This window comes from Neoarius graeffei, chromosome 14, assembly GCF_027579695.1.
Source record: "Neoarius graeffei isolate fNeoGra1 chromosome 14, fNeoGra1.pri, whole genome shotgun sequence".
In the NCBI taxonomy this organism is placed as follows: domain Eukaryota; kingdom Metazoa; phylum Chordata; class Actinopteri; order Siluriformes; family Ariidae; genus Neoarius; species Neoarius graeffei.
In genome coordinates, this window is record NC_083582.1 from 40,919,990 (window position 1) to 41,064,168 (window position 144,179).

Below are 144,179 nucleotides of genomic sequence, written 5' to 3' on the forward strand. Positions count from 1 at the left end.
TTGTCTGTGTCTCTGTGTCAGCCCTGTGATGACCTGGCGACTTGTCCAGGGTGTACCCCGCCTTTCGCCCGTAGTCAGCTGGGATAGGCTCCAGCTCACCTGCGACCCTGTAGAACAGGATAAAGCGGCTAGAGATAATGAGATGAGATGAGACATTTGTCTTGGGCATCTTGCAGAATAAATACAGTACCAGGCAAATGTTTGGACACACCTTCGAACTGAATGGCTGTTCTTTATTTTTATGAATTAAGACTCTTCGTGTCTTAAAGTAATGATGGATGTCGTTTCTCTTTACTTAGTTGAGCGGTTTCTTGACATAATATGGATTACTACAGTTGTTTCAATAGGGCTATTTACTGTATATTCATTATTTAGTATTTACTGTTTGATCTCAAACTCATTAAGAAGGCAAGAAATTGCACTAATTAACTTTTGACGAGGCACACCTGTTAATTGAAAACCATTCCAGGTGACGATCTCATGGAGCTGGTTAAGATAATGCCAATAGTGTGCAAAGCGTCATCAAGGTAAACACAGGCTACCAGGCTTGTAGTACTCAAGTCCAGGACTCTGATTCGAGTCCGACTTGTGACTTGACTTGGACTCAGACTCATGCATTAATTGCATTCGGACTCGTAAATTGAAGACGAGGACTCAGATTTTTTTTCTTTATGTTTTGTAACATGCCATAATAATTTGGCATAAGATATTTATAGTAGAGCAGATAAGCAGATGAATCGTGCACAAGATGATAAAAGCATGAAACTTTCAGGGTTTGTTCTTGAGGGCATAACAATTAATTTAAGATCTGGAGGCGCTCTCAGGGTCTCAGGCGCTCTCAAGGTCTAATTGACCTTGGAGGTCAATTAGAGGTCGTTGAGGTCATCAATAGGACATTTCTATGCATGAGAGCTGAAATGGGTGTGTTTGTGGGAGCAATTTTGCTAAATATGTACAGTAAGTATAAATATGCATGTATTAAGGCATAATCAAGTAAATAAACATAAATAGATATACACCCATAGAGGTAAATGAATGAAATAAACAAAAAACGTAATGATGATAACGTAAAATTGGGAAATGGCAGATGAACTGTAACTGATAGATACCCAGGTAAACTACATAAATTTAATCATTATTTTTATTATATATATATATATATATATATATATATATATATATATATATATATATATTTTTTTTTTTTTTTTCAAATCATGACTTAAACTTTTATTGCCATATCATGGCAATGCTTTATTCCCTCGAATCCTCCCACTCATATCCATGTTCCATGTGCAAGCTGTTATTTTCCCGCACTTCTGTTGGGCATAGTGAGCAAAAAGGGGTGTGGCCTGGCATGTTCCCACACTTGAGGTCCTAAAGTGTGTGTGCTTCTCTCACTCTCACATATTCTCTCTCGACTGTCTGACAACAGAGCAGGAGCAATAGAAAGCAAAGTCACGGAGGCTTTTCACGAAATGTTGCAAATGCACAAGAACTGAGTGACCTGTCTTTGTCACAGCTGGAACGCTTTGTTGTTCTCATTTATGACAGAACAAGTGCATGTGTAGGTGTCAATGAGGCACGGAAACATCTTTTCACACGAAAGTCAAGATCGTTGGAAAACATCCCCCCTACACAAGCTGCTTTGAGACAACACATCAAACGAGCCATGTATCAGGCTCATGTATGGAACCTTGCCTTGGTTATTAGGCCCCAGTTGCCAAGTCCTTCAGACTGGGGATGGGTTAACAGTGACGATGGATGGCAGCCACTTTGGACAACACTACCTGAGGCCTCACAGTCGTGCTATGAGCTTTTGCATTGTGGTTGCAAAAAGGGCTGTTGTGGTCACTGCAAATGCAAAAAGGCAGAATTGAAGTGTACTGCCCTTTGTGCATGTTCTGGAGAATGCAACGATTAGAATACTCACATTAGGCCTGTCTCACTTGTATCACTCATTTGGAAGTCATTTTACAATTACAAAGTATATACTGCTTGGCAATATGCTACAAAATCATAAAAGTTGTTGAAATTGACATCATATATTTTAGAGTGTCCTTCATCTTAACCTTGACTTCTAAGTGTAATATCACTATAAATGGACCCTCATGACCTAGAAAAATGGAAATCCACATGTAATTACAATTTTTCGTCACACTTATATGATAAAATGCCCCAATTTTTAATCCTGTCCATTGAAATTGCACATAACAAGGGTCGATGACCTCTAAATGACCTCCAAGGTCAAACTGAGAGTGCCTCCAGATCTTAAATTAATTGTTATGCCCTGGAGAACAAACCCGGAAAGTTTCATGCTTTTATCATGTTGTGCACAATTCTTATGTTTATAGGGCCTTAACAGCTCTACTATTATATCTACATTAATTTTTATTAGTGCTGTCAAGCGATTAAAATATTTAATCGCGATTAATGTCGCGACAGTCATAGTTAACTCGCGATTAATCGCAATTTAATTGCACATTTTTGTCACATAAAAAACCATTGTAATTCTCTTATCAGCATAAAAAAGTGAATGGGCTTGCTTTGTACCAATGTTTTTTTTTTTTTTTTTATTGCAAAGCATAACACGTCTTGATACAGCCACTGCAAAGTGAAACCTAAGCCGAGCACCGGCGCGGGGCTAGCAAGAGAACCATGAGTGAAGTGATCTACTGTTTGAGTTAGTCTACAACTAAAGAGAGATAGGTTACACAGTGCCGGTAGGCTTGACATGCTTGATTATAATATAAAGTACACTATTATATTAAGTTTAAGTTGTTCGTTGATAAATATTGCATTGAATCTGATCTTTACTGTTTCAGCTCACTTAACACATTTTGTACTTTTACACTTTCTGCCTGTTGATGCGTCGCGCTGTCCAATCAGAGGCGGCCAAATTTGCATATTACAGGAAGGATTTCTGGGATAGCATTGAGTTTACAGTTCAGAGGGATCTGGCTTCTTTAGACGCTGTCTTCTTAAAACTGAATAAATATTTAAAAAGAGCCAAATTAGCCAGTCTTTTGAACGGCTCTTTTCAAAGAACGGATCACAAAGATGCGGATCCCATCAAAGAGCCATAAATCCCATCTCTACTAGCGCGCCCTGCCCGCGCTGGTTCTTGGGGGGGCGCAGAGGACTCTGGTTGTGCGGGGCATGGCATTATAGTCTAGCTGCTATCGGTTTTCTAACCAAAGTCTCTGTTCCAAGTTCCTGGAAGTTTCAAAAGCTTATGAAAAACCTACATCATGCCACAGAGCGTTAATCTCGCGATAAAAAAATTATCGCCGTTAAAATTGAGTCAAGTTAACGCGTTAATAACGCGACATTTTTGACAGCACTAATTTTTATACTAATTTTGTGCAAGAGAACACACATTCACCTGTTCATACATCATGTTCAGGAACAAACTAATGTTAATGGCACTAAAATGCCTGGAAAGAAGCTCCTAGGATTGTCCTCTTTGCTTATACAGACTTCTCATGCAGTGGAAAAAATGCACTGCTACAGTATGTGTTTTCATATGTAGAAGAACTACTGAGGAGACGACGGGGACGACCTTGAACTTCAATCGTCATTTGGTAAGACTCCACCCAGAGAAGGAAGTGACACGCTATGTTCATTGCTCTGTTGATAGCGGGGCTTGCTGACTGATGAACTAGCTAGTGTTAACCCTCTCTCATGTTAGTTGCCCTGTTGATAGTGGGCGGGGCTTGCTGAGCGATGAACAAGCTTTTTATCTGTAGCCTATTAACTAAAATGGGGCAGTTGAGCAGCGACGTCAGTCCAACACAGCAGCAGAGACGGTTTCATATAAAGGCAGCAACAGCCACCGTCGAATGGTGTGGGTGGAGTCTTGTTCACGGACTCGACTTGAAATTTTCTTTAATGACTTGACTTGGAGACTGGACTCAGGCTCGAGGTTTAGTGACTCGACTACAACACTGGTGGCTGTTTTGAAGAATCCATATGCTCCATGGTATTTCATAGTTTTGATGCGTTCAGTATTGTTCTGCAACAGGCCATATACAGAAAATCCTATGAATGACTAGGAGATTACAAACTTTTGACAGGTACTCATCTCATCTCATCTCATTATCTCTAGCCGCTTTATCCTTCTACAGGGTCGCAGGCAAGCTGGAGCCTATCCCAGCTGACTACGGGCGAAAGGCGGGGTACACCCTGGACAAGTCGCCAGGTCATCACAGGGCTGACACATAGACACAGACAACCATTCACATTCACATTCACACCTACGGTCAATTTAGAGTCACCAGTTAACCTAACCTGCATGTCTTTGGACTGTGGGGGAAACCGGAGCACCCGGAGGAAACCCACGGGGAGAACATGCAAACTCCACACAGAAAGGCCCTCGCCGGCCACGGGGCTTGAACCCGGACCTTCTTGCTGTGAGGTGACAGCGCTAACCACTACACCACCATGCCACCCTTGACAGGTACTGTGTACAGTAAATTTATTTTAACCAACTTTCCATCCACACCATTTATGTAGTAAATGAAGTGTTTGTTTCTGTCAAAATGCCACCCAATATCGTTGCCTTTTTATGCTCGTAGCTGTAGTATAAACTCACTAAAATTACTTAAAACTGCGCACACTTTTTTTTTTTTTTTTTATATGCCAAGTGTTTTTGTAAGGAAATAATACTCATGAATAAGCTGGTTTTTAAGTGTAATGTTGTAATTACAGATGGCCCAACTCTGTCCCTCACCCCACGTGTTCCACTGATGTCACTGGACATGTTTTCATCACACACTGTGCTGTTGCTCTATTCCTGCTACCGTAGTTGTATGCAAACTTACTGATGTAAAGTACGTTACTGCATCACTTCTGGGTTTTAACGTCAGAACAGTGTGAGTCAGAATAACTGTGAAGACATTCTGTGTAAAACTGAAACCGTTTTCAGGGAATTGTGTCCATAACTGAAAACAACTGACAAGAAGCCATATGACTATGCAGTAGAATAATCAAATATACCATGCAGTGAGAGGCTCTGGTTGAAATTATGGATTCTCTGAGGTGACTGAGGGGCACAGCCTCAAAGAAAATAGTACTATGCCAGTCACTGAAGAGAATCTATAATTACACCTCTCAGTGCATGGTATATTTGATTTATATCCCTCATCAAAAAATTCCAAACTAAAAGTGTTAACTACAAAAACTTAGAAATAAATGTGAAAACAATATTGGAGGGACAAATATTAGTAGGCCTAGCTTCCCACGGCTCTGGGTAGGTGTATGTGCGCACTGCTCACTTTTGTGTACATATTCAGATGGGTTAAATTAAGTGTACATGTGACAAATAAAGGTGGCACGGTGGTGTAGTGTTTAGGACTGTCGCTTCATAGCACAAAGGTTCTGGGTTCGAGCCCAGCAACTGATGGGGGCCTTTCTGTGTGGAGTTTGCATGTTCACGATTCCTCCGTGTGCTCCGGTTTCTCCCACAGTCCAAAGACATGCAGTTAGATTAACATGGGGTGGCCTTGGGCTGAAGTACCCTTGAGCAAGGCACCTAATCCCAAACTGCTCCCCTGGCGCTGTAGTATGGCTGCCCACTGCTGTGTGTGTAGGGTGGGCCTCGCTGCCCACTGCTCTGGGTAGGTGTATGTGCTCATTGCTCACTTTTGTGTACAACCCCGATTCCAAAAAAGTTGGGACAAAGTACAAATTGTAAATAAAAACGGAATGCAATGATGTGAAAGTTTCAGAATTCCATATTTTGTTCAGAATAGAACATAGATGACATCAAATGTTTAAACTGAGAAAATGTATATCATTTAAAGAGAAAAATTAGGTGATTTTAAATTTCATGACAACACATCTCAAAAAAGTTGGGACAAGGCCATGTTTCCCACTGTGAGACATCCCCTTTTCTCTTTCCAACAGTCTGTAAACATCTGGGGACTGATGAGACAAGTTGCTCAAGTTTAGGGATAGGAATGTTAACCCATTCTTGTCTAATGTAGGATTCTAGTTGCTCAACTGTCTTAGGTCTTTTTTGTCGTATCTTCCATTTTATGATGCGCCAAATGTTTTCTATGGGTGAAAGATCTGGACTGCAGGCTGGCCAGTTCAGTACCCGGACCCTTCTTCTACGCAGCCATGATGCTGTAATTGATGCAGTATGTGGTTTGGCATTGTCATGTTGGAAAACGCAAGGTCTTCCCTGAAAGAGACATCATCTGGATGGGAGCATATGCTGCTCTAGAACCTGGATATACCTTTCAGCATTGATGGTGTCTTTCCAGATGTGTAAGCTGCCCATGCCACACGCAGTAATGCAACCCCATACCATCAGAGATGCAGGCTTCTGAACTGAGTGCTGATAACAACTTGGGTCGTCCTTCTCCTCTTTAGTCCGAATGACACGGCGTCCCTGATTTCCATAAAGAACTTCAAATTTTGATTCGTCTGACCACAGAACAGTTTTCCACTTTGCCACAGTCCATTTTAAATGAGCCTTGGCCCAGAGAAGACGTCTGCGCTTCTGGATCATGTTTAGATACGGCTTCTTCTTTGAACTATAGAGTTTTAGCTGGCAACAGCGGATGGCCCGGTGAATTGTGTTCACAGATAATGTTCTCTGGAAATATTCCTGAGCCCATTTTGTGATTTCCAATACAGAAGCATGCCTGTATGTGATGCAGTGCTGTCTAAGGGCCCGAAGATCACGGGCACCCAGTATGGTTTTCCGGCCTTGACCCTTACGCACAGAGATTCTTCCAGATTCTCTGAATCTTTTGATGATATTATGCACTGTAGATGATGATATGTTCAAACTCTTTGCAATTTTACACTGTCGAACTCCTTTCTGATATTGCTCCACTATTTGTCGGCGCAGAATTAGGGGGATTGGTGATCCTCTTCCCATCTTTACTTCTGAGAGCCGCTGCCACTCCAAGATGCTCTTTTTATACCCAGTCATGTTAATGACCTATTGCCAATTGACCTACTGAGTTGCAATTTGGTCCTCCAGCTGTTCCTTTTTTGTACCTTTAACTTTTCCAGCCTCTTATTGCCCCTGTCCCAACTTTTTTGAGATGTGTTGCTGTCATGAAATTTCAAATGAGCCAATATTTGGCATGAAATTTCAAAATGTCTCACTTTCGACATTTGATATGTTGTCTATGTTCTATTGTGAATACAACATCAGTTTTTGAGATTTGTAAATTATTACATTCCGTTTTTATTTACAATTTGTACTTTGTCCCAACTTTTTTGGAATCGGGGTTGTACATACTTCAAATTAGATTAGATAGAACTTTATTGATCCCTTTGGGAGGGTTCCCTCAGGGAAATTAAGATTCCAGCAGCATCATTACAGGATAAACAGAGAATAGAAAATAGAGAAAAAACTTCTAGATAAATTAAATTAAGTATTTACATATACAACTATAAAAAGAATAAGATATGGGGAAGAGAGGAAGGGGGGAAGAAAGGGAACAAAAAAATGGGTTAAATTAAGTGTACATGTGACAAATAAAGGCGGCACGGTGGTGTAGTGGTTAGCACTGTCGCTTCACAGCACGAAGGTTCTGGGTTCAAGCCCAGTAGCTGATGGGGGGCCTTTCTGTGTGGAGTTTGCATGTTCACGATTCCTCCGTGTGCTCCGGTTTCTCCCACAGTCCAAAGACATGCAGTTAGGTTAACATGGGGTGGCCTTGGGCTGAAGTACCCTTGAGCAAGGCACCTAATCCTGAACTGCTCCCCTGGCGCTGTTGTATGGCTGCCTACCACTCTGGGTGTGTGTGTGCGCGTTCACTGCTTCAGCTGGGTTAAAGGCAGAGGATGAATCTCACTGTGCTTGTGTGCATGTGACACTCTTTCTTCTGAAAGGGGCTTAATTCTCTTGAGCAGATGAGTGACCCAGAATAGTGGAGGTTGTTATGACAGCAAATGGGGGATTAAATCTGGAAAAGGATGTTCAACAAGCACATATGAATGTGATGATCAGGTGTCTACAAATTAATTCCTGAAGTGTTCCTCACTAAATGTGAGTGAGTGAAGGTCCAAATTTGACTGAAGGGTTTTCTCAGGACAGGAGGGGCGGGACGGTGGTGTAGTGGTTAGCACCGTCGCCTCACAGCAAGAAGGTCCTGGGTTCCAGCCCAGCGGCCGACGAGGGCCTTTCTGTGCGGAGTTCGTATGGTGTCCGCGTGGGTTTCCTCAGGTTTCCCTCACAGTCCGAAGACATGCAGGTGGCTCTAAATTGACTGTAGGTGCGAATGGCCCTGTGATGACCTGTCCAGGGTGTACCCCACCTCTCACCCACAGTCAGCTGGGATTGATTGATTGATTGTTTTTTATTTGACATTCTCAGTTCTTTTATAAAAAATAAATACATGATTTAGTTTCAAATAAACCACACCACATACTTAAACTAAAAACAGAGAGTTAGGATAACACAATAAAGCTCGAAAGCTTATTTCCATTGTGGTCCTTTGATGTTGGATGGCAGCAGATGTAAAAATCACAAGAGTGGCGCTGTGACATTACTAAAATTGTAAAACAAAATTACATAGACAGTATACACATCAGATTAACATTGTATACATACTATATAAGTGCAAGCCCTACACTATCTGATCTCTAAGCTATGTTTTCACAGCATGTTTAAACCCATCCAAACTAATGATTACCTTAATATTACCTGGTAACTTATTCCACAGACTAGTTGCAACATATAAAAAGGAGTCCTTCCTTATTTTAGTTTGCACTCTTGGAGGAACAAAATCTGTGGAACACCCCCTAGTGAAGTAAATATGAATGTCCCTCACTCTACTCATCTCATCTCATCTCATCTCATCTCATCTCATCTCATCTCATCTCATCTCATCTCATCTCATCTCATCTCATCTCATCTCATCTCATCTCATCTCATCTCATCTCATCTCATCTCATCTCATCTCATCTCATTATCTGTAGCCGCTTTATCCTGTTCTACAGGGTCGCAGGCAAGCTGGAGCCTATCCCAGCTGACTACGGGCGAAAGGCGGGGTACACCCTGGACAAGTCGCCAGGTCATCACAGGGCTGACACATTCAGTGCGTTTACATGCACATAGAGAAAATCGAATTTCTGCCATAGCTCGACTGAAATCGAAGTTCTAAATGCCATGGAAACACCTTAGCTCGGCTGAAGTCGAACCGAACTGGATTTCTCTTAATCGAGCTACGCGACCTAGATTATGCGATTGTAGCCGAGCTACTTAGTGCATGTAAACCCTGTCGAGCTACTTACTTCAGCACTGCCCCTTCTGGAAGTGACGAGTGACGAGACCACAAGCGGGAAACACAACAGCCTCGGTCGGCATGACAACAGTAGTAGTAGCGAGTAGCAGAAGGGGTCAGGAGGAACAAGGAGAACGAACGTCGTCGTTCTTCTTGTGAACACGGAACTAATAACTTTGTTTATACTCTTGAATAGCTCTTCTTCATGACGACAACCAGAAGTGTACCAACACGATGGGGCGTGTAGCGCCACCTGTGGCTCGGGTGCACAATGTACCTCACACAATAGCTCGATTTCCTTATGTGCATGTAGGATTGGATTTCTCTGGCACCCCTGCTGGGACCATTAGCTCGATTACCGACAGTAGCTCGATTTGGATGTGCATGTAAACGCACTGACTGACACAGACAACCATTCACACTCACATTCACACCTACGGTCAATTTAGAGTCACCAGTTAACCTAACCTGCATGTCTTTGGACTGTGGGGGAAACCGGAGCGCCCAGTCCGGTCGCAGTTCTACTACGTCACTGCCTTGAACACGCCTTTACCCAGGGCCGTTGGAGATACTCAAAGTTGATTGGCTCCCGATTTTTCGGGAGCTTGGAAGAGCTGGAGATAGCTTGCCTTGCCAGACTAAGGGCCTCTGCATGCTCTTGCGACAAGGCTTTTGCAGATACCTTTTCGCAGACAGTTGTAATTTATCGTTGAGCGGGGAGTAATAGGCGTGTGCGATGTTATTCACCGCCACAACGCAAGGGGGCGCGAAGTCACTAGGAGTAGTTGGTGGGTGTGGTTAGTGGAGTGTTTATCCTCCGGTTACTTATAATGACTAGAACTGGAGTCATATAGATGTACGTACTTCCTCAATCAACCGCTCTTCGTGCTGCTCCATCTCCGCTCGTGTTTTTAAAAATGGCGGTCGTGAAAACAAACCAAACCGGGAAAGTAGGGAAGCGGAAGTGCGTGTACAGCGGATGTAGAGTGGACCAATCAGAGCCCTCTTGTCTGCGAGGCTTCTGCGGTGGTCACAATTTTTGGGAGGTGCGCGCAGAGTGTCTGCGAAGGTGGGGGGGCTATGCAGACTCTGTCTGCGACACCATGTGCGAGGACTGGGTTGTCAGCATAAATTGGCCTTCAGTTCGCAACAGGCCCCCGTGTTACGTCACACTTAGGATGGGCGGGCCCAGGCTACCGCGCCGCCCCCTCGCTCTACTAAAAAAATAATTTAAATATTTTGGGACATCTCCATTTACAATCTTACCGTATATACCATGCTCAATTCAATTTGAGAGACTCTATCCTCTACCCTCAACCATCCCAGCCTCTTAAAATGATGAGGATCAAGGTGAGTTCTTGGGGGCAGATCCAAAATGGTCCTTACTAATTTATTTTGTGAGGTCAAAAAAATAGGATACACTATCTCCAGCTTGCCTGCGACCCTGTAGGACAGGATAAGCGGCTACAGATCATGGATGGATGGGTTTTCTCAGGTCCCCCCCCCCCCCCACACACACACACTGCTGCAGTGTGAAACAGAAGGGCAGTTCAGACCTTTATTATGAAGTGGCATTTCTGTGTGTCGGAAATGTCGTGCTGTGTGGCTCTCTCTGCCCACTCCACTCACTCATCTGATCATTAACAACACCGAGCAGCTCAGATGGAGCTGGTTTGATCTTCTGCTCTCTTCCCTTCAGCGGCAGGATGTGCTGATTTATGCGGGATCTTGTCCCAGTACACCTGTCTGGAATATCGCTGGCGTCCACGCCTCTGTTTTTTGCGATTCTGCTGAAACACACACACGCGTACACACACACACACAGTGAGCAATGGCGACTCCCAGTCCTAGCACTAGCTCTCCAACTTCATGCACTAGCATGAGCGCGGCAGGATCCCCGCTGCAGCATCACCAAATGCAGACTCAACACCTCACCACCATGAGCAGTGTGCAGGGTAAGGAAGGACGCGGTTTGTTTGTTTGTTTAATAACCTGCCTAGCTAGCATAGTATAACACTTTGCCTATCGCTTGCATAATCACGGTTAGCTTCTTACTGTCATTGCGTCCACAGTCCAAACAGCGCTAACGTTAGCCGTTAGCTTTATCGCACCTCGGTTAGCTAGCTGGCTAATGATTAGGCCTTAGCCGTAGAGCTTTACGCTATAGCTAGCTAGCTAGCTAGTTTATTAGCTTCATAAATGTCGCCGTGGTACATGTTTGCAGAAGTGAAACACTGAAACGTTTGTCATAGTGGTTGTGAAGGGGGGAAAAAAGTCAGTAGTTTTATTTATTTTTGTTATTTTTTTTGCCTGTCGCTGAGGAAGCTAGCTGGCTAACTGCGTAAACACTGACTGACTGACTGACTGCACCGTGATCCGGTCACATTCACATCACTGTTTCTGTCAGACACGAACAATTAGCAGTGAGTGCCGTGGAAATATCCGGTGTGGTCAAACACACGGTTTATTTTTGCTTATTTATTTAGAGAAATTTCAGAAATACAGTGAGACAAGGAAGAACCCTGACTGCTTTCACATTATTGATTGATTGATTTATTATTTCTGAGGTTTGGTCGGATATTTAGGTTCTAATTTGCTTCCTGATAGAAAGCTAACAGAAATGTGTCCCACAGGTCTGTGTGGATGTTGAGGAATGTTCTAGAAAGAAAAGGGTTCTTTTGATTTTCTGTGGGTTGTTGGGTTGCATTCTCATAAAATTAAAGAAAGTGTGTGTAGGGCAATTCCATGTAAATGTCAACCTCACCATGCAAAAATAAAGCAACATGTAATACATCAAACCCACTCCCAGAGATATCACCTAGGCCTGTATTTTACAGACGTGAATAAGTTGAACCAATTTGTAACCAACCTAATATGTCACAGTCAGTCTTTCTTTCTTTTAATGTAAAACCCAAGTTAAAATCAACTTTGATCATGTACAATTCTGTATTATTGCCACAAGCCACAGAAATGTATGCTAAAATCCACAAAACAGCAAAACAATAGCCATCCTAAATATTATTTAAGAGCTTTGATAGTTTTAGCTGATATTTAGAGAGTTTTTCAAAGGGTTATGGTGGTTAAATTGCTGATTTTCTAAACATATGCCATGTCTATTTCAGACGCGTCACATCCATAACGGAATTTCGTCACATCCATAACGCTGACTTTTCCTTCCGAAACTCTGCATGAAATACAAAATATTTTAAACAAAGATTTTTTAATATTCACCTTGGACCCCTGTATCAAACGGATATCTCTATTTCGACATTAGGTTTACGATTTCAGAGTTTGATAAAAATGTACAGTCACCCAAGAAAAGTGATACTTTTTCTGTCACATCCATAACGCATCTTTTATTGGCATTTTCTGGCATGCCCTAGATGTACTATGGGAATTGTTCTTGTTCTATCACTTCTCCAGTATGGTACAGCCTTAAAATATGCAACACCTGTTTAAATACTGGGAGACAATAAAACATGCACTGGGTCATTTGTTGCCATTTTGAGTTCAAGTGTCACGTCCATAACGCTGGAATTGCTCTGTACACAATTCAGGGGCGATTTCTCAGAGACAACAAGGGAAGCCGAGCTTCCCCTAAAATTCTCTCCCCAGACTGCGGCGTCTACGACGTTGAATTCTCATTAAAACAATAACTTGCAGAACATAATATATGCCCAAGATTGTATTTATGTTCATAACTATCCTGTAACTTATTTGAGTGATGTCTGACGAACTTGCAGTTCGCTACGAGAATCACCTTTGCTGCCAGGCTGTAACCTTTCTTATTTCAATGGACTGGCAGCAGTGTTGCCAGATTGGGCGGTTTTAAGTGCATTTTGGTGGGTTTTGAATATATTTTGGGATGGAAAACGTCAGCAGTATCTGGCAACACTGACTGGCAGCCGGGTGTCCGTTGCAGTCACGGCTCTGAACAGCCAATTTCGGCTAGTTGTTATTGGTTAAAATCAACAAAATCGTCACTTCCAGGGAAGCCGGGCTTCTCTGGGACTAAACGAGACAGTGGGAGGGACAAGAAGCCGGGCTGATGAAGGATTATTGGAGGTAGTGTTTGAAAGACATGAGGAGGGCGGTACTTTGGCGAGGAACACGGAAGTATGATCAGTCAGTCCCTAGCGGATGTCGAGAAAGTGCAGTCGTGTGCCAAAGTGCTGTCCGAATTTCTTTTCATATAAACGGTTCTTCTCATTGATGTCTCTGTACATTACTGTGTAAATAAATGTAAATATTACTCGTTGTGCTCTGTTAACTTTCATCCATTCTGTCAGTTTGATCATTCGTGAATTCACTCGTTTATTTCATTTGTAGTTCAATCTGGTTGTAGGCTAGCTTGAGCCTTATTGGGATCTGCAGTGCTAGCTGCTAACAGAAATTGGTGAAGTCTCTGGAAAGCACAACCAGCTGGTATGACAGGGTCACAGACCATTTTCTGGAAAAGGAGCGGAGGGCAGAATGTGTGTATAAATAGTGTTCATGTTCATGAATCTGAAGTGTGTATATTGTTCAGTAGTGTTAAGAGAATGGTGGGCTCTGTGTTATAGGTTATACCTGGGTATAATAATCAAGGTTCTGTGTGTTGCATAGCCTACCTGGTTATGAATTTCCAGACTGTGTTGCAGAAGATGTTCAAGGATGTGTTGCACAGCTGGGTGTTGTGTTAAAGACTCTGTGTTGCATATCAGGGTATGATGTTCAAGGCTCTTCGTTGAATAGCCAGTGATTTTTGGATGTTTGATATTTTTGATTAAGGATATGAGGCACTAGCCTGGCAAGCCAGACTATAACATGAAATGTACAAGCAAAAATACTTTCTGCCACTAGGTAGGGTTGTCTAGTTCACTATGCTAATGAGGCACACTTTTCTATGCTTTGATATCCGGCCCTATAGGTTTTACGATGAATGCGTAAAATGGGCTTCCCCTGTTTTAAAAACCAGCAGCCGCCACTGGTACACACACACACACACAATACTGTGCAAAAGTCTTAGGCACATGTAAAAAAAAAAATGCTGTAGACCAAAAAATGGCTTTAAAATAATGAAATTAAACAGCAGTAAGACATAATAAATGAAACAAAATCAGTATTTGGTTAAAAAGAAAAAAGGTAGCTAGTCTCAGGTGCAGTGAGTGCAGTTTCATCGCTTCTTAAGGCCAATTTATGCTGACAACGCAGTCCTCGCAGATGGCGTCTGCGTAGCCCCCCCTTCGCAGAAGCTCTGCGTGCACCTCCCAAAAATTGTGACAACCGCAGAAGCCTCGCAGACAAGAGGGCTCTGATTGGTCCACTCTACATCCACTGTACACGCACTTCCGCTTCCCTACTTTCCCGGTTTGGTTTGTTTTCACGACCGCCATTTTTAAAAACACGAGCGAAGATGGAGCAGCACGAAGAGCGGTTGATCGAGGAAGTACGTACATCTATACGACTCCAGTTCTAGTCATTATAAGTAACCGGAGGATAAACACTCCACTAACCACACCCACCAACTACTCCTAGCGATTTCGCGACTTCGCGCCCCCTTGCGTTGTGGCGGTGAATAACATCGCGCACGCCTATTACTCCCCGCTCAACGATAAATTACAACTGTCTGCGAAAAGCTATCTGCAACAGCCTTGTCGCAAGAGCATGCAGAGGCCCTAAGTTTTACTGAGCATCTTCCAGAACCAGCCCCAGTTCTTCTGGACACTTTGACTGTCACACTCGCTTCTTCATTTTGCACCAAAACCCAGCAGCCTTCATTACGTTTTCTTTTTTAATCTGAAAACTGCTGTCTTGTGGAATATGCTGCTCAGATTCAAACATTTTTTTTCAGCATATTTAATTTTGTGCTGGAAAACGAACGTTTGGACTCTCAAATGTTTTTGTACCGACTCGATAATGTAGAAATCTATAACAATGTTTGTATGGAAAACGTAGGGGACCTAAGGATAGTATCTCACTGGGCTCGACAGCCTGCGACTAGTTGGAGACACAATTATTGCGATAAAATATGCGAAGATCAATTCAGTGTGATTCCAAGTGAAAATTGGCGCCTATTAGCATATTTTATCGCAATTGTTGTGTCTCCAACTAGTCGCAGGCTGTCGCAGCCCAGTGAGATACTACCCATACACTCGCACTTCCTGTCTCACGGAAACTGACTTGAGAAGGGTTTGTGACGGCTGTGCGACACTAGCGACGCATTTGCGACTATTTTAAGAGAAATTTTGTCGCACAAATTTTTTGGACCTGTACAAAATTTCAGCGACGAAGGAGCGACACTTTGCGACTCATGCGAAGAAATTGAGAAGCCCCGCAAATGTTTCAAGACACTTTTGAAACTCTCTCGCGAATGACGTTCGCAATTTGTCGCAGCCCAGTGAGATACTGGCTTGAGACTTTTGCACAGTACTCCGTTATATACACGCGCGCACAAGGGTAAGTCAAAAAGTTCGAAGACAAATTGAAAAAAATCTTTATTTATGAAAATAACAGCTATTTCTCTACATATCCTCCATTTAAGTCTAAACACTTCTGCAAGCGATGTTTCCATCAGACAATTCCTTCTTTGTAGAATTCTGGGGGACGTCTTTCACACCTTTTGAAATTATAGCATCTGTCTTAGAACTTTTTGACACGTGTGTGTGTGTGTGTGTGTGTGTGTGTATATATATATATATATATATATATATATATAATAAATGAATGAATGAGTGATTCCACGCTTATGGGTACTGAAATGGGGACATGAACTTATTTTTAAAAATTCACCTAAAACCATTTCTTTTTTTTTTTACCATCAGGTCACAAAACATGTAATCTTTAATGAATGATATGTTAAAAGATAACTTGAATTTTCTGAGATGTAATAAAAACATATTTATATGCCAAAGTCAGAACGTAACAGAAGTGTTGTGGACATATAGATTCTCAATTTTAACAATGTAGAATTACTTTTTGAAACATAGGAAGGTGATGTTTTAGCAAATATAATTAATAAACATGTGTAGTAGAATAAACATACACATTCTTTCAATAAGATTAACATGGTATATAGCTAGATTGTAATTAATTTGTAACAGACGCGAGATGGACAATCGTAACAGAAGTAATGTAACAGACATCATTTTGGAACTCATAGGCTTGACTTTGGCATATAAATATGTTTTTATTACATCTCAGAAAATTAAAGTCATCTTTTAACATATCATTCATTAAAGATTACATGTTTTGTGACCCGATGGTAAAAAAAAGAAATGGTTTTAGGTGAATAAGTTCATGTCCCCATTTCAGTACCCATAAGCGTGGAATCACTCATATATAATTTTTTTGACACATTATATAAAAATATATTATTGACGTATATGATGCTTAAAGCTAGACTGCCTTTCGATTTTATAAATTCGGTGAAATTTAGTTCTCTCTGAAAGTTGGTCATTGTGATATGTTTATTTCTGTAATATCTCAAAAAGGGGGAAAGAAAAAAAAACCCCAGGCCATTCTGTGGCTGGGAAGTTATTTAATTTGAGGAGATTCCCGAGCAAATAACGTGCATGAAATCACTCGCTTTGCGCAGTCAACCAGACAGAGGAAGTCCGTGTGTGCATGAGCAGGTTTACTTTCTTCTTTTGGGTTTTACAGCAGCTGGCATGCACAGTGTTGCATTACTGCCATCTACAGGTTTACCTTTGACCGTGCACTGACAGTGACATCATTCTGTCGCTAAATGAACAGCTGATCACACCGAGGTGCTCGCTGACCGCCAATATTTATTAGTTTGGTCCTGCATTTCCTTTCCATCGCAACATAACGTCGTCTTCTTGCTTTCTGTTACTGTAGTCGGTCATTCACGTTTCATTTGTGTCCTCCGTTGTTCTCTCCTGTTTCAAATTTGTATTCCACAGTGCCTTGTGCGAACAGGGAAAGCCCACCACGTCATGCATGACGACATATCTTGAATTGGGTCATGGTGAAGCAGGAAAGAATAGTGGAGAATTTAGGGCCACGTGGCCTTAAATTCATTAATTGTTCTGTTTAAAAAAAAAAAAAACTTAATAAAATGGGAAGTCTGTGGTTCAAATTCAGTAGCTTTCAGTTCACTGAACAAAAATAATTGGGTGTCAGGGAAAATTCTTTTTATGACCTACACTTGAAAAATCTGAAAGGCAGTATAGCTTTAAAAGAACTGCAAGTGTTGTATAGTTCTCAAATACTTCACAAGCTTGAGGTGTGTGTGTGTGTGTGTGTGTGTGTGTGTGTGTGTGTGTGTGTTTACACAGTAAAACTAAATTAAAACAAGTTAAAGGGTTAGTTTGACAAATTAATTGCTAAATATTTTCGCCCTCCTTGCTGAAAACTGGAGTTGGTCTAAATGACCCAGCTACCAAAACACGGGCCAAGCTGGTCAGGCTGCTGATGCATTATCGACAAGTTGCCTATTTTTCAGAAAATAATACAACAGTAGGCCCATGACAGAATCTCAAACATTTATTCGAGTAATAAAGACGCTGGAAAATATTACCAGTTGGCAAAGATGTTGCACCAGTTTGACCAGCTCAGCCTGTGTTTCAGCTGCTGGTAGAGTCAAAGTCCTTCCTGCACCATTCATGGCGCATTTGGCAACACCAATCTCCATTTCGTCGCCCTCGGCCACTTGCTATGCTGCCTTTTGGGTTTTTACCTAGCTAGGGTTACAGTGGGGGGCTAGTCCTCTGGTAACCGCAAGAGTTTGACTACCCACACTCAGGGCTCGAAATTAACTTTTTTTCTTTGTGTCCCCCAGTGGTCCCGAATTCTGTGTTGTATTGTCCCGAATGGAAGCAATAGTGTCCCCATTTTTTTCCTCTCTGAAATAACCAGTGGTTAATATTATCATATGAAGTTACTATTATATTTGTAACTATGCGATTTTGAACCCTTTATATCATTTTTACAATAAGTCACAAGACACAAGTGACACATGTCCTATACATCATCTACTTCAAAATTACAGTTATTGCATTTTCAGTTTATTAAACTTTGGCGATCTCACTGTATGAATAGATACCCGTTTATTTAAAGGGGCCAACTAGCTCATTCAGAAAATGTTTCAACTCCCTACATCTGCAGTACACTTTAGTTGAAAATAACACCCCTTTTATGTTCATTTCACCTACTTATACCTTGAATATCTGTTGGCACTTATAAGGCCAACTTATAATTTTCACCATTACCGTTATCCATAGGCCTGTGATGACCTGGCGACTTGTCCAGGGTGCAGCGCTCGAAACTAACGGTGTCCCGGGGACCATAAAAAATGTCATCGGGACACAAAATTATCATATCTGGGACAATTCCGGGACAATGGAAAAAAAATAGATCTAGAAAAAAAGTTCTACATTAAAGGTGCAGTACAAGATTTTGGAATAACGGTTCCCGCAAGCCATATTTTGAAAAGAAACACTCCCACCCCCCGCGTCTCCACCCCCCCTCCCCCTTATAAAGCCTGAGAAAATCCGGCTTTATAATGGGTGTCTTGCGTTACACACCAGTGGAGCTCGTTAAGTTAGAGTGTAGAGAGCTTGGAAAAATAGCTCAAACTTTCTCATTTAAACTGTGTTTTCAGCCCCAATTTTCACTCCACACACAAAGTTTTCTCAAAACTAGTAGCCACACTTGTCCTGATTCACACAATGTGTCTACCTGAGCGATAGGATTTACTGTTTTTGAATGAGAAGCCTTAAAGTAACGAGAGCACAGCCGCGCAGCCCCATAGACTCCCATTATAAACGTGGCAGAAAAGTCACTCGTTTTTAACTCGCTCTAGTGACCTCATTTTTTACACTACAGACAAAAAAAAATTACATCCGTGTGTTCAGGAGAGCCTTGTGGCGCTCACTGTGAAAGAATTTTGTGAATATCTCCTTCCGTTTTCGTGTAAATCCCCGTTGTTTGGAAGGAGCACACTGAGAGAATCCTGCGCTCTGTGTGACACTCTGCTCGCTCTCACACACACAGAAGGGCCGGGCTGCTCGCGGGCTTCAGTCTGATTGACGTGTCAGTATCCAATCATTTTGAGGTGGTACCTCGATATGATTGGATGGCGTTTTTCCTTTATTTTACACTGTAGACTGGATTAAAATATTTCGTTTTTTGGGTCAAACCTTCTATTGTACTGCTTGCAACATGGGTGTGCATTTCATCCATTGATGGTTATGGCTGATGGCTTTCAAAACATCTCTGAATGGGGCAACAGGTATATTACATAAAAATGGATAACGGTAATGGTGAAAATGATAAGTTGGCCTTATATATGCCAACAGGTATTCAAGGTATAAGTAGATGAAACAAACATAAAAGGGGTCTTATTTTCAGCTAAAGTGTACTGCAGATGTAGTGAGTTGAAACATTTTCTGAATGAGCTAGTTGGCCCCTTTTAAATAAACGGGTATCTATTCATACAGTGAGATCGCCAAAGTTTAATAAACTGAAAATGCAATAACTAATTTTGAAGTAGATGATGTATTGGACATGTGTCACTTGTGTTTTGTGACTTATTGTAAAAATGATATAGAGGGTTCAAAATCGTATAGTTACAAATATAATAGAAACTTCATATGATAATATTAACCACTGGTTATTTCAGAGAGGAAAAAAATGGGGACACTATTGCTTCCATTCGGGACAATACAACACAGAATTCGGGACCACTGGGGGACACAAAGAAAAAAAGTTAATTTCGAGCCCTGCCAGGGTGTACCCCGCCTTTCGCCCGTAGTCAGCTGGGATAGGCTCCAGCTTGCCCGCGACCCTGTAGAAGGATAAAGCGGCTAGAGATAATGAGATGAGACCGTTATCCATTTTTATGAACTTTCCGTTATCCATTACCGTTATCCATTTTTATTAACTTTCCATTATCCATTTTATGAACTTTCGCTGCCGAAGCGTGGGTGCAAATGTTAGCAACATCAGCATAGTGGCAGGTCCGAGCCTAGTTGTGCTGCTGACTGACTAAACTTTCTGAACTAGAAAGACACCAAGAAAACTCACTTATTCTGTTGAACAGTATCTTCTGTCAATATCATCCACATCATTCCTGTTGTATTTTATAACGTGTCTAACAGTGTTCATTAAGTTCATTCAGTTGCTAGCGTTGCCTGCAGACCAGGCGATGACACTTTGGATCCTGAAGGTCCCGGAGACGTTATGTCTGGGCTTTCAGTTTCTTCCCCGCCGTCGGTCCGCTTCAACCACTTCAGCATTTTTGTTCTGGCAAGAGTCGGCGCAGCGTGTGCGGTAGCAGTTCCATTCCAAGTCCATATAATGCGGACTCCGGCCGAAGATTCTAGAACAGAATGCGCTGCTCTGTAGCCTACGGATGCAGGTGCATCGAAAGTGTAGCTACTATGTATTTTTCGCTGTTAACGTTTTAAAATTAAAATTGACAAATTAGGTGAATGTCTACGTATGTGTTACGGCTTTGTAAATAATATTAATGTAGAACTTTTTTTCTAGATCTATTTTTTTTCCATTGTCCCGGGATTGTCCCAGATATGATAATTTTGTGTCCCGATGACATTTTTTATGGTCCCCGGGACGTCGGGACACCGTTAGTTTCGAGCGCTGCCCACACTCGCATCTGTATTGCAGCGTGCCTTGCCAGATGGCAGTAGGCACCATTTTTATGATGGTCTTTGGTATGACCTGACCGTGAGTAGAGCTCGTGATCTCCCAATCGAGAGGCGGACACGCTAACCACTAGGCCACTCGCCGGTAGAGACTCAGATTAATTAGCAGGGCTCATAATTCAACATACAGTGGTGCTTGAAAGTTTGTGAACCCTTTAGAATTTTCTATATTTCTGCATAAATATGACCTAAAACATCATCAGATTTTCACACAAGTCCTAAAAGTAGATAAAGAGAATCCAGTTAAACACATGAGACAAAAATATTAAACTCGTTCATTTATTTATTGAGGAAAATGATCCAATATTACATATCTGTGAGTGGCAAAAGTATGTGAACCTTTGCTTTCAGTATCTGGTGTGACCCCCTTGTGCAGCAGTAACTGCAACTAAACGTTTCCGGTAACTGTTGATCAGTCCTGCACACCGGCTTGGAGGAATTTTAGCCCATTCCTCCGTACAGAACAGCTTCAACTCTGGGATGTTGGTGGGCTTCCTCACATGAACTGCTCGCTTCAGGTCCTTCTACAATATTTTGATTGGATTAAGGTCAGGACTTTGACTTGGTCATTCCAAAACATTAACTTTATTCTTCTTGAACCATTCTTTGGTAGAACGACTTGTGTGCTTAGGGTCGTTGCCTTGTTGCATGACCCACCTTCTCTTGAGATTCAGTTCATGGACAGATGCCCTGACATTTTCCTTTAGAATTCGCTGGTATAATTCAGAATTCATTGTTCCATCAATGATGGCAAGCTGTCCTGGCCCAGATGCAGCAAAACAGGCCCAAACCATGATACTACCACCACCATGTTTCACAGATGGGATCAGGTTCTTATGCTGGAATGCAGTCTTTTCCTTTCTCCAAACATAACGCTTCTCATTTAAAACAAAAATTTCTATTTTGGTCTCATCTGTCCACAAAACATTTTTCCAATAGCCTTCTGGCTTGTCCACGTGATCTTTAGCAAACTGCAGATGAACAGCAATGTTCGTTTTGGAGAGCAGTGGCTTTCTCCCTGAAACCCTGTCATGCACACCATTTGTTGTTCAGTGTTCTCCTGATGGTGGACTCATGAACATTAACATTAGCCAATGTGAGAGAGGCCTTCAGTTGCTCAGAAGTTACCCTGGGGTCCTTTGTGACCTCACCAACTTTTACATGCCTTGTTCTTGGAGTGATCTTTGTTGGTCGACCACTCCTGGGGAGGGTAACAATGGTCTTGAATTTCCTCCATTTGTACACAATCTGTCTGACTGTGGATTGGTGGAGTCCAAACTCTTTAGAGATGGTTTTGTAACCTTTTCCAGCCTGATGAGCATCAACAATGCTTTTTCTGAGGTCCTCAGAAATCTCCTTTGTTCATGCCATGATACACTTCCACAAACGTGTTGTGAAGATCAGACTTTGATAGATCCCTGTTCTTAAATAAAACAGGGTGCCCACTCACACCTGATTGTCATCCCATTGATTGAAAACACCTGACTCTAATTTCACCTTCAAATTAACTGCTAATCCTAGAGGTTCACATACTTTTGCCACTGACAGCTATGTAATATTGGATCATTTTCCTCAATAAATAAATGAGCAAGTATAATATTTTTGTCTCATTTGTTTAACTGGGTTCTCTTTATCTACTTTTAGGACTTGTGTGAAAATCTGATGATGTTTTAGGTCGTATTTATGCAGAAATATAGAAAATTCTAAAGGGTTCACAAACTTTCAAGCACCACTGTATATTTGCTTTTCAAGGTTGCTTTTTTTTTTTAAACTACAAAGGTACTGTTATGAAACTCCTTGTTTATGAATTTTTAGCATCAACTGACCCACTGTGCAGCATTTTACATTTAAGAATCACTGACATCTCTGACAATATGTGTAATGATAAATATAACTGCTGGGTAAGTGAGTTAATTAAAAGTTACACCGTTAAAAGTTGTATGAATTCTCAAATCTGGAAAGTGTTGATTAATTTTCTGTAGCAGTGGCTCTGACGGCTGTAATACAAACCAGAGGTTTATTTTAATTAGCTTTTTCTAATACGTTATTGTTTCTAAGTAAGAACTTGCTCCCAGAGACTTGTATGGCAGACACTCCATATCCACACTCTACTTAAATCGAAGACTAATAATAAACAGGTTTCTTTATTTAAAAAAAATTAATAAAGAAAATGGTTGATATGGTAAAGCTTTCTGTATGCAGAGGTTTATTAATAATTATGTCAGCACTTTGTAACAGTCAATTTTTCCAACATGGGGAAAATCTTCAGGACTTGAGACTTTCTTGCGTTCTGGTTTCTTGCCTGCGTTCAAAACAAATTCTTCAGGAGACGGGGGAAAGGCTGTTGAGGAAATCAGTGTTTGTAGCTCTTTTGATGTATGCGATCACAGAAACTAGCTTGTCTCTTGGATGTTGCACGTCAAAATTAACTGTAAATGGTTTTAAAATGCACAATGCTTCATTCATAAATTTTTCAGAAATCACTGGCAACCATACCTGTCAACCTTCCCGTTTTTCCTGGGAGATCCCTTATTTTGACTTATTTCCCGCTGTCTTCCTGTTTTTTTTATTTTCCCGAAAATATCCTGTATTTTCACAATATAAAAAAGTCGGTAGGTCCGGAATTCATGACGCGCCTCTGACAGGAGTTTACAGCAGGAAGTCGGGCCATGAATTCACGTCCCCGCCCTCTCAGGCATCAGTAATTACAGAACTACGTCCGGAGGCGAGGCTGAGCAAGTGATTAGGTCCAGTGTTGCCAGATTGGGAGGTTTCCCGCCCAAGTTGGGCGGTTTCAAGTGCATTTTGGCGGGTTTTGAACATATTTTGGGCTGGAAAACGTCAGCAGTATCTGGCAGCACTGATTAGGTCTGAGGTGAAGATGGCGATGCTAATAGCTAAGAAAAACATTAGCCTCTCTTTCTTTGATGATTTCAACAAGTGCGTGGCTGGAATGTTCCCAGACTCTTCCATTGCAAAGAAATTTTCCATGGGGAAAACGAAAGCCTCCCAAATAATTGTCTATTTTATTTTCTATCTGAAACTTACCCATTTTAAATCACTCTTGGTTTAATATTTTATATCTATCTATCTATCTATCTATCTATCTATCTATCTATCTATCTATCTATCTATCTATCTATCTATCTATCTATCTATCTATCTATCTATCTATCTATCTATCTATCTATCTATCTATCTATCTATCTATCTATCTATCTATCTATCTATCTATCTATCTATCGTTCCGAGGCCATGATTATGGTAAAACCATAATTAATTGCAATGGAATTGAATTTGACTGGTTATATAATGACCTTTCTTATTTTAACATAAGATACGTATTTTAGCCCTTAATTTGGGAAATAACTGGTACCACTGAAAGCAAATAAAAATAAATGTATAGTTTATTCACAAATGCACTCTATAAACCATAATAAGCATATTGAGTTTGGGTCTTGGCTATCACCAACATGCACTAGAGTACAGGAAATCACAAATACTCGATAGAAAATTGCCCCCCATTCATCTACACACCCACTTTTGGTGAAGGGTATGACTTTCCGAAATTTTCCGTTATTTTGAGTTAAAAATCTGGGAAATATCCCTTTTTTTCAAACCTCAAAGTTGACAGGTATGCTGGCAACTAATCAGCTTTGGAGTGGTAATAACTGTGCTTCATGTCGAACCATATCGCACCACTCTGTCGTGGATTCTTTTCCTATAACATGTCCTGTCATGTTTTGTTCCTTACTTCAGAAAAACAGTAAATCAAGCACTTGGCTTAGTTTGTGTCGTGGTAATTATGATTCAACTTAATGATTGTAAAGGTGAACTTGAGGCTCTTTCACTTGAGCTTCAGGTTGTAGAGGTGGACAGTAACGAAGTATATTTACTTGAGTACTTTTCTTAAGTACACTTTTTGAGTATCTGTACTTTACTTGAGTATTATTTTTTTGGAAACGTATGACTTTAACTTCACTACATTTGAAAGGCAAATATCGTATTTTTCACTCCGCTACATTTCAAGGTCCTCATTACTATGAAGTGGCTTTGAAAGTGGATGGGTTTTTTTTTCTTGTCTTTTCTAAAACGTGATTTTTTTTTTTTCGCAGGTGACACTGAGACAGCCTATCAGTAATCACTAGGGTCACTTCATGTCCGTAGACTGTATAAAATCAAGTTCAGTGATTTCTCCGCAGCATTATTTAACATGATCAGTTGATAGCAGAACGGAAGGAGGCGATTTTTCTGGGAAATGCGCGCACTTGGCTTTACCTAGAATCCATGTTTCAGTTTTCTGAAAGGATTAAAAATTCTTTTTATTTTAAATGTTTGCTTTATTTGCCGAAAACAAACCACATCACAGCCTACAAAAACTCGCCGTCCAACCTGTGGGAGCATATTGAGGTAGATAAACGTTTTATTCCAAGAGAAAGCTTGCAACAAAGTTGTCTGTGCTTTTCGAGCTAGCGATAACGTTGTAATAGCTATGCAGTCTGGTTAAGGTCTCTGCATGCTCTTGCGACAAGGCTTTCGCAGATAGCTTTTCGCAGACAGTTGTAATTTATCGTTGAGCGGGGAGTAATAGGCGTGCATGATGTTATTCACCACCACAACGCAAGGGGGCACGAAGTCGCGAAATCGCTAGGAGTAGTTGGTGGGTGTGGTTAGTGGAGTGTTTATCCTCCGGTTACTTATAATGACTAGAACTGGAGTCGTATAGATGTACGTACTTCCTCACTTCCTCGATCAATCGCTCTTCGTGCTGCTCCATCTTCGCCCGTGTTTTTAAAAATGGCGGTCGTGAAAACAAACCAAACCGGGAAAGTAGGGAAGCGGAAGTGCGTGTACAGCGGATGTAGAGTGGACCAATCAGAGCCCTCTTGTCTGCGAGGCTGTCTGCAGTGGTCACAATTTTTGGGAGGTGCACGCAGAGTGTCTGCGAAGGGGGGGGGGGCTTCGCAGATGCCATATGCGACGCCATCTGCGAGGACTGGGTTGTCAGCATAAATTGTCCTTAAGTCAAACGACTTTCTATGGATTTGCCTGCCAAGGTGCATTAGCCTTGTCCATGGCTAACGATAACACACAACTACAGTAGTTAACTTGGACACTGTTAGTTAGCATGTAAAAACGGAGTTACACGAACACAGCCCTCTCAATATATTTCTGAGAAAGGGACAAGTAAGAAAGAGTAGTAGGCAGAGGTTAAGCCAGGGATCCCAGCAGTAATTGAAAAAAATAGAGGAATGTAAGAAACTATCTGCATGGGTCAAGGGGACTGCAAGCCCTTTGTGGGGTGCAGGGGCCCTTGCTGGGAGTACAGGGGGCAAAGCCCCCTGAAGCTGTTGAGATTTTAACATTTCAAGATGCTATAGAACACATTTTTTACATAGATTTAACATAGAAAAGCAACAGAATTTAACAATAATGTGTATCTATTTGATGCCATATTTTGTAATCTATGACATAAGTGGCAAAAAAAAATTATTTATAAAAATTAGATGAAAATGTAGCTTTGAAGAATATACTTGCCTAAATATTCCACTGATTTTGTTATAATATAACAATAGTATCCATAGTTCATCTCATTTGTTTATTTTTTTGTTTCGAGTTAATGTCAATACTAGTCTAATATAGGGCCCGTTTACACGAGGACGCTGTCGGGTAAAAATGACTAAATATTTTATCGGAAGTGCCTTTCGTCTACACGGGGACGGCATTTCCGAGGCTGAAAAATGGAAAAAATTGAAAACGCCTTCCAGAGTGGATAAGTTAAAAACAGCCCCCGTTGCATATCCGTCTAAACTACCCAATACGCGAAACTCTGCTCGGATCTGCTCACGTCGGGTACGCGTTTACGTCATACATACGTCATATACTGTACATGCCAGCCCGGGAAGTAAGAAAGTAAGTAAAAAAGTAAGAGCATGTCTGATTACATCGATCCAACGGACCTTCAAGCTGCTCTGGCAGCTTTAATAAATGTCCAGGAGTCCTTCGAACATCTATACCGAATCTGCACATATACCGTTAATGAACAGAGGCGGGTATAGTACGCTCTTACTTTTTTACTTTCTTACTTACCATAGCCAGAGTAGTCAAAGTTTTCGCGGTGCAGATGTGCAGATCAGACAAGACGGAAGATGTTGCGCATGCGTGCAGACATAGCGGAGGTCTTTCACAGCACCACCTAGCCGCCTGGCATGCACATCCAATTGAATTCCACACATTTATGCGTCACCGTATACACGCAGATTTCCTCCTTGAAAACGGTCGTGTAGACGCGGAAAAAAGTGAGAACGAAAACGGACTTTTGCGTTTTTGTTTCAGACCGTCCCCGTGTAAAGTGGGCCATAAGCCACATTCATTTTTCAAAAATCATTAATATGAGCAGAAATCAATGATTCAGTAATATTGGATATATACATATGTACAGCAAATACTGGAGATATTTGATTTAAACCTCTCTCTTTTTGATTGGTTTCACTGCAGAGGAATTTAATGCTCTTTTCTGGGGTGCATTCTGTGATCTTTCCTCCAGTTTTCTCTGCTTTTTGTTTCTCTGATCTTTCCTTCTGCTTTTTCTGATCTTCCCGCAGTGCTCTTTTGGATCGTTTCTTGGCTACTCTGTTCACATGAGCTTTTGTTTCAAGTTCTGTATTCACCACATTCATTAATCTCTTCTTGGGTTCGACTTCCTCTCTGGCTAAGCGCAACTACACTTTCCACGACATATTGAATTAAGTTCAACGCATTAGAAACAAAAGCACGAACGGAGTTAAAACACGTTTTCTAGCAAATGGGCGCAGCCATATTGTTTTCTCGTTCTATCGCGTACAGTCTCGCGGTATTTACATCAATTTAACTTCCGAGTGTTCCCGAATGTCAACGAGAACAAACGAAGCCGATGAAAGCATCGCTAAACAAGCAAACCAAATCCGAACGTATTCTGCTGGTCATTTTACTTAAACATATTTTTAACGGATATACAAGAGATTTAAAAAAAACCCCAACACTTTGGCTAGAAAAATAGCGGAATTCCGCTAAATAGCGGACGTCTGGGATCCATGTTAAGCGTAAGCTGAGCGGAGGCTGTGTTAGCCGCCACCGCGATGTATAAAAAAGAGGAAGGTCAAGGGGTCCTCCCCCGGAAAATGTTGAAAATGTAGATGTTAAATGTAGCCTGGCAAGCCAGACTAAATGTGAATATTTAGTCTGGCCTCGATCCGTAGACATTTCCGAAGCGGGTAGGAGGAACAAACTGCTGTCTTTCAAACTGTCTCTGTGCGTATAGGCCAACGCTCTGACCAATCAGCGCAACAGTGACTTTGATGTAGTCAGAGCGACAGAAAGCAGTGGGGGAGGCCTTGAAATTAAATAATTTTTCAAAATGCGTATTAATTAATAAACAGGTTCTAGATATTAAGTTTGGAGATAATGACCACAAGTTTGGAGTCTGTACCACATACACTCCCCCCCCCCCCCCCCCCCCCCCCCAAGTGTTTTTCAAGGGTTTGCTTAAACTGTTTTTGAGAGTTTTTATTTAGTGGTGTTTGGTGAAATAATTTCCCTTAAATTTAAAATAAGGGGAAAATAAGAAACAATCAAAAAGTAATGTTTCAAAGCTGTTTATTAATTCTTCGTACTGCACAAACTAGCCCCATCCTTTTGGCTACGAGCGGAGCCAGCTGGTAGATCAGACTTTTGCCATAGCCGGTCGGCAAAACAGCGAAAACGTCCTTCTTGAAAAGGAATGAGCGGAGAGCCTCTTCCTGCTCATGTTTCAACGAAAACTCCAAGTCTAATTCTTCTAAAACTGATTCCAAAGCGGAGTCAAACGCGCGCTGTTCACTAGCCCGTAGCCATCTTTCCTGTTGTGCTTTCTCCAGCGTCGCACAGCTTTGTCGTCACTCCTGCAAAAGCCCGCCCAAAGAATCCAAACAAAAACCTTGCGTTGTGATTGGCGGGCACGATTTGATGCCTGGGGTGTTTTTGTGTATATGGTGCGAGGCTAGACCCATTCACTAGGCAAAAATATTTTTGGCTGCTAGGCGGTTGGGTCTAGTTTACTAGGCTATGTTAAATGGTGAATTCTGAGTGATCCTGAATGCAAAATTTTATTTTTATGAAGTGTAAATTATGAAGTAAAAACTTATGAATTTCAATTCTTTGAAAAACCACTGTGAGTAGCCGGCAGTGGAGCGTTTGTAGGCGGCAAAATCGCTGGTTGCCGGCAGTTATTGAGAGGACTGCGAACATGAATAACGTTAACTTATCTGAAGTCTTTTCAGAAATGTTTTAGCATAATCTTGCCAAATAAAGAGTAGTGTAGCTACCCAATATGATTTCGAGTTTGAAAAGCGTTTGCTAGCATGTCAGGTGGAGCTTCACTGACTAGCTTAACGTTAAACCACCATGATGGCACAGCATGCGTTCATTTTGTGAATTCACATTTCTGTCTTTGGTAACGGCATGAGGTTTTGTAAGCGTTGTGGCAATAATACAACAGTGCGTTGAGAGAAAATGTACTTTTAATACTTAAGTACTTTTAAAAATACTTAAGTAAAAATTTGACTGGGCAACTTTCACTTGTATCAGAGTAACATTTGACCAGTGGGATCTGCACTTTGTCCACCTCAGCAGGTAACTTAATGCTGCTTGATTAGTTTGATAAATATGCTGCCTAGATATTGGGTACAGAATTTTTCTTATCTGTTTGAACGTTAACGCCATCGGATTAATCCTAATATAAGATTTTTCATGAAGTGATTTCAACGTTGACGGATTAGATCACCCTTTCATTTTTATTTCTTTTATGTCAGCAAGATCTTATAAACCACATGAGGATGAATGGCTTTGCTAGTGTTTTCAGTATATTGGAGCCATGTTTTTAAGTGTTTATTACACTTTTATAAGCATTTAAAATATGTACACTTTGTTTTTACAGAGTCCAACACTTGCTGGAGGTGTCAGAATGAAACAGGTATTTTACTTTTTTTTTTTTAAACGCTTATTTTGCTTTAGTATTTTAATTTTTAACCAATTTGAGTTATACCAACGCTTTGTGAAAAGCGTTTCTAATTTAAAAAATGTTTTCAGAAACGCCTGTAGACCCATGTCAGAAATATAACTAGAGTTAAAGAAGCCATTTACGTCCAATGCAAAGGCCACGCTGATTAACATACGAAGATATTGGACACATTTACTCCATCTAGTGTAAATCTTAAAGCCCATTTTAGACTCCAGGAGTCTTGACTGGTCATCAGGGTGTCCGTGTTTTCACAAGCATCCACAGTAAGAGCAAGGATTTTAAAATGTTGCAAACACATCCAACCATCTCATCTCATTATCTGTAGCCGCTTTATCCTGTTCTACAGGGTCGCAGGCAAGCTGGAGCCTATCCCAGCTGACTACGGGCGAAAGGCGGGGTACACCCTGGACAAGTTGCCAGGTCATCACAGGGCTGACACATAGACACAGACAACCATTCACACTCACATTCACACCTACGGTCAATTTAGAGCCACCAGTTAACCTAACCTGCCTGTCTTTGGACTGTGGGGGAAACCGGAGCACCCGGAGGAAACCCACGCGGACACGGGGAGAACATGCAGACTCCACACAGAAAGGCCCTCGCCGGCTACGGGGCTCGAACCCGGACCTTCTTGCTGTGAGGCGACAGCGCTAACCCCTACACCACCGTGCTGCCCCACATCCAACCATACATCAAACAAAATATTCTTGCTGTATGTGAAATGGATGTCTGGCCATTTACTAAAATGAGGTGAAGCAGTCCGAGACTTTCTGAAGACTTAATTTGACGTGAAAATGTTTGAGAGGAAAAAGAAGCTATTCACATGTGGTTTATTAAATATGTCTTGTTCCAATTTTTTTTTTCCCCTTCAAAAACTCATTTTGTCATTTTCTGTTGCAGGGTTTCAGATAAACCTGTCTGGTGCTCCCCAAAGTAAGTGTAATTTTTGCCCCCTGTTTGATTTTTAGTTATTATTCTGTTATTACACCTTTATAAACAGTGTAGGTCACATATATAATGCAAAATAAAGACAAAAATGTCTTCATACTCTGTTGTGTTGAGTGGCACTAAACATGTAATGATGTCATTTGGGTAAAAAGGTACCTAATTGACTTGCTAACTAACTAATTTGCATATAGTGCTGGAGAAACTATGCTGTGTGCTGAAAAGGAGAGCGGATATAAATACCAGGTGCAAGTTTGGGGCAAAATCTGTTTATTTATTTATTTTTTTTTCTTCAGAAAGCAGGATTTGTGAGTTAATTTGGGATGAACATTCAGTCATTATCTACACCGCTTATCCATTCAGGGTCACAGGTGAGCTGGAGCCAATCCCAGCTGACAGTGGGCAAGAGGCGGGATACACCCTGTTCAGGTCATCAATCTCTCGTGGGTGTAACACGGAGAGACCGACAGCCATTTATGTTCACACCTATGGGTAATTTGGAGTCGCTGTTTGGCCTAATCCACATGTCTTTGGCACGACATTAGGACAACATGCAAACTCCACACAGAAAGGCTCCAAGCAACCAGCAAGTTTGAACCCAGAACCTGCTTGCTGTGAGGTGACAGTGCTGTTGGCGCTCGTCACACTCATCACTGACGAACGTAATCCATCAGTGACGAAGAGAAAATTACTAGCAGTCGTCACACTGACGAATGTATTTTTCATCATTATCATAAGTCATCTTTTATAGAAATCCCTCAGTTTGCTAAACTCTAACCCCAGTGAAGAGACTGCGGGAAGCCAGAGTGTAAACAATGAGCATGTGCTCGTGACTAATAAAAATCGACTATGTGTAATAGCCAAATAAGCGACAAACTTTTAACCGATCACAGTGGGTCTTAATCGGCCTGGTGTGGTGGTGTAATTATCTCTGGGTGAACCAAACGATGGTACAGGCTAAGCTTGTGTGTGTGTGTTTTTTTATATATATATATATATATATATATATATATATATATATATATATATATACATACATACATTATATTTATTTATTTATTTTTTGAGCGAGCTTCTTCAAGCACTGAAGATGATTTAAAGGAACAGTCCACCGTACTTCCATAATGAAATATGCTCTTATCTGAATTGAGACGAGCTGCTCCGTACCTCTCCGAGCTTTGCGCGACCTCCCAGTCAGTCAGACGCAGTCAGACGCGCTGTCACTCCTGTTAGCAATGTAGCTAGGCTCAGTATGGCCAATGGTATTTTTTGGGGCTGTAGTTAGATGCGACCAAACTCTTCCGCGTTTTTCCTGTTTACATAGGTTTATATGACCAGTGATATGAAACAAGTTCAGTTACACAAATTGAAACGTAGCGATTTTCTATGCTATGGAAAGTCCGCACTATAATGACAGGCGTACTAACACCTTCGGCAGCGCAAGGATACGGAGCTCAGATATCAATGCGCTGCCGAAGCGCGCAGAAGGTGTTAGTACGCCTGTCATTATAGTGCGGACTTTCCATAGCATAGAAAATCGCTACGTTTCAATTTGTGTAACTGAACTTGTTTCATATCACTGGTCATATAAACCTATGTAAACAGGAAAAACGCGGAAGAGTTTGGTCGCATCTAACTACAGCCCCAAAAAATACCATTGGCCATACTGAGCCTAGCTACATTGCTAACAGGAGTGACAGCGCGTCTGACTGACTGGGAGGTCGCGCAAAGCTCGGAGAGGTACGGAGCAGCTCGTCTCAATTCAGATAAGAGCATATTTCATTATGGAAGTACGGTGGACTGTTCCTTTAAGGGCCAAAACAGCCACAACCTTCCCCGAGCACATCTGACAGTGTCAGTGATACAGGGGTTGGTTTAAAAAAAAAAAAGCCGCCAAAGTGAAAGCGCTGTCAGCTGGCAAGCAACCTCAGGGCTTAAAAGTAGAAACATGGTGGTGTGGAAGTGAAACACTGACTTGGGCGAGGTATTGAAAATGAAACAGCAAAAAGGTGTGGATTTTTTTTTTAAAGTGTCTGGAGAGACTAATTGCCGTAAATAACACTGGAATGTCTTCTTTCTGCACCGTGTGGACATAAAATCACGTTTTTCGTTTCAGGGCTCTACCCCCTGGGTATTTTTGTCCTCAAAAAAAGTAAGAGATTTAATAGAAAACAACCGACTTGGATGTCATCTGGGATTGTGAATGTTGTAATATAATAATGTTCTTTAGAATTGATGCCTTTGTGGTCCTAAAGGAGAGAGATGTGAGTGAGAAATTATATTTTTATTAAACTGATGATTAATTTTGCTAGCAGTTATTAAGTTAATTGACCCACGCCTCAGTTTCCTGAGATATTATGGGTGTTGATGATAAATAATAATGAGACAGACCCAGAAGTGAAGTACATAAATGTAAAAAGAGCAGTGCAGAAATCACTAATAAAGAGGTCATAACCTTTGAATGTGTGTGGGTGATTAATATTATCTGGTAAAGTTAGATAAAACTTCCCCAACCTATCGATGCTAATCTCCCTTAAAAAAATATAAACCCCAGGAAAACTGGACTGAGGCCCGGGTCTTTGAGCTGCTGATGTAAAACACGGAGTCATTCTGTGTTCGGTTTGTAAATCGACGGGAAAATCGGATTCCTTCACTGCTGTTTTGTTCCCAGATTTTTCTCGACTCTGTTCAATTGTAAATCAAGCTTTGTGTTGAAGTAAAGACTAAACGGAGTCTTAAAGCCTCTTCTGAATAATTCTCTGCTAAAATAACCTTCAGTCAGCTCAAACTAAAGAGGTTTATTTTAGTGTGATGGTGCACAGGGCGCCCAAAACCAAGTCTCTCTTATTAGAGACTGGAGTGGAGCCCAAATTGTATATGTAATGGAGAGGCTGAGCTGGATCTGGACAAATATTTGAATTGTGCCAGTTTGGTTGGTATAAACCTGTATTAAGTTCACTTTGATAAGTCGGTCACTAAGAAAAAATACAGGCTAAGAAAATGTGAAGAATACTTATTTGACTACTTTTCAAGGAAAAAAGTGAACATTTTTCAGAACCCAGGGGAACCCTGCAGTGCCAACCACTGCACCATCGTGCCACCCTTGGGATGAACAAAATCAGGATTTTTCTATTCCACTTACAAGGATTAGATGAAATCCATATCAAGTACCCTGACAATTTATGTTCTGAAGCCAACCTGGAAAAAAGGGCAGTTTAGGTCAGTTAAAGCAGACCTTGTGTGCAGTATTTGAGGGGCAGAAAGGACCGTCATGTTTAATTGTGTGTCATACATTTCATGGCTTTTTTTTCCCCAAACATGTTACTGACCTAGAGGTTCGACTGATTGTCATGGATTAGCTTTAGGAGTCTAGGATCAAACCTCATTTCTATCAAGATGTTATTGATTGTGTATTAACGCAAAGTATATTTGGTTCTTGTTCCCAGATAAACGCAAAGCACTGAAGTTAAATTTTGCTAATCCTCCGATTAAACCAAATGCAAGACTCCCCATTGCATCAGCCAACCCTTCCTTCCATAACCCACACATGTAAGTGAGGCAGAATTCATTTTCAGTCTGAGAGCTTGGCGTTTTCAACTGTGTTAAGGGTTTTTTGTTGTTGTTTTTTGTGATGTGTATACACTTGCACTAACACAGAGAGAGACTGCGCAATCACAGTATCGAGTCGTGTGGGAAGCTGAAGATTTCTCCCGAGCAGCACTGGGACTTCACTGCTGAAGACCTGAAGGACCTGGGCGAGATCGGCCGAGGAGCCTACGGCTCGGTCAACAAAATGGTTCATAAGCCCAGTGGTCAGATCATGGCTGTTAAGGTAAGAAACAATACACTGTTTTTTAATTCACCATATTAGGAAACGTATAGAAACTGAAGTCTTGAAAACCAATTTTCTGACAGAACTCCAATTGTGACATTTAAAGGTCCTAGGCAACGGTCGGAAGTGAAACGTAGAATATCAACTTTATTGTCTAGAAGAACGACCCAAAAAGCGAATTAAATTTTCCTAGTGTCTAATTTGCACCCTAAAATTGAATAAAACGATTAAAATATACTCTCTTGCCCAATTTCCGAAGGTTTGTTTACATCTCACTTATGCACACTTTCACCGCCAGGGGACCGTCGTCATGACGTCATTTAAGCTAAACAGACTGGGAGCAGTTGTGTGTTTATCTGCGAACCGAGCACACGTGTACGGACTTTGGTTGTGAGAGGTTGTGTCAAATGTCTGAAAGCGATAACGATTTTGAAGCAGGAACTCTCCAAATTGAATATTGAGGTGAAACCATATACGTATGAACCTATGGCCGTTGCGAAGCGATCGGTGAACGTGGCTCACTGGTTTGACCGTGCAGCCTCGGAATCGGACAGCGACTCGGCCGACTCTGATCGCGGTGATCCCGGACCTCAACAAGACTCGCGCCCAAACGATTTATCCTGGTAATTATGATAAATTCCTACTTTCGTCATAATACTAAATAAGAGCCCTTTTGAAGAATAATTAAACCGCCCTCCCTAGTGGATATAAGGAACGATTACTTGACAGTGCGCCGGTAGGCCACATTAGCCTGCCATCCGCGGCATTATGCTATTTATAGCCTACTCTGAGCGAGGAAATATCCCTTTGTCTCATTTCCACAATGATTGTACAGGAGCCCTCAGGATTCTTGACTTGTCAATTGCAAGCAAAAGTAAAAATGTTTACCTCCAATCTTCTCCTTTTTGCTTGAGCATTGCTGCTCCGTTTCTTCTTTGACTGCTTGATTTTGTTTCACGCGCACAATCCACTCTCTCCGCCTCGTCTCCTCTTCCGGAAAAAACAACCCTCTGGCTTCACGCGCACAATCCACTCTCTCTGCCTCGTCTCCTTTTTCGGAAAAAGCCAACCCTCTCGATCCGCCTCGTCTCCTTTTTCGGAAAAAGCCAACCCTCTCGATCCGCCTCGTCTCCTTTTTCGAAAAAAGCCAACCCTCTTGCTCCGCCTGTTCTCCTCTTCCAGAAAAAGCCAATCCACTCTCTCTGCCTCTTCTCCTCTCTCGGAAAAAGGTAAAAACTTCTTCCTGAACCGGTCCTGTTGTTACAGTTCACTGCACAACAATAAGGCATGGTTTTTCTTTGGAACTTCCCGAATGCACGTCTGCACTCAAGCCGAATGGCAATGTAAGTAAACGGAAGTGGACTTAACTCAAGCGGTTTGTTTGTCTTAAATGACGTCACGCGCCGAGTGGTCACGAAAATAGCCGAACAGAAATTCGCCATGATCCGCGCTAACTTATTTTAATTATTACTTATAAACAATACTTCTTGGGACCAGAAGAAAATTAGAGGTTTTTTTTTTTTTTTTTTTTTAACATTATAAAGTTTCAAATGTGCATAAAATTAAAACCGTTGCCTATGAGCTTTAAGGAAAAGGTTACATCTGTAGTTGTCTCTGTGTTGCAGAGGATTCGTTCCACTGTTGATGAAAAAGAACAGAAGCAGCTGCTCATGGATTTAGACGTGGTTATGAGGAGTAGCGACTGTCCCTATATTGTCCAGTTTTATGGGGCTTTGTTCCGAGAGGTGAGATCAACTTTATAAATCGTAGCCTATACCTTTTGGACTCTCGGACTGTGAGGTGTAAATGTGAGCAATACGCATGCATCAATTCACCCAGTTCACGATTCCATTCTATTCACGATATCGGGTTCATGATTCAATTTTCTGCCTGTATTTTTGAAAAAATATTAAATAAGAAAAAATTTATTACCAAAAAACGCAACATTTATTTTCTTGCTCTTTATCAACTTAAATATTCCTTTAGTTAAATTAAAAATGTTTCATTTTCTTAAAAACCAACAGTAATTATTTACCCACATTTGTAAAGGTTGGAGTAAAATATAATAGCCTATTAGTTTAAAATATTCCTTTTATTAAAAATGGAAAAGCCTTGATGACAAATAGGCCTTAATAAACTTTTTCACTACCTCAATTTTTCTTCTCTTTAGCTTTCAGCAATCTGTAAAAAGAGAGCGCTGATTTCTCATTAAATCTATTTGTACGTTCAATCACACAACAGCGCTTAACCATTTTATATACAGGTCCGTCTCAGAAACTGCTCTCTCATTTGGGGCATTATGGTTAAAAAATAAATTTTCAAATTTTACTATTTTTTTTTTTTTTTTTGCATTTGCCTAACACTCAATGTTTCTTTTGTCATGTTTAATAAGAATAAAGATAGTATCTTGCTTTATCTGGCCTCCACTGTGGAAATTTTTTTTGATTGCAATTCAAATGTTTTTGTAAAATTGATTTCCATATAAAATAACTCCATCATGAAGAATTAAAGCCCCTCCTTCACAGATGAGTGAAAATATTGAATAAATTTCCTCTTTTTGATTGCTTGGGTTAAAAATGCCAAGTTATGATGACTGAATTGATTATTCACTTACAGTAAATATGAATAATATGATACATTTTGGGTATTTGATATGGCGAAATAGGACACAATGGAAAAATCAAGAACGCACCGGAAAGCTGAGAATAACGGCGCTGGTAAAAGAACAGCGACTGTACCGGCTGAAGGTCGCGCGGGTCTCTGCTGCGGCGTGTGAGCAACGGGACATCACTACCGCACCGGACGGAGCGCGAGGCGGGGGCGGGGCAAAATGACTGGCCGTAGATTCTATCAAAAGTTCGATCTAAATTGACCATGGTTACAAAATATTGGCCAAAAATACGCGCAAACTACGAAATATGAAAGTAAGGTGAAAAAGAAAGAAACATTCTATTGCCTTATACTGCAAGACTAAAACAAAATAAAGCTGTCAAAACTCCCCTTTTCAGTGATAACGTCCGAACAGGTCACCCGTGTAACAGAGAGACCGCAAATGGAAGCGCGATCAACTTCCAACTGCTGGAGTGGAAAATTCCATTCTACACATGCAAATTGTTAATGTGTGTCCTTCCCCGCACACAAATAACACGCTACGGTAAAAAATAGACCACAGCTCATTTTATAGCTCAGAAATTCATACAAGACCAGCTACCATCGGAACATATTCTGTAAGAAACATATTCTATACCCAACTTTCAGCTTTCGTTTTAAAAAACAAAATCGCAGATTTATAACAATGTTTGTGGCGTAGTGATTTTAAGTTACTACTTTCGGTGAGGTAGTGACCTTGACCCTGAGGCTTTCCGTTTAGATCAAAACACACGATCGTATTGGTTTTGGGTCTGCGGAAAATGGAGTTACAACGGTGATCAAATATTTTGCATGATGTTTTATTCCGGTTATGATTATTCTGTGAGCGCACCAATCCTTAGGTGTATAAAGTTACAACTTAAAATACAATAAGTGATAACTGTAGACTTTTCAGTGGACGACAACCTTCTTAAGGGAATGCGATGCAGTCAACCATTTATCATGTCCCAGATCAAGCCGCCATTTTTCCACAAAGTTGCAGAATTTTTGCCAAATTCTGAATAGAGTATTCACATCAAAGATTTAGTTTTATCTGTATTATTTCTTTCATCATTTTATTTCAAATTAAAACCAACATCACCATTCAAAACCATATAGTTTATTGACTGTGAGTATATTTAGTGGGGCACCCCCACAGTACCCAGGTTCTGAGACAGACCCGTATACGTATATAAAAAATAATTTATCCCCTCACTGGCCGAAATGCCCAAAGGAGGATTATGTCATGGCGATTTCCGTCGTCCTTCCGTCCCGGGAAGGGTGCTGACCATCTGAAATCAGCTCCTCTCGCAATTTTTTGGAGGAATTTCACGGAACTTGGCAAGCTTTGTTATATGTCGGTAATGCGCATATTGTAATTTCGTTAAATTCAGTCACATTTTACCAGAGTTACAGCCCTTGATTAACAAAATTATACTTTTGACAATTTCATGAGTGTGTTTTCCTTCTGAAATCAACTCCTCTCACAGTTTGTGGAGGAATTTCACCAAACTTGATGAGGCATTGTTATATGCCATTAGTACGCATATTGTAATTTCATGCAATTCAGTCACATTTTACCAGAGTTGTGGCATAGTTGCCAGTGGGGGATATTGTGCTCTCGGAGGGGCTGCCTTTTTTTTTTTTTTTTTTTTGTGGCTTTTACGGCGTTAGAGCTGTGTTACTTCCACTTAGCGTGAAGTCACGTGTATATCTGCTATTGTATGTTATTTCGCCCTCTTCTGTCAAAACAACGCAATTACAGCTAGAAATAATTAAGAGGTTATGCAGCCTGATGATAATCTAGGTTTATTTTTATTTCACTGAGTCGAATAATCATAAATTGGTATTGCAATTTATTGTCACACAATACATCATTACATGCCTAGTAAGCAAAGACAATTAGCAGTTAGTCCACAAAATCAAGTCGTACGTGAGCTGATAGCCGTTGAGGCGCGGAGCACCGAGTCATGTACGATGAAGATTGAGTGGAATAACTATTTTATTCTATCCACATTCACTGGATTTTGAGAAATGGAGCATTTTTATTTTTTGCGAAGTCGATAAATAAAAACTTTATACAAAACATCTGACAAAATCATTTCTGCTTAGAATGCAAACAAACCAGTGAAATGATAGAAATTTGTGAAAAAATAAAAAAAGCTATGTTCTTATCAAATACTTTTTTTCCATATTTTGTAGCTTTTGTGGGGGGAGGGTTTTCTTCTTCTTTACGGTTTTTTGGTGGTTGGTAAACCAACTTAAAGGTGCATTACTGCCACCAGCTGAATTGGAGTGTGGAACAGGAGATATTGGGGGGGAGGACTTTATATTCTTTCTTCTATTTCTGTTTATTTAAAGGGGAACAGAGGGCAATATATAGAGTAACTATAACAAAACACATTAACGAACCTTATTCAAGACTTACAAAAGTTTTTTGTTCTAAGGTTGGAAAGTTATAGTGTTTTGAAAGTAGCTCGAGCAAACTATTTCCGCAGTTTGAACAGCCCGCCATGATATTAATTTTATCCAATCAGAATGCACGTTCATTTTCTCTGCGTAACACTCATGACGTATGTCTGTGCCCAGTTGTGTTGGCTCATTGAGGTTGGGAATAGCACGTGTGAATCGGAAAGTAGGATGAATTGTAAGTGATCGGCTACACAGTGCCACAGTGTGTTGCTTTCGGGTGTAATAACAGGACCGATGGAAAGCATAACGATCCTCCAGACGTGTCTTTTCACTCGTTTCCGCTGAAAAACGCATATAGCCCTACATGTATTTTCAGATCTATAGATCTAGTACTAGTAGTATAGTCTATTATGCCACTGTGTGTGTGTGTGTGTGTGTGTGTGTTATTTCAATGGAAATACCTGTTTCTGCCTCTTGCGACGATTTCGCAAGTCCACGGGTGGCGCCTATCTCATTGCAGCAAATAAATTCTGCTGGACTCGTGAGCAACTCCACGTTACATTTTCCGCACGAGCACCACACCGTGTCACCTGCACGGAGACGCTCTGCCCCACTCTCGCCATGCCCATGGTCAGCATCAGTCTCATCCTCGCCGTCATCCGAGCTTTCTTCTCTTCTTTCGTCATCACCGGAGTCGAGAGTACCTCTCCTAGGTTCAAACTGGTACCCTTCTAAGCCATAGCCTGCTTGCAGTGTGTCTTGCGGGATCTCTTCGTATGATTCGACAGAGCTGTCACTTTCACTTGATGCGCCCGACGCCATGATTACACGCTTCTCTCCTAGTGCAGTGGGTAGGGCTGACGTCACGGTCTTTTAAAAATGGCGACTCTTGTGTCGTTTAGCGTACCGACTATTATATTTACAATTAACAAGATATTTCGTTGTTTTCTAGTATATAAATTTGATAGAATACTTAATACGTTACTTTGTCACATCAGCAACTGTATATATTATATTTGGTACCCCTTTAAATACTTGATATTTTTTGGCGTTTTGTTTTCCAGTAGAGTTATTTCGTCCTCGGTTGGTTCAGCTGCCATTTTGTTTTTCTCTACTCACAGTATATGAACTGATATCCTAGTAGTAGACTAGCCAATCAGAGCATGCAGTTGCTCATATCCAGTGAATGTGGATAGAATAATCTGATATACAGTATAATGTAATTAACCTATTTTGATCAAAACCCTCGTGATATTTTGTAAGGGCCGATTTAAAGGAGAACTGAAGGTACTTTTTTTTTTTAATCAAAATTCTGTTTATCTCATTTTACGAAATATAGGAATGCATTTTTGATAGCTATTTTGTCACTGTTGTAGAAAGTTATGAGTGTTTGAAATATGCTATGTAAAATATCAGTCCATATGTCAAAGCAATCTTGTTTACAACCATGCGTTGAGACCTGTGCGAGACATCGTAGGACGGAAGTAAAGCGTACAGCGGAAATCAAAGTGACCAACGTTGTCAAAAGACGTGCGCGCCCTCTTTTGAATGCTGACGTAATCAAGCTGGAAGTTTTGTTTGTTTTGATAGTGATCAGGAAAGTTTGAAAAAAGTAGGAGGTAATCGGCATTTAAACTCGTTTTTGTGCAACATTTCGTTTGGAAAACCGTTTTCAAAATGGCGGCACTGACACTTCACGTTTCCAAGTCTCGCACAAGTCTCGTGAAGATCGCGAGGATACGTGACGCCTGCCGTGGACCAAACGAACTAAATTCAACACGGCTAAAAACCGAATAGGCTGATAAGTATAATATTTAATTGCAATTAGTTGCCAATACGAGTCACAATATAAGGTTACTAAAACCGAAAGCGTAATTGAATAACACGTTAATTAAGAAATAAAGCAAGTTTAAAAATGACTTCATGGGGCGTCGTGGCTCAGGTGGTTAAGGCGCTATACCATGAATGCGGGCGACCCGGGTTCGATTCCGGCCCGAGGTCATTTCCCGATCCCTTCCCGTCTCTCTCTCCCGCTCATTTCCTGTCTCTACACTGTCCTATCCAATAAAGGTGCAAAAAGCCCAAAAAAATATCTTTAAAAAAAAAAAAAAATGACTTCAGTTCTCCTTTAAACCTCTGTGAGCACGTCTCGGCGTTGTTCGTGTGTTCCAGGGAGGAGTGTCGCATGAACCAAACCACAATATACTGAAAGGGAACATTGAAATCTCTGAACTGAAACCAAAGGAGGGTTCTGTGTTTTTCACAGTAGGAATAATAACTGTAAAGCAACACAGGTGCAAGTTTGTTTTGTAAAGAGCTGAAGGCAAAAAAGAACCCTTGTGTAATCAAATATAAACCAAGTCAGTTCCTCCTGAAAGCATTTTTGCTCCTCTCTATTGTGGAATGTTACGTGGCTCATGTTGGAGCATTTATTTTTGTATTTAAACCCTCAATTCTAGCGTTCACTGAAAGATTTAAATTATACATAAAAGATACATACGTGGGTAGTTCTTCGGTAACGGAATTACGTTCACAACTAAATGTGGTAACCTTTTTTTTTTTTTTTTAGTTGCAGTACTCAAGATAATGGTATTGAATAAAAATTTCACACTGTACGGGGTATCTTTCAACCCTAGGAAAAAAGCATAGAATTGTCTGCGTTTAACTCTGAGTGCAAAATCTTTTATGAGGAAAGAAAATGAGTAACGGAATTCAGTTTTTTCTGACGCAGCTTTCATTTCTTAAAATTCAAACCAGGATTTCTCTGAAGTGACCCCGCTGTAATTGGGCTGATTCCATGCTTTACCAATATTGCTGAGCTGACGTGTGTGTGTGTGTGTGTGTGTGTGTGTGTGTGTGTATACATACAGTGGGGCAAAAAAGTATTTATTCAGTCACCAATTGTGCAAGTTCTCCCACTTAAAAAGATGAGAGAGGCCTGTAATTTTCATCATAGGTATACCTCAACTATGAGAGACAGAATGAGGAAAAAAAAATCCAGAAAATCACGTTGTCTGATTTTTAAAGAATTTATTTGCAAATTATGGTGGAAAATAAGTATTTGGTCAATAACAAAAGTTCATCTCAATACTTTGTTATATACCCTTTGTTGGCAATGACAGAGGTCAAACGTTTTCTGTAAGTCTTCACAAGGTTTTCACACACTGTTGCTGGTATTTTGGCTCATTCCTCCATCCAGATCTCCTCTAGAGCAGTGATGTTTTGGGGCTGTCGCTGGGCAACACGGACTTTCAACTCCCTCCAAAGATTTTCTATGGGGTTGAGATCTGGAGACTGGCTAGGCCACTCCAGGACCTTGAAATGCTTCTTACGAAGCCACTCCTTCATTGCTCGGGCGGTGTGTTTGGGATCATTGTCATGCTGAAAGACCCAGCCATGTTTCATCTTCAATGCCCTTGCTGATGGAGGGAGGTTTTCACTCAAAATCTCACGATACATGGCCCCATTCATTCTTTCCTTTACACGGATCAGTCGTCCTGGTCCCTTTGCAGAAAAACAGCCCCAAAGCATGATGTTTCCACCCCCATGCTTCACAGTAGGTATGGTGTTCTTTGGATGCAACTCGGCATTCTTTCTCCTCCAAACACGACAAGTTGAGTTTTTACCAAAGAGTTCTATTTTGGTTTCATCTGACCATATGACATTCTCCCAATCCTCTTCTGGATCATCCAAATGCTCTCTAGCAAACTTCAGACGGGCCTGGACATGTACTGGCTTAAGCAGGGGGACACGTCTGGCACTGCAGGATTTGAGTCCCTGGCGGTGTAGTGTGTTACTGATGGCAGCCTTTGTTACTTTGGTCCCAGCTCTCTGCAGGTCATTCACTAGGTCCCCCCGTGTGGTTCTGGGATTTTTGCTCACCGTTCTTGTGATCATTTTGACCCCACGGTGTGAGATCTTGCGTGGAGCCCCAGATCGAGGGAGATTATCAGTGGTCTTGTATGTCTTCCATTTTCTAATAATTGCTCCCACAGTTGATTTTCTTCACACCAAGCTGCTTACCTATTGCAGATTCAGTCTTCCCAGCCTGGTGCAGGTCTACAATTTTGTTTCTGGTGTCCTTTGACAGCTCTTTGGTCTTGGCCATAGTGGAGTTTGGAGTGTGACTGTTTGAGGTTGTGGACAGGTGTCTTTTATACTGATAACGAGTTCAAACAGGTGCCATTAATACAGGTAACGAGTGGAGGACAGAGGAGCCTCTTAGGGTGTATTCAGACCAGGATAGTTCGATAGTTCACTTGCTTTGGTCCGAACCAAATGTTTTTTTTTATTTTTTCATTTTGGTGCGGTTCGCTTTCACACTGTACATTTTAGTAAGCGGACCAAAATCTGTCAACAAAGCCACGTGCCCTGAGGTCGTTCAGCTATTGGTCAGAGACGACATGCGCATAAAGCGTTAAGTTCAAAAGTAGTCATGGAGGATAGCGCTGATGAGCGCACATCATGTTGTGACAGTTCTGGCTCTTCACGCAAGTCGCTAGTACCGCCACTTTTTGAAAGAATGTCCCTGATTTTAATGTAGCTCTGACGGAGTTTCTTCACTTTTAGCCGACATTGTTCTGGGGAGCGCGTGAACCCCTTCTCCTTCATTTTCTCACTGAATACAGCAAACACGTCGGCATTTTTGTGTGTTCTCTCCAAAAGCTCAGATATGTGGACATCTGTCCATATATCCACAAGGGTACGCGTTTCTTCCTCGGCCCACGTTTGCCCCCTACTCATTTTTTGTACTCTGTAGTCTAGCCTACCACTGGTCTGAATGACTGAACGACTGTTGTACGGTTCCCTTGACAACCGAAACAGTGTTTGCACTTTGCGGTGGAGTGTCAAGACTCTGTTTCCCATAATGCTCGACAAACGACGGAAGCTCCTGAGGTACAAAAAAGCAAAACTGTCAGATTAGGTCCGGTCTGCTTTCACACCTCCAAAAGGTCCGCACCAGGGTTCCTTTGGTCCGGACCGAGTCCGACCTTGCAGCTCGGTCCGCTTGTTTGGTCCGGACCAGAGTTCGGTGGTTTGTATTCAGACCAACCCAAAAGGTCCGGACCAAGGGAAATTTGGGTCGTTTGGTCCGGACCAAACAACGTAGGTGTGAATACGCCCTTAAAGAAGTTGTTACAGGTCTGTGAGAGCCAGAAATCTTGCTTGTTTGTAGGTGACCAAATACTTATTTTACTGAGGAATTTACCAATTAATTCATTAAAAATCCTACAATGTGATTTCCTGGATTCTTTTCCCCCCATTTTGTCTCTCATAGTTGAAGTGTACCTATGATGAAAATTACAGGCCTCTCTCATCTTTTTAAGTGGGAGAACTTGCACAATTGGTGGCTGACTAAATACTTTTTTGCCCCACTGTACATACAGGGTGTTTCAAAAAATTTGATATTTGAGATGTAAATATCCCAGGAACTACATAGTCGAGGCAAATAAAACTGAACAGGCTTAATGTTGAGTAATGTAAGATTTATTCCTCAAAATTTGAATGAGAAATTCAAAGATGTGTGTGTTCCATGAATGAATGATTTCACAAATTTTCAATATGCGCGCCACCGGAGACACGGCACACATCAAGTCGGTAGTCCAGCTCCTGCCAAACACGCTGCAGCGTGTCTTTGGTAACAGTCTTTTCTGGTAACAGTGCATTTTTAGAGAATTCTCTCATAAATGCACGCTGCACAGTCTTGTTCGACTGTGTTCGGGCGTACTCTAACACGCAAAACGCCTTTTCTTTTCCAGTGAATGGCATTTCTATACCTAAAACGACAAAAATATTAAACATTCAGCATAAAATTTTGACCCATTTCCACACATGCTGTTAAAATTTGAGGTCAATTGAAGGAGAATTGGCAAAGTTATTAGATTGTGAAATGAGATCCATTTTTTTGAAACATCCTGTATAATGAGTTGCTTCGCTGTGTGCTGGGAGTATTTTAGAAGGAAGAATGCAGAGTATTAAATTGACCAATATATTTACAGCTCCGGTCGTAATAAATCCTTGCACTTTATAATTGCAGTTTTCTTTAAAAAAAAAAAAAATTTCCCAGAAATGTGGTCACGTCACCGTGTGTGACGCAAAACATGAAACACAGCATGGAGACAAAACTGATTGCTTGTGATTTGTTTATTTAAAGCTGTCCAGTGTAAGAGTTTTATCATAATAGAGGGGAGATTTTATTCAAAACACCGGCCCAGGAAACTAATAGCCTGACTTGGTTTAAACTAACATTTTAGAAAGTATTTTTCATCAGTTTCTGTTGTGAGCTGTTATGCACAAGCTTTTTAACGGGTTACGCTCCCAGAAAGAGATTGGGGAGCATGAGCACGTCTCCAGCCTGTAGGAAATGGAAAGTACTGGATGTGTTAAGGGATTTTAATTGATTTTATAAGTTGTACTGTTGACACATGAAATGCTATCTATTATTTGTTTATTCATTAATAATTTGGAGCAGTGGTACTCTGAAACTCCTAATGAAACCCAGCGAAGAAATTTCACATCACTTCAAAACGTTTCTGGGTGGCAGCTGAACACGTTTCCCTGGTAACCTGAAGCCTGGTTGATTACACGACATGATGTGAATTTCCTCAAAGAAAAGCATGCACGTGTATCGCGGTGTGCCACACAGACCCACAAATACACTCTCTGCATTAGGACCTGACTGATAAGTGAGTTTGGCCCTGATACTGCTCATAATTTAAAAAAAAAAAAGTTTAATCCATCACTCAAATATACATCGCCCAGCCAAAAAAAAAAAGTCTCTCACACACACACCCACTAATATTTCATTGGCCCACCTGTAGCTTTTATTACGGCGTGCATTCACCATGGCATTGTTTCAACAACCTTATGCAAAATCCCAACACCCCCCCCCCCCCTCAAATACAGATGTACGTTAATTTTTCCCTGAGATCTTGTCTTGATAACAGGAGAGTCTGTAAAATCTTCTCCAGCACATCCCAAAGACTTTCAGTAGGGTTAAAGTGCATATCACAGGTAAATTCAGGAGCAAGATCAATGCAATTCTCCTATTTTATATTAGCCTAGTAAACTAGACCCAACCGCCTAGCGGCCAAAAATATTTTTTGCCTAGCGAATGGGTCTAGCCTCGCACCGTATAAACAAAAACACCCCGGGCATCAAATCGTGCCCGCCAATCACAACGCAAGGTTTTTGTTTGGATTCTTTGGGCGGGCTTTTGCAGGAGTGACGACAAAGCTGCGCGACGCTGGAGAAAGCGCAACAGGAAAGATGGCTACGGGCTAGTGAACAGCACGCGTTTGACTCCGCTTTGGAATCAGTTTTAGAAGAATTAGACTTGGAGTTTTCGTTGAAACATGAGCAGGAAGAGGCTCTCCGCTCATTCCTTTTCAAGAAGGACGTTTTCGCTGTTTTGCCGACCGGCTATGGCAAAAGTCTGATCTACCAGCTGGCTCCGCTCGTAGCCAAAAGGATGGGGCTAGTTTGTGCAGTACGAAGAATTAATAAACAGCTTTGAAACATTACTTTTTGATTGTTTCTTATTTTCCCGTTATTTTAAATTTAAGGGAAATTATTTCACCAAACACCACTAAATAAAAACTCTCAAAAACAGTTTAAGCAAACCCTTGAAAAACACTTTAAAAAAATGAGTGTATGTGGTACAGACTCCAAACTTGTGGTCATTATCTCCAAACTTCTTAATATCTAGAACCTGTTTATTAATTAATACGCATTTTGAAAAATAATTTATTTCAAGGCCTCCCCCACTGCTTTCTGTCGCTCTGACTACGTCACAGTCACTGTTGCGCTGATTGGTCAGAGCGTTGGCCTATACGCACAGAGACAGTTTGAAAGACAGCGGTTTGTTCCTCCTACCCGCTTCGGAAATGTCTACGGATCGAGGCCAGACTAAATATTCACATTTAGTCTGGCTTGCCAGGCTAATTTTATATTAAACTTTGGTCAAATATCTGTCACATTTTGTGCAACTTTTTTACCTTGCGCAATACCAGAAAAATTCAGTTGAAATCAAGCCATTTGAGGCGAATTGGTCCGCCTCTGAAGAAACTTGGCATTTGGATTTCCCGGCCAACATTGATTCTCGTGACGTCACGTGCGGGACGCCTCCCTCCGAATCCTATGTCCGCGCTTGTGATGTCCATTTTTAAAGTCCAAGTTTCCATGAGCCATGAACAACGGAGAGCCAGGCGGGATTAACGCACCTCTTTGTTTACGTTGAAAATTGAATTTATTGTCCGTTAACAAAACACAAACTTGAAAGAAAAATGGTGGTAAAATTAGTCCATAGATGTAATGCCAACAAAAAAGCTGTTTTGAAATGAATGTAAACTAGAGTGCACGTTAATCCCGCCTGGCTCTCCGTTGTTCATGGAAACTTGGACTTTAAAAATGGACATCACAAAGTCAAAAACAGTGTGATTGCCAGCCCTCCCATTATTCATCGGCCACCAGCTAACACCTGTGCCCAACACCATATGCCCTTTGCCCCCTCAACGTCACATCAAAGATGGCTGGCCACCACGACAGGCAGGGAAATGTAGTTTAAAACTAGTGCTGTCAAGCGATTAAAATATTTAATCGCGATTAATGTCACGACTGTCATAGTTAACTCGCGATTAATCACAATTTAATCGCACATTTTTGTCACATGAAAAACCATTGTAATTCTCTTATCAGCATAAAAACGTGAATGGGCTTGCTTTGTATTGCAAAGCATAACACATCTTGACACAGCCACTGCAAAGTGAAACCTAAGCCGAACACCGGAGCTGGCAAAAGAACCATGAGTGAAGTGATCTACTGTTTGAGTTAGTCTACAACTCGGAGAGACAGGTTACACAGTGACAGTAGGCTTGACATGCTTGATTATAATATAAAGTACACTATTATATTAACTTTAAGTTGTTCGTTGATAAATATTGCATTGAATCTGATCTTTACTGTTTCAGCTCACTTAACACATTTTGTACTTTTACACTTTCTGCCTGTTGATGCGTCACGCTGTCCAATCAGAGGCGGCCAAATTTGCATATTACAGGAAGGATTTCTGGGATAGCATTGAGTTTACAGTTCAGAGGGATCTGGCTTCTTTAGACGCTGTCTTCTTAAAACTGAATAAATATTTAAAAAGAGCCAAATGAGCCAGTCTTTTGAACGGCTCTTTTCAAAGAACGGATCACAAAGATGCGGATCCCATCAAAGAGCCATAAATCCCATCTCTACTAGCACGCCCTGCCCGCGCTGGTTCTTTGGGAGGAGGACAGAGGGCTCTGGCTGTGCGGGGCATTACAATCTAGCTGCTATCGTTTGTCTCTGTTCCAAGTTCCTGGCAGTTTCAAAAGCTTATGAAAAACCTACATCATGTCACAGAGCGTTAATCTTGCGATAAAAAAAATTATCGCTGTTAAAATTGAGTCAAGTTAACGCGTTAATAACGCAACATTTTTGACAGCACTATTTAAAACCATAAATCATACAAAAACGACCATACTTCAAAACAAAAAGTAATAATTCAAAGAAAAATAAGAAATGGCTATAACAGCGCTGGTTTGTTTATGAGAAAACGACCTGGTGGTTTTCTGCAAATTTCTTCAACGTTATCGTGTAATTATTAAAATGGTTAACAGATGTATTGTAGGAGGGTGTAGGAACACCAATCTTGATGGGATTAGTACTCATCGTTTCCCAAAAGACCGGACACAGAGAGAAATGGGAGCGCTTGGTCTACACAGGCTGTGCACTGAAACCGTGCAAAGCTCTCGCAGCCTGCTGGTGCTTCCGCAGGTGACGTCACCAATCTGGCTCCAGACTCCCTTGGGATTTTTCCAGACGCGTTTTTTTTTTTTTTTCTGCTATAGACAGATGGCCTTGTGCAGTATTACCCTTCTGGATGAGTGTGTAAAGGGACATGCTTTCATATTAAAAAAAAAAAACGAAATTGGTCCAGAATATGCACTTTAAGGTCAGGACTCTTTTGATTGCTAATTCATGTGTGAAAATGATTCCTCATGCTCCCTGAACCACTCTTTCACTATTTGAGTAGTGATTTTTATTTCTGCGCTATCAGGGAAGAAAAAAAATCCATTGATGTGATGATAACCTGGTCATTCAGTACGTTCAGATCGTCAGCTGGCTTCATTTTATTGCCCCATAACGTTGCTGAGTCTCGACCTGACCAACTGAAGCAACCCCAGATCATAGCGCTGCCTCCAGAGGCTTGTACAGTGGACACTGCATGATGGGTGCATCGCTTCATGAGCTTCCCTTCTTCCCCTGACACACCCATCACTCAGGAATAGGGTCAATCTGGACTCCTCAAACCACATGACCATTTTCCATTGCTCCAGAGTCTAATCTTTATGCTCCCTAGCAAATTGAAGCCTTTTCTTCAGATTATCCTTACTAACGAGCGGGTTTCTGATGGACACAGCTGTTTAGTCCCAATCCTGAGAGTTCCTGTCTTAAGGTGCATGTGGAAATGCTCTTACTTTCACTATTAAACATAGCCGTGAGCTCTACTGTTGATTTTTCTTATTATTTTTTTACGGTCCAACTTCAAGTGTTTAAGTGTTCTCCGATCATAGCCTGTCAAGATTTTTCTGTCCAAATTTCTTCCATGAATTTGATGGTTCTCTACTATCCTTCCAAGTTTTAATAATGCGTTGAACAGGTATTAACCCAATTCCAGTCATTTCAGCGATCTCCTTAGTCTTTTTTTTGCTTGATGCAGGACAGTAATTTGACCCTTCTGAAACACGGTTGCATCTTTTCCGCAACCACAGGATACGTTTTCCGACATGGTTGTTAAAGAAATGTGAAGCTACTCACTGCATCAGTGGGGGTTAAAAGAATTGTTGCCAGCTGAAACACATTAATCACTGCAGTAATTATCCAATCAAACGCTCTTAAGTATTTGCTTATTTAAATCCAAATGGCAACTTTTTTTTGGCCAGGCAGTGTATATGATGTATCCAGTTTTAATATAATTTATGAAATACTTCAGGATACTTTACTTTCTTCATTTATTTATAAATGTACAAAAATAATTTCAGTTAACACTAAAAATATTATTATTTATTATTATTGTTCTAAAACTTAAAAAGCTGAATACGTTCATCTGTTTGACACACCGTTGCTAATCTGCTTGGGTCAGCTGATTGTTGTGATTTATGGCTCTATAGAAACTACAGTACAAACTCTCAATTTCCTCGTCTCTTTTACAGGGTGACTGCTGGATATGTATGGAACTTATGTCTACCTCGTTCGACAAATTCTACAAATATGTATATTGCTCATTAGATGATGTCATTCCAGAGGAAATATTAGGCAAAATTACATTAGCGGTGAGTGTGTGTCTTCTGTGTGTGTTTTAAGTGCTCTGTTGCTGCCAGTGTTTTCGGGTTCTTACATTTTTATTTTTTCTCCCTCGTATTGATTACAGACTGTGAAAGCACTGAATCACTTGAAAGAAAACTTGAAAATAATCCACAGAGGTGAGTGTGAAGTATGTAGTATTACAGTGAACTTCTAATACATGTTAGTAAATGAAACCAAACTCTCAATGTACATGTATCTTTTTGCTTTAAATAGGGGTTATCTTGTTAATATGATGCATAAATTCACTGGTTTGATCATTTTAAATTTAAAGAATAGCAATAAACGAGACAGGCGTGCAACAAGTCCTTGTAAGGTTAATGTGCATTGCAGTTACTGTAGAAGGAAATGGGTAAACCCTAGCCTGGGCCCGCCCATCCTAAGCGTGACGCAACACGAGGGCCTGTTGCGAGCTTAGTCTGGCCAGGCAATCTATCTCCAGCTCTTCCAAGCTCCGGAAAAATCGGGAGCCAATCAACTTTGAGCATCTCCAACGGCCCTGGGTAGAGGCGTGTTCAAGGCAGTGACGTAGTAGAACTGCGACCGGAAGCCATAGATTGTTTACAGAATCATGCTGTATTGAAAGCATTCAACGGGAAGTTCTCATTGAAAACGGAGCATAGAGCAGCCCTGGAAGTATTTATTGAAAGGAAGGACGTTTTCGCCTTGCTCCCGACCGGCTTCGGTGAGAGTTTAATCTACCAGTTAGCCCCACTAGTAGCCAAATCAATGGGGCTCAGTGAGAATCCTATCATCGCGTCACATACGTCAGAGGAAAGAGTGATGTGATTGGTTTAAGCTTCGTCACAGCCTTTTCTGGCTTCGACCAGTAGCAAACTGAGGGAGGGAGGTGGGTCAACCACGGGCTCTGGGAAACGGTTTGGCTTAATAGCTTGGCCAGACCAATAGCTCGTAGAGCTTTGAAGTTGCGTTAGCCAGACTAGGTAAACCCTCAAATCTAGGCTTCCAAATTTTTGCCTTTTTTTTTTTAAATAAGTGCTCAAATCACCAAATAATAACAAATGGAAATCTATGACCTGTGCACAGCTAGGAGAGATATGTGGCGCTTCGCCGCACTGCGCAACGTCAGCTCCACGCTGTTGCTTGCACACCAAAGAAAAAAAAAAATCAATACCATAAATTGAACAATGCAGAGTACTTTCCGCACTTAAATATCTCCTATTCCCCTCTGAAAATGAGTAATAACTATAGAAATAGGAAGATATTGTAATATATAGGTTTACAGTAGGGCGGCACGGTGGTGTAGTGGTTAGCGCTGTCGCCTCACAGCAAGAAGGTCTGGGTTTGAGCCCTGTGGCCGGCGAGGGCCTTGCTGTGCAGAGTTTGCATGTTCTCCCCGTGTCCGCGTGGGTTTCCTCCGGGTGCTCCGGTTTCCCCCACAGTCCAAAGACATGCAGGTTAGGTTAACTGGTGACTCTAAATTGAGCGTAGGTGTGAATGTGAGTGTGAATGGTTGTCTGTGTCTATGTGTCAGCCCTGTGATGACCTGGCGACTTGTCCAGGGTGTACCCCGCCTTTCGCCCGTAGTCAGCTGGGATAGGCTCCAGCTTGCCTGCGACCCTTTAGAACAGGATAAAGTGGCTACAGATAATGAGATGAGATGAGGTTTAGAGTATCCTGATACTCAACCCAGAAGTGAAAATAAAGGATTTTGCTGCGTGCACTGACTGCTATTTGCAACATACATAAAACCACATTCTAGGCGCTGATCACTAGATGGCGCTGTTGCATGATTTAACCTCAATTCTGTTTCTGGCATCCTGGAATTGAAAAATGAAGGTGTGCTATGAAGTGTTTTCATTTCAAATCTAGTTTTGCCCCTTAGATATTTGACAAGATTTAAAAAAAAAAAAAAAACAGCAAATTTAATAATGTTGAATTGTTCCTAGAACAGCCCGAGATGCCACCAGAATGCACCATTTTGAAGTCTCTGATTTCAAAATTTTCTGCGGGAGCATGCCCCCCAGACCCCCCTAGCAGTCTTTGGGGCCCTCTGGGCCGAGCCGCATCAGTAGCACCGCTCTGATATCCAGCCCTGAGACCGAGTGATGTTCATGTGCCATGTGATCCACTAGGTGGAGCTGTACTATTAGTTAACGGACCTGCTGTGAAATAAGAATACCCGATTATTATGGCGTGTACTATGAAGCCACAGATAGATCAACAGTAATCTGATCTAGTAATGAACATATAGATTTCTGAGTTGACTGAAGGTAGCGAGTCGTCTTTTGTACTGGAGTGACTTTGTAATCTGTAAAACATTGCAGCCTTGTTTCTTTATTATTCCCTGTTATTACGGAGTGAGCTGATTTTTAGATTTCTTTAAGCATGCTTTCTATTTACAATTTGTAGACATCAAACCCTCCAACATTCTCCTGGATAGAAATGGCAACATAAAGCTGTGCGACTTTGGGATCAGTGGACAGCTGGTTGACTCTATAGCCAAGACTAGAGATGCAGGGTGCAGACCTTACATGGCTGTGAGTCAGCACATCATGCTTGTCATTTTAATAAAGCTTTCTGTGATTGTAACATCATCGTTTTCATGACTGGTGTAAAATGATGTCATTTACAAATGATTGATTGGGTGTAAATAATGTCATTAACGTTTACTGCATTTTTATAAAAGTGTCACGTAAAACTTGATTATGGCTTATTTAACCTCCTAAGGCCCAAGCTGTTTTTTTACATGCATTTTTTTTTATTTCTCTTTGCTATTTGGGCTTATTAGAACCTGATTAGAATAAAAACTAAGCATCATCTTTTGATAAGATGTACTTTTAGAGAAAAAGTATGTCCACATACGTGGATTCTTGTTCCAAATTTCTAAAAAGTGCTGTGCACGCATGTGACCGCTAAGCCCTAGGAGGTTAAAGAGGAAAACACAATGAGCTGTGCTGTTCTAGGAAAATAAACAACATTGGGGTGGTTTTATGAGCTTCCTGAGGGGTTTCATTCCTTTTGGATGACAATTACATTTTTCTAATTATCGAATGACGCCGTACTTTTTGCTTATTTAGGCCACACCAATTTAATTAGTTGGTTCTCGGTTTTTTTTCAGGAAAAATATGAAGCGAGCTGGCGAAATAAAAATAAAATAAAAAAAAATGCTCCGATGGTAAAATTAGCGGTGGAAATGGACCAAACAATACAGGCAAACCAGTAAACAGAATTTCAACACACCTGTCAAAGATTTTACACTTCTGTTCGCTGAATATCCTAACAATCACAAACACAGGCCTTGCAGGACTCCCCTCCACAGGCATGTTTCTTCCACAAGTCTTTATCGAAAGTGAAAGGGGCGATTTGATTGGTTTTCGACGTCACGTGACCTTTTCTGTTGGCGGGAGTTTGTTAGATTTTTTTTTCTTCCCCATTTTGCATTTTCTTCAAGCGGTGATTCCGAGAACCAACTAATTAAATTGGTGTGGCCTTATTGTTGTATTTAATGTCATGTCAGCAAAGCAAGTTAGTTTCGTTATTACTTGCATGTAGCACCAGTGAACGGCTATTGCCTCACTTTCTCCACCCCCCTCCACCCACCCCCCCACCCCCAAAAAAAAATCTTGTAGTGGAAAATTTCAAGGTCCAGCATGTACTAGTCCTTATTAATAGATTATTTCTATAAAAACGATAAAATTTTAGTGACCACGTTAATATAAACGTGTGTTTTGCCTTGTAGCCAGAACTACAGTCAGAGCTGCTGTTATTGAACAGTTATTCACCGAAGGCGAGGTGAATATCTGTGAATAATAACTGAGATGAAGTCGAGGTTATTATTCACCGAGCCTGAGGCAGATAATCATTTTAGTATCAATACACAGGTGATTGTTTAAAAAAATTAATTTATTTCGATCTTCAAAAGCAGCATGCAAAATGTAATGCGTGCTTCATCGATGCCAAGTCACATAAAATTACTTTTTGAAATAGATGAAATAAATCACAGTTCCGCCTTACCTTTGAGTAGCTTTAGACCAAACTTCGTAGCATCTTTAGTGCTTTTAGAAGCAGCATTTTCTTTCATAATTTGTAATCCTTCTTCACTTACAGTGACGCAGTGATTTAGCCGCCATTTTGTCGAGTTGCTCGAGGGGATTATCAAGAAATAATCCGAATCTCTCGACCAATCGGCGCGCATGATTTTCTGTAATCACTTCTGTATTTATACTAAAGACAATTAATCTGACCAATCGGGTTGGGTTTCCCAAGAGCCTCTTAACGCTAAGAGCAGCTTAACTAGGAGAGACAGTGTTCATTGTGATGCTCACTCTACCATTTAATGATGATTTTTGTGTTACGATGTTTTTGGGAAACCCACCCCCAGATTTGAGAGTTCAGTAGTGCTGTGATGTAAATAGCTGGATGAGTGGAATCTGTTGCATTATTTCAGAGCTTGCCTATAAAAGTGCTCGGACATTCAGTTGAGGTCGATAAAATGTCATTTTCTTGCCGAGGACAACATTGCAGCATCTGCTTTTCTTGTTATTTTTCTCCTACAGCCTGAAAGGATAGACCCCAGTGCTTCTAGGCAAGGCTACGACGTTCGCTCGGATGTTTGGAGTTTGGGAATTACGCTGGTACGTGATGACGAACCTACTGACTGTGTTTCATGTAGAGCCCTGCACCCGTGGGACCCGACGCAAAGCAGTGTGGCACGGGACAAAAAGCTCATTGCGGGCGCGGGCAGGAGGGGGAGTGCACAATGCAGGAGCGGGCGGGAGAAGTGATAAGCTGCAGTCCCGCTAACTAAAAACGTTTTTAAAATAAAATTTATAAATGATTAATTTATGTCTATCATATATAATTTGTGCTGGATATTTTATTTGGCATTAATAAAAACATTTTAAGATGCCTAAATTTGCGGATGTGGTCTAATCTCGCGTACGTTTCCGATTCCTTTCCGCTCTTCCGTGTTTGAGATCTCCGATCATGGCAGAAGAGCAGAGCTCCTCTAGTGAAGCTCACAGTGCTTCAGAAGTAAGTGCTGCTTTAAAAAGAGGTACATTGCTTGAAACGCACCCCTGAACGTGAGCTGTAGATATTTATGCTCAAATCCACTCAAAGTAGGGGGCGGGGCACCATCACGCTGTGTCTTTAAATTATATTAATTTCTTATAGGCCTACTTGTATTTCCTAGAATGTAAATGTGAGCAGTGACATATAAGCTATGTGCAATGTACAATATTCTTAATATCCACTGTAGATTTTGGTAGGTGTGTTGGGTATCTCTGTAAAGCCTCAGCTGCGCATGCCGCCTGGCAACGCACACCCTCGCTACGTGTGCTAGGTGAAGGATCGGTCAGTGGAGAGCTCAGCTAAGCTCAGCATGTTTAATTCCCCAAGCCAATGACAAGAACTTTCGTGAGAAATAACGCGAACATCTGCATCATGCGGGATTTGCGGGCGGGAGCGGGACAAAATATGGCAGGCGGGAGCGGGACTGAAAATCATAATTCTTGGCGGGAGCGGGACTGCACAATGCGGGAGCGGGACTGAAAATTCTGTCTCACGCAGACCTGTACTTTCATGTTAAAGGATTGAGTTTAATGCGCAAAATAAATCTAGTATTGTCATTTTAACTGCTGCATGATTTTTTTTTTCTCCTCCTCCTTCAGTACGAGCTGGCCACCGGCCGCTTCCCATACCCCAAGTGGAACAGTGTGTTTGATCAGCTGACCCAGGTGGTGAAGGGAGACCCTCCTCAACTAAGCAACTCTGAGGAGAGGCAGTTTTCTCCCAAATTCATCAACTTTGTCAATCTCTGGTGAGTTTCACAGATTTCCATGTTGTTTTCAGGTTACAGAAATATAATACCGTGATTTATAAAAAGCACAGATTTATAAAAGACACTTTGTTTTCCCAGCCTTACAAAGGACGAGTCGAAAAGGCCAAAGTACAGGGAGCTTCTGGTAAATATGTCTTCTGGGCATAACTGTTCGCTGATTTGCAGAAAATAATGGCTAAATATTTCTGGCATTTAACCAGATATTTACGTGTGTATATATTCTATCTACATTCACTGGATATGAGCAATCACGCACTCTGATTGGCTACTCTGCTACTAGGCTATCAGCTCATATACCTTGAGTAGAGGAAAACAAAACGGCAGAGCATGTTGCTGAACCAACCGAGGACGAAATAAAAACTCGAAAACAAAACGCCAAAAAAGCAACAAAATATGGAATAAAAGTACTTCATGGTAAGAATGTATCCCTTTTTTTTTTTTTTTTCAAGAATAATTATTATAGCATTTTTTTTTTCACAAATTGCTACTATCATTTTGCCGGTTTGTTTACATTCTAAGTGGACATAATTTTGTTGGACATTTTGTATAAAGTTATTTATTGAAATTGTTTAAAAAAAAAATGCTCCGTTTCTCAAAATCCAGTGAATGTGGATAGAATAAAACAGTTATTCCACTCAATCTCATCGTACATGGTTTACAGCCAATTCGGTGCTCCGTGCCTCATCGGCTATCAGCTCATGTACGACTCGATTTCATGGAATAACTGTATGTTTGACTCTACCTACCGTCATCATATTTACATGTGCTTTAATTAACGCTACTTAGGAAAAAGTTGGATCTTGTTATTTTTGAATTTTTTACATTCACTGGATATGAGCAATCGTGCGCTCTGCTTGGCTACTCTACTACAAGGATATCCGCTTGTATACCGTGAGTAGAGAAAAACAAAATGGCAGAGCGTGTTGCTGAACCAACCGAGGACGAAATAAAAACTTCTCGAAAACAAAACCCCGAAGAAAGCAGCAAAATATGGAATGAAAGTATTTGATGCTAAGGACTAGTCTGGCTAACGCGACTGCAAAGCTCTACGAGCTATTGGTCTGGCCAAGCTATTAAGCCTAACTGTTTCCCAGAGCCCGTGGTTGACCCGCCTCCCTGAAATGCCTCAGTTTGCTACTGGTTGAAGCCAGAAAAGGCTGTGACGAAGCTTAAATCAATCACATCACTCTTTCCTCTGACGTATGTGACGCGACGGGGCTAACTGGTAGATTAAACTCTTACCGAAGCCGGTCGGGAGCAAGGCGAAAACGTCCTTCCTTTCAATAAATACCTCCAGGGCTGCTCTTTGCTCCGTTTTCAATGAGAACTTCCTGTTGAATGCTTTCAATACAGCATCTATGCGTAATAGATGCGGAAGCGTGAATGAAGCGCTTCCGGCATAGATTCTGTAAACAATCTATGGCTTCCGGTTGCAGTTCTACTACGTCAGTGCCTTGAACACGCCTCTACCCAGGGCCGTTGGAGATGCTCAAAGTTGATTGGTTCCCGATTTTTCGGGAGCTTGGAAGAGCTGGAGATAGCTTGCCTGGCCAGACTAAGCTCGCAACAGGCCCTCATGTTACGTCACGCTTAGGATGGGCGGGCCCAGGCTAGGTAAGGACGTGTCTTTTTTTTTTTTTTTTTTCTGCCCCCCAAGAATTATTATTATAGCATTTTTCACAAATTGCTCCTGTTATTTCGCTGGTTTGTGTACATTCTTAAGTGGAAAGGATTTTCTTGGACATTTTGTAGAAAGTTTTTATTTATCAAAATTGTTTCAAAAAAAAAAAAAGCTCCGTTTCTCAAAATCCAGTGAATGTGGATAGAATAAAACAGTTTTTCCACTCAATCTCATCGTACATGGCTTACAGCCAATTCGGTGCTCCGTGCCTCATCGGCTATCAGCTCATGTACGACTCGATTTCATGGAATACCTGTTAATTGTATCTGTTTGACTATACAGTACCTACCGTCATCATATTTACATGTACTTTAACACTACTTAGGAAAAAGTTGGATCTTGTTATTTTTGAATTTCTTTTCCTTTCCCCATCCTGTAGAAGCATCCGTTCATTCTGATGTACGAAGAGAGAGTGGTGGACGTCGCTGGTTACGTGTGTAAAATTCTGGATGAAATCCCCGCCTCCCCCAGCTCTCCCATGTACGTCGACTGATAGCGTGTACGTTCCCCGAATGCAATGTAACACGGCAGCCGTCTGACGCGCCGCATTGTCCCATTTCACGGTCCCACACTGCTTTTAAGGATCGACACTCCCAAAACATTGTGTGCAATAAGGATCTGCTTATCATCTTCAAAGCCATTAGTGTATCAGTCTCTAAAACAAGTTAGAACAATAAGAAGAATAAGAACAATAATACTTTTTATTCGAGGTGTGATATTTATTTTTAATGCCACATGTAAATGTCTAGCTGAGCGCATTCTAGAAAAGTAGAACGAGACTTGAACTCCTTCATTCAAGACACACTTCATGTTCACAGGAACGTAAATATCTACTTGAAAGTGATACAAGAACAAGAAATTGCTGAAACAAGAAGTCACATTGATATTCGAGTAGAATGAAAACGCCTACCATGTTGTCTACCGTATAACGTTTCTATGCTAGGATGCATCATTTAGAGAAACATCTGTAGGTGTAAAGCAATCGTGGTCTCACTTTCCGAAAGAGCACGTGAAAGTATTGTTCGTCAAAGAATCCGTTAAAAATGGTTGGCTCATTTCTTCTAGATGTTTCACTCCACACATGGGGGTCTTTGTGAAATTTCAACTGAATGATTTCTGTGGCGTTAACTTTTTGTGGAAAAGACACAGATGGCACTTTGATGCAGTCTGGTACCATTTGACAGATCAGCTGGCAGGTTGAATGATTAAAAAAAAAAACAACTAAGCAAAACGTCATCTTTACAGTAGTTTTGTATAAATATGCAACTTTAACTCACCAAATTGTATTTAATGACTTAAAAACAAAAAAAAAACTCTTGCTGGTATAGTGTACATACTTGCAGACATCACTATCTTACTGTAAATGTCACTTATAGTACACATCCCAAAATACCGAACGCTACTTTATACTTTGCCACTTTTCCCAAAATCGGCTCTGACATCTTGACTTGCGTATGCATTCTGAAAGATGTCCCAATATCACCGTTTAGGTTTCTCACTTTAAACGAAACGTACAACGGTTTTGCCAAAGCAGTCTTTTACTAACTGACATAATAGGAGAACTGAAATATGACACTAGGTAGCATTGAAAGACTTGTGGATAGGATTCATTTGTGTGCGCGTGTGTAAAATAGAGATCATCTGACACACTTAAGATGCATCACTGACCTAAGAATGCGTAACTATACATCCCTTATATGGGCTTATCTTAAAGAAAAGAAAAATCCCAATTTTGAAAACAATCTTTCAACTGTACAAAATGGCACCGTAATAGAATATTTAATATTAGAAGGGAAATTATGGATTTTTATGTAATGTTATATTGTATCGTATAAAGAGTGGGAAATATCTTCAAGGATTGTTCACACTGTGAAAAGATTTTAAGTGTATACATTGTGAACAGCAATCTGTTTAAAAAAAAAAAAAAGTGTAATTAGAGGATATGCAGGGATATTGCCTTATGTCTGCTTTGGAGATATTAACCTCTGATGGTCTGAGCTATTTGTCTTCTTCACTTCACATATTTAAAGGATATTGATGAAATCTTAGTGTTCTTGTAGTAATGATGAGAGCTAAGTATCTGCCTGCAGGTCAGTTGTGATAAGGCTAGGATGTGATTGTGACCTTATCGAGCTATTTTTTTTTCTTCTTTTTTTCCTGTAAGGTCTGGAAACAAATGGACTGAATGCTAGAATAAATCCTATGAAATAGCCTCTGATGGTTTAATGACTGTTTGTGTGGGAGAATAAAAACGCATGTTTGTGCCGCAGGGTCCTGGGTGTGGGGTTGAGCTCCGGTTATTCTCTGTATAGTTTTTTTTTTTCCTTCACCCCCCACCTTCCCCAAAATTTTGATGATGATGATGATATTGTGGGGGGAAGGGTGTTCATCTGTCTATCCATCCATCCAGGGTGTTTCTCTCAGGACCGTTGTTCCTGGGATAGGCCATGGATCCAACTTGACCCTGTCCTGGATAAAAACAGTTACTGATGATGAATGAATAAAGAAAACTTAAGCCTATGTAGGAATAAAACACAATGGGATGTGCTGTTCTAGGAAAAAAAAAAAAAATCAATGATGTGGCCCTCTGACGTGAACCAGCGGACCATTACCAGTCCAAAGATGATTATTTTCCTTTAACAGCATGTCCAGTGTTTTTTATTCCTTTTATACCACAGCAGTTTTCCAACTACAATACTTTTTATCCATTTCTAGTTTCGTTTAATGCTGTGAAATATCCATGAAGGAAGTTAGTCCCGCTTATAACTTGGGCTACCGCAGCTATTTTTAAGTTCATCCGGCAAAATCAATGCAGATCGTCATGTTGTGGAGAGAAATAACTACATCCTAACTGTTACTATAGAAACAATGAAGTATTAGGAGTGCAATAATCTAACCCTGTGATTTGGTTCGTCTTGCTGCGGTTATAGAAAAGTAATCAACACCTTCTGATCAATCAGAAATGAGAAATAAACAGTGCTGCGATATACATTTGAACAAGAGTTCTAATAATCCAGAAGAGATGCAAAGTATGGCCCTGCATGGACAGCCTAAAGATCACCATGAGATTACTATGGATGGTACCATATTGAAACCATAAGGATGTTGTTTCTTGGATAGCCTTAGGACTGCAATTGCTAAGAAGTTTGCAGTTGAGTCTATAAATAATCACTCTTTACAATCGTGGTGAGCAGAAAAGTATCTCAGAACACACATCTAGCAGATGCTGTTATCCACAGCGATGTACCCGGAGCAGGTGCCTTGCTTAAGGGCACTTCAGCCATTCCTGCTTATCCAGGGACTTGAACCAGCAACCTTTTGGTCCCAAAGTTACTTCTCTAACCATTAGGCCATGATTTCTACATCAAACCTTGAGGTGGATGGGCTACAACAGCAGATCACATCAGTTTCCAGTTCTGTCAGCCAAGAACAGGAATCTGAGGCGATCATGGGCACAGGCTCACTGAAACCGGACAGCTGAAAACTGGAAAAAGACCAGGTGATGTATTTTTCTAATCTTCCCCTTTGAGTCTGGTTTGTCTCAAGGTTTCTTCCTCATGTTGTCTCAAGGAGTTTTTCCTTACCACTGTCGCTCCTGGCCTGTTCATTAGGGGCAAATTTTAAAAGGTTATATCTCGAATTAATATATTTCTCTGAAGCTGCTTTGTAACAATGCCCATTGTTGTTGTTTTATAAGTGCTTTTATAAATAAAATTGAATTGAGATGACGATTTAGATTTTGTACAACGGCAACGTAATAAGAATAGAAATCTATTACTCAGGAAGCGCAATCTTTTGGAAATTTTTAATCTGTTGGTGTTTATTGAAGTTTTAATAGTACAGTGGTGGAGACATACTGAGACGGTTTACATTGTAAAGCTGTTCAGTGGCCAAGCAGTACAAAAGCTTTTTGTCACATCTATTGTATATATTTTCTTCCCCAGGAGAAAAAAAAAATGAAGACAAAGACAACACAAATTTGTTTTCTTCAGCAAGACAGAGCAATCATGTGTACTGGACAGATGTTATGGAATGATTGAGTTCTCTCTCACTCGTCTGCTTGGCTGGGAGCAGTGTGGTACGTAAGACTGGACCTGATGCATAATGTGGCATTAAAATTTCATCATCCAGCACTACAGAAAAAAAAAAGGAAAACATGACTGAGTGAGCACTTGGTCTGGTTAAGAATTTGTTCATTGGTATACTGGAGGTAAAAAAAAGAATGTATACTTAGTGATACAATCCTCCAGACCACATTGGATGGACTTGTATTTATAATTTATATAAATTTTTGTATTTATAATAATAAATCCATTCCAGATTTGTTACATTCTCCTATGCCAAAGCTCAGTCTCTGTAAACCTGTCCTGTGTAGGAGGATTTGTGCCAAAGTAAAGCCATTACAGACCATAAAGTCAAAGATGAACCGGTTCTGTTGCTTTTTGTCTCTGATAATTAAAAAAAGTGAAGCCCTGAATGCAGGTTAACTGCACTGACTTAAAGTGCCATTCCACCATTGGATGTATTCTTTGGCATAAAATTCAATATATTTTGACAACATATATAAATGGTATCACTAGATAGAGAAATCTTTTAGCTTCAAAATGATATATCAAACATAATTTTTTGACAACGACAAGTATATTAATTTTGCGACCAAAGTCACCTACCCTTTTAATTTCCGCGCGTGATGTCATCGGCAGGCTCCCCTTCTTGTGTACCACGTGACGTGGCACATATTATCAGCAATGGCGGATAGAACGCGATAAAAATAATACCAATAAATCTAGCTAATACCAATAAATCTAGCTAACTGAAAGATTAACTCAAAATTTTTCACAATTTTTTTGGCCCCCATATACGAGGAGAAATGACTCTCTCACTTTGGGGGTTTCCTGGTCTAAAAATAGACCGACACGTGGTACACAAGAAGGGGAACCTGCCGATGACATCACGTTTCACTACCGCGCGGAAATTAAAAGGGTAGGTGACTTTGGTCGCAAAATTAATATACTTGTCGTTGTCAAAAAATTATGTTTGATATATCATTTTGAAGCTAAGGAGCGCAGGTGGCCAAGTGGTTAGAGCGCTTGACCGCTAAGCGAACGGCCCCTGGTTCGAGCCTCGGCTCGACGGGGATCTGGGGCTCGCTCCCTGTCCACCCAGCAGTGAATGGGGACCTGGTGGAAACACTGGGGAAGTTAAAGGCGGCGAGGAAAGGAACTGGCCACCCTACCTCACTATGCCGATGGCCCAGGACAAGTGCGCTCTCTAACAGGCACTCCCCCAATGTACGAATCGTATATGGGACTCCCCTTTGCTTTTGAAGCTAAAAGATTTCTCTGTCTAGTCATGTTGTCATAAAATATATTGTATTTTATGCCAGAGAATACATCCAATGGTGGAATGGCACTTTAAGGCTACAATGTGAATGCTGTTATCACTGTGGTCTTCATTTACATTCAAACATTTCAATGGTTTATATCATCAAAAGAGGGCAAATCTGAGGATCGTGTGCAAAGTTAACAATTGTTCACTGGCGTGGAAATTAAGGCCAAGTTTACGTTAGACCGTATCTGTCTCGTTTTCTTCGCGGATGCACTGTCCGTTTACATTAAACCGCCGGGAAACGGGAATCCGCCAGGGTCCACGTATTCAATCCAGATCGTGTCTGGTCCGGTGCTGTGTAAACATTGAGAATACGCGGATACGCTGTGCTGAGCTCTAGCTGGCGTCGTCATTGGACAACGTCACTGTGACATCCACCTTCCTGATTCGCTGGCGTTGGTCATGTGACACGACTGCTGAAAAACGGCGCGGACTTCCGCCTTGTATCACCTTTCATTAAAGAGTATAAAAGTATGAAAATACTGATGCAAATACTGCCCATTGTGTAGTTATGATTGTCTTTAGGCCTGCCATCCTTCCACTTGCAAGTGGTAAGTGACGCGCATGCCCGATATGCACTGGGATCACACGCACAGCGGCTCAGTCCCGAATCACTGCTCGTGCGCTTCACTCGCGCGCTCTGTGAGCTGCGCAGGGCCGGAGTGCGCACCCTCCAGAGGGCACTCGCTATTCAGGGCGGAGTGATTTGGAGCACAGGATGCCTGCGGAGCCGAGCGTATCCGTGTATTGGCGTTGCTGTGTGCACGCGAATCGTTTTAAAAACGTTAATCTGATGATCTGCTGATACGGTCTAATGTAAACCCCACCTAAGAATCATGGTGATCACTGCAGGCTTTAAGTCCTCCACCAATCAAAATCTGACAATCCATTCAAATGTCTTGTAGCGCACAGATCTGCTCTGTTCACAGTTTAAATCATCAGTGAACTCAAATTTCCTCCCACTAATCAGACAGCAACTTTTACCAATACACAAAAATACATTTTTTTTTTTTTTTGCGTGCACACAAAATACTGTTGAATTAATAAAGAGAAAAATGTCCACAGGTCTCATATCTGCCAGCCCCACTGTGGGTGCAAATGTTCACAGTAAAACAATACACAGTATATTACATTTCCTTCTGCATAACTGCTGGGAAGAACAGGCCACTTCTATTAACACTGTCCTTGTAAAAATATTTCCATTTGTCAAGGAGTTGCTCAGCTTTTAAATTGACTTTCACCTTTCAGTTACATTGCAAAAACAAACAAACAAAAAAAAGTACAAAAACATTTTAACCAAGCGAGACTGAAACTGTGTGCGCGCAATCGGAGCATTGATCCTAACTTGCTACATCACTGAATCAAGCGTGGAGAAGTGAAGGGAATATCTAAAACTGAATTGTAATATTTAACCGTGATTTGCAGTTGAATTGTCAGCTGTATCATTGATGATGATGATGATAGTAATATATACTGTAAGTATAATATAAAATTCAATTAGAAAAGATTTTGTGCCGTTCCAACTTCCATTTTATTAGCAGTCACACCCATAGGCATGAGGGCGTTTTGTATAATTGTGTGTGCTTGTTTCCACACAGCTGAAGCTGATCTATCACTTGAGCTCAAACTGCATCATATTTTAATATTTTATAACAGTTCTATGACTTTTTAATGAATGCACGCCAGTGCGACGTTTGAAACTTTCCATAATAGTGGTTTGTTGGTTTTTTTGTTTTGTTTTGTTCGGGTTTTTTTTCAGAATATGTCCTTGTATAAAATATATATATTTATGTTTGGATCATTTTTAAGACACACAGTGCATCTGAGGATGCGACAGTTAAGTATTGCAATTCTGTATAAAAATAAAACTTGGAAGTCAGATTTTTCGAGGTCAACCATGGTTTTCATGCATCTCTTGTGTGAGGAATATGCATCTCGTGTATCCTGTTCCTAAACGAAGGAATGTCTCATAAATATCGTCTGTATAAATATCTATGCAAATGTCCAAATAAATACATCTGAGATGTGACGTCTTCTAAGATAGCAAATGGGTCACACGTCAATATTATTATTCATATTACAAATAGCCATAAAGATGGACTCTTGCTTATAGGGGCAAGCAGTGAGTGAAATGTTTTTACAAAGGAAAACCATGTTGTTGATGCGTACTGTACCGTATAGCTATAAAGTTTTAGATGTAGGCATTCATTAAGGGAATAAAAAAAAAAATCAAGGGCGACATGATGTCATCGATGAGTCCTGATCGAAACGCTTTGACGATAAAATTAGCACGTTGTTGGTTTTGTATTTAATCCATGGACTTGCAACTAAGACATACTCGCGTTATAGATATTCTGATACAAGTACATTGTATCTCAACTATCTAAATAAATTAAAATGATTTTAAAAAATAAAATGGGGATGGAAACAGAAAATATCTAAATAATAGAATAGAGGCAATTACATGCTGTCCAAAAATGTATGTCAAGCCAAATGTGACAAAGTACTATACTACTCAAAGTGCAGAGTGAGCATTAATGTATATTTACAATAGCACATTTAGAATACATGTGGTGGTGATTTTTTTGTTTTTGTGAGCACTTCAGGAGCGTTTCGCCACACACCGTGTGCAGGAAAGACGTTTGAAGCAGTAGTGTAATATTTACAAATGGATTGTGAATGTTGTTGAATTTATTTTAGATGTTTAGTTTGAATGGATTTGGTTCATTTGGTTTCTATTATTTCCAGTAATTCTTTCCCACATTTTTTCCCACAATATAAAGACCAAAGGATTTTCAAGTTTCAGACCAGAACAAGTTTGTTTTTTTGTCTTTTTTTTTTTTTTTTTTTAAACAGAGTTAAACTATAGGAAGAATATACTAACTGATATATTTTAACAGTTGACCCTGTAGCTTTATTTTATCTTGCTGGCTGTGCATCATCTGGAAAACCACATCATTATAAATTTTGGATTGGAAGTGCTTCGTGTTACTGCTCAAACCCACTACTTAGCTGTATGTTTTAACTAATGGAGATCCCTGGTCGACTTCACCAGTGTTCAATATGCAGGTCCATGGCTGAGTTCAGTCCAATGTCACTCACGTCCAAGAACTCTGTGTTGAAGATACTGGGTGCTGATGGAGCCATGCTGCTGCTGAATGCCGTGGCTGAGCTGGGAGGAGTTAAGTCCAACCACTCCATGCTTTCCCATGGTGACTCTGAGAAGGTCATGCCAAGCCCTTGGCCATCCGTGGGCACTGGCGAGACTTTGGTGGCCATCGGAGATAGAGGTGTGTCCATCATATCCCTGTTGCTGAGCAACTTATCGTCATGGTGATGACCTGGGAAGGAGTCTCCTATTTCCTCCAGCTGGCCCTCGTCAGAGGCCAACTTGACAGGGATGATGTCACCATGGCGGCTCACGGGGCTCAGAAGCACCTCCAGCTGGCACTCGGTGTGCCCTGCAGCATGCTCGTATGGCACCTCAGAGGGCGAAATGTGGCTGTAGTGGCGGTGGAACTTTGGCATGGACGTGGCACTGGTGGTAGTGTTGCCGGGAGAAACTGTAAGGTGAGGTACAACTTTGGTTACAGGGGACCTCTCTTCTTTGGCGTTAGCTGGCATTTCTTGATGGGGGAGATGGGCAGTGCAGGAAGAGGGTAAGGACATTACAGCATTTATCAGAACAGGTTAGATTAAGGAACGGGGTAGGGGACTAGAAGGGGCATGCTACTTTTATACATTTCTACTTGTATACTCACCTCCACTTTCAATCAGGACATCAAGGAGTTCATCCATTTGTTGACTCCTGGTGATCTGCTGCGAATGAAAGAGTGCCCTCATGTAACTCATTAATCATACAAACATTTGGTCTCGTATTCTAGCATTTGGGTTGTAGTTTATTATTATAAACTTACAAAATGTCATTGCCACAGTTGGACGCAATTATGCTAAGCCACTGAAACTGTCATACATCTTGTTTACTTCTCATGACAAGAATATTGCATAATGATTGCAGCAAGAGAAACAATTTCTTTTACATATCGGCTTATTGTGCAGTACTGATACTGCCGTTTTATGATCTTAAATGGGAATTCCACCCAAAAATCACATTTTTCTCTTCTACACCACTAACCTGCTGATAGAAACTAAACTTGTTGAACCAGTATGCTTTATCAAGTCAGCTTGCTTACTTTCTGGTTTTGACTGAACATGTCAACAGACTGAATCAATGACTTCATTTAAATTCCAGAAGTGCACACTATATCTATATTTGTAAGCATAAAAGTTTAAATCATATTCAGTTTTTTAAAACCCCAATAGGCTATCTGTGTGTGTGTGTATATATATAACTGACACTTTTTGGGTGTAATTTCACTCGAGTGTTACTTTTTAGGCAAATATCAGCCAGGAAGCTCGCTAATCAGCACAACTGTTCATGTATTAGGGTGCTGATCATGCAACGTGAAAGCAGAGAAGTGTGCATTATGAGGGTGGCATAGAAGAGAAAAAAAGTGTTTGTGATTTCTGTATGTATGAACAATGCCAGAAGCTGGAGTGATGGTAGAAGGCATGAGGCTCAGCTGGTCTTGGGACTCCTTTACCTGCTTCACTGCATCCTCATAGCATGGGGGCTGTTTAATGGCAGATGCAGTAGAGTCTGAGCTACAGAACGTAGTGGCGGAGGTGGCGCACTTTTGGCCAATGTGCCTGGGAGAGTGTAATATTGCCATCTATATGAGGAGATAGGGGGAAACGTTATACCTCAGATGTGGAAGAGGGACCAGATAAAGGCTGAAGTTTTCACAGATCACGCTCATGTGTAGCAGGCATTATATGTGTTTGGCCATGAGAAGGGGCAAAAGGATCAACTGTTCATTTCTTTCCTCACTATCTGTCCTGGAATCATCTGTCAACATTGAATAATAGCAGGTAGCTTTGATTTGTCGTAGCATCTTGTGTGAGTTTGGCATGTGATCTGACCACATGATCAGATTCATGCACATTTGAGAAACTTGTGACTAGTAATGTTTATTCAGTTCAGTGAATAATGAATGGGCTGATGAAAATATGACTATTGTATTCATTGTTGATGATTTTAGAAGGCATTACAGATAATCGATTTGTGTGTAACCATGTAATACATGTAGGATCACTGTGGGAGGAATGGTTTTGTGGCCACAGATAGAAGGAAAATGAGAAGAACAGTCAGTTTGTGTGTGAAGGCTTTTCCAGATAGAGTTTGTGCATGAATACAGTTAAGAAAGTGGGGTGATGTGGACTAATCTCATCTCCTTACAAACCTTTTGCTGCATGTTTGGACTTTTGGTCTTAGAAGACCCTCTGTGGTTTAGGTTATTCTCACTGCTTGGGTACACTGGCTGCATATTTCTCTGGTCAGGCGAATAGTTGCAGGTCACAGACTGAGCAACATTCTTCTGCTGGAGCTGTGATAAGGAGCAATATTTTGTTAGATTTGTTTCAGAACATTATAAGTTCTACCAGTTATATTCCATGTTCCTTGATGAAAAGGACTGAAGCCCCATCAGAAAGCCACTATAGCCCTTTTGTATGAGTCTGTGTACCTGCATGGGATGTGGTCTGGCTCCATTGTGAGGGCAGCTGTCCCTACCCAGGGGAGGTGTGAGCAGAAATGGATGACTAGGAGAGGAGGGCATGCTGTGGGGCTGTGGGCTGCTTGAGTTCTTGGTCACTGGTGAGTCTTGAGGAGAGCACTGAGGGCTTAGATAGGGTGGGATACCGGAAGGACTTCTAGAGGAGGGAATGTCAAGACTCCGAAGTCCACCACCTAGGCTGCAATGTCCCATTGACTCCATGCAGCTGTTTGGGGGCCCATTCTTTTGCTGCTTGGAAGCCATTGGACAGCTGGAGGTCACATGTTCCTGTTTGATGGACACGCTAAAGAAGTGTTGCATCTGGTTCGGGGGCTGCAAGTGCACTTGCTCCTGCAGACCGTGACTGTGCTTCCGTTTATGCAATTGCATCCGCAGCTCCTCCACCTGCCGTTGCTCCTGGTGTAATTTCCAAGTCAGCTCCTCAATCACCTTCTGTTTCTCCACCAACATCTTGTCCTTCTCAGTGTCCAAACCTGGTTCACTGTGCAGGCAGTTCCCCAAGTTCTGGTTATCCTCTGCGCTCAGATGAGCCGGTGACGGCTGCAGGCCAAACTGCGGAGAGGACATGGTGACATCGCTAAAACTGTCAGGAAGAGAACCATTGACCGACAACTCGGAGGAGGCAGGAGAGATGGGTGGGGTGGATGTAGTACTGCAGAATGGGTAGTACCCCCCTACATGGGACATAGTACCAGAAGAACTTGGCGATTGGTAGGAGGAGAGCGAGCCAGTGGGGGTCACCGGGAAGGTCACAGTCGTGATGTCGCCAGAGCTGGATGGAGAAGGAGTGCTAGAATCTTTATAGGGCCTCAGCCTTTCTATGAGGGAAGTCTTTGTGCCGGACACTGGAAGACCTCGTATTCTCAGCTGTTGCCGAAGCTCAGACACCTGTTGTCAGGAAAAACAGGAAAACTGTGCTTAATACAAGTGAAGATCCAAGTTCTTCACCTCTCTTGCTACATCTATAAAGATTACACCTGTATAACTTTACTAAATGAAGATACTCTATGTAGATGTGCAAAAAAACTTGTGCAAGATGTCTCCAGATAAGTGCATTTAGTACCTTTAGGTCATCAAGGTTAGCAGGCAGAGGTCCTGGCCTGACTGGAGTCATGTTGGATGCGCTGCAGTATGTGGTCTTTACAGGAGATGAGGAGCTGCTGCTTTCTGTACTGGTGGCAGTGCTGGAACTGCACAGCGTTTGCTGTTCACTGGTCTGCCTGAAGGATATTCACAGTCAGCTCAGACAAAAGTTTCATACATATTAGGACTGCATTTGGAATCTCCTGACCAAATCTGAAATATATAGAGTGCATCTATATAAGACTCACTTGGTTGACAGATGCTGGTTTATGGGCTGGTAGCTAAAGCTCTGGCTTTGTGGACACTGGGACTGGTGCGAATGATTCTGCTGCTGGTGCTTCTGCTGGCTGAGAATCTGTAGTTGCAGGAAGAGCTGCTGCTGCTGCAGTAGCCGGGCGTAGGCCGAGTCCATTGGAGGAGGAGACTTTTCTGCTTTCTGGTCTGGCGGAATGTACTGGTGGTACTTCAGCTTTTTCACCTTCGGCTTAACATCTTTGGGCTTCTTATGACGATTCTTGTCTGATGTTTTTGACTATTTCATGGTCACCGAGGGCAAATAAAAAATGGTGAGGCATTTTATCGTTTGAATTTATCATTGGATTACTTAGTGGTAGATGCACAGAAATGGCAAATCAGATAATGTCTATATTACGTGATTGTACATGTCTTTGCATTCTCTTGGATGTAGGCCATAATGCACGTACTTGACAATAAATTGTTTCCAGACATCTTTATTGCTAATATTTGCACTCAATATTTAGAGAAAATGCTTGTCCTACCTTTATTATTGCAGGGACTGGAATGGGTGGAGTTGTCTGGCTGTTTGTCACAGCTGGACCTTCTTCTTGGTTTTGAATAGGTGATTCTCTGGTTTGTGACCCCTTAACAATCAAGTTTGACAACTTAGCAAGAGAACTGACAGAATCTAATTCAAATACATCTTGAGGAATATTTGGGTCTGTTGAGTCATACCAGGAAAAATGTAAAGGTCATTACATTGCTTCCAGGTTGTAGGGGCATGTCAGCAGTACAAGCCTAATACCTTTTATACACTGATGATAAATTACGCAGGACACTGCAATTTAATTTGTTGCCACAGAGGGCAGACTTCTCAAGGCTATTTCTGACACTTCAGTAAAACCTAAGGGACTTGCTGTATTTTGTGGAATCCTGTTGATTTGCAGTCTTCTAATAACCTAATAGTTTAATCAGTGTAGCTTGAGTAGTGTCCATTATAGTATGTTGATAACTTATCACCTGTGTCGGGCCTGTGGTCAGGGAGGGGGATGGAATGCCACCGCTGGTCTTGCTCTCTGCCAAAGGCCCAGCTGAACTCTGGGATTCATCACTCAGGGGCTGTTCAGGAGACAGGCTCTCGCTGCTGCTGTCCTCCTCAAATGCATAAGAGTCCTCCTGCTTTGGAAACTTCCCATGATTCACTAAAAACATAACAAATGGGCAAAGCTGTACCAAAACACTGCAACTCCTAGGAACTGAGAGAAAACTATGGATTCAAACCCACAAATTAAAGAAGGGAAACTAACTGATTTAATTCTTAGACTGAAGGTTCTGACTTATAGAAAACAAGCAGACTGATTAACGTCTGTACTAAGAGGTAAGATGACTCTGAAGTATGTGTAAATATTTGGAAAACTGTCTTTTTGTATTGTGCATACTACTCTTGTACATGTGTAGGCAGGGGCTGAACTGAATGCATGCTTGGACCCAAAATCCTACTGTGCCTTGTGTTTGTGCTGCAGACTCCATTCTGACCATTGCTGAATGGTGGTGTTTGTTTTTTCACTTGCGCCTAGTCAAGACACTTGGCTCAGCGGTGCCATGATGTACGGGTAGAAGGAGCAGGCTGACTGGAGCACTTTATTCTAAAGGGGGACCTTGATAGTACTGAGCAGCTCTGTCCTATCAGCAAAGGTCAGCGCAGGGGCTACGAGAGGGACGGTGTGTAGTGCCGGTGCGTGTTGAGATGGGAAACGGTGTGCGCGCGCGCGTTGACGCTTGTGTGACTTGTTCAGTATCTAAGCATGTGACCTGCCAAGAGTGTGGGCCCTGGTTTCAATCATGACAGACACTCTGCCTGCAGTGTGCTGGGCACAAACCATATGTACCCTCGTCCAAGCCTAACTGCTGTTCAGCAACAGCCAAGGAAAGTGTGAGTGTTTTTTTTTTTTTTTTTTTCCCTTCCACCTGTTGGTGTTGGACTGGACTGGACTGGACACTGTAACTAGAGACAGCCGACCTCTACCTGTCCACTTTTACCAACTGGGTTCATCCCATACTGACCCATTTGATAAAAATATACAAGGGGATAAATGTACTGAATATTGTTCAAAGAGTAGACAAATTCCATTTTGTGTGTGTATGTCTATATATACTGAAGACTTTTCAGATTACAAAGAGCTTGCAATTACCCTTCAGGGAACATTGTAAAATCTCAGAGCTCCTTTGCTTATTTAAAAGCCTGCAGGTCTAATAATCAAATCCAGAGAGTAGGTCATAGGATCATGGGACCCCCATAGGAATGGGGGTCTCAACACTGTGGACAGCTGCAGAGCGGTACAGTCCCCCCTCAGCCACCTTTGTAGGTGGCTCGGTGGAGCCACATAAATCATGACAAGTCAAAACAGAGCAGTGAGAGGCCAAATTCATTTGATCTCAAGAGAAAAGGGTGGGTCCAAATACAGCTGCTGTTTGTCTCAATAAAACATGCTCGTCTTCCCGCAGAGGTAATGTAAACTGAAATCCTCTGCCTTATGGTTGGCTTATGCAATACATTTGCAGACAAGTCCAAGGAGAAAACAGAATGTTTACTTTCGAGTATGTCTAAAAACACTGGCTTTAGCAGAATCTGAAGGGACAAAGTGTGGTTATGCATCATAGTAAACACAACATTGAGTTAACACTCGTGCGCTAGAGCCAATGGCCTCCTAAATCAAGCTGTGTTTGGTGAGGAAAAGTTTAGAAGGATTGTTGGGAATCTTGCTAAATATCACTTGGTGGGAGTGTGGTGGGGTTTTTTTTTTTGGGGGGGGGGGGGGGGGGGGGGTGTTATGAGTTATTGTCAGACCATGAAAATGGCTTGAAAATATCTCCTCCACATTTGCTTTGGATTTGATATAGAAATTGTGAATTGTAAGCAGGGGTTAGTGTATAATATCCGCCAGCATCAACATAATACTTTCAGGTACCTTTTAACGCAGCCTCTTTAACAGTCGAATCAACAGGTATGATGTTCTTCTCAACCAGTTCCAGTGGACCTGGTCTCAGGGCAATTTTCTCGTTAAGGTCATCAGCAAGTCGGGCACGCTTGAGTTTACTCTGACAGTCTTGTGTAGGGCCCTCGCTGGCAGAGTCTGTGTAGTAAGACACCAATCATAAGCAGGACTAATTCAGATCCCAAACAGTCCACTTACATGCATATGCCATGCAGAAATGGTAGGGTTTCGAGCGTAAACATTTGTGTCAGATCACAGAATCCAGGGACGCATGTCTGCCCGGGGGCATTTTGAGTTATTGACAGATTCAGAAAGTACAGTTTCTAAGCTTTCCAATGATGCCTTCCATGTGGAGATCTGACAATATTTGAAGAACGTGTGGCCTTTTGAAAGTGCATACTTCTTAAAACAGAAAAGGGAGAAAATCACCCTCAAAGTTTTCCATCTCGGCTACTCTGGGTGCAGGGCGGGCACATAATGGTGCCCATTTGCATGACATTAAGGAAAGCCCTACCCCCTACCAGCAAGCACGATGCTACTTTCATGTAAACAAAGGTCACCACGTCTAGCTTGCTCATTCCATAGTGAAATTACATGCCTGTATGCAGCTTAAGTAGCCATGTGCTCAGCTCGTATCATACAGCTGATTGGCGGAAAAAAAAAAGACTTAAATCATCATGTGAATGGCCCATATGGTAATTTAGCCACACACCCCAGCAGGCTACAGTCCTGACAAAAACGAGACAATTTGCAACAAAAAATGTATGCTTTTCCAACAAAACAATCTATTATCTGAAATACTGATTGCATTCTTCAAGATCTCAACTTGCACATTATGGAAAAAAACAAAAATCACAAATTTAGAAAAAAAAAGCTTCTTTTGCGATTATCTTGGATTCGTTTCGCCAGCCATGTGTCCCTGGATTTGGTGAGGCGTCTCATTTTATTGTCTGACTATCCAAGTTGGGCCTCACCCGTGATGCTTATCACTCAATGTGGATCAAGGAGCCAACTATGCATCTACTGGAAATGGCTATGTTGTACGAATTACTGCCTATACAAACCATTTTAATATTGGGGTTGTTTTTATTTATTTATTTATTTATTTATTTTAATTTCATATGATAATGTGGTAAGCACAGAAGGTCTTACCTTTTAGAATGTGCCTGTTGACCAGCTCTGACTTCTCTGGTCTACTTCGGATTTTATGCTTTAAATAATCTCCAGTCTGCAAAATATTTAACACACAGTGCCTGAAGGACAGCAGAATTGGTTTTTAACTAAATTTCTTTTTCATTTTATTTGTCCAGGGTACTAGACAATTTCTTTTATTATCTGTATTTATTTTCCAAATAACACATAAGTTCCTCCTGGCAGATATGGCACGTGCCAAGGAGTCATGTTTACTTTTGCCTCAAAAAGATAGTGGCATTTAGCTCTGACCTTGGAGCGTTCAAGGCTTTTCCTCTGTTCATGGAATGCAGCTGGACTCTTCAGGGCTGGAAACATAAATGAGAAAGAACTAAATAAATGGGAAAGACCTAACTGTATCTATCAGAGACATTGTCTGTGTGCTCGTTGTCAATGCATCCTACAAGCTTCCTCTGCTCCGTCTACCCAGTCCTGGGCCAACTGCACTGTCCTCAGTTACAATGCTAATATAATACAAGGGCTAGTCTGATCACTTCTATTAAACACACAGAAGTTCTTTAACCTCATATTTAGGTTGTTGACAACTTTTTCTTGTAGATGTTAATTATACATGTTTAAATCAACTGTTGCATTCTTGCCAAGATCCTCAGGCAAAGCAGTATGTCGTCAGAATGATTTCCTATCACATATAGATGAAGGTGCATCATGGGTATACTCCCAATGTAAACATATTGTTTCCCACCCATGTTATCTAATGGATGTGATAACTGCAATGTGGTAAAAGTGTCCAAACCTATTCCTGGAGTCCTGCCTTATTAAGTAACACTAATGATGCTGATTAGATTAGAAATATTAGATTTCTGCTAAGCCTTGGTCAAGACATTATCCAGTCTCATCGTCGTCTTTGGCTTATAAAGAAGGAAGCTGTGTATTGATCTTTTGAAACAGCAGTTATAGAAAGTGGATTTAAACTGTCTGCAGTGTGACGGGTTTAGATTTATTTAGACCAGTAAAGTACACCCAAGGAATCTGTAAAAAAAAAAAAAAATTTCTATAATAATGTGAAATCTGGTAGAGCAACCAGTGCTCAGTCATCTAATACACTGTGTTCTAAATTGTGTTAGTTTTGCACTGGAGCTGTCAGTCATACTCATCATAAACTGCCTCCCGCTACCAGTAGCTTACAGTAAAATACAGTTTCAAAGCCGCAATGTTGCCCTTTAATTGAAACTTAAACGGTTAAATACATGACCAGAACGTACAATTACTTTGTCTTGTAAGCTCAGGTTTGGAATGGCATTCTTCTGTCAATCTAATGGGAAAAGAAGAAATATGAGGGCTTTAAATTAGACTGCGGAAGTTTAACTGAACGTAAAGTCATATTTCTGGACAGTTAGTCAAGATAGGGTAAAATAAGACTCATGCAAAGGCCTCAAGCTCCTCCCGGCCACACGCCAAACAGCCTTGAGAGGCCTGACTGCTGCTTTCAAGTGCCTAATAAACACCAGATGTTCCTTGGGAGATGTATATATGGGGCACACACACACACTGACCATCATCTTTCCAGACACCAGAAGAACAGCTGAAATATTCCATCTATAAAAGAATGTAACAGATTTACTTATTTCAGCCTCACATGCTGTCTTTAAAACATAAGGTGCGCTTTGGCAGGTTGGAATGTGTGCGGAAAACTGTAAGATGGTGAGATTTTGAAGAGGAACCAACCTGGAAGAACACTAGCATTCTGCAGTGAGATCTTTAGTGAAGCTGTAATATGCTACAGAAGACTATCCAGTAGTTCCAGTCTGTATAGCTCTTATTCATTGTAATAATGTGTACATTTCACCTGGTAAACCTTTGTGGATGGCAGCTGTGGCAAACGTCCAGCGTCATTCACTTCTGGCATGTAATCAATTGATAAACAGCCGCTGAAAATTCTTTTTAAAGGGCTGCAGGCTGGCCAATCATGATTTTGGGGGCATTTATCTTTGGCAGTCTCCCAGAGATTGATAGGACTGGGCAGGCCTCTGGATTCCTTTCCTGTGTGCACTTACACTAGTTATCTCAGCGCTGGAGCCTTTCTGCCTGCTATACGATGTCCAGTTCAAGAGCAAAATACACTGTGAGCAAGCTGAGACCCAGAGCAGCACTGATCGGAGGTGTGTTTGTAGGTTAGAAGAGTGTGACGCTGAGCATAACTATAGAAAGGGGATATGATCTAGTTCACTGGTGAGACATGCATTTTCTTTCATTCCTTTGGGAGTCTTATGTCTGTGAAGATTCTCAATCATCCAGGTCATAGTAAACTGTGGGTGGTAGAAATGGGCAACTGGACTTGCTTGAAAATTCTTGAAAACGTTTCACCTCTCGTCCAAAAGGCTTCCTCAGTTCTGTCTGACTAATAGGAAGTATCAGATATTTATCTTCTCCTGGATCAGAATCAGAATTCTGATGACCAGCTCATCTAAGGTGTCATTGAGGCATCATGTTGGTGTGGGTCACCAAGAATTTTCAAGCAAGTCCAGTTGCCCATTTCTACCACCCACAGTTTGGGAGTCTTACTTCATCATTTGACTGTCAATATTCTCACATGAATTATATCTGAACACAAAATACTCTGTCGAACTCGTGGTGGGTTTGATTTTCGAACCCAATGAGTGAAGGACATCTGGGGCCTACTGATGCTTTGCTGTGACATGTAAAAGACAAGTCTTGGAAAGCATTGGTGGTAAAACAGAGGTGACTGTAGTGTTGGTGGTGCACTTGGCTTGCTCCTGGCCCCAGAGCACTTCTTGAGTAAAGAGCATTCCACTGAAGTCAGCCTGTACCGCAGAATGTGCATGAAGGAATATGATTTAAAGCACTGTGATGTTTATCTCGTGCACAGGCCATTCCTTTTTCATTCTTCTGTGGAAGACCTATGCCAAACATTGCTGTACTTCCTCTGAAAAGCCTGATGCTTCTGGCCAGGTGCACTCTAACATCTGATCTGTATGATTCTCCACGTTTTTTGCCATAACCTCCGCCTCTTGTAATCAATCAGCCGGTTCGTTTCAGACTGACACATTTCAGAAACGCCGCTTGGTAGAGTGGAGCAGGCAGAGAGGGGGGTTGGCTAGTGATGAGTGTGAAAAAGAGGGGTGTTACTCACGAGGCATGATGCCCTGGTCTGCTAACTGCTCTCGCGTCCTCCTCTGCTGGAGCCTCAACTGCAGGACTGTGAGTAGAGGAAGGGAGGGAAAGAGGAGAGTAGAAACAGAGAGAGAGAGTGACCATGAAGCAAAACTAGTGAATGAACTATAAATCTGCATCTGGCCAGGGAACACATCATCCCCTGCAGGCATGCAGAGACAGCGGAGTGTCTTTCCTCTGTCCTACCCAAAGAACAGAACTGCACACACACACACAAACCAGCAATGGGCTAAATGAGCAACTCTTGCATTTATGACCCTCCTCTTCGCTGGCCTTCACGCCCACGAAGACCACACACTGTAGGGAGAGTTGTTTAAAAGCCAGGAGCTATGTTTATCGTAGACCTACATCCTGTTTTACGAAATATTTGTGGGTCTGTTGCTTTCTTTGTTTTGGGTGGCGTGTCTCATATCAGGATAGCGGACTGTCAGTGTGTCAACTGTGGGTCACTACATGAGAAGTCGTTAAGAGATTGTCTATTGACAAATATTAGTAGAGCTGTAAAATCGAATGGATTAAATGTTAGGAAACTTTTCGATGGTGATTGCGGAAGACATGCAGAAATCACGTACTCTTGTGCTTTCGAGCAAAAACAGTTTCTGTGCAGCACATCTGCTTCTCTTCTGAACACATTTTGGGCAAGATGAAGCGGAGAACCACTGCCAAGCACAGAACAGTGGACTGTTAATAGGCAAATAGGTGGACAGTGCAGGGGAGCCTGGCTGACTTTTGGCACCAGGAAGGAACCTCTCTCACCCAAAGCAGCACTGGCAGTTCTCAAAAATCCCATCATGGACTTTACCTGGAAGCAGGTTTGGAGAGTTGCTTGCTTATTTATTTATTTTTGACTGACTGACTTGCTTACAGGCTTGTTTTAGACTGGAAAAAAATGAAGTTGTTTGAAGAAATCTGGCCCACGTGCAAGTATTTATGCTCCAACATACAACACGTTTCTCTTTCTCAGGTACGAATAAATCAAGACAGCATTGCAGTGAGAGTAACAGGTGAATTATTATTTAAAAAAAAAAAAGGCAAAGCGAGAAAAAATGGCTTTGAGTATGGGTCTGAGATTGTTTCCTGGCAGCATCAGCACTATTTGGCGATGTTTGCAGTTGGGGGAGGGGGGGGCTTGATGGAGAATGCCAAACCCCTTGATTGCCCTAAATAATTACCCTCTATAAGAACCATCACAGCTTCACAGATACTCTGGATCGAATAACCTTAGCAATAAGAACCATATGAGCTGACTTAATGGCCTAAAATAGCTGCACTGGTTGTCTTTGGGGCATATATCTGAAATTTAAAAAAGAAAAGAAAAAACGGCTGATTCCTACCCGAGCAGTTTTGCATTTGTGCCTGTTGTCGAATCATGCCCCGAGAACTTTCACTGGTATGTTACTTTGAATAATCCCTTACATGTTGTGGTACAACAAGAAATCCATTTTTCCATTGCAGGAACATCGTGAACTTCATCAGAATGAGAACAAACAAATCCTGAGGCCTTTGAAGTGAACTGGTCGTTCTGTGAATAGCAATAAGGCAGTAATCTTGACGTGATGCAGATGGCTCAGAGATATTTGTATCCATATGATCAGCATGCTTCTGTGGTGGATGACTTATCCCAGCCATATAGTTCATGACACCAGCAACTGCACGTTTGGCTATGGGCAGGCCCAGCTGTTCGTTCGGCTTTCGCGTGTAAGCAGGATAACCATTGTTTAGTGTACCACTGGCATCTCTCTGCTCTCTGTATACCAACTCAAGAACGTTTCTTTACAGAACAGTCAAGGTCAAATCAAGACCCGACCTCAAAGGAGATGATGAAAGTAATGTAGTAGCTCGCAATAATCATGTTATTTATGCAAGTTGGGGGAAAGGATCGTTGTAGGAGGACGACATGATAAACTCGCTTTGACTCACCAGAAGGCTCACAGACTTATTAAGCTGTCAGTAATTTGAGAATACCACACACAAAGCCAAGTACACAATAAGCAGACGCAGTTGAATACAGTCTAACTCAGTGAAGTCTTCTTTTTGCAGTCTAGTGTACTGTATGTCTTCTCTACTACCCCCAAACGCCAAGTTTTTCCTAATCCAAGTGAGCGAAGTTATTAGCATTGGTAGCACTTGTTTACTAGGCCCAGCTGGCTTGGAGCTAAAACTGAACCGTACTGGGGATTATCTAGGGTCTAACTGATAAGTTACCGTAGCTCTCAAATCAAATGACCATTCCATTAGTTAGCGGATGCAAGAATATAAATATTAATAATTATAATAGCGCCTTGGAATTTTGGAAGTTCTTGGAAGGAAAATCAAAGTGAAAGCAAAGATGTCAGGATGATAAAGGAAGGCATGTTTATTTTCTGTTGATATGGACAACTGAACATCTTGTGTACCTCCAAACTAGTCTGCTTTGTGGCTGTAGGCATCACATGACTGCGACTGGATAGTTCTCAGCTGTGCAGGGCACCAATTCTGCGCTCCACACCTTTAAACGTCTGAGCTTTTGGTACAGCATGTCCACAGTTATGTAATTACATAATTCCGCCCATCCCTTACAGCCGCTAATGAAGTTCCTCAAAGATCTGAACACATCCACATGGGACACACTGGTAGATCTCTATCTACCCTGCGTTCTCTCACGCACACACACACAAAAGGGAAAATAGTGGCAGCCAATGTGCATTATGAAGCAAAACCTATATCTCTGTGTAAACAGTCCAACATCTGTGGAGCATTATTATGGCACTAATATGTACTGGTCAAAATAAGCGACTTTTTTCTTTTCTTTTTTTTCCCCTACCATGCCACTTTGTGGACCTGAGACATTACATCTACCCTTCCTCTGGACTCGGGTCATTTCCTTTGTGTCACTGCAATACGCAACAGGAGGGAAACGCTCAATTTTGTCTGCAATTTTGGCAGAGCCATTAAAAAAATGTAAGGAAGAATATATTTTAAAAAAAATCAGACTGAAATCAAAAAGTCTTTGAAAGCAAAGTGCAATTGACCTTTCAGCTGCTCGTCAGCAAGTCGTTTCTGTGGCATGTTTAAATATTTGTCACAGACAAATCTTTGCTTGTGTCATAACATTTATGTCAGAGAGGTGGCAGTATTGTTCACAACAGATGAATTTCTAGACAAGATTCCAGTATTCATCTGAGAGAAGTGCCCTGAGCCGACTCGTATACAAACATGAGCACAGAAGTGAGGTTTCTCGGTTCCTGAGAAGGATGGCAAGGCAGAGAAAGACGAGCGAATAATGATAGAAAACAGCCGGACAAGCTTTGAACGGTTAGGGGGAGTTTAAAGCATCACTTCAGCTAGCTCTTAAAATTGGTAAGCTCATGTCAAACTACCATCTTTGTCATTTGATAACCTTTGACCTCTGTCTCACGTCAGTTCAAGCTACTGGAAGCAAACTGTCAACTATAACCACACATGTCCTGTACACTAAAAATGCTACTACAACAAGTTCAAACATCATAAAAGCACATTATGAGTGCGGTTTCATTTTATAGAGTGATATCATCATTATCACAGAATCATGGTTCTTTCTTTACAATTTCATTCTCGCACATGATCAATATAAATATTTCATGTGATTTTAAGTCATTAAATGGAATAAACAATATCCTGTATTTTTGGACTGTTTTTTTTTTTTTTTCCCCCTCAATTCCAAACAAAGTAGATGATAAAGGTTCAGTGTGAAATATCTTACCTGATCTAAATTTGCTGCGAATCAGTACGGAGTGTTCAGAGCCCAGCAGGGTCATTCTGGTCACAGTAAGATTCCAGTGTCAGCGCATTAACAGAGCAATTTGCTAACTTCGGTCCAGTTGGGGAGAGTGTCATCAACAGGATGGCCCCGTAGAAGTGAGCAAAGAAACGTCAAACTTGTGCACATGTAAATGCTAAGCACGCAGTGTGTCCGACAGCCTGCTCTACTCTTCAGAGTGGCTACGGTTCCATGGAGCAGTGGGGGCTCCACTCCATGAGAGAGAAACTAATAGGACTGTGCCGCTGGGAGGGTCTTAAACCAGAGGAGAGTGTGCTGAGCCCTCCTCCAGCTCACTAGTGAGTTCTTCCTCAGCACGGGACAGGGCTGCCCCTACTGTTCAGCAGCATGTGAGCCCACCACACACACATCAAAACACATGCACCCACAGGGATCGGCAGGTGTCAATGCTGAGAATGAAGATGTTCTACTTCCTCGACAAAACATTCTCCTTCATATTCTCATCTGCTCTTAAATGCACGAGGTGCACGCCATCCTACCATCTGGGATACATTTTTATATTTAAAGTGTGGCTGTAGTATTTCGTGCTTCTCGTGTTCCTCAGGAGAGCAACACCAAGACACAAATATAGCCTGGTGTACGGTGCTTAAATTGAGGATGTGTATTTTATCTTATCTAAGGAGAAGAACTCTCCACTTAGTATTCTGACCGCCTTTCCTCCAGCTCCCACAATCCACAACAAATGTCAGGGTGGTTAGTTTGATCTCCTTCGGTAGTAGGAACATTTTAACTGTCCTTATAGACCTGTAGCTTTACTCCAAGCAATGTATAACAAAGTGAGGGGAGAATATAACAAGGTAAAGACTATCTCATCTCATCTCATTATCTCTAGCCGCTTTATCCTGTCCTACAGGGTCGCAGGCAAGCTGGAGCCTATCCCAGCTGACTACGGGCGAAAGGCGGGGTACACCCTGGACAAGTCGCCAGGTCATCACAGGGCTGACACATAGACACAGACAACCATTCACACTCACATTCACACCTACGCTCAATTTAGAGTCACCAGTTAACCTAACCTGCATGTCTTTGGACTGTGGGGGAAACCGGAGCACCCGGAGGAAACCCACGCGGACACGGGGAGAACATGCAAACTCCGCACAGAAAGGCCCTCGCCGGCCACGGGGCTCGAATCCGGACCTTCTTGCTGTGAGGCGACAGTGCTAACCACTACACCACCGTGCCGCCCCGGTAAAGACTATTATTATTATTATTATCTCATTATCTCTAGCTGCTTTATCCTGTTCTACAGGGTCACAGGCAAGCTGGAGCCTATCCCAGCTGACTAAGGGCGAAAGGCGGGGTACACCCTGGACAAGTCGCCAGGTCATCACAGGGCTGACACATAGACACAGACAACCATTCACACTCACATTCACACCTACGGTCAATTTAGAGTCACCAGTTAACCTAACCTGCATGTCTTTGGACTGTGGGGGAAACCGGAGCACCCGGAGGAAACCCACGCGGACACGGGGAGAACATGCAAACTCCGCACAGAAAGGCCCTCGCCGGCCACGGGGCTCGAATCCGGACCTTCTTGCTGTGAGGCGACAGTGCTAACCACTACACCACCGTGCCGCCCCGGTAAAGACTATTATTATTATTATCTCATTATCTCTAGCTGCTTTATCCTGTTCTACAGGGTCACAGGCAAGCTGGAGCCTATCCCAGCTGACTAAGGGCGAAAGGCGGGGTACACCCTGGACAAGTCGCCAGGTCATCACAGGGCTGACACATAGACACAGACAACCATTCACACTCACATTCACACCTACGGTCAATTTAGAGTCACCAGTTAACCTAACCTGCATGTCTTTGGACTGTGGGGGAAACCGGAGCACCCGGAGGAAACCCACACGGACACGGGGAGAACATGCAAACTCCGTACAGAAAGGCCCTCGCCGGCCACGGGGCTCGAACCCAGAACCTTCTTGCTGTGAAGCGACAGCGCTAACCACTACACCACCGTGCCACCATTATTATTATTTTTTTTTTTTTGCAATTCTGAGAGAGTGCTGAAAACTGTGTAAACTCTTGCAAACCAATGCATCCGTCCCTTTTCTAACTGTTTACGACTTTACAGGTTTCCTCATAAAGGATGTGAATGTAGGAGAAATACCATAGTGATGTCATTTCTGAGCTCCGCTCACATGTCCGTGTTCCTCACATCTTTTGTTCAAAGCTTTGTTGTTTTTTTTTTCCCAAACTCAGCGCTGGCTCGTTGTTTTAAAGCACTTTAGATTTTAAATGAATCCAAGGGCTTAAACTCGCTAATGGCACCCAAACAATCTGTCCACTCCCTCCGCCACGCGTAACGCTCCACAGTCCAATATACAAGCGCAGTCAAATATTTACATTAGTACATCTTGAGTTGTAAGCAGCCTGATTTTTGGAGAAAAGAGCGCCTGGCCGCACACAGTTCCCCTTGACTGGAGCTTGGAAGGCTTAATTAGCAGGTGAAAGTGCTTAAAGGGAGGTTGTGGCAGCGGCCGAGCCTGAGCATCCTTGTGAAATTCCTCAGAGGGTCACTGAGTCCTGTCCTAATCCCTCCCTTTAATTGGGCCTCGCGCCTCTTGAGGAGACATGTTTCATCTGAGCAGGCTCCTCAAGAGCGGCTCAGTGTGACACCTCGGGACATGAATCACAGCTCTGTGTTTATGATAAATGAGTATTTACAATCATATAGTATCTGCCTGAGCAGACACACGTGTTCTATAGCATAGAATTCAGCTACAGGCTATGTTATGGCTAAAGTGTAATATAGCTTTATGACCTCGAGAGTTTTAAGTGCTTCTTGGAAACCTGCGGTTAACACCATATTGAATTCATCAGTAATATTACCATCCTCCGAGATGTGTTTATTGGCACCCCAAAAGGAGGTTTTATTAAAAACCTTTGCTTTGAGAGTATTGTTAACATTTGCGTTTGAGTTTTATTATAACCAATATTGCGCACACTGTATAATTCAATGTGTTAAGGAATCACAAGTCATTCATCAGTTTTCACTGAAAAAGTTCTTAAAATCGAAACGAATGTTGTGGTTACAATATTCTTCTTTGTAACCACAACAAATGATTTCCTAATGGCTCAGTGTAATATAAGGACTGACACACACATTGCCTGTTGGATCTGTAGAAATCAGCAACGTTTCTATAACGTTCGCATTGTTTCAGAAAGTCCGAGGACATGGATTTGTTCGGGACTGCAAACAGACACCCACCTGTTTTATGTTCTGTGATCAATGACTTTTTTTTTTTTTTGTTGTTGTACACTGTGCAGGAACGTACGCTGGTCGGTCGATTGTAATGTAACCATCTCTGTCACTACTGATTTAGACGGTCTGAAGGCAGAGCTGAAAGAATTGGGGAGCGGAGGAGTGGAGCTTGTCATGCTCTTGGCTATATCTCAGGACACATCAGACAGACAGCGTCTCACACGCAGACGGTCAGGGGAGGAGCTGCAGCCTGCCGAGTCCTGAGTGGAGCCAGCAGGACTGAAGACTGAGAGACGGAGAGACTGAGAGAAAGACAATGCGAGAGAGAAGAAATGCACAGAATGACAGACATAGATGGGACAGAATTAGTGAGTTAGAATTAGAGAGTTAGTGCTAAGGTGCTAAGATAGAAGCAGAGATGAATGAAAGAAAGAGTAATGAAGGAAAGCCAAGGCTATGAGCAGGCTGAAAACCTGGAGCCACAGAAACAGCTGGCTCTTATCTGTCTAAAACCCACTGGTCTCCTTTACAACACTGCTTTAATGACCATTCTCTGCTTACTGTCGCTGCTGCCTTTCGCTTAGAGCGATGACTACGGCCACAGGTAAACACTCCCAAATGGAGCACCCAGGGAGTCTGTCTCCTGAGAAAAAAGCCAAAAGATTGGAAGATTTGTCCACTTTCGGGAATGTGCAAGAGACCTTTTTTCTGTGAGTCGTTTGTTTAGATCCCTCGACATCCTTCTTCTGGGTTGTGGTTTTTCAAGTTCCTCTGAGGCCTTTTATTTTTCAAAGAGTGCAGCCAGTTTTCCTCTGATCCAGTTTTAAACGTGTATCACAATGAAATGTTCATAGAACCGAGTATCCAGGTGTGAACAAACCACTCCCCCCCGCCCCCATTTTCTTCACAGAGCCTGGGTTTTGGGGGTTAAATAGGGTGAAGAAAAGCCTAGCAAGAGAAGTCACGTTAAACCCACACTGGGATCATATTTGATAGAGTTATGGAGGAAAGTCAAATTATAAGAGAAACAAGAAGAGCTAGGGCCAAAGTCTATTGAACATGAGATGATGTGAGAAGTATTTTCTTCAGTTGTGTTGGCAAGAGGCAATGTACCCGGAATCCGAAACGCACAAAGATTATGCTGGACCCAAGCTCTGAGCATCCATACTTAATCTGGATTGTGCTTTGTTCAATTGGGTAGATCTCATCTCATTATCTCTAGCCGCTTTATCCTGTTCTACAGGGTTGCAGGCAAGCTGGAGCCTATCCCAGCTGACTACGGGCGAAAGGCGGGGTACACCCTGGACAAGTCAGGGCTGACACATAGACACAGACAACCATTCACACTCACATTCACACCTATGGTCAATTTAGAGTCACCAGTTAACCTAACCTGCATGTCTTTGGACTGTGGGGGAAACCGGAGCACCCGGAGGAAACCCACGCGGACACGGGGAGAACATGCAAACTCCACACAGAAAGGCCCTCGCCGGCCACGGGGCTCGAACCCGGACCTTCTTGCTGTGAGGCGACAGCGCTAACCACTACACCACCGTGCCGCCCTGGGTAGAGCTCTTTCAGAGTAATTCACTGGACTCTGGCTGTTGTAAGAAAAGAGAAATGTGCATGAATGATTGCAGTGCGAGGGCACGTGGATCTCTCGCATCACTACGGATTAATGCTAACTCCCTGTTTTTAGTTAAATTGAGAGTGAGCACTACGCATGCATAAAACCCGAGCACACCAAATTCAGTCTAATTTTCTCCAAGCTTGATTTTGCTTAATCTGAAGCCATGACTAATACTTAAATAAGAGCATGTGTCAAATAACAATCGAAGGATTCGAGTACAAGCTTGCTTTCTTTGCTCTGGAGGAACAAAATTGATTGGTTTCTGTCAGGTAAACCAGGATCTGTTTTCTTAGTTTGATTTATGTATGGAATGGAATGTTTGCATATGTTTTGATCGAATGTCTCTGAACTACACGTAACACTCATCACTGTTTAGTCTAAGACTACCGCATATGTTGAGGAGCATGTTTGGTGTATAAGTCATTGTCATTGTAGTCTTGTGAGCTGAAAGTAAAGTATTTTGGCTCAGTTTTACAGTGTAGCCTGCGCCGGATTCACAAGTTCGTGTATTGTGAAAATGTCAGAAAAGACGCTGAACAGTGAAACAGTGGTCACATTAGTTTTTCCAGCTGCTCAGAGATAAACTACCTAAGTATAGGTCTGTCTGTCTGTTGTCGTCCTCATAGTTAAGGGTCAGCGATCCAGGAAGCTATCAACTAGCTTCCCTGAATTCTCTTGCGACCCAAACCCTCATCTGGCGGCGGGTACACATACACACCTATGGGCAATTTAGAGTAGCCAATTGACCTAATCCACATGTCTTTGGACTGTGGGAGGAAACCCACGCAGACACGAGAACATGCAAACTCCACACAGAAAGGCCCTTCTGGGCTCAAACCCAGAACCTTCTTGCTGTGAGGCGACAGTGCTAACCACTACACCACCATGCCACCCCGAAGTATAGGTGGGGTTTAAGAATCAGCTGAAGGATGCACATTGCTGTGTGTGTCTGTGACTTTAGATTATGATTGGATTAGGAATTAGGAACTAGGGATGTCCCGATCCGATCACGTGATCGGAAATCGGGCCCGATCACGTGGTTTCAGACTCGATCGGAATCGGGCATTACCTCCCGATCAGGGATCGGATATATATCTATATAATATATTCTCATTTTTAACACATCAATAGCTATGCGTTGGCACAGAGTGAGACCAGACGTCTTGTCTCAACACAGCAACAAAAACACGTGCGGCATGACATCACTTTGTAGCAGAGACGCTATTGGTTATTGGCTGCCCGTTGCTGGCAAAGTTGAACACGGAAGCAGTTCGAAGCGGAAAGCAAAGTATGTCTGTGGTGTGGCAGTATTTCAAAGTTGATGACAACATTGCCATAGCAAACTGTGAAATATGTAAAGCTGGAATTTCAAGGGGTGGACAGGAAAGGGCCGCATTTAATACAACAAACCTGATACGGCACCTGAAAAACAAACACCCGACACAATACAGCGAGTTTTTAGTGCTGTTGCAAACGTGTTGGATGACAAAAACAGGCTCAAACCTGAAAGGGTAGAAATGCTTGTTTTCATCAAGAAAAACGTTCATTTCCTTAATTGAAATTACTGTATACCACTGTGAGATGCGTTCTTAAAAGCAAATTACTGGCACTGTGGCAGTTTTTTTTTTAATTTGTTTACATTCCTGCCAGGTATTTTAAGGTTATGTTTTTAATTTATGTTATTTATTGTTCAAACTACCTCACGTAAGTGCTCTGTTTGCTAACGGAGTTGTTGGATGTTAAAATAAGGTGTTAAATAAAAAAAATGAGGAACATCCTGGATCCGTTTCTTTCCTCGTCTTTATTATTTTTTATGGATTATAAGAAGTATCGGATCGGGACTCGGTATCGGCAGATACTCAAAATCAAATGATCGGTATCGGATCGGAGGGCAAAAAAACCTGATCGGGACATCCCTATTAGGAACACATAAGAAATATTACTGTGTGGTTTTTTTTTTTTTATCTTGTTTTTGTACAGAAGCAGGATACAGTACGGCAGAAATTTGGATGCAAGTACAGTACTCTGATGTTTTACTGATGCACCTTGTATGCAATCCACTTTTCCATCATTCCTGAGTAAAGTCCAGGTTTTAGAAGTTGTTCTCATGACTACTATATAATCCCACACTCTGATATACAGCCCTGTTCTCTCACTGAAAGATGACCTGCTATATTAACCTGGACCTGCTCGTGTAACCTTTTGGCCTTTGGATATATCAGTCTCCTGCCACATCTTTGTCTCAGCCTACCAAGCAGAAATGGACACCCCCCCCGGCATGCTACCCATGCATCAAAAAAGTGTATCTCATGACGTGTACTAATATTTGTCTTGATGTGTTGAACACAGAACCAAATACTTTCATGGTGCTTGGCTGAAAAGTGCTGTCAAGGAGCACGTTTTCCCTCCAGATGGGGAAAGACCAAGTCCGTGTTTTTGTTGGTGTAAGTCAGTTGGTGTGGGACCACACATCATAATATGCCTCATGTTTGCTTAATGAAGATAAAGTGCATCTTATCAGGGTCTTTGCTGGATAACAGGAATTTATCTGGAGGACTCTTTCCCACTTGACCTCAAAGAGCGTTTATTGGACGTGTCCATTAGAAATGGAAGATACTGCTATTCTGTGTTCAACCTAAACATCCAAGTCATCCACATAGAAAGGTTGTTGAATAGAATTGACTCGTACAGTGTGAAATCATGCCCTCATCACTCTGCAGGATGGCTCTGCTACACTGCATTTGCAGTATTTCTGTAGTGACTGGTGATTTGTTCAGGAAAGATGTGCTTTCTTTACTGACTGAAAAGCTGGAAAAACACTTAGAGGCAAATACTTGATTTTTAACACATATGAGAAAATACAGATGAGGCACATCCAAGATGTACTGCTTTACTTATTTGAATTTTCTAAAGAAAAAAAATCGCATATTAAAATATTAACTTAAGTTAGCAGCCATCATGTCAAAGTAAAACGAAGGAAGCGGTCTAAAAATCTAGGTCTAAAATATTACACAACATTTTTAAACTTTGTTGTGTACAATTACACAAAAACTGTACATTTACAGAAGAAGAACAACTTTATTCATCAATTTAATACATCAAAGTGTACGTGTGATGAACAATTTTTATTCATCACATGTACACTTGTGAAATTCCTCTCTGCACTTAACCCATCTGAAGCAGTGAATACACACATGCGTGCGCACACACATACCCAGAGCAGTGGGCAGCCATGCTAACAGCACCCGGGAAGCAGTTGGGGGTTAGGTGCCTCATTCAAGGGCACCTCAGCCTAAGGCCGCCCCATGTTATCCTAACCGCATGTCTTTGGACTGTGGGGGAAACCCAAGTAGACATGGGGAGAACATGCAAATTCCACACAAAAAGGCCCCGGTCAGCCACTGGGCTCAAACCCAGAACCTTCTTGCTGTGAGGCGACAGTGCTAACCACTACACCACCATGCCACCCTTATATATAGGACAACTACAGTATATACAATTTAATTACAGTAAAATTAATATACACTATATGGCCAAAGGTTTATGGATACCTCAACGTCACACCCATATGTCCTTGTTGAACACCACATTCCAAATTTTGCCCTTTCTTTGCCATTGTAGTAACCACCATTCTTCTGGGAAGGATTTCCACTAGATTTTGGCTGTGGGAATTTGCCCGTTCAGCCAAAAAAAAGCATAGTGAGGTTGGGCACATGTTGGGCAAGAAGGCCTGAAGTTCAGTCATACCCCTTTTCCACCAAATCAGTTCCAGGGCTGGTTCGGGGCCAGTGCTGGTGCTGGTTCACAACTCATTCAACTTGCGAACCAGCTGAGAACCAGTTTGCTTTTCCATAGCTCGGGGTGCTAAGGGGAGCCACGTCATTACGTCACTGTATACGTCAGTTACGTCGCTGCATTGGCATAAACCTTGGCGCGAACATCGAAGCAACAACAACACGGAGAAGAAGAAGAAGCAGCAACAACAACAACAATAATGGATGACTGCTGCTTTACTGCATCCATGATATCTCGTCGCTTATTTAAAAATGGCGCCCTCTCACGGTCTTGCTATTGTTGTTGGTCTTAACAACTCCGCCCCCCGCTGACGTAAGCAGTTCTTTCCTCTAGCCCAGCAAAGAGCTGGTGCTACCCTGGAACCGTTTTTTCTGGCCCCAGAGCCAGTTCTTTGTCAGTGGAAACAGAAAACCCGGTTCCAAACTAAGCACTGGCCCCGAACCAGCCCTGGAACTGATTTGGTGGAAAAGGGGTATCAGTGTTGCAGCTCATGCCAAAGGTGTTCAGTGGGGTTGAGGTCAGGGTTCTGGCAAACATGTCTTCATGGACTTCACTTTGTGTACAGGGGCATTGTCATGCTGAAACATGTTAGGGTTCCAGGGAAGGGAAATTGTAATGCTACAGCAAACACAAGTGCTCAGAATGTTTTGTGCTTTCAACTTTGTGGCAACAGTTTGGGGAAAAATCATACATGGTGGTGATGGTCAGGTGTGCACAAACATTTGGCCATATAGTGTAGTAGTAGTAGTGTAGTGTACTCTATATAGTACAATGTCATTTTCAAAAAAGTTGTCACACTATGTCAAATTTAAATAAAAACAGAATGTGATAATTTGCAAATCATGGAACCCCTATATTTTATTGAAAATGCTACAAAGACAACAGATAAAATGCTGAAACTGAAAAATTTTATTGTTGTTTGAAAAAATCTATGCTCATTTTGAATTTAATGCCAGCAACACGTAAAAAAAAAGTTGGAGACAAGTCTTTGAAAAGACTAGAATAGTTTCTGAAAAAAACCCCACATCTCACAACTAATTAAGTTAATTGGCAACAGGTCAGTAACATGACTGGGTACAAAAAGAGCATCCCAGAGAGGGATGGGGAGGGATTCACTGCTCTGTGAAAGACTGCGTGAGCAAACAGTGCAACAATTTAAGAATAACATTCCTAAAATTGCAAAGAATTTGGGGATCACATCATCTCTGGTACATAATATGATTACAAGATTCAGAGAATCTGGGGGAATCTCTGTATGCAAGGGAAAAGGCTGAAAAACAAAACTGGATGCCTGTGATCTTTAGGCTCTCAGGTGGCACTGCATTAAAACCAGACATGATTCTGTAGTGGAAATCACTGTATGGGCTCAGGAACACTTCAGAAAACCATTATCTGTAAACTCAGTTCATTACTGCATCCACAAATGCAAGTTAAAATTCCACCATGCAAAGAAGAAATCCAGAGGTAGACAGTAACGAAGTACATTTACTTGAGTACTGTACTTAAGTAAATTTTTTGAGTATCTGTACTTGAGTATGAATTTTTTTGGCAACTTATGACTTTAACTTCACTACATTTGAAAGGCAAATATCGTATTTTTCACTCCACTACATTTCTATCAAGGTCTTTGTTACTCATTACTATGAAGTGGCTTTGAAAGTGGATGTTTTTTTCTTTTCTTTTCTAAAACATGATTGTTTTTTTTCACAGGTGACACTGAGACAGCCTGTGAGTAATCACTAGGGTCACATCACGTCCATAGACTGTATAAAATCAAGTTCAGTGATTTCTCAGCAACATTATTTAACATGATCAGTTTGATTGATTGATTGATTGATTGATTGATTGATTACTTTATTCTGAACAATAAAGAATAAAGACATTCTGCCATCAAAGACAGTTGATGGCAGAATGGAAGGAGACAGTTCTTTTGGTAAATCACGCACCCATGGCTATAGCTAGAACCCATGTTTCAGTTTTCTGAAAGAAATAGAGTTGTTTCATTTTAAATGTTTGCTTTGTTTGCCTAAAATGGAGCACATCACAGCCTACAAAAACTTGCCGTCTGACCTGTGGAAGCATATTGAGGTGTATATAAATGTTTTATTCCAAGAGAAAGCTTGTAATGAAGTTTTACGTGCTTTTAGAGTTTGCGATAATGTTCCAATACCTATGCAGTCTGGTTAGTCAAATATGGATTTGCCCGCCAAGTTACCATAGCCTTGTCCACGGCTAACGATAACACCTAGCTAGTTAACTTGAACACTGTTAGTTAGCATGTAAAAATGGAGTTACGCTAACATGAATAACATTAACTTATCTGAAGTGCTTTCAGAAATGTTTTAGGATAATCTTGCCAAATAAAATGTATAAATCTTTCTAGTAATGTTCGCCACCCTTTATGATTTCGAGTTTGAAAAGATTTTGCTAGCATGTCAGGTGGAGCCTCACTGACTAGCTAGCTTGTTAAATCACCATGATTCCACAGGCAGATTCATATGTGCATGAATACATACACTTGCACACGCGTGCATGTGAGGCCTGTGAGATGGACAGTATTGTACTAGTCAGTCACAACAAACTGCTGGAATTTTTTTGTTTTGATGTCAGATGATGGTCTTTCACTTTTTTAATTTTTTTTTTTTGTCTTGCTTAAAGCAGTGTTGCTGTTGGGCAGTTATTAAGCTCGAGGTGTGGACCTGGGTTTTAATCAGGTTGGATTGTCATTTTTATTTTCTGAGCAAGCTGCATTTACAGCTATTCCACTGTCTTCCTGATTAACATACACATACATGTGTGTGGCGGCACGATGGTGTAGTGGTTAGCGCTGTCGCCTCACAGCAGGAAGGTCCGGGTTCGAGCCCCGTGGCTGGCGAGGGCCTTTCTGTGCGGAGTTTGCATGTTCTCCCCGTGTCCGCGTGGGTTTCCTCTGGGTGCTCCGGTTTCCCCCACAGTCCAGAGACATGCAGGTTAGGTTAACTGGTGACTCTAAATTGACCGTAGGTGTGAATGTGAGTGTGAATGGTTGTCTGTGTCTATGTGTCAGCCCTGTGATGACCTGGCGACTTGTCCAGGGTGTACCCCGCCTTTCGCCCGTAGTCAGCTGGGATAGGCTCCAGCTTGCCTGCGACCCTGTAGAACAGGATAAAGCGGCTAGAGATAATGAGATAAGATATGTGTACACACAAGATGTGTGTACACACTGACAGAGCTGGGTCAGAACACTACTATGCTGCTTTGTGGGGGTGGGGAGGAGTTTTACAATTAAAAAAAAATTTAAATGACAATGGCTCTTTTTCAGTTCAGTTGTGTTTCATTTTGTAACATTCTACCAGGTGTTTATTCTACAGGTTCTACAAGTTAGTCAGTAAATCTAGTCAGTTGCTTCAGAGGCATTAGGTTTTGTAAGCGCTGTAGCAATAATATAACAATGCGTTGACAGAAAATGTACTTTTAATACTTCAGTATTTTTAAAAGCAAATACTTCAGTACTTTAACTTAAGTAAAAATTTGACTGGACAACTTTCACTTGTATTGGAGTAACATTTGACCAGTGGGATCTGTACTTTGACTTAAGTAATGAAGTTGGGTACTTTGTCCACTTCTGAAGAAATCACATATAACCAATATCCAGAAACACCACTGCCTTAACTGGGCCTGAGCTCATTAACATTGAAATGGACCAAAGTGAAAAACTGTCCTGTACTGACTAATCGAAATTTTAAATTATTTTCAGAAATCATGGATACCGCGTCCTCGGGGCGAAAGAGGAGAAGAGATCATCCAGCTTGTTATCAGCACACAGTTCAAAAGCCAGCATCTGTGATGGTATCAGGGTGCATTAGTGCACATTACATGGGTAGCTTGCACATCCGGGCAGGCATCATTAATGCTGAATGATATGTACAGTTTTTGGAGCGACAAATGCTGCCATCCAGATTACATCTTTTTCAGGGAAGTCCTCACTTATTTCCCCAAGACAATGCCAAACCTCATTCTGCAAATATTACAACTGCATGACTCTGTCGTAAAAGAGTCCAGGTGCTAAACTGGTCTGCCTATTGAAAACTTTTGGTGCATTATGAAATGAAAATATGACAAAGTAGACCATGAACTGTTGAGCAGCTGAAATCCTAAATAAAATTTCTCAGTTTCAATGATTGATATGTTGTCTTCATATTATTTTCAATGAAATATAGTATTTCCATGATTTGAAAATTATCGTGTTGTGTTTTGTATTTATATTTTACACAGTGCCCCAATTTTTTTGGAAATGGGGTTGTAATTATGCGGGCTACATGAAAATGTATATGAAGTCTTATTTTGAAAAGCTGAGAAAGTTTGTTATAGGCTAACATTTCTTTACTTGATTAGACTTTTTGTGTAGGAAGTATAGACAGAAATGCCCAAGATGTCTGTCAACCACATTGGACTGGAAGACACAACAATTGAAGTTTTATATATATATATATATATATATATATATATATATATATATATATATATATATATATATCTGTAGCTGCTTATCCTGTTCTACAGGGTCACAGGCAAGCTGGAGCCTATCCCAGCTGACTATGGGTGAGAGGCGGGGTACACCCTGGACAAGTCGCCAGGTCATCACAGGGCTGACACAGAGACAAACAACCATTCACACCTACAGTCAATTTCAAGTCACCAGTTAACCTAACCTGCATGTCTTTGGACTGTGGGGGAAACCGGAGCACCTGGAGGAAACCCACACAGACACGGGGAGAACATGCAAACTCCACACAGAAAGGCCCTCGCCAGGGACCTTCTTGCTGTGAGGTGATAGTACTAACCACTACACCACCGTGCCACCCATAATAAATAAATAAATAAATAACAAACAAACATTGGAGTGTTTTTAGATTATTTATATCCAATGGCTGTGGACACCATACATGAAAGGGTTAAACAAGTAGAGTTGCACACGCCATCCTGGATTTTTGTGGACAAGATTGGTTATTCCAGCTCTAGAAAATCTGAGTTCTGGCTGACAGATTAGATTATATACTGAGCCACAGTCAGTTATAAAATACCCAAGTCTCAGGCTTGGTATTGATTTTCAACTCCAGTTCTAATGGAACCCTTAACTGACCAATAGAGCTTACTACCTGGCACAGTAATGTTAGGAGTTGAAACTGAACTTTGCTCTTGTTGTAAACATCACATTTAGAAAGTCTTAATCAATATGGAATTGTGATTTTAAATAGACTGACCTATCTTCTACAGCTTATTTGGTATGACCAGCAGCATACAGTGAGATGATACAAGACTGGCGATATACCATTCACATGATTCACAAATTAATGTACAGTACTGATTATGGTACTGGTTAGTGCTGGGATAGGGGGCTACCTGGGAAGACCAGATCCTGGCATGGAAGGGACTTTGACTTGACTTGACTGATTATGGTTTTTGTTTTCATCAAGTCAGGAACACTTCCTTGCAGATGATGACAAGCTGAGCTTTCTTTAGTTGCATACCTTACAGAGATGTTCTCGTCCTTATCTCATCTTGCCCTGTCCTGTCTCTTGGGTACTCCTCATGGTCACCCTTTCCTACCTCAGAGCATTCTACTTTTGTACTTTGAGCCATGAAAGTCTTTTGCTCAGAAAGAATTCTCTAACATCAGTACCACTTTAATGTGGTACATTGTATAAATGTCCAAGATCATCTAGTATCAATACAAGGTTGCGTTAATTATCTTACATTACAGATGAGAAGATGCTTGTGGATGCTTGTGCACAGAACAATTGTATTGTTGCTGTCCAAAAAAGCAGGACTTGATCAAGCTGTGTCCTGTATTATTAATGATATGATAAACAAGTTTCACTCTGGCATCTTCAGAAACACTACAATGATGTTCTGTTCTTCAGTAGCAAGATATATTTTTAAACAACATGTAATAATGCCAATCATAACCTCACAAACCAAAATACTTAGTATCAAATGTAATCTTGGCATTGTTATAAAGACACAAAATCTTGGGCAGTGATGGAAAAAGACTAGTTTGCTTTGTGGTTTGCGAGCGATACAAGCTTTGGCTCGGCATTAGGGTCAGTTACCACAATGCAGTCATACTTATCGTAACTTCCACACGAGAGCACAAATCACATTCAAGGCATCCTGAGTGGAATGCTGTGGAAGGAGATGTTTTTGGCAGGCTGTGCAACTTGGTGCTTGGCCTCATGTGGTCTTGTGTTAATCAGGTAGCCAGAGGACTATCAATTACAAAGTACTGAAAACATTGCTGGGGCACACCTGTTTTGCAAGGTACTCAAGATACGCTTGGTAAATTTCTGAGCAATTCCACATACCGTGCTCATAAAGATCTAAGAACAAGTCTGTGATCTTCATTCTTTTGTCTTTTTAGATCACTGCACAGTGCACGAGTTAAGGAAATGAAGACACAGTCTATGTAAGTATTAAACCTCTTGAGAGCGACGCACGTTCTCAGATAGTCTTGCGAAGGTGGTCACTGTGGTGAAATTTCAATATTAAGAGGTATTACGCTGTTTGTATTTGAGCCGATTCCCAGAGCTGCTGGTATGTCAGCTGAAACCTTTAAAAAATATGACCCCATACTTCAGTGTTTTACTTGGCCTTTGGGAACGACAGCTTTCAAAAGAAATTTTGAGCACCATTTGATTGATTCCCCAGCATTACAGTTTAATGAATACCACATCCAGTACAGAGTGTACAGCTTCCTGCTCATCTAATGGCTTTATGCTCTATTTAAGTTGATAGAGACCGCTCTTTGATAAGTTCGGCCTTTAATAGCTGGGTTGTTGAATTAACCAGACTAACATCCACATGGGATTTATGTGCATCATGGGTTGTGTTAAAGATTGGCAACATGCATGCTGTAGATACGTTTCAATATTTATGTAGTATGAAGGCATGGGGGGGGGTAAGAGCTTCCTGAATTGTGTGATGTCAGTCATGACCTGCCTGTGGTTTGTTTCGTTTTTGTACCGTTTGTGCATTTTTATGAAAGAACTAAGACAAACAATTTTAGAAACCACCATAAGTTAAGTCATAAAACATCACTAAGTGCATCCACAGAGTAGCTTTAGCTGATGAGTTGTCATACCTCTCACCTCATAGCATCCATCCAACACACACTAACAGAAATATCAGATTTAATTCTTTGTACATAGTTTGAGTTGATTGAAGGCTGGTAGCCAAAAACCTCATCTAGGTATTGTCTCTTTCACAACTGCCAGACTGTTCTTTATAACATCTTTATATGGTAGCTATATGATAGCCATTATAATAATTATTTAAGCTGTGGTTTGCGTCCTGACTGCTAGATAAGTATGACAAAACCAGTTCAATGACCATCTCAGTATAGTACAAAACTTAGCCCAAAATTCTAGCAAACACTATATTAACCCAAATATCATGACAACCATTTCCAAATACACTGTGATTATACACTCACCATCCACTTTATAAGAAAACCCATACACTTTCACATTCATGCAATTATCCAATCAGCCAAAAATGTTACAGAAGCACAATGCACATAATTATGTGGATACAGGTCAAGAACTTCAGTTAATGTTCACATTAAACGTGTTTGAGCTGACAGGACGGTTATGGTAACTCAAATAACTACTCTTTGCAAGCGTGGTGAGCAGAAAAGCATCTCAGAATGCACAACAAATTGAATCTTGAGGTGGATGGGTACAACAGCAGAAGACCACACTGGGTTCCAATCGTGTCAGCCATGAACAGGAATCCAAGGCTACAGTGGGCACAGGCTCACCCAAACTGGACAGTTGAATATTCAAATGAAAGTATTAATAAAACAGTATTAAAACCATACATCTTTCCAAATCAGTCATTTCATTAAGGTTAAAATAGGGTTAACCCTATTTAAATAAGTTAACCAGGAATATAAATATGTCTGGCAAGAGTGAACGATGCTCATGCACCAGAAGTAGAGATAACAGCCAAAAAAAAAATTATTATTAATGAAAAATTATAATGTGACCATCTTGATTTTCTTGCACGTTTCTTCTCTTGACCAGTGTTGTCATACGATGAAACACTCCAATGTGTTGGTCATGATGATTGTTTTGCAGACTTTCCACAACATGGGATGTTATAATCGGAAAAGAATCAAATTCCACTTCCACGTCACACAACCCCACTGTTGATTATTTTCCTTGAACAGCATGCCCCATTGTGTTTTATTCTTTACTTAACACACTTTTTAAAAAATATACAACACATGTAATTAAAAGCACGTATCAAACAAGTGTATTTAATGGCATGAAGCTAAATTTTAAATAAATATATAGTTATAGTAATCTCATCTCATCATCTCTAGCCGCTTTATCCTGTTCTACAGGGTCGCAGGCAAGCTGGAGCCTATCCCAGCTGACTACGGGCGAAAGGCGGGGTACACCCTGGACAAGTCGCCAGGTCATCACAGGGCTGACACATAGACACAGACAACCATTCACACTCACATTCACACCTACGCTCAATTTAGAGCCACCAGTTAACCTAACCTGCATGTCTTTGGACTGTGGGGGAAACCGGAGCACCCGGAGGAAACCCACGCGGACACGGGGAGAACATGCAAACTCCACACAGAAAGGCCCTCGCCGGCCACGGGGCTCGAACCCAGGACCTTCTTGCTGTGAGGCGACAGCGCTAACCACTACACCACCGTGACGCCCCTAGTTATAGTAATATGTTTATTTAAAATTACTATAACACAATTTATATGGGGGCGGCACGGTGGTGTAGTGGTTAGCGCTGTCGCCTCACAGCAAGAAGGTCCGGGTTCGAGCCCCGTGGCCGGCAAGGGCCTTTCTGTGTGGAGTTTGCATGTTCTCCCCGTGTCCGCGTGGGTTTCCTCCGGGTGCTCCGGTTTCCCCCACAGTCCAAAGACATGCAGGTTAGGTTAACTGGTGACTCTAAATTGAGCGTAGGTGTGAATGTGAGTGTGAATGGTTGTCTGTGTCTATGTGTCAGCCCTGTGATGACCTGGCGACTTGTCCAGGGTGTACCCCGCCTTTCGCCCGTAGTCAGCTGGGATAGGCTCCAGCTTGCCCGCGACCCTGTAGAACAGGATAAAGCGGCTAGAGATAATGAGATGAGAGATGAGACAATTTATATGATGAATGCATTTGAGATTTTGTACTATTATTTACTGTATTTCAGCTAAATCCTTAAATGTAATATATGGTATACTATAGTAGGAATACTGTATAATCGTAGAAATACAATTTGTAACTACAATATTTTACTAGGGCAGTGCTTTTTATAGTTCTTCCACATTTTCTAAGGCAGTGTGTAGTTGTATGTATAGTACTGTATATGTGTTTAGGGAAGTCTGAAGGGAGTGGTGGAATTGTTCAGTTTGTTTTTAGCGCTTATCTTGCTAACGTCTGCCAGAAATGCACAATAGAGCTTTAAAACATCAAACCTACAGCTCTCACAAGGCATTAGTTTGGCAATGCATTACTAGATGTCTCACCTGACCTCAGAAAAGAAACCCTGAAAGCTGTCTATTTAAGAAAGATCAAATGAAGAAGAATGACACTTTAAGTACTTCCCATCACAGTTAATTTCAGTGACAAGACGCACATCACCTTTGCATCATAAGAATTCATAAATACTTACATCATCAAACTGGTTCACTAGACATACCGTCCATTAGCCAGTCTAAACTATGTCATGTCATACCAAATGCATTACACGCTGCGGGTATTTATAGCACTGATTTAAGTGTTCTGTTTATCAGGAGTGTTCTGTGATAGGGTTTCAGAGCTCATGTAAAAGAGAGCTTCAAATGAAGCATCGGGCCATTTTTCTTTCATTAAATCTCAACATTTTGGCTCAAACTGGTGAAAAACTTCATTGGCTGTTACTACTGGACTTAATTAATCATAAACATGGCTTTGATGCATAAAAAAAAAAAAAACAGCCAGGCAGGTACAATAAAGATGACATTTGCTCACTCTTTGGGGAGGAAATTGTAAAAAAGGGTTATATTGTTCTTTTATTGAATAATAAAGTCCCTTATTGTTTGGAGAATGTGAGCTGGCAGGGAGATGAATTAGGATTCTGAGTATTAAACTCTGCAAGTGTTGCACCAAAAACATGTGGTATTATCTGGGATGCCTCTTGATGTGGACCTGTTATGCATTAATGTTCTTTTTGTTTGCTTTAAACGAGTATGTTTTCCTACCTGGCTCGCACTGCCGACTGTGTTCGGCACATTCCTGTCGTCAACAGCGAGCCTCTAATCATAGCCAGGTGCTTTCTACTGAAATTAACATGTGGTTCTAACTTACCTCCTCTACACAATGACACATACCTGAGCTGCTAGTGAGAATAGCTTCAAATTAATTTGCCTTTTTTTCTGTTACTCAGAACATGCAAAAGGTTGGAAAAGGTCAGAATGCAAATGTTAAGTGATATCACTTGAAATGCAATCCTTCAGCTGAGGTGAGAAAAGTGAAAACAGTTGTTCCCACTGGTTCTAACGCCATCACTTATACCATCTTTTTTTTTTTGTTCTTAAGGCACTTTTTCCTTTCTACCAAGCTAAACTAGACTGAAATGGCAGTGTAATTGCTCTTGCTTGATGAAAAATTAACATTTTGACCCCTCCTTAACCCTTTAAACTTCCACATTCCAGTCTGCAGATCCAGACTCCCCCTGTCTCTCAGTAACTACATCCATTTCCTAATAGTTTCTCTGTAGTCACTGAATAATTCAGTACTTAATAAATAATGCGTTTTGAGATTAACTGAATAATAAGCTGAGACTTTAAGACCGGGGTTACTAAAAAATCTTTGGGCAAACAACTCCAAATGGGTATAATGAATTTTCTGTGACTTCAATCTTTGGCATTTTGGTTTCTCCTCCTTATACCATCACTCTTCTAAGTCCATATTTAGTAAATGTTTGAGCGTATATTTTTGTGTTTGTTTTCTTGACGTCTGTTGTTCCACTGAGTCAGTCACTCAATGTTTTCAATGTTTTGACGAGCTTGAGAATTAGATGGATGGAAAACGTCATCGTTTTTTTATTCCTGAACTCCTACGCTAATGCGGCGTGTCAGCATAGCGAAAACGATCAAAATAACACGTATACTATTAACACTAATGTGGCTTGTTTGAATGAGACTCTCAATAACATTTCAGTATATTAGCTCACAAAATCCGTCTTCAGAGTTAATTATAGTCTTCAAAGTCTCATCTCATCTCATTATCTCTAGCCGCTTTATCCTGTTCTACAGGGTCGCAGGCAAGCTGGAGCCTATCCCAGCTGACTACGGGCGAAAGGCGGGGTACACCCTGGACAAGTCGCCAGGTCATCACAGGGCTGACACATAGACACAGACAACCATTCGCACTCACATTCACACCTACGGTCAATTTAGAGTCACCAGTTAACCTAACCTGCATGTCTTTGGACTGTGGGGGAAACCGGAGCACCCGGAGGAAACCCACGTGGACACGGGGAGAACATGCAAACTCCGCACAGAAAGGCTCTCGCCAGCCACGGGGCTCGAACCCGGACCTTCTTGCTGTGAGGCGACAGTGCTAACCACTACACCACCATGCCGCCAGTCTTCAAAGTAATTTTTAAAATAAATGAATACAACAAAATTGTGGGTTTCTGTCATGACCATATTTGTAAATCAAATGATCTGTTATGGGGTCACGACCACTTGTTTGGGAAACCCTGCTTTATTACCAAACATTAGGCCCATATCTGTATTCAATAAATGACAAACGAATGCATTTTGATCTAGAGAAAGGTGTAAGCAGAAGCCTTAGCCATTAACTATTTTTTTCTACATTCATGTACAAAAAAACAAAATAATATTATTCAGTAAAAATTATTGGGGTGGCACGGTGGTGTAGTGGTTAGCGCTGTCGCCTCACAGCAAGAAGGTCCGGGTTCGAGCCCTGTGGCCAGCGAGGGCCTTTCTGTGCGGAGTTTGCATGTTCTCCGCGTGGGTTTCCTCCGGGTGCTCCGGTTTCCCCCAAAGACATGCAGGTTAGGTTAACTGGTGGCTCTAAATTGACCGTAGGTGTGAATGGTTGTCTGTGTCTATGTGTCAGCCCTGTGATGACCTGGTGACTTGTCCAGGGTGTACCCCGCCTTTCGCCCATAGTCAGCTGGGATAGGCTCCAGCTTGCCTGTGACCCTGTAGAACAGGATAAAGTGGCTAGAGATAATGAGATGAGATTAGTAAAAATTATAAATGAGATTGTGTTTGGTTTCATTCTATATATACACCAAGCAACCATAACATTAAAACCACCTGCTTAATATTGTGTAGATTCCCCTTGTGTCACCAAAACACCTCTAACCCATCAAGGCCTGGACTCCACAAGACCTCTGAAGGTGTGCTGTGGTATCTGGCACCGAGACGTTAGCAGCAGATCCTTTATGTTCTGTAAGTTGTGAGATGGGCCTCCATTGATCAGACTTGTTTGTCCAGCACATCCCGTAGATGCTTGATCAGATTGAGATCTGGGGAATTTGAAGGCCAAATCAACATCTTGAACTCTTTGTCATGTTCCTCAAACCATTCCTGAACAATTTTTGCAGTTTGGTAGGGTGCATTATCCTGCTGAACAAGACCACTACCATTAGGGAATACCATTGCCATGAAGGGGTATACTTAATTTGCAGCAATGGTTAGGTAGGTGGTATATGTCAAAGTAATATCCACATGAATGCAAAGACCCAAGGTTTCCCAACAGAACATTGCCCAGAGCATCATACTGCCTCCATCAGCTTGCCTTCTTCCCATAGTGCATCCTGGTGCCATCTGTTTCTCAGGTAAGCGATGCAGTTCTGATGCTCACGTAATATGGTCCTTTGCTCACATGCCTTCACTCCTCATGCACATCAATGAGTCTTGGATGCCCATGACCCTGTCACTGGTTCACCAATTTTCCTTCCTTGGACAAATTTGGTAGGTACTAACCATAACAGGGCGGCATGGTGGTGTAGTGGTTAGCACTGTCGCCTCACAGCAAGAAGGTTCTGGGTTCGAGCCCCGTGGCCGGCGAGGGCCTTTCTGTGTGGAGTTTGCATGTTCTCCCCGTGTCCGCGTGGGTTTCCTCCGGGTGCTCCGGTTTCCCCCACAGTCCAAAGACATGCAGGTTAGGTTAACTGGTGACTCTAAATTGGCCGTAGGTGTGAATGTGAGTGTGAATGGTTGTCTGTGTCTATGTGTCAGCCCTGTGATGACCTGGCGACTTGTCCAGGGTGTACCCCGCCTTTCGCCCGTAGTCAGCTGGGATAGGCTCCAGCTTGCCTGCGACCCTGTAGAACAGGATAAAGCGGCTAGAGATAATGAGATGAGATAATGAGATGAGACTAACCATAACATACTGTAAAGACCCCACAAGACCAGCCATTCTGGAGATGCTCTGACCTAGTCGTCTAGCCATCACAATTTGACTCTTGACAAACTCTCTTAGATCCTTAGTCTTTTTTCCTGCTTCCAACACAGCAACTTTGAGAACTGATTGTTCACTTGCTGCCTAATATATCCTACCTGCCATTGTAATAAGATGTCAGTGGTTTTAATGAAAAATATGGTAAACACAGTGGCTGGATGCTGAAGTTACGGTTAAAGGTTGAAAATTTCAAAATTACTTTTTAAAAGTAGGACTGTTGAACAGTTTATTTTTTTTCCCCCTCAGCTGTGCTGGATAAGGCCTTTATATTGTGTGACTGTTTTCATTTCCAAAGGAAGGATTTCTCGCTTGGTAAAATTCAAGGACCAAATCTCTTGTATCCACAATACAACACCTGGAAAAAGAAAGCAGTCATTAATCTTTGCCGTTCTGAAATCCACAGCTTTGAGTGCTTTACTCCTCGAGCACATGCATCCAAGCTCTGCTCCATAACATGACTCTGTGTTTCAGAAGAACTGTGTGGGCTGTTTTCAGGTCACTGTGGCCGAGTGCTTTCTTAATTGACTCTCTGAACACTTTGTTTAATATGCAGCCGTTAAATAGACCGCTATAAATAGAGCACTGCATGTAATGAGCTCATGTTTTCACTCCTGAGAGTCTGTGGGATGTTTTATAGCCGACACTCCTTATCATCTGCGCTTGTGAGTGATGAATGGATTAAGATAGGCTACGTCTTTACAGTTTAGTGTGAATGTCACCAATATAAAGTAAATATTGTTCCTTAGATGCTTAGAGTCACAGTGGGACAAGGATAGTTCAAAGTATGTGAAGTGAAGTAAGCTTGGTGCTCATCCAAATGTGCAATGAGTATAGCGTGTGTCATTACCCTGTTTTATACTAATATACACGACCTGTCAAAGTTTTGGACACCTATGTTAACACAACATCGTTAAATATACAGTATAGGTTTCATTGTCTGATGGTTGAAATTGGTTCGAAGAAAAATATATATCGTGACGTTAATGCTCATGTCCATACATTTTTCTGTATTCATTCATTAAAATTAAATTGTTTTGCCAAGTAGATTTCATTTCTAACTTAGCAGATGGAACCAAAACAGCTCAGCCTATTTGGAAACTAGGGCGGCGGCTACAATTATCGATAGTCCATAATTATCAAGACCTTTTCAGATTTAATAATTTTACAAAGGTGAATTTCAGTTAGGGCGGCACGGTGGTGTAGTGGTTAGCGCTGTCGCCTCACAGCAAGAAGGTCCTGAGTTCGAGCCCCGGGGCCGGCGAGGGCCTTTCTGTGTGGAGTTTGCATGTTCTCCCCGTGTCCGCGTGGGTTTCCTCCAGGTGCTCCGGTTTCCCCCACAGTCCAAAGACATGCAGGTTAGGTTAACTGGTGGCTCTAAATTGAGCGTAGGTGTGAATGTGAGTGTGAATGGTTGTCTGTGTCTATGTGTCAGCCCTGTGATGACCTGGCGACTTGTCCAGGGTGTACCCCGCCTTTCGCCCGTAGTCAGCTGGGATAGGCTCCAGCTTGCCTGCGACCCTGTAGAAGGATAAAGCGGCTAGAGATAATGAGATGAGATGAGAATTTCAGTTACAACAGTTATTATTGGTTAATTAATCAACCGGAAGACCTCACCCTTTGATGTTGTCTTCTGATGACGCAGCTCGTTACCGGAGATGGAATTTTTTTTAGCACGATCAACAAGTTGAGAAAAACCCATACGTTATCATCGCAGGTAAGCATGGTGGAAAGATCATGGACATGTTTTTACTTATCAAATTCACTGATAGATCATGATCTCCTTGTCAAAACCTGCTTTGTTTCTTATTCTTTCATTTGGCAGTTGCCATTTTGCATCTAAACACACGTTTGAGAAGTCACGTGAGGTGTCGATAATAGTGATCACTTTCACCGGTGTGCACCATTATCGACACCCTGTGGAATTAAGTGACATTTACAATTGTTATGGATCGATCTTTGTGTAACATTGTTGAAGTAGATGAAGTACTTAAAAAAAATGTAAATGCTGTGATTTATAATAATTTTTTTCTGATTCATAACAGAATGGAATGTTTATAGAGTATTTGGAATCCTATTGCAATAAATAGAAATAGACCAGAATTAAATTCATAGCATATAAAAAATTACATGCTTGAAATATTCAGATTTTTCTGTTCCATTCAGAATTTTTTTTTTGCAGTTTGTTGTAAATGTCTACCACATATTACAATATCAGTAGACATTTTATATTTTTAGATGTAAAAATATAAAGTTTTGGTTTGAGGAATGACATGCGACCTTTGACCTGGATTTTCATGTGGTTCCAGTGTCAATTGCCTGTTGAGATTTATTGGTAAAATACAAAACTAGAAATTAATACAAACAACAAGCAATGATTAGCAGAATGTGATCTACGTAAATACTTAGAAAGCGGGTAGAAAGTGGAACAAAAAGATTTTCTGACAGGTTTAACATTATCAGTTCATTTGTTTACAAACATTAGAATTACTTCCTCATTTACGTAAGCACCGACTTCGATATCTCATCTCATTTCATTATCTCTAGCCACTTTATCCTTCTACAGGGTCGCAGGCAAGCTGGAGCCTATCCCAGCTGACTACGGGCGAAAGGCGGGGTACACCCTGGACAAGTCGCCAGGTCATCACAGGGCTGACACATAGACACAGACAACCATTCACACTCACATTCACACCTACGCTCAATTTAGGCTACGTTTACATTAGACCGTATCTATCTTGTTTTCTTCGCGGATGCACTGTCCGTTTACATTAAACCGCCTGGAAACGCCGGGAAACGGGAATCCGCCAGCGTCCACGTATTCAATCCAGATCGTGTCAGCTCCGGTGCTGTGTAAACATTCAGAATACGCGGATACGCTGTGCTGAGCTCTAGCTGGCGTCTCATTGGACAACGTCACTGTGACATCCACCTTCCTGATTTGCTGGCGTTGGTCATGTGACGCGACTGCTGAAAAACGGCGCGGACTTCCACCTTGTATCACCTTTCATTAAAGAGTATAAAAGTATGAAAATACTGCAAATACTGATGCAAATACTGCCCATTGTGTAGTTATGATTGTCTTTAGGCTTGCCATCCTTCCACTTGCAAGTGGTAAGTGATATGCGCTGGGATCACACACACAGCGGCTCAGTCCCGAATCACAGCTTGTTCACTTCACTCGCGTGCTCTGTGAGCTGCGCAAGGCCGGAGTGCGCACCCTCCAGAGGGCACTCGCTGTTCAGGGCGGAGTGATTTGGAGCGCAGGATGCCTGCGGAGCCGAGCGTATCCGTGTATTGGTATTGCTGTGTGCACGCGAATCATGTATTGGTGTTGCTGTGTGCACACTAATCGTTTTAAAAACGTTAATCTGATGATCCGCTGATACGGTCTAATGTAAACATGGGCTTAGAGTCACCAGTTAACCTAACCTGCATGTCTTTGGACTGTGGGGGAAACCGGAGCACCCGGAGGAAACCCACGCAGACACGGGGAGAACATGCAAACTCAACACAGAAAGGCCCTCACCGGCCGCTGGGCTCGAACCCAGGACCTTCTTGCTGTGAGGCGACAGCGCTAACCACTACACCACCGTGCCGCCCGACTTCGATATATTTATATAAAATATATTTTGGAATAAATATAAATCTATGTAAAACAAATTTTAAATAAAAACTATGTTTTGTTAACCTAATACCATATACCGATTTATTATTATTATTTTTTTTTTATAAATAATCATCTGGATATCAAGAACTGTGGACAAATGTGTCGATAATTGTGAAACAGGGTCACATGATCTGATACACTAAATAATCGGGAATCAACTCATTTTTTTCCAGTGGAAGTTTGAGTAATTATTCATGCACAATTTACGTATTGAAAATCTTTTCTACTTTTGCAATGACCAAAAGATTGTTAAGGTGTCGATAACTGTAGCCGCCGCTCTATAAAACTTTTATTGCTTTTATTCTAAAGAAATTTGCCAACAATTACATTTTTACATATTTTTTTAAATCTGCTTATAGATACATTTAATTTTGTGGAATGTTATTATTTTCACTTATAACAGCTATGAACAGCCATTACCAGACTCACTCGCTCTCTCTCTCTCATCTCATTATCTCTAGCCGCTTTATCCTTCTACAGGGTCGCAGGCAAGCTGGAGCCTATCCCAGCTGACTACGGGCGAGAGGCGGGGTACACCCTGGACAAGTCGCCAGGTCATCACAGGGCTGACACATAGACACAGACAACCATTCACACTCACATTCACACCTACGGTCAATTTAGAGTCACCAGTTAACCTAACCTGCATGTCTTTGGACTGTGGGGGAAACCGGAGCACCCGGAGGAAACCCACGCGAACACGGGGAGAACATGCAAACTCCACACAGAAGGGCCCTCGCCGGCCATGGGGCTCAAACCCGGACCTTCTTGCTGTGAGGCGACAGTGCTAACCACTACACCACCGTGCCGCCCCCTCTCTCTCTCTCTCTCTCTCTGTCATATATAAATACTTATAGAAAACATCACCATATCAAAAAATTATATGTTTGTTAAAATGCATTATTAGTTTTCAATTATGTGGAATGTAGTTTAAAAAAAAAAAAACCTGATTTGTTTTCTTTCCAGTACTATTGCCAGAGCTTCTGTTATAGAAAATTAATCAACAACTTCAGACTGTTCAGAATTGAGAATTCAACAGCACTGTGGAAATAATAAGCAACAACAACCCGACCTAACGATAAACTCTGATTAAAGACATTTCAGCAGTATGACCTAATTCCAAGCCTAAGTTAATTAAGAGTTCACATTAGTTAAGAGTTAAAGTCATAGGCGTATAGAAAAGGACTGCACAACCTTACAGTGTAAAAGCAATTGATTTTGTTTCTATTAGCTATGAACCCATTTCAACTGTAAATTCCTGATAGGTGAACAGCTCCTTGGCCGTGGAAATGAATATTTTGAAACTTGCCATGAAATCACCTATCGATGTTCAGTCAACTGAGCATATGCCATATGTGCAGCAACAAAAGGAATGATGTCTTATTTCTGCTTTTGAGCTCATAACTTTGTAATTTTAAATAACAATCTACTGTAATCCAGCCCAATATGAGACCAATTATGATGTTCCCAGGAGGCAGCAGAAATGTGGCCTTCAACATTTTTCACTCACTTTTAAAATTCAGAGTTTGTTTTTCTCCTCTTCATCTCATTTCATTCCCCAGTGTTCTGGGCCATCAGTACCTATTTATATTTACGGACATGAGGGTTAGGTACCAATTGCCTGAATACACAATCCATCAACTAATCCTCATTACTAGCTCCCTTCAAACCTCAAATCAAATGTTGGATGTACATGTAAGTAATTTCATGGATGAACTGGAACTGCAGAACAACAGTAAGCATAATACATTACCGCACATTCCACCTGTTCCTTAATGAGAAGACCCTGGACCTGAGATTTTGTTTTGATTTTGTTCTACTGATTGTATCAACAGTGTGCTTTGGCAAAGTATCAGTACCTTTTCTTTCGGGTTTTTTTTTTCTCCATAGTTGATAAATGATGCGAGACTTTTTGGAGTAAATAAGGCAGTTTTGGACCATAAACTGAATTCAGTGTAAGAGCCTGTGCATATATCAGGTATCAACTCTAAATATTTATAAAATGTTATCATAAATAAGATCAAAAGAACCAAACTAGGATTTTCAGCCATGGTTAAACAACGTCATTTGCTGACTCAAATGCAAATGTAAAAAGATTCTATCTTCCTCACACTTCATTTAAATTTACACCAATGACTTTATCCTTCTATACAATTTCAACAGCTTGTATCACAGTTGCTCCATTCGGTCTCTTTATGTAGTTTTGTTTTTCCATAACCCAGGAGATCAAGTGATTCTTTCCTTCGCCTGCTTCACTGAACAATTTCAAACACATGGGTGTAATCTCTCACCCACAGTGACCAAAAAAACCAGCATGGACTTCACACGAAAGAAGCCCAGAGCAGAATCTGGCTTTGCCAGGCTGTAAAGGGTTCTTATGGCAGGTGTTGGTCTGAATGTCAGAGCCAAAAATTGTTTTGTCAGAGCCTCCCTCTTAGCACTATTTCACTTTCACGATAGGATCAGGTAACAATTTCGTTTGCATGAAATGGCTATAAAACAAAGGGAAACACTAAATATATTAGTTCCATGTGGAAGCCTTATCACTGTTAAAACATAAATATTCAAGATCTTTGAGGTCTGCCCAGCTGTATTGACTGCATGTTCATTGTTGAACATTGCTGCATAATGGAATGAATCAAATCCAGTCGTTTTCCAAAGCAGTTTTTGCAATCGCCTCCAACTACTGCCTCCAACCTTAAAAACTTAAAAATACATGGACTAAATGGCCAAGGTTTGTGCACATCTGACCATCACACCTACATCTATTCTTGACCATCCTGTTCCAAAACCATGGGCATTGATATAGAGTTGGTTCCCCCTTTGCTGTTATAATAACCTCCACTCTTCTGGGAAGGCTTTACGCTAAATTTTGTAATGTGGCTCTTCGTGGTAATGTGGTTGTGCCCATTCAGCTACAAGAGCATTACAGAAGGAAGGTTCTGATGCTGGGCAAGGAGGCATGGTGCATAGGTGGAGTTTCAGTTCATTTCAGTGGTATTGGCAACTTGGCAAACCATGTCTTCATGGAGCTCGCTTTGTGCACAGGGGCATTGTCATGTTGGAACAGGTTTGCGCCTCTTGGTTCCAGTGAAGGGAAATCTTAATGCGACAGCATCCAAAAACATTCTATACAGTTGTGTGTTTCCAGCTTTGTGGTAATAGTTTAGGGAAGACACACATATGGGTGTGATGATCATGCGTCCACAATCATTTTTCCACTTTTTTAGTGTAGGTGATGGGCAGCAAAGTTTCTACATCAGACGGAAACTATATATTAGATTGATGTTCTTATCCAGAGCAACAAACGTACCCTCATTATACTCTCTGTGCTGATTATTAAATTGGAAATGTACAGAATGAAGCAGGCGCTCTCGAGAAGCCAAGAATCTTTTCCCTACTTTGGTTTACAGTGGCTTGACACCATGTTATCCCACTGATGATGGAGCTAACAAAAGTGAGATCTGCTGGACGGAAATCCATTTTGAAAAACTGTAGCACGTTTGAAGACAGGGGCATTTAGTTCTGAGCTGAAACACATGTTCGCTTAGCAATGAACTGAATCAGAATCTAAACAGAATTTAAATCAGATGAAAGGTCTGAAGACATAGGCAATTAAAATATATCTAAAATTTGTCAATGCTAGGTGCCTATGTTGCAGCAAAATAAGCCTGTTCTTCTGTGGTCTGCTGAGAATACCATACAAACACCGGCATGAATGAATGAAAGCATCCGAGGTCTCGGTTGTGTGAATGATGCCATCATGTGGACTCTTTAAACACATCAGGCCACCAACACAGTTCATGCCACATTTAATGTATAACTTCTACAGCACAGCAAATAGTAACTTACTGAGATTCAGTAGGTTGTGGTATGTATGGATTGTCACAGGATAAACCTGTTTGGATCACTTATAGCACAGTGCTGTTGAATTCTTGATTCTGATTGGTCAGAAGGTGTTGATGAGACTTTCCAGATCAACAGTTCTGACAGTATTTCTGTCTGTAAGCAAACCACAGATTTGTATTAATGCACTCATTCGAATACATTATCGCTTATATTGTAACAACTTGTATGGCAGATGATCGACAGAAACAGATTTAAACCATGTGTAATTCACCATCGATGTGGTGAAGTTTTCTGTGAAGAAAAATTTAATACATTACATTAATGGCATTTAGCAGACGCTCTTATCCAGAGCGATGTACAACATACCCAGAGCAGCCTGGGGAACAGTTGGGGTTAGGTGCCTTGCTCAAGGACACTTCAGCCATTCCTGCTGGTCTAGGGAATTGAATGGTGACCTTTTGGACCCAAAGCTGCTTCTCTAACCATTAGGCCATGGCTTCCCATGAAAAAATGAAAAAGCTACTTTTTTTGAATTTCGGGATGGAGTCTCCAGTGTCAGCATTTTCTAACAGTCAGAGGTGAAGTTGTTCAAGTTTTCCAAAACAAGAACATCTTCAGGACGGCAGGGGCATTGTGGTTTCTCTGTAGCATGACAAGCTATACTTTTTTGTTTTGTTAGCAGCTGGTGGGAGGATGACTGTTCATTCACTGTTATAATGTAAGTAACATGAGCTCATTTTTTCACAGATGTTCACATTACAGGCTCATAAGGATGGTCATGAGTCCTTGGCCCACAAACAAGGCAAAAGAGATGCAGAAATGAAGACCTTCAAATCCAAATGCTGTCCTTGTTTTGATCAGTAAGATATTGCCTCCATGAAATAACTTTCATTCTACCAAAATAGTTTCAAAGGCAGATATTCTTTTGAGGGACCAGTTATAATGTCTTATACTTACATACTCTCATTCTTTTCCACCGTATAATACCATTCCAGCGTGAACTTGTACTCTTAGGCCAGAATGATGAGGGCCAAGCCACTTTACTCCACAATACAGGAAAAGAAGTTCCTTCAATTACCAGACAGTTTACATAACATTAACCAGCGAGACTGTGACTGCAAGGACCTTATCTTCAATTTACGTTGAGGCTTTAGAGTTTTGGCAACAACACAAAACCACATGGTCAAAGTCCTGAGCTATTAGGCTCATTTACAGAGATAAAATAATACTAAAAAAAAAAAACCTGAATGAAAAGAACATTGAAGCTCGTATTCATTCTTCTCCCAAGTTCCTTTCACCCAAGCACCACACATGACATCATGGAAAACTGAGGCGGCTCTTAAAGTGAAGTGGGAAACACTGTATTTTTCTCACCGTTAGGTTGAGAGTCAAGAGATCCATCATTCTAAAAATACAGTTTGCATCGCTGGATTCCACAAATACTTTCAACCCTCCAAAACCTTGTGATTTGAGTGGCATTTAGGCAGGTGTGATTAAACTCTAAAGTCTACAAACGACACAGGCTGAGACTTTAGCATGGATTTACGCATCAGATGGTTCTAATAAAATGTTGATTTTTAAAAAATAAATAAATCTGGCCAAGGGAGTAACTTGGCAAACAGCATGTTGCATACTCACCTATTTACCTGGTATGTATGTTTGCAAAAGTAAGTGCTTTTTTTTTTAACAAGGAGAAGATGATGTATAGTTAAGGATGCTTTTGAAAATGATTCACTGAATTTTAATCAACTGAACAAAAAAGTAAAGCCCACAGTTGTACTCGTGAAGGAATACAAGTATCTCCTGTATTCACTCTTACACGTGTGTAAATACAGCTTTTATAAGCTACCGGTATTGTGAAGCAAAACATTAAAGCAACTTTAAGTGATAGTAGTAGTTCTTACTAATTCCCACCAGACTTCCAAAAAAAATTAAATAAATAAAATAAAATCCCTTCCTTCTTTTCAAAGCCATTCATCCAAACCTCACTCCAAAACATTTCTCTAAATCTTATCCCTAAAGACACACTCGCACACAATGAACTGGTCAGAAACGATGAAAAACAGCAGCAGTATGTTTGTTCTTGCAAGTAGTTAGACACATGATTCCAGATCAAGAACCTTAGCAATCCTCTACACTGATTGTAGAATTAGTTCAGTGTGCAACTGGTCTGAGGTTGGAACAGTCTGTAATTATAAGGTGCATTTGCAGGCCACATCCAAGCAGACCAGTTTTAAGTGTTGTTTAGATACTTATCCAGCTAACATAACTACAACTACATTAGGCCTTGCTAAAGTACAACAGCACAACTACATCATGCACATTAAAATATTTAATACGTACACTCTCAGAAATAAAGGTACAAAACAAAACTTTTCCTTGTTGCTGGGATGTCAAGGGTACAGCTTTAGTACATTTAGTATATATCTATACCTTTTAAAATGCTTTAAGGTACATAATTGGATCTTAAGGACCACTAATATGCCTTTAGAGTTTAGCTCTTAATTCACCTTCCCAGGTACAATATACCTTACTAAAGGTACAAAACATGTACCCTTGATCGTACCATCCTAGCAACAAGGAAAGGTACAATTTGGTACCTTGGGGGGAGGGTGTGTGTGTAATACTGTTTTATTATTATTATTATTATTATTTTTACCTCTGTCCGTCCATCCGTATCTCCGTCTGTCCGAAACACTCTTTTTCTCAGCAACCACAAATCATAGCCACTTGGTACCAAACTTCAGCTTGGGGTTCTATACCGTGTGTACCGTTTTCAGGTCTGTTGCACATCAACTTCCTGTTTACTGACTGAATGTATTTACGAAACACACAGGGTGGATTTACAAAATTTTCACAACACTTTTCTCAGCAACTACAAATCACAACTGCTTGATATTTAGTACCGAGCTGCAGCTTGGGGTTCTATACCATGTATACCATTTTCAGGTCTGTCGCATGTCAACTTCCTGTTTACCAATTGAATGTATTTACGAAACATATACAGTGGATTTTGACACTATTTCAAGAAGCGAAATGCTGTTTCAAAATGACAGTTTACCAGGATGCTATTTGAAATCCCTGGGGAGAGACACTGCTCTTTACTTACTTGTTTCAGGGTTAATTATTTGTTGAAGTCAACGTTCATAATAAGTGTCCTATTCCTTCGATTGCTTGCATTCTGATATAAACGGGAGTGGGGGTATACGCAAGTGAGCAGTAGCTCACGGTTGATCTTGTTAGAACTGAAAAGAGGAACAAGTTCTTAAAGAAACTGCTTTTATCAGATTAAAATTTCTCTGACTCTACAAAAAACTACATAGCTTATGTGTGATTGTAGGTTATTTCCAGCACCTACCATATTTATTTCTTACTGTTAAATGCTAATAGGATTAGCTTTTTTCGATCTGTTGGAAGATACCGTAGTAGCACCTCTACTCACCATTGTTGCTTTGTGGTTGGGATGATGCTTTTGACGAGACCTGTCTGTTGGTGTTGCCCATGTTTCTTGAGCCCTTCTCAGCATTAGTGTTGGGATTCACCATGTTCTTGGACCCTCGTTCAGCACTAGAGTTTTGGTTTACTGTGTTCCTCAAGCCCCTCTCAGCATGAGTGTTACAGTTGCCCATGTACCTGGAACCCCTTTGAGCATTACAGTTTGACTTGCCCATGGTCTTAGAGCTCTGATTGGTGCTGTTATTGGGGTTGCGCATGTTCCTGGAGTCCTGTTCCACACTGATGTTGCAGTTGGCAATGTTCCTGGAGCCACTCGCAGTATTGGTAGTGGGGTTTCCCATGTTCCTGGAGCCCAGCTCAGTTCTGGTGCGGCTCTGTCCAGGCCTCTGCTCAGTGCTCTTCATGGCATTCATTGTCTCGGTCGTGCTCCTTGTTCCTTCAGATCACCCACAGTTTGTCCCCCTGCCAAAACACACTTGTCAGGATACACCAGCCATGTTTAGCATAGTTGCAATGGCAGTATGTCATTTTACATTTGCTTGATGACAGCATGACAGTAAACCAAGCCTAATATATTTCCATTGACCAAACATTCAATAGATGTCAGATTACAGCTAAAACCAGTTCTTGCTCTTGAAGCTGTATATTGACATTCATTTCCAACTACATTGGAGAATATGGCTCAGCTCTCTGTTGATTTTTTATTAAAATACACTTAAGCCAGAAGACATTGAGCAGCAACTCGAGTGGCTCTGTTTATTTATGAAGCATAAGCTCACTTAAAGTCCACAAACGTATCTCCCTGCTAGTGCACCAGCCAACTTATTAATTTACAGAATTTACAGAGTACAGACCTTACTAAGGCCTCCTCTTCTGGATAGCACTATGCACACACATGCTCAGAATTCAGTAGCTTTGAGAGCCCCCTCAATGTGTCCCAGTGAAAAATGAGGCCTTCGCTCACTCTTCTATAAACCAACACTTCTGCATGTATAGTACATCATCTCTAGAAACAAACCACATGGGGCACTGCAAACATACATCTCTGTTTTCTTTAATAAGCTATGTTTTGGAAGCTACTTATATGACTGAAAAACATTACTTCACCCCAAAATGTTATGGCTTGTAAAAATATTCACGTTATCAAAGCCTTGCTATGAATTTATGGCACATTTGGGAAGCTAAATAACCTCGCTAATATAGTAGATGAAGATTCTGATGAATAATGGAAGTTTTAGACTCTAAAGAGTATGTAATTTTTTTTAAAAAGTGTACAATTACAAAAGTCTTCCTCCTTCCAGTATGTTTTGCATTACTACAAGTACAATACATTCCTTTTTTTTTTTCCTGTGGATATTACGACACTTTAAAATGAACAGCAACTATGAATATCACATCTGGGTAAATAGGGGGCGGCACGATGGTGTAGTGATTAGTGCTGTCGCCTCACAGCAAGAAGGTCCGGGTTCGAGCCCTGTGGCCGGCGAGGGCCTTTCTGTGCAGAGTTTGCATGTTCTCCCCGTGTCCGCGTGGGTTTCCTCCGGGTGCTCCGGTTTCCCCCACAGTCCAAAGACATGCAGGTTAGGCTAACTGGTGACTCTAAATTGACCGTAGGTGTGAATGTGAGTGTGAATGGTTGTCTGTGTCTATGTGTCGGCCCTGTGATGACCTGGCGACTTGTCCAGGGTGTACCCCGTCTTTCGCCCGTAGTCAGCTGGGATAGGCTCCAGCTTGCCTGTGACCCTGTAGAAGGATAAAGCGGCTACAGATAATGAGATGAGATTAATAAATAGGGAAGAGTGGGGAGACTTGGGATGGGGGAGACTTGGGACAGTTTGTCTCATCTCATCTCATTATCTCTAGCCGCTTTATCCTTCTACAGGGTCGCAGGCAAGCTGGAGCCTATCCCAGCTGACTACGGGCGAAAGGCGGGGTACACCCTGGACAAGTCGCCAGGTCTGGGACAGTTTGTATTCCCATAAATTAATTCCAACCAATCAGGTTTTGGATTGCATCAGAAGTTAGATGTTGCCCCTTAGAGTAACCTACTTTCTTTGGAGCCATGAAGGTGGACACTGCAGTAAGGTTTGTGCAGTTCAATATTTTTGTCAACCAAAATGTGTATTTTCTACTTCCCTTCCACCTCCATTCTGTGGAGTAATGAATTCAGGATTTGTTAAGAATTAAAGCATGTAGCGTACAGTTACCATATCTAGTATTATTTATTAAACTTAAATTCTAGGGGGAACAAACATTGAATGATTTTTTTTTTCAAAATCGCCAGGTGGGGAGAGTTGGGACAGTTCGTCATGTTACAGGTGTTTTCCTGTGGTTTATAAATATAATTTAAAAAAAATGTTTGTAAAAAATGTGGGCATGTCTCTGCATGAGGATTAAACTCATTTCATTCCTTCTTGAGAATGGAACTGTTTTGTCGAGCCAGGTTTTGGGTAAACTGACATTTTTCTATCACTGTACCAGCACTGTGTGTTCATACAGTTCATATGTTACAGGTTTTGATAGTAAATAAAAATTAAACCTGTAGGCTGAGGTATTTTATTTTTGTCCCATGTCTCCCCTAAATATCCCATGTCTCCCCGCAAAAAATAATGACAGAAAAAGTGAAGCCTGAAGCAGGGGCGTGTTTAGCCTATTTTTGGGGGTGCTCAAGCACCCCCAAAAACGAGCTCAGCACCCCCTAGCTCAGCACCCTCAAAAACACTGCTTTTGGACGTAATTTTCAGAAATAAGTGCCCTTGCGCACTGCGCAATGAATGTGTGCGCGGGCGTGTGTGTGTTCTTGAATTCACCTGTTACGTGATAGCTCTATGAGCAGTAAAATCCCTCTCCTCCTTGCGTCCCCTCTGATTGGGTTGCCTGTCCGCGCGAGTGCTTGCTACGACATGGTGTTTTTTTTAACTGGATTCCACGCCGATGAGGAACTCGAAGTAGCACCTGAGTATTACTGGCATAGCGAGATGTGAAGGTACGGACTGGAGTTACAATTGTTAAACACAACACAATAATATGCATAATGCAATATTGATGTTCCCTGGTCTATGAACAGAATGATAAAAACAACATTTATCATCCATATCGAGATACTTTTGTGCACAGCTGTACAAGTGCTACGGTGCTAGACCACCGTGTGTTAGTCAATTTTATTTAATGTAACATAGTGTTTACGTTTGCTTATCATTCTTATCATGCTTATCAACAAAAAATATAAACTAATGTAAACTAATGTAAAATCATAATAATACACACTATTATTACACAATACACAATAACACATTAATTAACAATTACCACTGTTCAAAATGAATAGCTCCAACATTACAAATGCAGTAGTAGGTCTTTAGTTAAAAATATAATGTAAATATTTGTGTCAGTGATTGTAAATGTGTAGATATCATAGTTTATTGGGTCAGCTTCTGTTAAAACATTGCATAAGTCTAGTCTTGTCTAGTCTAGTCTTCTTGTCTAGTTAAGTCTAGTCTAAATGCGGAATAAACGTGGAAACACTGTCGTTCAAGCCAGGTGCCTCTGTCAGCTCTGGGGGCTAAGCACCCCCAAAGATCAGATGCTAGAATCGCCCCTGGCCTGAAGGCCAGTAAATGTGACAAGCTGAGAAACTAATGTTGTGGTAAGAGGATAGAGTAAATACTCTCTAATGCAACATGAATGTGACGCTACCTGCGAAGAATTTCACACAATCTACAAAAGCTGAAAACATGTCCCAAGTCTCCCCGCTCTCCCCTACACTTTTACTATGCCACAATTCTAGGCCTTGAAGTTATGTTCTATCTGACAATAGCGTGATCGCTAAGAATCTCCATAAGGTCAAAGCAAATACTTTTAAACGTTTTTTCAGCAATACTTGGGCGTAAAAATGATCACATTTTTAATACAAAAAAGCCACACAGAACATTATAAATTCAAAGTCTCAAAATGTGAACGATTCCTAATTCAAGTTGCTGACAAATTTACCATTGCTGAATTACCCACAGGTCACAGACAATTAATAAAACATGCAGTAAGAATGCAGTGAACTAATTTCTCACTACAGAAAGTCACTGCCTCGATAGAGACAAACAGATTCAGATCGAATGACGAACCTCATCTTTTTGTTTCTGGAATGAGCTTTTAACGAGGTCTTAACTGATGGGCAAGACTTTAAAAAAAAAAACCTTTCTCAGATGAAACCCTGGCCATTTATATTCTAGTGACAGGTTAGGACTCCGGATTTGTTGATTAAGCATGCCAGATGTATGCCAAAGCATAGAATATGTAGGAGGATCTGCATCCAAGAGACGATGCCATTCAGATTACTGCAGCGAGAGAAGTATCTTCAAAGTCTGAGATAACATCTTGTGATATGCACTCAGGCTCATAATTTGAGAGTTAGGACGGAATGGCTCAGTGGAATTCATGAGTATCGGTTAAGCTTATTACAGTATCCATAATGTCATCACTGTAAATTCGGCATACCATCATTCAAGAAAGCACAGATCTTAGCATCTAACTTGTAGGTTCTACGAGTCAGGATTCTAAAAAGGGCAACTGATTTAATCACGCTTCAACTTTCCAGGGTGGTCTACTCTAGAACAGAATAGTAAAAAGTAATTACAACAAAGCTGCTCCAAACGGCCGTTGTCAGCAGGAGGCCGCTTTCATCGATGAATTATTTTGGGGCAGCCTCATGTGCCGTGTTTTCTTTCCTCCTGTCAGTTTTAATCATCTTCCCTTTCTCTCACTTTGTACATTTTTTCCTTCTTGCTGACCACCAATTGAGTTGAACCATGGCCAAATTTATGGGAGGTTTTCACTGCTTTCCTTATTTGTGTTGGGGTTATTCCAGGACTTCCAGGCTGAATTTAACAAGGAATTAACACCAGGAACTTTGCACCAATTGTTATATTACAACAATCCTGAACTTCCATACAGCAACAACATTTTCAATGGTTATAGTTAATCTAAAAAATTCCTCATGCCATGTCTTAAACAGAAAGAACACTTCACCTGAAGTTAAAGCAAGCATTGTTCCAAATAACACGTTTTGTAGTTAAAGAACAAATGTCCCAGGAAACAAAAGCAACAGGTTGAACTGAGCTTGAAGACAGGTGATAATCAAGTGGAATGTAAACATAAAATTTTGCTGGGTGACGTCTTTAACAAATGAGGTGCAAATGCACTAATCAGAGGTTTTATGAGCAGCAGAGGTGAAATGTGAAAGCACGGCTGTGATGGTTTGTGTGATAAGTTCCAAACGTCATGCATTAGAAGTGACTATGTTTTAGCATCTACCTCACAGTAAATAGACCCCTGCATGACAAAAAGGTGCCGGCACTAAAAAACAGCACACATCACAGGACAAGCTGTTATTAACTGACATTTTTTTAAAAATAGGATTTGGCAAGATTTAAAGCTTTTGCCATTCTATAATAAACAATAGCATGGCTATATTGAAAATATTTACTTAATTCTCTAAAGTGACTTATGGCAACATTGGCTACTAAACAGAATGTCATGAGTGTTATGGCGTCAGGTGCCATAGACTGTATAAATATTCCCTGTACACTTGTTTATAGGAAAACCCCATCTGGTTTTGGCTAGCAGAGGCAGACATACCGGTGACCCCAGGTTTTTCTAATGGAAAATATAACACAAGTGTTTGCTAAGCTGAGGCTAAGTTGAGAGAACTACAGCAGTCAACTGTCAAGTGACAGACGAGACAACATTGTAAAAGACTACAGGCTCCAGATTCAAAGGTCAGAAGGTTTTTTTTTTTCATTCTGAGTAAATAACACAATAACATCTGTCAAAAATAAAAAAAATACCTGCAGCTTTTTGTTTACTGCTTCTTTTTAACTATTATTGTCTCCATGGCTAAGCTGGACATTACCTGATTTCCATGGCTGAATCCATGGTCGGGGTGCTATTTAGCCTTGTAACTCTTAAAAACTTTATTTCTTAGAAAGAAAACATATAAGTAAACTTACAAAACCCATTTTGGATACCAATAAGTCATTTTACTGCTAACAGGCTGCATTTTGGGCTTAATTAAGTTACAGGATTGAGGGTTATTTTGTTTTTTACCCAAATACAAAAATTGTGGATAAGTAACATCCATCTATTTTCCGTAACTGTTGATCCTGTGTAGGGTCGCGGGCAAGCTGGAGCCTATCCCAGCTGACTATGGGCGAGAGGTGGGGTACACCCTGGACAAGTCACCAAACCATCACAAGGCTGACACATAGAGACAAACAACCATTCACACTCACGGTCAATTTAGAGCCACCAATTAACCTAACCTGCATGTCTTTGGCCTGTGGGGGAAACCGGAACACCTGGTGGAAACCCACAGAGACATAGGGACGACACACAAACTCCACAGAGAAAAGCCCCCGTCAGCCACTGGGCTTGAACCCAGAACCTTCTTGCTGTGAAACGACAGTGCACCACTGTGCCGCCTGGATAAGTAACAGCTATGCCAAAGTACTTTCAAAGTGGACTTGTCAGTCAAGGTCACAGTTATCACTGGGGATGAAGGGGGAAAAAGAGATAATGCACTTTTCTTCTTCCCATAATCTTCAGGAAATTTGGATGTCCTAACTTCAACAAGTAAGTTGTGGAGCCTCACAAATATTTCATCGAGGTGAATATGTTCAGCTAAGAGGTTTGAGTGAATATGACTTTGAATTTTCCATCACTTATAATGGATGACTCATGGAGGAGTTTTCAAGCTTGTTATATTTAGTGGATTTAATGTTACTGTAAAATAAGTACTTTAATAATTTTTTTTCAAAGTAAAGAGAAAGTAGAGTAAGCAAAATGCTAGATTAATTATTATGCACCTATAAAATAACACAAACAACAATATGGATAATTTTAATCAGAATTATTATTTTGCACACAACATGCACGTGTTGTTTTTGAAGGACACTTTGCCGATGCGTAAAATCTCTTTCACCTTTATTCTACATACATATTTGTAAATGTCATATAAGTTGGACACAAATGGCACCCCAATCATGGAATCTCCCACTTCACTGACAGATTTATTATAATTAGATTCTGCCTGCAGATGCCAAGCCACCTGCCGAACCACACACATTCACCATGTCTACACTTAATGAAGTAATGCAGAAATGCCATTACTGTGGTTATGTTTAAATTACGCTTTTTGTTCTGTTTACTTTATTTACCACTAACATGATTACAGTGGGGCAAAAAAGTATTTAGTCACCAATTGTGCAAGTTCTCCCACTTAAAAAGATGAGAGAGGCCTGTAATTTTCATCATAGGTACACTTCAACTATGAGAGACAAAACGAGAAAAAAAAAATCCAGAAAATCACATTGTCTGATTTTTAAAGAATTTATTTGCAAAATATGGTGGAAAATAAGTATTTGGTCAATAACAAAAGTTAATCTCAATACTTTGTTATATACCCTTTGTTGGCAATGACAGAGGTCAAACGTTTTCTGTAAGTCTTCACAAGGTTTTCACACACTGTTGCTGGTATTTTGGCCCATTCCTCCATGCAGATCTCCTCTAGAGCAGTGATGTTTTGGGGCTGTCGCTGGACAACACGGACTTTCAACTCCCTCCAAAGATTTTCTATGGGGTTGAGATCTGGAGACTGGCTAGGCCACTCCAGGACCTTGAAATGCTTCTTACGAAGCCACTCCTTCGTTGCCCGGGTGGTGTGTTTGGGATCATTGTCATGCTGAAAGACCCAGCCACGTTTCATCTTCAATGCCCTTGCTGATGCAAGGAGGTTTTCACTCAAAATCTCACGATACATGGCCCCATTCATTCTTTCCTTTACACGGATCAGTCGTCCTGGTCCCTTTGCAGAAAAACAGCCCCAAAGCATGATGTTTCCACCCCCGTGCTTCACAGTAGGTATGGTGTTCTTTGGATGCAACTCAGCATTCTTTCTCCTCCAAACACGACAAGTTGAGTTTTTACCAAAAAGTTCTATTTTGGTTTCATCTGACCATATGACATTCTCCCAATCCTCTTCTGGATCATCCAAATGCTCTCTAGCAAACTTCAGACGGGCCTGGACATGTACTGGCTTAAGCAGGGGGACACGTCTGGCACTGCAGGATTTGAGTCCCTGGCGGTGTAGTGTGTTACTGATGGTAGCCTTTGTTACTTTGGTCCCAGCTCTCTGCAGGTCATTCACTAGGTCCCCCCGTGTGGTTCTGGGATTTTTGCTCACCATTCTTGTGATCATTTTGACCCCATGGGGTGAGATCTTGCGTGGAGCCCCAGATCGAGGGAGATTATCAGTGGTCTTGTATGTCTTCCATTTTCTAATAATTGCTCCCACAGTTGATTTCTTCACACCAAGCTGCTTACCTATTGCAGATTCAGTCTTCCCAGCCTGGTGCAGGTCTACAATTTTGTTTCTGGTGTCCTTTGACAGCTCTTTGGTCTTGGCCATAGTGGAGTTTGGAGTGTGACTGTTTGAGGTTGTGGACAGGTGTCTTTTATACTGATAACGAGTTCAAACAGGTGCCATTAATACAGGTAATGAGTGGAGGACAGAGGAGCCTCTTAAAGAAGTTGTTACAGGTCTGTGAGAGCCAGAAATCTTGCTTGTTTGTAGGTGACCAAATACTTATTTTACCGAGGAATTTACCGATTAATTCATTAAAAATCCTACAATGTGATTTCCTGGATTCTTTTCCCCCATTCTGTCTCTCATAGTTGAAGTGTACCTATGATGAAAATTACAGGCCTCTCTCATCTTTTTAAGTGGGAGAACTTCCACAATTGGTGGCTGACTAAATACTTTTTTGCCCTACTGTATATTTGGGGTGGTACAGTGGTGCAGTGGTTAGTGCTGTTGCCCCACAGCAAGAAGGTTCTGTGTTTGAACCCTGTAGCATGGGGCCTTTCTCTCTCTGACTGGGGCTGTTCTCCCCGTACCTGCATGGGTTTCTTCCGTGTGCTCTGGTTTCCTCCCACAGTTCAAAGACATGCAGATTATTTCAACTAGCTCCTCTAAATTGCCAGTAGGTGTGAGTATGAATGGTTGTTTGTCTCTGTGGTAGCCCTGTGATGTGATAGATTGGCAACCTGCCTGGGGTGTACCCTGCCTCTCACCCGAAGTCAGCTGGGATTGGCTCCAGTTTCCCCCACGACCCAGGTGGATGGATGATTTTGTCTGTGAAGCTTCTAGCAGCCTCGTATAATGAATGCAAACAGGTTAAAGCTATGACTTGGGGAAGATTAGTATGTCAACTGATGTCTAATCTTTGGTTGGTTAAACATCCAAATAAATACAGAAGGTGGGGGGAGGGGTGGAGTTCATGTTCATGAATTTGTTCAACAGCTTTTGGCTATCATCTGATTCAAAGTTTGGGTGCAGATTGAAAAAGCATAAGGCAAGCTTTATTTCTTGGCATTCCAAACCAAACCCTCCTGATGCTCAGGAAAATAATCAGTCAGCAGTGCAAGCAACCATTTCCCAGAATTTAGGTCGTTGTACCAAACAATACAGTTTATATCAGAACTAATGATATAACAAGTTGCACTGAGTTGGAATATTTTGTGAACCCTGATGTCTCTACTCTAATCAGTAACTACACCAATTCAAACCATCCATATTTCTTTTCCAAGTGAACTGATCCAACTGTATTATAAATTACTTAGCGTTCGAGTTTTCTTCTGTCATTGACGTCATATGGACATTATAGTATTCTTTAGCCAACACACATTTAAAAACACAGCTCAGCTGAACTACTTGTGCAGGATGAAAATATTTAACACTATTTAATAATCAGCACCCACATCCTTTAGAAAGAGTCACTGAACTCGGACACTTACTCAACAGTTGGGAGGGAAGAAAGAAAGAAATTCCAAGTCTCCTTGTGCTTATGTTCAACAGCAAAATAGTTTAAATTCCCAAGAGTAAAAACATGACACTTGTCTGAGCAGAGATGCCAAGAAAGATTAGGATATTAGCTGAAAGGAGAATCAGTGAGTTTCTCGCAGCTCACCAGATGTAACCTAACAGTGATGCCAAAGAACAGGAGTATAAACCCATCAGTCCAAAAACAAAATCATTAAAAAGACATCAAGTCTGAATGCTCAGTACCACAGTCAGTGCATAGATATTAAGTTTGTGATGCAATTAGGGGCAGGCACTGTAAATGAGCTAGCAGGGCTGTCTTTCAAAGACAAAAGGACATCAATATAAGGTTTCATTTTTTGGCATCAGATTATTTACTGTTAACAAATGGATTAAGGAAGGTTATTTTTGGATTTTTGTGGAACCAGGTGGTTCAGTGCCTCCAATGGTCATCAGACAAATACACAGAAAGGTATGAAGAAGTGAGGCTGGGGCTGATTTCTCTCTAGCCCAGACTGTAGATTCATGCAGTGATGATCTCGGGTGATTACACAGAGTGAAATGCTCCCTAGATTTGCAGGTATTTTTCAGACCACTTGGCTGACATATTCATACAGTGATTGAGAAGGTGTAATGAGCTTGAATAAGGTGGATTATTCACTCTATAATGCCTTTGTGGAGGAATTTAAAAGTATAACTAGTGGTTTTGTTTGTTTGAATGAATTACAACTTTTCTGTTTACCCTTTTCAGTATTTAAAGGAAGCATGGCACAAAATCAGTTAGACATGATGAATACAGCTGCCTATCTGTCTTGTGTGTGTTGTAGTTTGCCCCACATCGTTATTACATCATCCAGTGTTGTAATCGAGTCACTAAACTTCGAGTCCGAGTCCAGTCTCGAGGCCCCAGTGTTCAAGTCCGAGTCAATTCCAAGTCATTAAAGAAAATTTCGAATCAAGCCCAAGAACAAGACTCCAACCACACCATTTGACGGTGTCTGTTTCTGCCTTTATGTGAAACCATTTCTGCTATTATGTTGGACTCATGTTACTGCTTGACCACCCCCATTTTAGTTAATAGGCTACAGATAAAAAGCTTGTTTTAGGGCATACCTAACAACGTGTTTTCTTTCTCCCCCCCCCCCCCAAATCTGTTCCTCTGAGTTACATGTTGATCCTGGGATTGAGATGCTGGCCTCATCTGCCCCTCGGACCTGCTTGATCCATCCTGGTGCCCTGTGTCTGGTCGGAGTTTTATCGCACCGCTCCTGTGAAGGACGGCCCCATGAGGACAGTTGAGGGTTATATCTGTTAAAACTGTTAATATTATAGTCAGGCTGTCTGTTGTTGCCCAAATGAGGATGGGTTCCCTTTTGAGTCTGGTTCCTCTCGAGGTTTCTTCCTCATGTCGTCTGAGGGAGTTTTTCCTTGCCACCGTCGCCACAGGCTTGCTCATTGGGGATAGATTAGGGATAAAATTAGCTCATGTTTTAAGTCGTTCAAATTCTGTAAAGCTGCTTTGCGACAATGTTTATTGTTAAAAGCGCTATACAAATAAACTTGATTTGATTTGATTTGTTCATCACTCAGCAAGCCCTGCTATCAACAGGGCAAATAACATGAGAGAGGGTTAACACTAGCTAGTTCATTGGTCAGTAAGCAAGTCCCTCTATCAACAGAGCAATGAACATAGCGTGTCACTTCCTTCTCTGGGTGGAGTCTTACCAAATGACAATTGAAGTTTGAGGTTGTCCCCGTCATCTCCTCAATAGTTCTTCTACATATGGAACACACAGCAGTGCATTTTTTCCCACTGCATGAGAAGTCTGTATAAGCAAAGCAGACAATCCTAGGGGCTTCTCTCCAGGCATTTTAGCGCCATTAACGTCAGTTTGTTCCTGAACATGAAGTATGAGCAGGTGAATGTGCCTTTTCTTGCACGAAATTAGTATAAAAATTAATGTAGATATAAATGTCTTATGCCAAATTATTATGGCATGTTACAAAAAATAAAGAAAAAATCCAAGTCCTCATCTCCAATTTACCACGAGTCCAAATGCAGTTAATGCATGAGTCCGAGTCATCAGTGCTCAAGTCCAAGTCAAGTCCATAAAATTAGGACATGAGTCGGACTTGAGTCCGAGTCCTGGAGTATTACAAGCCTGACATCATCAGTGAGACCTTGTAATATGATATGCTGTTCAACTCAAACGGTTTCATTACCAAACTATTTAGAGATTTTAGCCTATCTATCCAATATCACCACCACTCATCACTGGAGGATGCAATGGTATGTAAAAGAGTGACTCATTAAGCAATGAAGACTTCCAGATCAACCGATCAAACTATCAGCTGTTTGTATAAATAGTTATGAGGACACAGAGGGCTGGACCTCAGTAGTTTTAGAAGATTATGGGGTTTTTTGTTTGTTTGTTTGTTTTGGTTTTTTTGGCACATATACTTTATTCAGCATAACCATCTTCAGGAAATAAGCTGTCGCTTATCTGGTTTACTTAAGGTGTAGACACTAGAAAAGTGTATATGCACACATTCTTAATAATTACTGTATGTACTGTAACACTACTTTCCTGGAATAGAATGGTTGATTTTGCATAAGTTTGCTCAACAAAAACACTAACTCAGTTCAATTATTTTTAACTAAATTTAATAACTGGATGAAACAGATAGATGACTTAATGGTGAGAGCTTTACTGTACTGTTGTTTACTATGAAATTGGTTCACTGTAACATTTCTGGGGAAAAAAATACAAGGTAAAATCAAGAACACACGCTGTAGGAACTAGTGGTCTTCAATTCCATGGCTGATGATAAGCTAAGTTTAAAATAAATAGACAAAATAAATGGTAGATATTCATTCTGTGCGCTCCTCAAATGTGAAATCAGTTCATTTTTTTTAGAAATATAAAAGCAAACTTCAGAAAACACGAAGATATTATGAACTTCCCCATTTTACTAATTTCCTACTATTTTACTCTATGAAATTAAATTGTCAACTGGGACGCTATGGAAAAATGCAAAGAAAACATACTGGGAATTGAATATTAGCAACGGATGTGCACATTCATACAATGGAATATTAGGACCACTGTACAGTGGTGCTTGAAAGTTTGTGAACTCTTTAGAATTTTCTATATTTCTGTATAAATATGACCTAAAACATCACCAGACTTTCACACAAGTCCTAAAAGTAGATAAAGAGAACCCAGTTAAACAAATGAGACAAAAATGTTATACTTGGCCATTTATTTATTAAGGAAAATGATCCAAAATTACATATGTGTGAGTGGCAAAAGTATGTGAACCTTTGCTTTCAGTATCTGGTGTGACCCCCTTGTGCAGCAATAACTGCAACTAAACATTTCTGGTAACTGTTGATCAGTCCTGCACACTGGCTTGGAGGAATTTTAGTCCATTCCTCCATACAGAACAGCTTCAACTCTGGGATGTTGGTGGGTTTCCTCACATGAACTGCTCGCTTCAGGTCCTTCCACAACATTTCAATTGGATTAAGGTCAGGACTTTGACTTGGCCATTCCAAAACATTAACTTTATTCTTCTTTAACCATTCTTTGGTAGAACGACTTGTGTGCTTAGGGTCGTTGCCTTGCTGCATGACCCACCTTCTCTTGAGATTCAGTTCATGGACAGATGTCCTGACATTTTCCTTTAGAATTCGCTGGTATAATTCAGAATTCATTGTTCCATCAGTGACGGAAAGCCGTCCTGGCCCAGATGCTGCAAAACAGGCCCAAACCATGATACTACCACCACCATGTTTCACAGATGGGATAAGGTTCTTATGTTGGAATGCAGTGTTTTCCTTTCTCCAAACATAACACTTCTCATTTAAACCAAAAAGTTCTATTTTGGTCTCATCCATCCACAAAACATTTTTCCTATAGAGATCTTGCAGTCACGTGACCGGAAAGTTAACAGCCGCCATCTTGTCGGTAAAAAACACAGCTGAATACTGCTGCACTTGTGTACAGAATGGATCAATTTCAACCGACGGACTACACGGCTCATTTTTCTAATGAACAGATAACTAGATATATGTCTAAAATAAACAATCTACAGATTAGTGACCCTTATGGCTTACCGGATGTAGTTTTCACGACCATGTCAGTGGATATGGAACTGCCAGAGGTGGAATACCCAGACGTGTATAATTACCTCATTAACTTTCCCTCGCTGTTCAGTGGTGAAGCACTGCGTACTTATAAATCTCTGGACAGTTATCTTTACAGAAATTCAGGATTTGTCAGCGACTCAGATGTGGCATCTTGTAAACAAGAAAATAACAATCCTCATTGGACGGGTAAGTCACTTAAGTATTGAGTATAGCACTGACCAGCCGATTATAGAATAGAATAGAATAAGGTAATTCCAGCTGTAATTCCAAATCGTCCGTCTTGTTTACCATGGATCTGGCGTTGGAGAGATAGAGGCTTAGCAGTGGAGATTTGAGTGGCTGTTTTCTGAGCTTAGTCAACAGGCCGGCTCTGCCTGCAGCCTCGCTTTTGCTTCCACTCCCGACGCCGCCTCCTTCGCTTTGCTTCCGATAACAATCCAAGGAGACCCCACTGGTCTTGTTATCTCGTCCGGAATGTTGTGCATGCGATGGAAATCGCTACAAACCGTCATTTTCTGCTGGAAACCAATGTCCAGTAAGTCCATACGGTTGTAGTGGATATTGAAGTCCAGTACAGACTAACAACACGCAAAAATACACACAAAAAACATAAAAAACGTGCACAGATAGGGAGAGCTTGTAGCTGCAGCCGTTGTAGTAGAATTGTATATAGTAGGGTTTTCCAGAAGAAAAGGTAGAAGTAGAACCAGAAGTAGAACCAGAAGTAGAAGGCGGAAATATGGCGTTTGACCGACAAGATGGCGTCTGTCACAATTTGGATCGGCTGTGACATCACATGCAAGATCCATGTGATCTTTAGCAAACTGCAGATGAGCAGCAATGTTCTTTTTGGAGAGCAGTGGTTTTCTCCTTGCAATGCTGCCATGCACACCATTGTTGTTCAGTGTTCTCCTGATGGTGGACTCATGAACATTAACATTAGCCAATGTGAGAGAGGCCTTCAGCTGCTTAGAAGTTACCCTGGAGTCCTTTGTGACCTCACCGACTATCACACACCTTGCTCTTGGAGTGATCTTTGTTGGTCGACCACTCCTGGAGAGGGTAACAATGGTCTTGAATTTCCTCCATTTGTACACAATCTGTCTGACTGTGGATTGGTGGAGTCCAAACTCTTGAGAGATGCTTTTGTAAGCTTTTCCAGCCTGATGAGCATCAACAACGCTTTTTCTGAGGTCCTCAGAAATCTCCTTTGTTCGTGCCATGATACACTTCCACAAACATGTGTTGTGAAGATCAGACTTTGATAGATCCCTGTTCTTTAAATAAAACAGGGTGCCCACTCACACCTGATTGTCATTCCATTGATTGAAAACACCTGACTCTACCCTTACAGAAAAAAAAACACATGAACTTCATATGTGATTTCTCACATGTGAAATATGTGGAAAATGTGTTTTGCACATGGGAAACGTGGTTTTGGCCCAATTTTATGTGATCACATGTGAAATACATGGGAAATTCATGTGTTTTTTTCTGTAAGGGTAATTTCACCTTCAAATTAACTGCTAATCCTAGAGGTTCACATACTTTTGCCACTCACAGATATGTAATATTGGATCATTTTCCTCAATAAATAAATGACCACATATAATATTTTTGTCTTGTTTGTTTAACTGGGTTCTCTTTATCTACTTTTAGGACTTGTGTGAAAATCTGATTATGTTTTAGGTCATACTTATGCAGAAATATAAAAAATTCTAAGGGTTCACTAACTTTCAAGCACCACTGTAGTATGAGAAAACTTTACAAGATTTACAAAATTTATGAGAAATAACTCTATATTCTCTGAGATTATAAAGTCTAAAATGTGCAAGAAAAAAAGGTGTCAGAAATTCAGAGATTAAAAAGTTACAAATTTATGAGAAAAATAAAAACTCGGGAAAAGAGTGTCTTTTTTTTTTTCTCCAAGGAACCAGATTGCTTCACTTTGCAAGGTTGGATCAACGCCATCACACTACAGATGCCACAGCTGAGCTGAAAGTCATAGGAACTTCAGGCTTCCCTTCTTGATCACACAATGTAAAAGAATAAAAGAGATTATCATCTACATTCCCCAGAATGCACTGCACCTGGGAAACGTGATTGTTGTCTCGGAGAATATTTGAGATTTTTTCTCGTAAATTTTTGACTTTTTAATTTTGTAATTTCTATTATTATTTCTTGCAAATTTATGACTTTGCAATCTCAGAGAATATCCAATTTTTTCTCATAATTTATGACTTTAATCTCGGAAAGTCTGAGGGTTTTTTCAACTTATTTTTATTGAGTTTTAGTATTATCTGCATTACAAAATAATTGCACTTGTAATTTTACATTAGGTGTATGAAATAACATTAAGAACAATAAAACAACAGAGTGTAAAATAAACATAAGACAGAACACAGAAAAAAACAACAAAACAAAAAAACTAGCATAGTATGACCAAGTTCTATTTCCTTCACTCCAGACCGCCAGGGCGGTGCTGAAAGCACTAGTGGAAGGATCTTTGCATCCGCGCGTTTCGAGAATCGCATACAAAAGTTGTCATCTCATGACGTATGACGTGCCTGCCTATATAAGGCAACATCCCACATCATTTGGCCTCTTCTTTTTTCTCGCGTTGGAATCGCATCTCTTCTATTGGAATTGTGTTAACTGTGGGAATACCTGCGACAATCTACAGTGCAGCTCGTGACTGAAGAGGACTTCAGTGGGACTCGACTCTACGCGAGCTGTTTGGTCGCTAAGGTAACTAGTTTTATGCATCGATAGTCACTGAATCTTGGCTGCCAAGTTTTCAGGGACGGCTATTATATCGGTCTTGTCACAAACTGTTCGGTTGCCGGCAGGTTTGTCAGTGTTGAGCGAGTTAGCGAATTGGTTGCCAATAACGTTAACATGTACTTACAACTTTATGTGAGCATCGGGTCTCTGGTTGCTAATAAATTGTTGTCTATAGCGGTAAAGTTGCACTTGCGAACTCGCTAGCCTTGGTTGCCAGGCTAGCAAGCAGTGCTACACCTTGCTTCTTTTCTTAAAAAAAAAAATCGTGGGTGAGTAGACACTGAGATGGATTCAGGTAAAGGTAAAAAGCTTTTACATGTCTGAAACAAAAGAAAAACTAATTATTTTGATTTAAGAAGAAGACATAATGAACGTAATATATTTATTTATTATATGAGATGGATTCAGTGAGGTGTTCCACTTGCCCCAATCTAATGGAGGTGCTGGATGCACATGATTGCTGCGCGGAGTGCCTTGGCATGCAACATCTAAGGGATGCAATGTCTGATCCATGCCCTTCCTGTGCATTAATGCCGCTTACTGTTAGACAGGCGCGGTTGGCTGGTGTGGAACGTGCGTCTAGAAGTTTTCTGCTCTCGGATTCTCAGGCACAGCGTAAGCGTAAGCTTTCACCACCAGTGCATGCAAAACAGCGCAAAAAATCGAAGTCTTCCGAGTTAGAGCATAAAGTGAAACTGCTGTCATCTACAGTGGAGCGTCTGCTGCCTCTGCTTGCAAGCCCCCCCCCCCCCCCCCCACAGCAGGGACACAGGTAGGTACTGTAGAGGAACAGCCTGCACCACCTGCCTCCTTGTCACCCTTTGGCTCATGTTCTCAGCCACCTGACCAAGAGGAAGTGATGTCTGTGGCTGCCTCAGACACCTTTTTCAGTCAGCCTTCTTCCTCAGCGCAGCCACCAAGCGAAGTCCTGCCAGGTGTTGAGCCCCGTGATTCAGGCAGTGATGTTACCTCTGGGCAATCTGGGGAGTCTGCCTCAGTGGTGGGTTCGGTGGAGGCCACACTGAAGGCTTTGCTTGCACGTTTGCAGTTGGACACCCTGGCACCTCCTACCGGATCTGAGAACATGTTCCTGTGCCGTGTTCAGCGTGCCTCTCTGGTAATTCCACAGTGTCGTGACTTTACTTCTGTGGTGGCCTCTGTCCTGGAGGCTGCTACGAAACCTGCCCGTCCAGACCAGATGTCTCGCATGCTTGCGGCGATGCAGGACCCCGGTGCTGTTGGCTTGGGTAGCATGCCAGTAGTCAAATCAAGCATTGCTTCGCTCATTGTGTCTCCCGATGAAGCACTTCGGGAGCAGGTGCGTTGCCCTAACGCTGAGTGCCGCTGCACAGACGAGCTACTTTCTCGTGCTTACAACTCTACTGCCTTTCTTGGCAGGGTGTCTAACTCACTGGCACACATGCTTGTTATGCTGCACTCAACACTCAACACATCATCGGCAGACCCACTGGCGGCTGAGTTACTGGAACTTGCACTGCAGGCTATGGGTGTCATTGCCAACCAGTGTGGCACTACCTTGGGCACCTTGCTGCAGGCCCGTCGACAAGTGTGGCTGGCTCAATCGCCTCTGCCAGAAGTATGCAGGAACAACCTGAGGCACCTCCCACTGGCACCTGGACAGGTCTTTGGGCCAGCAGCACAAGAGGCCCTTGACAGACGTGTGTCTCTTACAGAGTCTCGCTCCCATCATGTGGGCGTAGCACCCACTTTCAGAGCTCCACCAAACCCTTCTGCCTCACGCTTTAGGCATGTGGCCCCTAGAGCTGCACAAAGGTCTCCCCATCGACCCCAGCAGCAGGCCCCCAATCCCCCACCTCCCTCATCTCCCTCGGCCAGGCAGGGTGGCGCTCAGCCACACATGAGTTTTCGCCCTTTTCGAAAGACAGGTCCTCCCCGCCGCCGTCGCCCCCCCCATCCCTTCCGAAAAATGTAGATAGGACCACTGACAGGTCAGGGCCAGTGGCAGGAGTTTTTACAGGCAGCCAGCTAGTGTGTTGGTGTGAAATAGCAACCAACCAATGGCTACTCACCATCCTTTCAGAAGGGTACCGCCTGCAATTCTGCCGCCGGCCACCAATGCATTTGGGTGTGAGGCAGACAGTTATAACCAATCCAAGACAGGCAGAAGCCTTGTCGAGAGAAGTTCAGTTGTTACTAACAAAAGGAGCCATAGAGATGGTCGACCCCATTGTTCACCCAGGGGGTTTCTTTTCAGTTTATTTTCTCGTTCCAAAGAAAGATGGCAGGTTCAGGCTGATTTTAGATTTAAGAAGGTTGAACGAGAGGAAGTGCAAACTGGTCCCAATCCAGGCAACACATTTCATCGGCCTTGCCCTGGATTCGAACACTATGCTGACCAGTCCCACGCCAGACAGCATAAGTTCAATTCTCACTGGAGTGAACCACCTTCGTGTCGGGGGAACTCAGCATTATGTTTCTCCCCTTCAGCTGTTGGGGAAACTTACAGCAGCCTCAGTAGTCATTCCTCTGGGTCTTCTGTGGCTAAGGGCTTTTCAGAGATGGCTTCTTCAACTGTGTCTGTGTCCAGTGCGAGACAGTCACATGAGGGTGAGAATAACATGCCGTTGCATGCTCATGCTAGGACCTTGGTCCCAGGCACACTTTCTCACTCGTGGAGTTCCACTTGGTCCCCCACCAGGACGGTGGGAGGTTATCCGGACAGATGCTTCCCTCATGGGTTGGGGTGGAGTCTGGCGTCGGCAAGGTGTGAACGGCACCTGGCCTGCTCCGTGGCGCACGTCCCACATCAACACACTGGAGTTGATGGCGGTGTTTCTGACGTTGTGCCACTTTCAGGAAGTGCTACGGGGCAAACATGTATTGGTACATATAGACAACGTGGCAACTGTTTTCTATATCAATCATCAGGGGGGCACAAGGTCTGTAGCTGCGCTTCAGGTGGCTCACAGTCTCCTAGTATGGGCTCAGGACAACCTCTTTTCCATAAGAGCATCTTATCTACCTGGATGCCTAAACACTGTGGCAGATGCTCTGTCACGCGGCAAGGTGTCTCAAGAGGATTGGAAACTGCATCCAGGCACGGTGGAACAGATCTGGAAAACCTATGGGAGAGCAACTGTGGACCTGTTTGCGAGCAGTCGGACAACTCATTGTCCGACATGGTTTTCCCTGGGAGAAGAAACTCTAGCGTTGGGCCAGGATGCTCTGGCCCACAACTGGCCGAGGGCCATCCTTTATGCCTTTCCCCCTCTACCACTGTTGTGGAGGACTCTCTGCCGTGTGCACGATCACAGTCACCATGTGCTATTGATAGCTCCTCATTGGCCATCCAGGCCATGGTTCCAGCTCCTGCTGTCACTAGTGGGACCCCCTTGTCAGCTGCCCAGCAGGCCCAACTTGCTGACGCAGATGGAGGGCAGGATTCAACACCCATGTCCCGAACGCCTGAAGCTCTGGGTGTGGCCCTTGGGGCCCCGGGGCTACTACTGGAGTGTTCAGAAGGGACCAGGAACACTATGGTGAACGCACGTGCAGAATCTACCCGACGCTTGTATGCAGGCAAGTGGAAGGTGTTCTGTGATTGGTGTGCCGAACGCAACATCGACCCCCTAAGCTGCTCTGTTCCACAGACTTTAGATTTCCTGCAGCACCTTTTAGAGCTTGGCAGGGCTGCATCTACACTTAAGGTGTATGTTGCAGCACTAACAGCCCACCGTTCAGAGGTTGGAGGTGTTTCACTTGGGTCCCACCGGCTGGTGGTAGCCTTTTTGAGAGGGGCATTTCGTCTTAATCCTCCGCATTTTGTGCGGAGTCCGTCATGGGATCTGAACACTGTGCTCGAATCCCTTTGCTTGCCTCCTTATAAGCCCCTGTCAGCAGCTGACATTAAGTGGCTTTCTGTTAAAACGGCTTTTCTCCTTGCCATCACAACAGCCCAGCGTGTGAGTGAGCTACATGCCCTCTCAGTGAATACTGTTTGTCTTCGTTGGGGCCCTATGTTTGACAGTGTTTCATTGTGGCCTAACCCAGCTTTCCTCCCGAAAGTCTTATCTCCCCAGTTTAGCAACCAGCCGATTTTGCTGACTGCTATACCGGTGGACAGGACGGACTTGCGTGCAGAGTTGTGCCCTGTCAGGGCTCTGAGGTTTTATTTTGATAGGACGGCAGCCTTTCGTACGATAGACCAATTGTTTGTTTGTTTTGGTGGTGCTCCGAGAGGAAGGCCTCTGTCCAAGCAGCGGCTCTCCCATTAGGTTGTGGAGGCAATCACCCATGCCTATGAATCTATGGGACATACTGTGCCCTCTCCTGTCCACTGCCATTCGACGCATGCTCAGGCAACATCATGGGCAGCTTTCCGGGGTGTACCACTCTCTGACATTTGTGCTGCTGCAACTTGGTCCAGTACATTTGCCCGGTACTACAGGCTAAATGTTGCGTCCATGCCATTGCTGTGTGCAGCTGTTCTTCCAGAAGGTGGTAATGCTCTTCTGAATTCCTCATGACTGGGTTGGTATTCGTCTTCCACTAGTGCTTTCAGCACCGCCCTGGCGGTCTGGAGTGAAGGAAATAGAACGCTGGTTACGAATGTAACCATGGTTCTATGACTAAGTGGAAGACCGCCAGGGTCTTTGGTCACTCGGATTGCGCGAGAATGATCTTGAGGCCAAATGACGTGGGATGTTGCCTTATATAGGCAGGCACGTCATACGTCATGAGATGACAACTTTTGTATGTGATTCTCGAAACGCACGGATGCAAAGATCCTTCCACTAGTGCTTTCAGCACCGCCCTGGCGGTCTTCCACTTAGTCATAGAACCACGGTTACATTCGTAACCAGCGTTATTTCACAAGTCAACCAGATCAAATGAACAGTGTCGTCCACACTCTAAGGTCTTTTACACTGACAAAGTACAGCGTGTCCTCACCCCCATACACCAAGAATAGAGATAAGGGAATGACAATTAAAAAAAAAAAACATAATTAACTTGAAATTGCAGGGAAATCCAGTCGCTTAATATAAGAGAAAAAAGGGGCTCACATTGCCCAGAATTTATTCACAGACCCCTTCAATGTGTGTTTGATTTTTTCCATTTTGATGCAATTTGAAATGTCTTTAATCCAAATGGCATGGGATGGAGGTGCAGGAGATTTCCAGCTGTGCAAAATTTGTCATCTCGCCAACAAAGTAACAAAGGCAATCACATCCTTTTTAATTTTGGTCAGATGTCGTGCAGTTGGAGGAACACCGGATAATGCTGTTATGGGCTCTGGTTCAATCTGTGTGTCGCTTATTTCTGAAAGTGTATTAAAAAATATCTTCCCAGAAACCAGCCAGAGATGGACAACCCCAAAACATGTGCACATGATTGTTTTTCCCCCCTCCCTCAGTGCTGGATGGATGGATGGATGGATGGATGGATGGATGGATGGATGGATGGATGGATGGATGGATTGATTGATTGATTGATTACCTACAATGGCCCTAATACTCCGTTGTATCATTCAGGATTGTGAGATATTAACCATGACATTTCTGTGACATGACCTTTTCTCCTGGTTACAACACTATTCATATCTTATTGAATTTATTTATATGGGGAACAAAAAGAAAGAAAGAAAGAAAATGAAATTGTTTTGTCGTAGTCTGCAGCCATTTAAAAGAATTCAGTGAATTCATAAACTGCTCATTAGCTAACTCAAGGAATGCAGGAAGTCTGTGAGAGCAATGTTACTACCAGTACTTCCACTTACTGGAAGCTTTGGTTTATAATGCGGTTTTGTAAACTTTAGCAGTGAAATCAATTCCACATAACTGAGATGCATGACCAAGTGTGTTGCAAATGTATACATTTGTTCTTTAGTATTTCTAGTTTCCATTTCAATCCTGAGGAAATGCCTTCCGACTCTCTCAAGTAGTGGGAATAATGCAAGTGCTGAGTGTCAGTTAGTCTGAGCACTCACTTCAACAAGTTGTAAAGGCCATGCCAGCAAGCACATCAAGCCTGGTATGTTAGTCCTCAGTATGAGTCGGTCCAATCTGTTATGGGTTTTTTCCCCCTTTCTTTCTTTTTAAAAAATAACACTGGGAGGTGTGTTCTGTTCTTCTCACTGTGTGGCGAGATCTACATGTGTTAGTTTCTCTGACCATGGCCTCTGCAACCTTGTACAGCACACAGTGTATTGAAAGCTTTCAAATTCATCTTTGCAGACTTCAAGCAATAAGGATATTAACTATTTAGCGGCGCATTTCTGAACTCATGTTTTGCGTGCAGGATGCCATTTCCAGGGCTTACTTTTAATGAAGTACTGTGTAGCGTCAATGCAGCATGTCTCGATTTGTTTTGATTTGTTCCATAAGGAATGAAGATGTCACACTCTGGTGCACTGATCCTCCAGTGCTTTGTCCTGTTTTAACCTCGGGTGGCACAGCCTTCGTCACAAGCTGCCTCTGAGCGTTCATCATCCTGGTACACTACAGGTCCCTCTCCATTGCCATGAATAATACTGTGTGTGTTTAACTTGAAAAATAAAGAGAAGCTGTGTAATCTAAATACATAAGGTAATATAAATACAAAGAAACCATATAATCTCCAGCGAGGCTGGCAAGCAGCATGTGAGTGAGTGTGCGTATGTGCGTGACATTTTTGCTGAAGCTCCCTGGTTCGACTCTCGCTCTCAGGGCTGGCACAGGCAGTGTTTAAAAAGCTCCCGGAAAGTTTATAGTGGGTGTACTTCTCCTCAGGTTTGTGTGACAACCTTTAACGCACCATACCCGTCACAAGCAAAACACAGGGGACCTCCCTGGAATCTTTCGCACGAATTTCCATTCATGCGTTTCTACATGTTGCTCAGTTTCCTTTTATCGATTGGTTTTCAGTCACAAGTGCAAAATGTTTTAATCTTACATGAGTATACTTTAGAGAGTAGTACATTAGATAAAAACAAATTCCATCTACTTTTTAAAACATACTCAAGTACTCTCTATTGCTAGTATTTGGAGCAGAGTAATCAACATGTAATTAAACAGTCAGTGTAAATGAGTAAAATTTGCACTAATGTTCTCTCATGGCGAAGTGTCTTGTCTTATCACAGGAAGAGCGCAGTCTGCCTCTATCTCAGAGTCGGTATGAGTTAGAGCAGGATTTGACAGAGCACACCTGTCTTGGAGGCTTGGACAAATCTAAACACCTGCCTAAAACATTTAGGCCATTCAAGCCTTTTTTTTTTTTTAACACTGAAGGTCTGATGGTAAAAATGTAGTCACTGGCTCAGCCAAAGTAAAATACAAACACTGTTTTGCGTGACTGAGAGATTCTTTAGAGATGCGTTAGTGTTTTCTAGTTTCATTCATCTTCAGTAACTGCTTTATCCTGGTCAGGATGGTGGTGAATCCAAAGCCTATCCCAGGAACAGTGGGCGTGAAGCAGGAATACACTCTGTCTAATATACCAGTCCATCACAGGGCATCATGCACACTAGGGATGAGAAGATTAACTGATTTGTATCGATACACGGACAGGTGCCCTGTGTCTGGTTGGAGTCTCATCGCATCGCTCCTGTGGAGGGCGGCCCCATGTGGACAGTTGGGGGTCGCGCCTGAAGGATGCTCTGGACTCTTGTAGTGGTGCTTTTGTGGCTGGGGACTGCAGTTGACTTGCTGACTTTGGGACTGCGGTTGTCGTGAACGGTTTTGCGCTCGGGTTTCCGTCGGTGGGGGGTTTATAGCATCAACGAGGCTGACTTTATGTTAGGACTGTTAATGTTATAGTCATGTTGTCTGTTGTTGCCCAAATGAGGATGGGTTCCCTTTTGAGTCTGGTTCCTCTCAAGGTTTCTTCCTCATGTCGTCTGAGGGAGTTTTTCCTTGCCACCATCGCCACAGGCGTGCTTATTGGGGATAGATTAGGGATAAAATTAGCTCATATTTTAAGCTTTTCAAATTCTGTAAAGCTGCTTTGTGACAATGTTGATTGTTAAAAGCGCTATACAAATAAAGTTGACTTGACATGTACGGGGAAATGCGAGTGCATCGGTAAAGCAGCTGTGAATAGATGCAATTTTGGGATCAAATCGAGATGCATCAGTTTTTATGCCTTTGTGTCGATAAAATCCGATCCATTTAATCATTAGATGTTCTATGCCTTTATTTAGGAACATGACCCACCCAGTAATTTAATATTTTTGGACTGCATCACAAGTGGGGTGGGGTGGGGTGGGGGTGAATCGTATTGTATCGTATCGCATCGCATCGATAGTTGTTGCTTATCGTTGGCAGTGTATTGAGATGTGTATCATATCTGCCACGAACCAGAGATACACAACCCTAATGCACACACACACACATTCACATGTAGGTACATAGCTTATTCATTGGGAAGTGGGAGGAAGGAAACCCACATGAACACAAAGATCGCTGTATTACAGTTGAATGTAAACCAAAAACAAGGGCAAGTTATTTGTTCTTGACTGAACTGTGTATAATGGAGATGGAAATGCAGTAGTGCATAATGGGTTTAGTCCTACACTGTAGTTTCATAGCCTTTATTAAAAAAAGGAGTTAAATAACTCTTTTTAAACGCTACCATAGCTGAAAGGTTGTGGAGGGACCCGATATCCCTATGTTTACTTGCCTGTATTAGCTTTGGCTTATTTGCAATAGGAGCTCAAGTAGAGTGTTACTCAGTAAATTTGGACAGCCTCATCGTGACTGTTAGCCTATTGAACTGACCTTTATTTAAGATAATATTTTATCCTCTTTGTAAGACAATTATAAATATTACACTACAAAGTGCTGGAAGTGTGTGACTCATGGACGTCCACTGTCTGAGTCACCGAACCCTCAGACTCCGTCTCTGACTGATGAAGTAATCTACCTTCAATTCTAATGTACTCGAATAAGCAGAGTGGAATGGCTTTAGGAAACAGCAGCAGTGTGATTGTAATGACAAGTGGCACCAAGAACATTCCCAGATTATTCCTGTCTTTTAAAGGCTCACTTCATCTGTGCATTTGCCTCCAACCCTTCCAGCATGACCTCAGCTCTAAACCGATTACTACCCTCAGTGTCGTTCTAGTAAAGTGATCGGAACAAGGTCTGAGTTTAAACAACCTAAGTACAAAAAATCCCTGCTGTCAATCATTTGGCATATGTCTTTGGCATATGCTGTTCATTCATTTGGCATATGTCTTTACTAGGCAAGTAGGAAGAAACGTTTGAAATATTTCAAGCTTTTCTGCATGAAAAGAAATTGCTGCCTGAGCATTAATGATCTCAAATGGCAATTTACCATCAGACAAAATGAACAGTTGCTCTTAAAGCTAGAAAAATAAAGAGGAAAAAGGAAGAAAAACACTCATTCAGTCGTAATCTACTTTTCAGATTGTCTTTAACTGAAAGCATTGAGAAACTAAGTTTGAGAGACATTAAAGCAGTTTATTAAAACTTTCTATTAAAGAATAGTACTTGGCTGCATTGTGTGTGTGTGTGTGTGTGTGTGCGCGCGCGCGTGTGTGTAAGATTAAGTTGTATACACAAACGCTTTCCATGAGCAAGGTAATTAACCAGATGAAGCATCAGTGAGAAACAGCACGCTTCAGGTGACCTTTCACAACCAGTGAAAATGGAAAAGCACAGGCAATGCGGTGATGCATAGCAGTGCATTCCAACAGACAAACATTTATATGACACAATACAGGAGTGCATTTCTGAAGACTTTAGCTAGGCCTCTGACGAGGACCATGACTGGAAACATCAGCGAAATTTCACTATCAGCTTCCCCATGTAAATATCAATAGCTGTGGTGAATAATCGTGGACTGGAGAACAAAGTCGCCGCTGACATTTGAAGAGTCTTGAATTCTGTCGTCCTTGTCAGTTCTGGACTCTGCTGCAAAATGTGTCTTGTACAGGCTTATCTAAGGATAGGATTCACTGGAAGTTGTTTGCGCTTATAACACCCCGCTCCTATACACACACACACACAAACACACACACACACACATATGGCGTAATACTGTATGTATGTGGCTGCCTGGGAAAACTCTTCACATAGTCAGGTTTTGACATTTTGTACTATATATAGATTTCTGAAAATTACTGACGTTCCTGAGCTGAAGTGTAATTCTCTTTTGCATGAATCTTAACCACAAGAGAAATTCTAGCATTTTAAAATCTGGTTCCACCAAAGGGAAAAAATTATATTGAAAGATTTTATTTCATTTCCACTGAAAGATGGTCTGCTTACCTCTACATTTATACCTAAACTATACAGTACCTGTCAAAAATTTGGACACACATACTCATTCATAGGTTTTTCTGTCTTGTGAATATTTTCTACATTGTTGAACAATACTGAAGACATCAGTATCTCTGATGTCTATGAAATAACATCTCATCTCATCTCATTATCTGTAGCCGCTTTATCCTGTTCTACAGGGTCGCAGGCAAGCTGGAGCCTATCCCAGCTGACTACGGGCGAAAGGCGGGGTACACCCTGGACAAGTCGCCAGGTCATCACAGGGCTGACACATAGACACAGACAACCATTCACACTCACATTCACACCTACGCTCAATTTAGAGTCACCAGTTAACCTAACCTGCATGTCTTTGGACTGTGGGGGAAACCGGAGCACCCGGAGGAAACCCACGCGGACACGGGGAGAACATGCAAACTCCGCACAGAAAGGCCCTCCCCGGCCACGGGGCTCGAACCCGGACCTTCTTGCTGTGAGGCGACAGTGCTCACCACTACACCACCGTGCCGCCCATGAAATAACATATGGAACATATATGGAATTATGTGGTAAATAAAAGTGTTAAACAAAATATGTTTAATATTTTAGATTCTGCTCCGGTTTCCCCCACAGTCCAAAGACATGCAGGTTAGGTTAACTGGTGACTCTAAATTGACCGTAGGTGTGAATGTGAGTGTGAATGGTTGTCTGTGTCTATGTGTCAGCCCTGTGATGACCTGGCGACTTGTCCAGGGTGTACCCCGCCTTTCGCCCGTAGTCAGCTGGGATAGGCTCCAGCTTGCCTGCGACCCTGTAGAAGGATAAAGCGGCTAGAGATAATGAGATGAGATGAGATTTTAGATTCTTCAAAGGAGCCAGCGTTTACCTTGATGCTGCTTTGTACACTATCAGTATCAGTATTATTATTTTAACCAGCTCTATGAGGTAGTGACCTGAAATGCTTTTCAATTAACAGGTGCCTCGTCAAAAGTTAATTAGTGCAATTTCTTGCCTTCTTAATGTGTTTGAGATCAAATAGTAAATAATAAAAATACAGTAAATAGCCCTGCTACACAAGTAGTGTAGTAATCCATATTATGTCAAGAAACTGCTCAACTAAGTAAAGAGAAACGACATCCATCATTACTTTAATTCATGAAGCGTCTTTTAATTAATACAAATAAAGAAAAACCCTTGACTTAGGAGGTGTCCCCAAACTTTTGACTGGTACTGTATGTAATTTATAAATATATAAGTTTTCAGTGGAAAATGAAATCTTACTTTGATTATCAGTATCATTCACATCAGTCCCATCTTATCACCTCAGGTAAAAAACAAACAAAAAACCCCAACACTTCAAATATATTTTAAGAAGCCTTTATTTATCACATGTACACTCAAGCACAGAGAAATGTCTCCTCTGCATTTAACTCATCTAAAGCCATGAACACACAAGTAGGCAATGAGCACACATACATACCCAGAGCAGTAGGCAGTTATGCTACAGCACCCAGGGAGCAGTTGGGGGTTAGGCGCCTTGCTCAAAGGCACTTCAGCCCAACCTCAGGCCATGGCTGCCCCATGTTAACCTAACCACATATCTTTGAACTGTAGGAGAAACCGGAGCACCCGAAGGAAACCCATGTAGACACGGGGAGAACATGCAAACTCCACACAGAAAGGCCCCTGTTGGCTACTGGGTCTTGGGTCGGCCACTGGGTCGGCTTGAACCCAGAACCTTCTTGCTATGAGGCGATAATACTAACCACTACATCACCATGCTACCTGATCTAAACAAGTACATCATTGTCTCTTCACTTCATTGATTTCTGTTTGTTCTGTGTTACATTACATTACATTACATTACATTACAGGCATTTAGCAGACACTCTTTTTCAGAGCG

At 41.6% G+C, this 144,179-nt stretch overlaps 2 protein-coding genes across 12 annotated transcripts; one reads left to right on the forward strand and one right to left on the reverse strand.

The window, feature by feature from the left end:
* The first annotated feature begins 10,817 nt into the window (after nucleotides 1-10,817).
* On the forward strand, nucleotides 10,818-60,868 carry map2k4b (mitogen-activated protein kinase kinase 4b). The gene is made up of 13 exons (XM_060939664.1): nucleotides 10,818-11,206; nucleotides 29,871-29,906; nucleotides 30,858-30,890; nucleotides 34,349-34,451; nucleotides 34,560-34,734; nucleotides 36,360-36,479; nucleotides 51,018-51,137; nucleotides 51,236-51,287; nucleotides 53,542-53,669; nucleotides 55,689-55,766; nucleotides 56,805-56,953; nucleotides 57,053-57,098; nucleotides 59,035-60,868. The coding sequence occupies exons 1-13, from the start codon at nucleotides 11,083-11,085 to the stop codon at nucleotides 59,146-59,148; spliced, it is 1,278 nt and encodes a 425-aa protein (XP_060795647.1). The 5' UTR covers nucleotides 10,818-11,082; the 3' UTR covers nucleotides 59,149-60,868.
* myocd (myocardin) lies at nucleotides 60,501-115,347 on the reverse strand. Of its 11 annotated transcripts, none has more exons than XM_060939656.1 (15): nucleotides 115,214-115,347; nucleotides 78,299-78,364; nucleotides 75,439-75,494; nucleotides 75,148-75,223; nucleotides 73,969-74,133; nucleotides 72,020-72,201; nucleotides 71,542-71,643; nucleotides 71,011-71,294; nucleotides 70,743-70,899; nucleotides 69,629-70,567; nucleotides 69,347-69,490; nucleotides 68,648-68,776; nucleotides 67,805-67,859; nucleotides 67,146-67,606; nucleotides 60,501-61,124 (listed from the first exon to the last, which is right to left on the reverse strand). In XM_060939656.1, exons 1-15 carry the CDS (start codon nucleotides 115,314-115,316, stop codon nucleotides 61,050-61,052), a joined length of 2,994 nt encoding a protein of 997 aa, XP_060795639.1. In that variant the 5' UTR covers nucleotides 115,317-115,347; the 3' UTR covers nucleotides 60,501-61,049. The 11 variants fall into 11 exon arrangements, with proteins under 11 accessions (XP_060795639.1, XP_060795636.1, XP_060795638.1 ...); XM_060939653.1 differs by having other exon boundaries at nucleotides 67,146-67,669; XM_060939655.1 differs by having other exon boundaries at nucleotides 67,805-67,862.
* Nucleotides 115,348-144,179: the final 28,832 nt, after the last annotated feature.

Bases quoted from the DNA above. Each gene is read 5' to 3' on its own strand.
- map2k4b (XM_060939664.1), top strand. From the start codon at position 11,083: ATGGCGACTCCCAGTCCTAGCACTAGCTCTCCAACTTCATGCACTAGC. The intron at 11,207-29,870 runs GTAAGGAAGGAC...TTGTTTTTACAG, and splicing joins CACCATGAGCAGTGTGCAGG to AGTCCAACACTTGCTGGAGG. The intron at 30,891-34,348 runs GTAAGTGTAATT...TCTTGTTCCCAG, and splicing joins CCTGTCTGGTGCTCCCCAAA to ATAAACGCAAAGCACTGAAG.
- myocd (XM_060939652.1), bottom strand. From the start codon at position 115,316: ATGGTGAATCCCAACACTAATGCTGAGAAGGGCTCAAGAAACATGGGC. The intron at 75,224-75,438 runs GTCAGAGCTAAA...AATATTTTGCAG, and splicing joins AAAGCCTTGAACGCTCCAAG to ACTGGAGATTATTTAAAGCA. The intron at 72,202-73,968 runs GTACCTGAAAGT...TTATGTTTTTAG, and splicing joins TAAAGAGGCTGCGTTAAAAG to TGAATCATGGGAAGTTTCCA.